Raw genomic sequence first — 144,179 nt, 5'->3', positions numbered from 1 at the left:
TGGGGAGTGCACAAGGCAGGAACCTCAAAGGTTACAGGCTCCTGCATTGTGATTCCCTGGCCATGTCTCCTTGTCATTGATGTTTGTGGTAGATCATGGTGGGAGAACGTCAATGCCAAGGTGTTTTCAGGCTAACATCTCCCTAGTGCTAAGTATGTGTGGTTGTGGGTGTTTTCATTCCCTCTCTCCCAATAACTTTTGAACTATTTAGCCTATGTCACCTAAATTCACTGGGATTAACTAGTTAAATTAATTCTGCTGTACACACAATAACTTGTGCAGAGAACATTGGAGAGGCGAGACTCTCCTTCCTTCCATTTCTGTCTTTCTCAGTAAGATCAGAAAAAATCTTTGATTTCCAGTCTCCTTTAACTAGTTGTGTCTCTCTGGTGCTGGTAGCTGTGCGATGGGTGGCTACCAAGAGCCTGCATCCCTCCCACAGAGAGCAGAGTGCACAGCACACTGGGAAATGCAATTCAGGGGAGCTAAAGCTCAGTCCTCCATTTCGCTCTGTTCCCTAAAAATCTGTGTCTGCTACATAAATAATGAACTCTTCAGAATAAGGAGATTTTTCTTTATGCATGTTTGGACAGTGCCTAATAGCACAATAAAGCCCTGGTCACCTCAGAAGCCACTACGTGCTTCTATAATATAAATAAATAATCATAAAAAATGAGTTGTCAGAGAAAAAGGTCATGGATCAGCAGAGTAAATCAAACTTTAACAGCCCATCAGGGCCAGACTGCCTAGCAACAAAACAATTCATCATTAAGAAGTTTTTGCACTTTATTATAAATTTAGATTTAAAAGAACTGTTGAAATCCCTGGGTCAAATTTGCTCTCAGTTACTTTATTGCGAACTGAGAGCAATTTATTGAAGTCAATGGAGCTACTATAAATTGAAGGAAGAAAAAAATATATGTCCATATATCATGAAAAATATTATTTCATGCTTTAAGGCTAGGGTGTATATACTACTGTTTTAAATATTTACTGCTATATAAATATGGTTATTTTCTCAAACAAATTATTGATTTGGATTTCTTTTTTATTTACGCTATTTGTGCCACCGTCATTTCAAACATATATAAAGCAAAAAGCTTGGATCTCAAGTGGTCTGAATAAGCAATTGTATCAGAAAGTTAAAACCAAACCAAGCAAATCCTGGTGTTTTAATTAAGATAAGGAACTAAAACTACTTACATTTAAAAAAGAAAAACAACGTCCAGGTTAAAACTCTTCAGACTTCAGATTTTACTTGGCTTAGTGTTAGTAAACTGATTCTGAAAACTCTATTTGATTAATAGAATATGTGACAATAAAATCAGGAAATGTCTTAACTATTCAAAATTCGTTTTCCCTCATATCTGTATATATTTATTTTTCTTCTCTCATACAGATCTCATACAGAGATCCACCTCATTTGTACTGCATATCACACTGATTCAATAGCTGGCCTCAGGTCTGGCTTGGTCCATGCAGGCATCTCTCGTCTTCTATGCAATTTTGGTGAAGTAGCAGAGCTGATAAGCAGATCGCCCCATAGGACTGTCCTTTGTCAGGGGGGGACACTAGTGAAACTAGTCTTCTATAGCCAGCATAGGAACGTGACAGCTCTGTATCCTTCAGTCTCTTTTCCTTTTTCCACTATCATGGGATGATTTATGAAGCATCCACCTCTTCCTTAACAGGGCTTTATGGCTGATTCTTGCATATCTCAAAACCAGGGGTGTTTAATAACTTTCACAACCCACTCCTGTCTCTTACAGCTTCAGATGCTGCTTGGTCTTGGCTGACAGAGTTTCAGGTGTGGTAGCCATGTACGTCTGTAGATTTTTCAGGAGGGTTTAATATCAGATTTTTACTATACCATCTGAATAATTTTCTGTAGGTTATTGCTTTGTCCTCTGGCAGCACTTACCTGCCCTCTTTCCCTCTCCTTCTGCAGAAGTAACAATAAAATAAAATGGACTTGTCAAATCCTAATGGTTTTCACAATACTAGCTCAGCTCAGGGGCTTGAGGTAGCCAGTTTCATCTTGTCTTTCATTATGTCATATTGGCCAGTTTCGTCAGAATATAAATTGTGTTTGTCTTTCTGATTCTAATTCCAAAGGCCTGGTAAATTTTTGGGTAATGTCAGAAAATAAACATCTGATTAGACTGACAGATTTTATAACATGAAGCTGTTCCTTATTGGTGATTTTAGTGCTTTGAATGTTAGACTTTTAATTGTAAACAGAAGGTCATCTGCACAGATTAATAATTTGTGGGTGTCTAGCTCATCCTTTTATTTGCTTTTTGCATCCAGTAGTGTTTGCTAATGTTTCTAGTTATAAGACAAGTAATTGCATCTCTCTGTATACTGTTAGTGGCAGGGGTTTTACTATCACAGATCATGACAGATGGGCATGTGTACAGAGCTTTGATTAACACCCCAGATTTATTTTAAAAACCCTATATTTACTGAGCCTGGAGCACAGATAGTCAAGAATGAGACAGACTTTTTTTTTTTTAATTTTCTAATATTGTGTCACTGAGACTCACCAGAAGCCAGTATTACAGATGGCCTGTAATGGTGCATATATTGAGACATTTAAAAACACCTGAATTACTTAGGGCCTTTAAGCTACTGAGCTTTAATGAAACTTTCTGAAACTGAGCATTTAAGCCTGATTGAAAATCTGTAAGAGTGGATAAAAGAATTAACTGAAGAATGACCAAAAATTTCTGTGAGTTTTCAAATATATTCAGAAAAAAAGAACTGAAAATCACTGAAATTAAGCAGCCAGAAACAAAAATAAACAAAACAGAAAACCATCAGCACTTGGAAGCCAACTTAGATGGTGTTTGAGTATCTATCTCTGGAAAGCTTGACGAAACTCTAAAGCACCAAGATGTTTCCTGAGACTTATTTTTCACTGAGACAGAAAATCAGTACCTTTTGCTACCTTGCACAGAATCCTGATAGCACAGAAAGTCTTAGTGTCTGTTCACACACCCCCATTAATCTGTAGCATCCCTTGCCAAAATCCCGTGGGGCCTCTTGCCTCACCCCTTGATCTCAGTACAAAATCCAGTAATTTCAGCCACTTCCACTGAAAAATTTAACCAGAATGAAGAAAGGAAGAGGGGAAATTGGAGATGGTCATCAATTTTTAGTATGATAGACTAAAGCGCTTATTTGGACAAATCCTTTCTTGAATCACATCTTCACCCTGAAGGCGTTCAAATCCATACCTCCTACATTGGTTGTGCCCAATGCCAAAGATTGGCAAGTGTGCCCAATCATTAGGTTTTCTAACAGCTGTGAAGGAAAGAGGGAAGAGACATCCTAAACCACATTCATGGGAAGGTGGGCAAAGAAAGGGGTAGAGAATGGGGACAAGAGTGCAAATCATGGAGCTGCAGAGAGCACACAGGGAGGAAGTTTCTCTTCCCAATCTTTGCTCTCCCTACTACTCTGATATTTTGCCTTGAAATGCCATTGAATAAAAGCAGAATGCCTCATTTTTTTCTTTAATTCTTCTCCACCTGACCACCCAGATCAGCTATGAAATGAACAAGGGGAAGGGAAAGTTGCCACAGGACTACCAGTACGGAAGTTCTTTTCACAGGTGGTAACATCCATGTCAATATAAACCAAAATGCACAGGAAAGGAAGAAGATAAGCAAAACAAATTGGAAATATTTCAAAGCAGAGCGTAAGGGGTGGGATTGCTGAATCTACACCACTGAGCTCGTTTTGGATAAATTAATAGAATTAGTGGCAATGATCCTTTTCCCTTAAGGGGTAGCACCTGTGGTTGATTTACCTCTAAAAATTTATGGCAGCCAGAACCATCCCAGATATCTCTTTGCCCTGCTAAAGCAGTTCATCACACGTGAAAGCTCTTAATCAGAATACTTTGAAATTTGGCTCTGTTGCAAAGAGGGAAGAAAAATATATCCTTATTTTTCAGCATATTAAAGGGGACTCTCCTTGAACTTCATGGTTTAGGACCAAATCAAACTCCTCTAGAGATTTATATGCACATAAATATAATCAAACAAAAAGAAGTTATCATCTTTTACATTAGGTTACATGCTGAACCTCTGTTAAAAGTTCTTCATTATTTCATTGAAAGAGTCAGATGTAATCATGACTCTGCTGGTCTGACCCTATATAATGCCTATCTTTCCTCAGCATGTGTAACTCTTAGACAATTGTTACACATACAGATCACCAGAAAGAAAGATATCTGGCCAGAAGGATGTCTGGCCAGAAAGATAGCCTTAATCTTCTGGCCAAATATCTTTAGGGCCTCACAAATGGCACCAGAAATCAATGTGTGGGGCAACAGATTCAAGTCCCAAATCATTCTAGTCAGGAGAACACAAAGACTTCTCTCTAAAGCAGATACCTGCTGACAGGCCAGCTCCATTAGTGGCATCAGTTAATGGGAGGATTGCTTGATTTGGTTGTCTAAATGTAGGCATCTAGTGCCATCAGGGTATGCTACCTGGCCTCCAGCTCTTTTCCCACAGGGTACAGCTCTTCCTTAAATCTTCTGTCATAGTTGCCGGTCCTCTACAGCACTGACAGATCCATGTTAGTAGGACACCCTATGACCTCTCAAATGACAGAGGTAACTGGGTTTAAGAAGTTGCATCCCACTCTGCCTCTCTACTGCCTGTAATGGAAGTTCAAGCACTGGCAGCACACATAAGCTCCTGCACACTGACATCTACACTTAGGTGTTCTTGACTCCATACCTATAAGTCTGCTTTACATCCCCAGAATAGGGATAACCTTAGACTCTATGTGGCACCAGTACTGTGTAGAGATTGTCTCACTAGGTACCAGAAGTCTCATGCCCTGGTTTGCATGGAATTTGACCTATATTTGACATATTTGACCTATATTATCCTATATTAGCCCAGCTTAGAAACAATAACTGTTATCCTGACTGGAATTTATGGCTAGTAATGTCTTTACTGCTTTTTGTGACTTGGGTATCTCTGTATGGACATTTATCTTGCCTTAAAAGGCTAAGTCCCCTGATTCCAGGTCTGCGCTTTGATTTCATGATGTGCTGCTCTGTGTTGTTCTATTAAATTTGATCAGAGACCCAAAGTGGTAGCTAAGAGGAAACTATCAAGGAAAATACCCTGATCTGCCCCATGAAGTCAGTGTTGGAGTTCACGGTTTACATCACCATGCACCACTCCCTAGTCCTTCTGTATTTTCTTTGCAGACTACTTTACCCCTCTGCAACCTGGTGTATATCACCTTTAAATCTGCCGGATTCCAGCTTCCTTAAGATCATTTCCTCTCATCCTCTGCTATTCCATTTTCACTGCTTGCATTTCTTTCCCATGGCACTGCTTTCCTTCAGCAAATCTGAGGGGAAGCAGAAGCTCTGAAGCACATTAGCTTTGGCTCATTTAAGTTTTTTTCACCTCTGCTCCTTACCCTCCTACTGATGCTGCTCTGTGCCAAGGGAATGGGAAGGAGGGGAGTAGGAGGAAAAACTATTAGCATACACTGAAGCACAGCTGTATTAACATGCTCCAAAGCACTGTGTTATTTTGGCTGAGCTGCTGGAGCCAAGATGAATGTATTGTTGCATACCATGGACATTCACTAACCTTGTCTAACTTCTGAAAAAGCCTGATTCTGTTTGATTTCCACAGCAGCTGTGTGGCCTGCAGAATTATTCCAGCTCAGACAGGGATACTGAATCAGAGTAACATTGTGAGCTATCCTATTTCTTTACAGAGTAAGGTGGGCCTACCGTGAGTTGAAATCCAGCTCCCATGGAAAACAATGTATTTTGAAATTTATTGGATAATCTCTTTCTCCTGTTAGCTTGGACACTCTGAAGCTGAAAGGTCATGAAAATCTATAAAGGGCTTCAACATTTCTGCACAACACAATGGAAAATAGAAGGTTGATCCAAAATTGGTCCACAGAGAAAGCCCAAAAATCCCTTTCTAGGCTTCATTGCATAATATTCTTCAGCTAGAAAAGAAACATAATAATTAAGGGACAATGCAAGTCATTAAGTGCATGGTTCCGATATCTGTACAGAGCTCTCCAGTGCCATTTTAGACACCACTGGCTTTGGGTACTGCTACAGAAAGATGCTGTTTCCAGTGCAGCTCATGGCTTATCTGTGTCTCCTGTGCAGATTTCTAGGATTTTTTAGGGAACAGTATTACACACCTTGGTTGCAATAGACTTCAGGAAGTAATCTACACCAATGCCATGTTCAAATACTGGATAACTTCAAAAGTTATGTTTCAGGAACAATAAAAAGCATGAAAGAATATAAGAGACTCTGAAAGCTAGAAAAATCTCTCACTTTTCTGCATTTGGGCAAAACTCATTATTATCTTTAAAAAGAAATTTAAAGATGGTTTGATCTAAACTTAGGTATCTCAGTCCAGTGAAGTATGGCGTTGCTTTCTTCAGGGATCAAGCCAGGTAGCAGAAGTCCAAGCTTTTATACTGTTGCCAGCAATGCACTTTATCCTAAACCCAGGGAGGATAGCTTGACCACCAGTGTGTTCAGTCTTCACAGAAAATGCCAGCAAAAACACAACATGGTGCCAGCAGTAAAGAATTATGTCCCATTAAAATGGGACAGAGACCTTTAGATGAGCACTTAACAGACCTCAGGTGGTCATAACTTCAGGTTGCTCTCTATGAGGACTATAATTCACTCTCCTTAGTAGGATTTCAATGACTTGTAATTGTCATAGCAGTAACGGACTATATCATGCTAAAACTTTATTTAAATATCATCCCATATCTGAAAGCTCACAGGTCCTACGCTTGCATAATTTAAGCTTATATTGATTTGATTCTTTAGAGCCCCCAAGCCTTCTTATGCCCTGAGTGTACCCATGTCAAATGCAGACCCAGAAGAGCTTTATTAATGTTAGACCACAATAATGAACATTTGCCAGATATTAGGGACAGAGCTATAGCACTCCTGTTTATACAGAATAGTATATTACTCCAAAACTGGACTTCAGTGGTCTGTTAAAGTAAGGATGACATTATGTCCATTTATTTGTTTATATGTGAATGCTTAAAAATCTTTTCTTGAGTTGGTGATTAATCCTTTGATAATCCAATATTAATTTTGACCTTCATCAGGTATTAAAAATTTTGGTGTATTAACTCTGCAAAAGATTAAAATACAATTATTTGTTTAGGGCACCAAATTAACATTTTGATAAAGAAGGATAATGCACAAGCAACTGCTTTTCAAATGTTTAATTTCAGTGATTTCCCTGTCAGCAAGTATTTAGTACAGATACACAATAGGTCAGTAGAAAATTAAGGAATTTTTTTCTCTTCTGTTAAGCTATTTCTGTTTCCTTCTTTGTGGTCAGAATGGAAAGCAGAGAGTAAAAGAGGTTTGCCTATTGCTATTATTCCTGGTCTGCCAGAGGGATATAGAAGTAGACATTACATGGGAGAATCACATCACATTCTTGTAATTATCCACAGATAGATAGCATGTTGGCAGCTAAAAGCAAAATGATGTCTGAAAATAACCTTAAATGTGTGCATATTTAGGTGGGTGTATTTTACTGCCTTAACCTTTTGGAGAGTTCATGTTTATGTAAATCTTCTATTTCTATATCACGAGGCTCAAGCAAATGCCGAATAACTTCAGAACACTAAATAAATTGTTATATTACATCTTCCTGAAGCCATCAATACCCTCCGGTCCAGGCAAACTAATACAGCTAAAAATACTCTAGTGTATTTTTGCTGGTAGTTCAGGCCATGAGCATACTAAAAGAGTTACAATCACATAAATTTTATTTAAAAATATCACTAAGATCACAGCTGTCTGTTGCAACCTTAAATATCCCAGCAGCTCCTGAGGTGCCTAGTCCTGAAGGAGCACTCTTTAACTAAGGGCCAACTCTTCTTCTAATTAATTCAGTAAAAATCCCCAGTGCTTCAAAAAGGCAAGATCTGTTTCTGTAATCTGGACCCTGTACCTGTTTAGCTCTCTGCTTCTGCTACCTATCTGCCTTACTACCTCCACTCAAGAGAAAGGACTGGACCTTGTTTTGTCTTGAGGAAACACCTGATAGTCCCTGCTAAGTCCTTTGGCAAGTTTTCTGAACCTGCCTACCACATTTTAAGTCCACCCTGATTTTTTAAGTCAGCCCTTCCTTGAGCAGTGGGTTGAAGTAGATCACCTCCTGAGGTCTTTTGCAACCAAAATTGTTTTATGATTCGATGATTTTTCCAGGGTGCTTGCATCAGTCTCACAGAGTATATCCTTTTGCCAGCTGATGGGAAACTTTGGAAATTTTACTGAAAACAAGCCAAAAGTTATAATTAGCATAGACACCTTACTTGTATATTTTCATATCATGATACTTTGGGCTTCCTATAAAATGTAAACAATTCCAGATTTCCTATAGTGCAATACATTTTGGAGGGATAATTATTAAAACCATGTAATGGTTTTTATACAGTTAAATTGCCCAAACATACTCCCAGTCTGAATAAGCACAGTAATTCTTCTGGAATAGAGATACATTTGAGGTAAGGCAGCAAAATCCTAAGAGCTTTTTCTCGAAGGTGACCATCAAAAACTGTCTGAAGCTTATGTCATACTTCAGTTGCCTAATACACAAGTGCCTGCAGGTATTCCTGATGCGTTATGGTACCTGATATACCAACCTATTTTTGAGAGAGATTAAACTGGACCTGTAGAGTAGGGCAGCTGGTGGCCAGGTAACCTACAGTCTCCAGAACAACACTCCACACTTCTGTCCATGCAACCAACTCTCCCCCTTTTTGTGGAGCTGAGTTCCAGATTAGGTGTCCAAGCTCCCTGTCTAATCAATGCAGAGCTAAGCTGAAAGTCAGCTTTCTGAATATAGGTATCTGGTGCCATTTCTAATGCTCAAGAGTATCCAGCACCTACAGGTGGGGTGGGCAGATATGACACAGGGACTGTGGGAGACCCATGGCATCTGACCAGGTGAAACACCTTACCCTATCTCAAATGATAGGTAATTTCTCTCTCTTTTTAGGAAAATGGATCAAACCATTAATTATTCCAGTCAGTGATGCCTCTGGAGTGATTTGGTTTACTCTAATGAAATGCATGTTGGTGGGTCAGCTGTGGGACTCCACCAACCAGACTCCCTGCATCTTCACTGGCCATAGCAAGAGTTCAGACAGCATGCACACATTGACTAAATTACACTTTTCAGATACTCAAATGTAGGTGTCTTTACACTGAATCCTATACTTAATGAATTTCTCTTTTTTTTTAAATGGGAAAATTAATTTAATTTTCCCATTACTTAATGTAATTTCTCTGAGTGAAACAGTATCTGTTTTCAGAGGCAGTGTAACAGCTGGCCTTCAAATGATAGGATCAATGAACATCCTGATGTTATTTATAGGAATCATAATGATATTTATAAGACAAGTTAAAGAATTTACTGTAATTTCAGCTTGCTCCAGAACGCTCTTAAGCCCATGAGAGTCTTATGAACGTCAGTTCAGGAATCAAGAGCTACAAAATAATTTTTTTAAAAAGGTCTGTAGATGGGTATGAGAAGACATAATTAAGTTGCAGTTAAGGCATAACAAGTGTGGGAGGGAGCAAGAATCATGACTAAACTCTTGTGTGAGCTCTTAGTCCTCTGTAAGCAGATCTGTAAAAGTATCACAGCTCTTCTGATCCAGGAGGATAGGAAAATGGAAGAAGAAGGTTCCTGCTCTCTGCCCTTCCCCAAAGGGCGAACCCCAGAATGACTACTGGGATATGGTATGCTGGATTAAGGCTGAGGTGAGGCACAGGATTAGAGGCATGTTTTACCTCTGGATAAGTAAGCTATTTGGGTGGACTACTGCTAGAGCTGAGACCAAAATATTGCTGGGAGCTGTAGGAACTGTAGAAGGTGACTTATTCCTGGATTCTTCAGGTATTTCAATGTTAGGGTGGACTCAGTGCCACCAGAATTTAACACTCTTACACATCTATATATGGCCACCAGGCTGAGGATAAAACCAGTTCTACAGGCACAGTTAGGGTTAGAAGTATGACTGAAACTATAGGTCACCAAGGATGGAATGGTTACAAGGGATGGTGCTGCATGGACTGTAGCATTCACTGTTAGTTCTAGGTAGAGTTTATGAAGCTATTGTTAAAACTATGGCTAGTATAATGGTAGGGTAAAGGAAAAATGGAATAAAACCATAAATTGTTCAATAATGCAAACCTGAAAATCTACAGTAGTACTCATTCTAGCTTGGGTGAAGGTCTTCTACCTAAAATGGACTTTGCTTATTTAATTATCTTCTATTAAAAATAATAGCATGACAGTTAAAGAGAGATCCTCTCAGCCTAAGAAGGTCAGGGAAGGACTGCTTATGGCAGGAGTAGATAACATTCATCACAAGATAGTAAAGAACACAGTTAGCAAATCCACAAAACCATACACACACATACACATAAAAACACAAACCTCTGGTCCCACATACCACCAAGTCTGATTTTACTTTTAAGGCCTTTGCAGAACAGTGCAATAATTCCAGAATTTCTTTCTCTTGTGTGCTTAACATTAATCCCAGCCTTTAGTTTAACTTTACTCTAGTCATGGTTGCCAAACACTTCTAGAAATAACAAAAATAACCATAAGTCACTGACGAGTACTAAATTTATTTTGACAATTTTTAAAAAATTATATAACAAAAATACCTCTTCCTGCCTTTTTTTTAAACCCTATGTTTAAGATGAGTTTCAGTAATACCATAATTGATAGCCACACATAAAATTAACGTAGAAATTTTTGGTACAAGCATCTTAAAATTAATTTTACATTTGTGTATGATAATTAATGCAATTCTTTTCTTCCCTCTCCCCTGTTCTGCTCTGCACTCTGTTCTGTTAGCCGCACAGAGACAGAGAGAAGTAACCATGGCCCCTTTTTTAAAATACTGCAACTTTTCCTTTTCTTATCTAAGGAATCCCTAAAGCTAGACCATCCCCAAAGCTAACTGAAAATCCAGCTATAACCAAGCTCTGCTTATAGAAGTCCCAGAAATGGTAACCAGACCTGAGACAGAAAAAAATTTACTTTTAATGGTTTAAATCAAATGCACTTTTTGCATTAGTGGTCTACACATAATGCAAGGATAATTACATCTCCTTTATCTTCTCAACCTTAAACCTATCCCTAACACTGGTAAATCTGCCTGTTAAAGGTGACGCTGTTAAAAGTTGACTGTCAGACCCTGAAATGAAAAGGTATAACAATAAGCTAAGCCTCATATAAAAGCAGAACGAGTTTTCTTTTCTTCTATGTACAGTCCACCATACAAATTTTAAATATTTTCATGCTTATTTGTTTTATGCTAAACATTGCCCTAATTCTAACCCTGTTCACCGCTTACTTTCCAGCCATACCATCAAAAGAAACAACAGTGAACCACTTGGCTCATATACATGGGGTTTTTCTGTAGTTTAGAAACAGTACCACAATAACAGTATCTCTTCCTCATTTTCTGATCCCTAATACTAACCTTAATCTTAGCTGTAGATTTCCGTATTCCTCAGTCATCGATAAGAATCAAAATGGTAACTATGATCCATTGACTAAGCAATTTAAAATTATTTTATTTTGAAGGTCTAAAGTCAGTATGATAGTGACCTACTCTCACTCTTAAAATTAACACTAACCTTGCTATAGCTGTTTCACAATCACCAGGCATAACTTGAAAGAAAAATATAATTATAAAGAAGTGGTTCTTATGAAAGCACCTTCTGCAACATACAACAATAACTATAGCACTTATCTCCCTCATTCCCATAACTCTAACCCTAATATTACTGTGCTTCTCAGTCACAGCTAAAAGTAACCAAAGATAAGCCATTATCTCAAAAAGACACAAGCATGAATATTTTCTTATGTAAGGTATAACCTTATTATATAATTTATCCTATTCCTTTTCTTATTAAAAAAAAACTGTTAAAAAGTGTTCATGAACCCATGGAAGTTATCACAAAAACCAAACATCCCCCACCTCATGTTCTCATTAACACCTATATTCAGCTTAACTCCTGGTAATACTCAATACTACCACAAAAGATGATCGGTATTTCCTGAATCCAACCCTAATCCTTCCTGCTGAAACATTAACCTTTATTTAACCTCTGAACTGTGGTATTTAAAAAGCCACACAGTCACCCTGGAGTCATCAGACAAAATAAAGGAATATCAATGTCAATGCTCTTTCCAGTACACTTATCCTTCTGGATTGTACCACACACAGAGCACCACCACAGATAAGTTCAACTCTTTCTTTTCCCAAAACTAATTCTAACCAAAACTTCATCCATCTCCAGACTGAGCTAAAAGACTCTTCCTGAAGGGAATATTAATGCTTGGCCATTAACCTATTCCATCATTCATTTTATTGTGAGGGTCTACTTCTAATACACCAAGAGACGCAAACCTTTCTTCCACTCTTTTCTTAAAGGTGCCACTATCCTCCCTGGTTGGAAAGTTTCCACAGAAACTTAGAAGATGCCATCACAACAACCAAACTCAGCAATAGTTTTCTTTTTCATGCTGAACAAAATGTAATCACAAATTTGTCCCTTCCATCTCCTAACCTTAAATCTACAAGTTCTGAAGCATGAAAGAGTGCCAAACTATCTGAAAGGAAAATAGGTGATTAGCGCCAGCTGCCCCCAGAACACACTTTGTCATGCTCTGTAGTTCTAAATACTGAGCACTTTGGAGCAGCCTACCCCAGATCCTTCTCCTCAATGCATTGCCATATATAACTCTAATACTTGCTGTTTACAAAATTCCTCAGCTCCTCGGGCCCCCTCCTTAGCTCTCTGCAAGAAGTGAGTAATAGCCTCCAAACAAAAAGTGCTTATTTTCCTTTCCTGGATACTCTACTATTTAAATCTTTTTCTTGTCTTTCAGAAGCTGTAAGCTAATATTAAACATAAACATCTCTTTTTGAAAAAAATCTGTGGACCCCAGGAAATAAAAACCTAAAAATAAATTATTCTTATGGATATCACCATTCACTATATCCTTAAAGGTTTGTCAATAGACTGTGTCTGAAAAGTTTTGGCAATTTTTTTTTCTAACCATGGACCTATTTACACCTCTTTAATAAACTCAGTGCACTCCAAGAATTTCCAGTGAAAATGGACTGATGGGAAGGTGGGGTACAGGTCAACAGCAATGAGAAGTGTCAGGAGATAGGTGAGAAATGTACAAACTGTTGCTTTGAACATAGACCAGCCAAGGAAGAATGGAGGAGAAGAGAGGCTGCATAGAGTGGGATGACTTGTAATGATTTTAGGACAGATTGGCTGTTGTGAAATGATATGCGATAGGGCATAGCTTAGGGTGAGAGACTAGGTTTTGGAAAGGAAGGAAGACTATATATTAGGAAAAAAGAGATTATGGGTCACTCCAAACTTTAGCTTGATACCTCCTCTCAATGTCAGACAGTAGTTACTGGCCAAGGCTCAGTATGTACTAGGAAAATGGTATAAGGGCAAAATTACAGCAGTTGGACTGAAACAGGGCTCAAAACAGCAGAAAAGATTAACTGGTTATCCATGTGTTCAAACACCCATAAATCCCATATTTAACACATCAAATGGGGGCAGGTGACTAGGTACACATGAAACTGGGAAAGAGTTAGAGATAGAAATAACAATAATATTACAACAACAGCAGCAATGAACAGTTGCATAGAAACAGCCAAATACACAGTATACAGAAAGACCCCATGCAACGCTACAGTCTTGGGGAAAAGTGGCTGGAGAGCTGCCTGGTGGAAAAGGTCCTGGGGGTGCTGGTTGACAATGGGCTAAACATGAGCCAGCAGTGCAAGAAGGCCAACAGCATCCGGGTTTGTATCAGGAATAGTGTGGCCAGCAGGAGCAGGGCAGTGATCGTGCCCCTGTACTCGGCACTGGTGAGGCCACACCTCAAATACTGTGTTCAGTACTACAAGGATATTGAGGTGCTGGAGCACGTGCAGAGGACAGCAAAGCTGGTGAAGGGTCTGGAGAACAAGTCCTGTGAGGAGCAGCTGAGGAAACTAGGAGAAAAGGAGGCTGAGGGGAAACCTTGTCACTCTCTACAATTATCTGAAATGAGGTTGTAGTGAGGTGGGTGTTGGTCTCTTCTCCCAAGTAACAAGAGACAGAAGAAGAGGAGATGGCCTCAAGTTACATCAGGGGAGATTTAAAGGGAAGTGGTTGACTCAGCCACGTTGGACACCTTCAAGAGTCGTCTGGACAGGGTGCTGGGCCATCTTGTTTAGACTCTTCTCTTCCTAGAAAGGTTGGACTAGATGACCCCTGAGGTCCCTTCCAACCTGTGATTCTGTGATTCTTCTGTGAAAAATTTCTTCACCAAAAGGGTTATCAAGCATTGGAACAGGCTGCCCAGGGAAGTGGTTGAGCCACCAATCTTGCTGGTATTTAAAAGATGTGTAGATTGGTGCTTAGGGATATGGTTGAGTTGTGGACTTGACAGTGTTAGGTTTACAATTGGACTCAGTGATCTTAAAGGTCCTTTCCAACCTAAATGATTCTATGATTCTATACAAAATACATTAAATATTATTGAAGGTACTATGGTGATGAAACCCAAGCTACCTTCCCATTCCCTCTTTTTTTGTCAGTCCCTTTCCTTTGACTGGAATGGACTGTGGATGGGGTTTTTGTGTTTTGTGAAAGTGTCTGGAATTGGTTGTGTGTCAAGACATACAAATATTAATGTCAGGTTTTACTCAGGGGTACAGGTAAAATGACAGATGCTGAGGATTTATTCTGCATTTATTAGGCAGAGACTGATTAGAAGTACATCTGTGAAGGATTTTTACAAAGGCTGCTAGTTTTGGAAAAGCTTCCAAACTAATCCAGCGTAGGTACTGATATGCTCCACAAATGCTGTGACTGAACAAGTGCTTGAACCACATTGTATTTGAAAAGAGATCTAGTTTGGAACCGCTGCAAACTGCTTAGAAATTCTGACATCATTTTTATCACAGGGAAATCAAGGAAGAAGTTTTCACAGTCTCATGAACTGAATATCTGTCATCCTCCTTTGCATCACAGACCACTAGTCATGCATGTACAATAAAGATTTCCGAGGTCTCAGCATTGAGATGTGTTACTAGATAGCGTATAACTGTAAAGATTGTAAATGTATTCTCGTAGGAAGAAACTATCTATTTCCCCAGACTTGCTGGCAGGATTAGACTGACTTTAGCACCATACATGTATTTTAAAAATCCACTGCAGAATATTCAAGAAGAGTGCTCCACAGAGAACATTGCATAGGAGATTTTTCTTAAACATATGGTGGAAAGCATATTAGCATGAGTAACTTTTATGACATTTCCCCCTCCTGTCATCCCCAGAATTGCTGTGAGGAAAATACAAAGGGTAAGTGAGGATCTGGAAGAAGAAATGAAACAAGTGGGAGTTGGAAATCAGGGCTGGAATTCAAAATAAGAGGGTTCCTGAGGCCCAGGTTTTCTTCTTAAACAGGCTATTACATTTTGGTAGCTCTTGAAATAAAGGTTTTCAAAATTCAGAAAGTCCTAAGTCAACTGATGAATCCATGAAGGGAATTTTGTGTGTATTTACACATCTTTGTAATTAACCTACTAAGGAAATTCTTGTGACTGGGACTTTTAACTTTTCCATCTCTACCACAGAGCTGCTTTGGTAAATTATATAATTGCAATGTGCCTCAGGTCCGCATATGCAAAATCAGAATAACAGTGCTTCCTTTCTGTAATCTGTTTAGGTTGTGAGAAATTTGGGAAGGAATCTGGGTCTACCAATGCCAGAGGCTACCCCAGATCATCTGTGTCCACTGCTAACAATGAAAAGCTCCAGACACTTGCAGTCTTGCAACATTAAAAATAAATCTGAACACAGGAAAGTATAAGAAACCATTTTCATCCTCTCCTAGTCCAGTCTTTGCAAGGCTCCTGGGAGGCCCAATAAGGCTATAAAAATAAATATCATAAGTGATTTCATAAAAAAAAAAAGAAAGCACACAGCAGATTTTCTATCCCTCCTCAGTCATCTAGTATCAGCAATGTGATAATCTTGAACTCCAAATACATCATTACACCCATGCACTTATCCGTATGTCATTTTATACAGTCATGAATATATACTGGAATAAACATGATAGGGAAATGTAGCAGGTTTTCTTGCACCAAAACTTTGACAGCTACATTCTAGAAAAAGAGCCATCAAAACCCCAAGAGACTTCATCAGCTTCGTTTCTTTGCCTGATTAAGACCTCAGCTGCAGCAGTCAGTAGTTTCACTGTTCTGCCTCGCTGTCTTTTCTCTTCTATGCCTTAGGAACTCTGTGTGATGCCCCAAACCCGTGCAGACTGCATGTGCCCCTGCAGTCTGGGAATTAGAGCACTCTAAATGGGAGTGACCATCTCAAATTCTGTGTCACATTGATGCTAAGATGTGGCTTCATAGAAAAAGTGGCAGGATGATTTTTTAGACAAAAGGCAAACAGCCAACCATATACCAGTGGCACAAAGTTTCAAGTCTTGACTAATAAATGTGCTGTGAATGAAAACTTTCTACTTTGTGAAACTGCAAGGAAAACAAACAGTAAAAATTGTTTATTATAATGTACCTTTTTCAGCATTATCACATTCATGGAAGCAAGTGAAACAACTTGTTTAACTGATAAGTTCTGCTTTTCAGTTGTGCTATTAGCAGGTTTCTCTACTAGACTTTTCAGACTCAGAGGGCACTGAGATTTCTAATTTGGGCTTTCATAACCAAAACAAAATTGATCTCATTGAAGCTGACAGTGGAGAGACTAAGTGGATCCTAAGAGTAATTATAAATGACAAAAAAAAGTCAGGCAGCATTCAGCTTCAAAAAGTTAATGGTCCTCTAGGTTGAGATCTTAATACAACAGGAAAAAAGTAAAATTATCATCTCACCAAGACACAGAGAAAGTGACACTTAGACTGAATGGTCCAATCCAGGTAACCCAGAGAAAATGCTGCAAGCATAGCAGGGTATTCTTGATCACTTATGAAAAGGTCCTAAGTGTCACAGTCAGAAGCTGGAACAGATTTCAGAACATGTTATCACTGCTCAGAGACAACCCAGGGACAGGCATTGTTGCACAAGTGATGAGTGGAGAAACACCACAAATTAATTTGCAAATAGTTGGATTTTCCTCTTTTAAATATTTTTTGTAGCACTTCAGTGCACCAGGTTCCTCCCCTGCATTGGTCGTTGTATACAGACTTACTGTTAAGTTTTGTCATTAAGAAATTTGTGGGGTTTCGCATTTCTTACCATATTGAAAGTTATTAAGTTATTTAGCATGAGTTCAACTTTGAGCTGGAATAGGAACCACAAGTCCTGTTACACTGACAACACCAACAGTGTATTTTTAATAAATATTTATAACAGCGATTTCAATTTTAAAGCTATTTGCATAGCTATCCTGATATTTAACAGAAGTTCCTTAACGGTCTGTAGAACAAAAGTCAGAATAAAACTATGTTTAAAATGCTAATCTCCTTTAAACATTTCTGCAGCCTAGCCCTTCTAAGAAGAATGTGTAATTATGTGGTTTAGCAGTGATTCCAGATAGATGACTATGTGTGCCTTTCATTTTAAAGAGAATTTCCTTACAAATTTTCAATGCAATTATTTTCCACTGTGAACAGGATTACAAAATTTTAAAATCAGAATAAGAAGATGGTTTAGGATGAGGAGCAAGGGTTGGAGTTTCAGTCTGAGAAGTTTTTTATAATCAAGATAAAAAGGCTATGCAGTTCTCCTGCTTTTTCTCTATCTCAAACTTTTTTATAAAGCATGAAGCTGATGGAGAATGACAGAGTGCTTTTCTCCCACAAGACCCCAGATTATTTAGTGTACATAATACCTTACAAAAGAAAATCCAGATATACCACATTTTTCAAGCTTTTCACATGAGTAGGTAGATTGTGCTTTTGTTGCAACCTTCCCTCAAAAAGATCAGACTTCACAGGTCTTGGACTAATTTGTACAGAGGGCAAATCAGAAGGACATTAACAACCAATATAAACACATTAATAAGCCTTAACTAGTTCATTGGCTGGCAGTCAGGAGAGCTGTGGCCTCAAGCAGCTACAGAGTAACTGGTCTGAATTTTTGTGTAGTAATCATAGCAAAGTGGCAGATGTTGTTTACATCCAGTGTTGGAGGATTCCCCTTGAACGCAAGCTCAGATTGGACTGTGACAGACTGATCTGCCACAACAGACCACTCTTTTTTAGGTAAGTTTAACAGAAGATAAATGGATTCCCCCAGTATTTGCAAACAACTCTAGGCCTGAAATAATTATGCCTCTGTTCAAAGTTTTAGAGCCTATGCCAGCGTGTATGAAGAGAATTACAAGAAAAATACCCTTCAAAAGTATAATTTTAGTAAATGCCCAGCATTAAGTACTCTTTCAATCTCACAATACATTCTCCACCATGATTTTCATGTTCTTTCTCAGAGCATAAAGGAAGCATGGACACACATAGTTATTTTTTAGAACGTGAGTGACATAAAGGGTACTGCCTTGAGCAGTATTTGTAGAAAGAATTGGGAACATAGCACCTGACCTGTACCCTCACGAACTCCAGTGCTTGAAGATTTCCAGGATTTCTGATGAGTCCTTCAAAGAGCTCTTAAGTTGCCTATACCAAACTGTGGCTCTGGTGATACCACACCTCCCAGGGAAGACCTTTCCTGGATGGCACTCAGCATTTTCATTTTTCCCTTATCTTATCTATAAGAAGAAAATTCTGACCTTACACAGATCTACAATCACCTTATTCTGGTCACATATCTCCATTAATTTTTTCCATCAGTCCGTGCAGACCAACTCCACTGGAGTGCATTTTATATGAGTTATAAGGGTGTCACAGTCATTCCTGATCTGTAAAAACCCTTAAAGGACAGCATATATAAGAGTTACTACAACCCATCCCCACAGCCCAGTACCCATTTTCCAATTTGCAGACCTCATTTTCATGCTTGTATATTTCTTTCAGCACAGCCGTAACTATCAGTTATGTATATAAATCATAGATGCAGAATCTCCTGCCATAATAATGACACCTGTGTGATGCATCATGAAAATTCACTATGGGAACGGTAACGGTCGAATAACACTCCTAGGAAGTTCTTCACAAGAGGAAATAAAGGCATCTTCTTTGTCTGGAAAATGCAGATGCAGGAAATTTCACCCATGTAGTTGCTATGGGTTCAGCTACTGAAAATTGTATTTTGGAAGCTAAATTCTCGTGAAATAAGACTATATTCACACTGAGAATGAGAAAATTTGTCATTACTGCCCTTCATATGACGGGAAGACTTCTCCTTAAATATTTTAAAGAGCTTCCCAACAGATGGACAATACTGTTGCATGATCCAAAATGCAGTGTTAAAAAGTGATAGTTTTATATTTAATTCTTAAATAAGATTGGTGCTTTTAATATTGTCAAATTAAATGTCATGTCTGGTGGATAAAAATGTTCCTCCTCCTTAGAAGCATCTCAAACAGAAAACCAGTTAGGATGTTCCTGACCTGTATATGAATGATATTTCTTGTTTTATTGGAAACCTGAGCTTTCAGAACAAGATCTAAACAAATAAAATAATTGTATGCTTGCACGCTAATACTAATATAATCAAAATTTCATTTTAAAAATAAAAATGTGGTGCTCCTTTCTAAAAAGTCAGTCTTGCAATTTCTGAAGGATTCCTTTGAATTATTTATGAAATCAAATCTTGTAAAACAACAAATTATCAGGGAACGTTCTGAATTCAGCAAAACTGCATTTTCTGTTGGAGAAACTTCTGCAGAAAACCTCTGAGAAGTTCCACAATCTACAGCCTATTAAAAGGAATTTAGCAAAAAAATTCTGTTCTGAAAGCCTTACAAGAGGTGTCTACACACTCTGCACGTAATATTCTTTTATCCAAAAGTTTATTTCTTTCTAATATAGATTTGGTTTTTTTCTGTTGGTAGGTCTCATAGCCATATGGAGAACATCTCTTGTGAACCAATTTCTTCCCAAACTTCAAAGTTCAGCCCCAAAGTGGAGTAATAACAGTGCTTGAAAAAGAAATAAAAAGCCTACCACAACCCCCATGAATACACTGTGCAATAGTAACAGTTCACCCTCAATCCCTTCTTACTTTTTTTTTTTTTGGTAAATGTCACCAGTCCACCACACATAAAACTGGTTCTGTCCTGGTATTTGTACTACTGCAAAATCTGAACACCTCTAACTGCTTGGAAGAGAAATAACTTTCTACCTTACCTTACCTTACCTGATTTCTTTGAAAACTGCAGGAGAAAGACCTCAAAGAAAATGGAGTTTTGTAGTGCTTCTAAAATAAGCAGAAGTGCGAAACTCACTGAATGAAGGAAAAATCAGGAGGTGGCTTTTATCTGTAGTTCTAGGAATCATCAAAATTGCAATTTTCAATGAAAAAACTATAATCTACCTTTGAAACTTGTTTATGACCATATCTAAAAATGGCCTGATGTTCTTATTCCTTTTCTTCACTGCCCCTGGATTGGAATGAGAATGCCAAGTACCTAATTGCTTTCTACAGATGCTGGTGCAAAATTTCATTGTCAGAGCAAGCCCAGGCAGAGTGCCTAACCATTTAATCCTGTGGGCTTCCAGGCATGCTACATCTGCTGCAAGGGGCAGTAGGCGGGCACTGTTGAGTAGATAAACAGTAGTTCTCAGAACGGTTTTAAAAATAACATGTGAAACACCAAAAATGTACTTAAGACAGAGAGGAAGATAATGGGGAAAAAAAAATGTTGGTAATTTATGCCATTAACTGCTTTACGCAGCTGATAGAGCAAGGCTGAGCAAGTGGAAGATCTTTCTCTGCTTTCACAGAAATTGAGAATAGCAGTAGTCTGCAGGGGGGATGAGAATACCAGCCAGTATGGGTGAGGTTTCCTCTGTAGCACATGTGTGCAGGTATGGGGACTGATTGCTTAATGTACACCAGGGATGACAAAACCTGGAAGATATACTGACGTGTTTACTCCTTCCCAGGTAGAAATGCCTAATGTTTATTTTATTCCTTCTCTTTGAAAGAAGATAGTGCATCAGTGTGGATCCCCAAGCAAAACACAGCAAAAGTCTAATATTTGGAATTACCAGCCAGTTTTTTCAGCATGACACTTAGCAAAATTGAGGAAAAACGCAGAAGACAAATTAATTTCTCTGAGAATGTTAGTTCCACATACATCACAAAATGAGGATGGGGGAAAAAAAGTTAGATACACCTAATGTAAAACACTGTGTTAGTGGAAAACTAAAGGATGGGTGTTAATCTAATTTCCTCAGAAATAAATCTTTGTGCGCTGTGGCAAGATGCAATGCCAGGTCACATAGCACCATCACAACAACTACAACAAACAGAACATCCCAGGAGCACTTACCATGTGCAGAGAAATAATAAATAATAACAGAGTATTTTACATTTATATAGGACCTTTCATCCCAAAGGATTCTGAAACACTTAAGTTTAAACATCCACCCAGATTTATATACAGAAAACAACTTCTTCCACTGCTGAAACAGATAACTTTCATAAGCAGCAGTATGTTAAGTCAGAAAACAAAGAAAAATAGTTAATATAAATGAATCCACAGAGGAAATCTTCCCTATTTCTTTCTTGTGATGTAGTGTAGAAGGTCTGACTGAAAAGGAAGGAGTTATATTCTGGTCTAACTTGCTGCTTCTAGTTTTAATTCATCATTTATTGTCGAGTCTCCATCTGAAGAAACCTGATATTCAAAATCCATCTCGACATAGCCCTGGGCAACCTGCTCTAGCTGGTGCTGCCTGGGCTGGCAGGTTGGACTAGATGATCTCACGATGTTCACAGAATCCCAGAATCACAGAATGGCAGGGGTTGGAAGGGACCTCTGGAGATCCTCTTGCCCAACCCCCCTGCTTGAGCAGGCACACCCAGAGCAGGGGGCACAGGAACGCGTCCAGGAGGGGTTTGAATGTCTCCAGGGAAGGAGACGCCACAGCCTCCCTGGGCAGCCTGTGCCACTGCTCTGGCACCCTCAATCAAGTTCCTTTCAATCTAAATGATTCTGTGATTCTCCTGTGGAGCTGAAGCAAAAATTTCCTTGGTTGTACATAGAAGCAATCATACAATTTCGTCATAAAATACATACCTATTTACTCTTGATCTGCAAGAGATTTCTGCAAGGCATCAGATTAAGGACCAAGGAGACCTTTTTCCAATAGTGATATCAAGTACTCAGCTTTAAGGAAAATAATTTTCTTTGGTACAAGACAATGGAGTTTTTTCCTCCATGAAAAACTATGAAAAAGGCCAGCTGGTGGTCTGAAATCTAACCAGCTAGTAATGGTAGCTGGAGGGGAATGCAGCGTCTGTGGTGCTCTGAAATCCATGTTCTGCTGATTGGGATTGCAAAGTATGCCCATCTGCAGCATTTGTTCTTCACCCATATCGCAGACCTGGAAATCCTGTTGTGCAAGAGACCTCAGCAGTCTCACTGAGAACATCGTGTCTCCATAGGCCATGATGGAAAGTCTCTGTTGTATAGAAAGACAGAAGCTTTCACAACCAGAAGTTTATGAAAGCTCTAAGGTGAATGGTCACCCATCCTAAGCTAAACTTATGAAGTTATAATATATTTGAGGCTGTTAGGGAAGCCAGCAAAAAGTTCAGATCAAGTACTCAAGCAGTAGGAGGTTTTTATGAACACTCAAAGCTCAGGGGTCACTCCCAAGCAGATATTTCAGAGGCTGAATTTTCCAATATAAAATGTCTAGTTGATTTTGCATTTGAATTAGGCAAACAGCAAAACCCAGAAAAACACTTTAGAGAACCCAAAACAGTTTAGTGCCCAGCTAGTTGTTCTGGAATAATCGCTGACAAATAACCATGGGTTGGACATATTATAAATAACCTCATCTGAAATCCACAGTGTGAAGAAAACATCAGAGAATTAAAATTTAAATCTTCATAAATATATATACAAAGACACATGCACACACACTGTCCTGACATTTAAAGGGCAATACTTAGCCAGCTGTGTTTCTCTTTTCCTTCATGATTCACAAAAGTATGATCATGGCTAATAATAACACATAGTGAAATACCTTCTCACCATATTGCCGTGCCTTATGAAAAGCTTTTTTAAGAAAACCATGCCAAAGCTCCAGGTGCTGGCCAGATTAAATTGGTGTTGGAACGGAGGGAAGCACTCTTCTCTATCATTGCTGAGAAACTATCATCCCGGCCTGGCTCAGTTTGGGGTTTACAGAATAAATGAGGCTATATTTTTATATAAATGAGGGACTTGAACTACAAGGCAGAACTACATAATTTTACATAGCAGAGCAGTAATTTGAGTATCTGGAAAAGTCTGCTGCCACAGCCAAGAAAAGGCCAGCTTTTTTAGCATTATTGAGGTTTGATACAGTGGACTAGCACCTGAAACGTTGGTGAATATGAAGAAATCTTCCTCCCAGACAGTAGAGCTCAGATCAGTGCCAGACACTCTAAAGCCTCCCATCACCCTCTGACATGATGTGGACAGACAGGGCTCTACTGGGAAAGTCATATTCTGGAAATGAGTAACCTAGCATCAAAGATCAAGTGTGGTACTAAAATTGAACTGACCTTCAACTTACACTACCCTACCTTGATATCAATGTCTGTCATGGTTTAGCCCCAGTCAGCCACCACGCAGCCGCTTGCACACTCCCCCTTGGTGGGACAGGGGAGAGAACAGGAAAAGTGAGGAAACTCATGGGTTGTAATAAAGACAGTTTAACAGGTAAAGCAAAAGCCGGACGCACAAGCAAAGCAAAACAAGGAATTCATTCACTACTTCCCATGGGCAGGCAGGTGGTCAGCCGTCTCCAGGAAAGCAGGGCTCCATCGTGCATAACAGTTACTCGGGAAGACAAACGCCATCACTCCAAATGTCCCCTCTTCCTTATTCTTCCTCCAACTTTATATACTGAGCATGACACCATATGGTATGGAATACCCCTTGGGTCAGTTGGGGTCAGCTGTCCCGGCCGTGCCCCTCCCAGCTTCTTGTGCACCCAGCAGAGCACGGGGAGCTGAAAAAATCCTTGACTGGTGTAAGCACTAAGCAACAACTAAAACATCTCCACATTATCAACACTGTTTTTAGCACAAATCCAGAACACAGCCCCATACTAGCTACTGCAAAGGAAAATAACTCTATCCCAGCTGAAACCAGGTCAATGTCTCAAATTGAATTCTATAGGGTAAAAAGGGCAGAGGAAGAGTTGTGGCATGATATGGGAGAAGGAAGACAAGAAGCCAGGAAAATTGAGTGATTTTCCCCATTTTTTTACTGTTAATGAGGATATAACTATACTAAAATAATTGTTTCATGCTATGCTGAGTATTTGATGGCTACCAACTCTGAAGGCTCAGAAAATAATGGAATATTCACAGAGCAGAGCAGAGGGCTCCTGCAGTGATCTTACGTGCACAGACCCCTTGAGCCAGCCACCTTTCACTGGTACAGGTTTGGGTAACGCAGAAATGTTTCCATGGGCACTACAACTGCTACTAGTGTCCACAGCAATGTGCATAGGAAGCTGACATTTCTATCAGGCATAGAAACAAAGCAGTCATCACACTGATTTATGTGGCACATTAACACACAGAAGTACACCAAGTCTGGCTTCAAAGAAGGGGAACATATGTGTGCAGCAGGAGCACCCAGCTAGGTTTGGTTTTGCATAGTGGTAATGCTATAAGACCTGCAGAGCATGTTCTGTTCCCTGGAGGCAATGGATGTGCTGTGAAGAAGGAACAATGTTTCCTGCAGGGAAAAACTTTTTTTTTCCTGTATCACAGCAAAAAAAACAATAAACCTTAGTCCAGTGTCAGGATCCTAAACCCCAGGATTAATGTGCTGAGTAGCATTAGAAAACACCACTTACCCTGAAGATATAGAAAAGGATTTATCCTTAGTTAAGAAGCAAGAGAAAGGAACCCAAGAAAAGGGGTGAGCAGGGCAGTGCCATGTGCAGACTACAACACATGTGCTGAGTAGTCATCACTATATTCTTGGATCCACATTTTCCTAACTCCCTGTCATGAATTCAGGAGAGGAATTTGATACATGAAGTAAAGGCAAAAGGATAATTACTCTGCAAAGTACTAGCAACATTGTTTTTTAAAAGGAACAGATACATTCACATTGTTATGTCCCATGAGTGAAAAGAAAGGGGGAAAATGCACAGGACACAAGTTATAGTGGTAAGAGTAAAAGACGTGACTAATAGCATAGACTTTCTGACACTTAAGAATTACAGGTGCAAAGTGGGTCTGTTGATTAGAGTAACCGTTCATTCCTTAAAACTGCATGACAAGTAAGTGAGGTTCACACCTCAACCAGAAGTCAAGTGCAGAGCAGGAAAGTGAGAATTCCTTAATAAATCTGCAAATGAGCCTGCTGCAGTTGTGTATGAGTCACACTAAAAAAGAAAGTGGAGACAAATCTTTGGATCACATTCACTTGTGATGCCAAAACTGAGAGAGTAGGAAGTACACCAGAGGGAAACAAAACACTCCGTGGCATGGGAACAGTGGTCTTCATCCCTCTGCCCACTGCAAAGGGGCCCTAGGAGTCATGATGAATGAGGGTGATCATTGTATGTTATGGAACTGAAAATCAGACCTAAGGACAGTCTTTCCCAAAGGTTCTTGTCAAAAAGAACTTCAAAGTTTAATCTGAAAACATGAAGCACTCTAAAGAAGTGAAGACAGTTAAGCTGCTGAAGACACTTCATGTGAAGTTGCCTGGGCAAACTCCAGTGAAGACAACAGCCTAGAGCAGGAGTTACTGTGTATATTTACAAAGTCTCAGTAAAGGCCTGCTTAGAGAGAGCAGCAGTTTTAAATCCAACTTTTCCAAAAGTTTGGCTGATAACTATAATACTGTCATTCTTCTATAGATTATTTCACACACATGACCTTGTGGTCTTCCTGGATCAACTCCTAATCACTGCACCATTCAGAATGATCCGTTTACTTTGCCAACATTTTCTTTATATCAACGGAGGGATTGATCTTTTAATTCAGTTGTGCTCCAAAACTTGGTGCAACACTTAAGGACTACACTTTCTGTGATAGCATGTGTGCATTCAAGGAGATGCACCACTGACTGAGGGAAGAGGTGTTTGAGTTCAGTTTTTCTAAACTTATAATATCAAAAATTATACAGCAAAGGGACAAAAAGAAGGTCTTGTAGATTCACAGCAGGGTTCCCAGAAACTGTTGGGTAAGATATCAGTGTGAAAGAAAGAGTTGAAGAAATAGGGACTTCATCAGAAAGGGAAAGTCTGTATTCTGGCTCAGTGAAACATATAATCTTCTTATGTTTGTTAAAGCAAAACAGAGCAAAAATACATTTCAGAAATCAGAAGATTTGCTGCAGCTCCTTTACAGAGGAAACATGGCAATAAGCCTGCTGTGAGATGCTGAGTTGCTCAGCCATGGTGAAGTGAGCACAGATTGGGACTGTAATATTTGATGATCAATTTGGTGCTCATTTCTTTTCTTTTTCTTCGCTTTATTGTACTTTGATGATATTCCTCAGACAGATCCATATTCTTTACACAGAACCATAATGCCTGAGGCTTGTAACTGTATGACCTCTCTCATTGCAGTCATAAATCTTGCCTTTAGTTGTCTTTTCTCAGCTTTAGGTTGTCTTTTGTGTCACGTTCACTTCACTTTCTCAAACACCTCCTGCAGGTTTGAAGGGGGTTGAGATTATTGCTGTGTTTTTTTCCCCCTCCCTAGCACTGCTGTGAGTTGTGGGTTTCTTGATCCTGCTGCCGTTACAAAGAAACCACATAGATAATTACCAAAAGCAAGTGGCTGTGTCTGGCAAAGCTGAGCTCTTCATGTTCCTGATGACTTTTTGCCCCTGCAAAGGGACTTTTCCTTCCTTTGCAGGAAAGTACTGTTTTGTGCCAGCACCGGGTATCCAAAACTACTCACTCGATGCCGTAAGGCTCAGAGAATAACTTTTCCTCAAAGCACCTAAGTCTAAATAGCTTTTGTTATTGCTCCCTGCAATACCACCCAGCACTCATAGAATCACAGAATCATAGAATCATAGAATCGTTAAGGTTGGAAAAGACCCTTAACATCATTGAGTCCAACCGCTGACCTATCACTGCCTGGCTGGGCTCCCTTGTCTTGTTCCTGCCTCCAAAGCAGCCCGTGCTTAATTTTTCTACTAGCAGGCTGGGCGTGGGCTGTCCTGAAATTCTTACTCTGCATGACACATCAGCATCTACCACCCCTTCAATTAAACTGCTTGTTTGGGTTTTTTTTGTTCATCTAAATTTCTCTGTTGGATATTAAACATCATTTGCAGTAACCACACAAACTGGGCGCACACGGGTTTTAGCAAGTGAAAATTACTATGAGTGAGGAGCGACAGATTATTATTTGTGTTCTATTATAATTAATTACTTTGCACAGCTGGAAACCATGTTACAAGTTTTAGGTGTTTGCAGGAATGAATGGCCTTGTAAAATGTAGCTGGCAGCTAAATCCATTCTTGTCAGCCATGCTCGGTTTCGGTGCTCTCAGCGCTGGATGGATGTGCCTGCCAAAGGCTCTCATAGGCCCATTAGTGTCTGGAGTGGATATGCTCTTAAATAGACATTTTTATTGTTCTCTGCCCTTTTGAGTCGTAGTAGTTACATGCACCTGGGAAATGCATGATACACATAAACAGCTAGAACAAGCCCGATAAACAGGCCTTGCACAAAAACTATGTTTTACATATATTGATAATTACACATCAGAAGCCATCTGTTGAAATACAATTATTTTTCAGATCCATTTCTTAGCCTGCTGGTTTAATTCAGGACCCCACATGGCTGTTCATGTAAAGAATCATTAAATCTCCATTTCAGTTTGTGAAGGAATGATGAAAAGGGATGCAAACTTTGATGACGTTTTCTCCCATTGTTTTCCCCCAGTTGAATGCTCTCGGTCCTGCAAAGCAGTGTGACTAGAAACAACCTCTGAAGCTTCTGCAGCTTTAGTTAGTTCATGTAGTGATCCCAGTATTAGGTGGGTGGCCATGCAGCATTTGAAAAGGCCACAGTTCCTGGTATATCTGTAGCTGTAAGGCTGGTGTGGCCAGTGAGTCACATAAGTCTGAGAAGCAGCTGGGGACTGAGCATCCTGGTACCTGCCACAAGAGAATGCAGCTCCCACAGCTGGTTCATGGAAGATGTTATCACTGCTGTAAACAAAGAGGGCAGAAAATAAGATTCTTCTTAGGACATTTTGGTCTTTTCTGCCATAAATCAGGATATCTGGGTTTGATTCTTAGGCCAAGGACTAAATAAATACAGTAGAGCTACCAAGCTTCTGGTAAGGAATTGCAGAAACATTTGCGGTCACAAAATCTTTTGATTTATTTATACTTGACAAACATTGCATTATGTAGTGATTCAAAGATGAGGATATATTTCCTTCCACGATGACTACTTTCTCTTTCTAGGGATCCCTTCTAAGCAAAGTTTTAAAGGATGCGTTTAAGAGAGAGTCAGGCTAAATCTACTTGAATCTCAGTATGTGAGTGTCTATGACAGAAACGGAAGTAGGTGTTGCATGAAATGGGGGAAACTTTAATCATACAAAGGAACTGTAAGTTATTCCAAAGTCCAAAATATTCCAAAGTCCCCATTCTAATATTTTAATGCAGTTAATTTATCTGGGAGTGAACTCTAATTTAGTCTGTTATTTCCTCCTCAGAGACAGGCTGCTGGCTTGAGACCAGTTGAAAGTTTATCAGGATATGGAAGCAAGGTTTAACCAACCAAGAAAACAACATTAAATATATGTTTGTATTTCAGTTGTCACAAAACTTCACACAGATCTTTAAAATTAAAGGCCATCAAAAGGTATGCTGAATGTTCAAGTAGAGATGCAAATGTTAGCTTTTGACAGGTCATATATGCAGCGTAGGAAAATATTTTATGTGTAGTCTAAAGTATAAGTCAGTGGAAAAATAAACACATAGTATAGTGAAAAAGGCGCCTTATCAAAGAAAATCTGCTGTGGAAAACAAAAGTAGTGGGAGCAGTCAGTGTCATGAAGGATGAGTATCTTTATACCTGAGAAGAATATGATCAACCATGGAATGCAAGAAGTTTGAACAGATTAAAGAAGTAACATGATCCTGCATGATACAAAGTGAAGGTGGACAAATGTCTCTGATGGCTAAAGAATGTGACTCAAACTTACTGTCAGTCAAATGCAAGAAAAGAACATTTCCTCCAGATTTTGAATCAAATTAAATAAAAGAAGTCCCTTGGTATGATCATTCTTAAGAATGTCTGGCTGAAGAATAAAGATTATTTTATTTAAAATTAATATTAGTATTTAAAGGAGACAAATCAAAGGTCAGATGTGATAAAATTTGCTATTCCAATTCTCTAAAATTTCTGATCATAAAGGCATGTATATTGTACATACTGAGTAGTACTGTTTTAGAGGAAGGTATCCACTGAGATATTATCGTCACTGATTTCATGGTATGAGATTTAAATACATATATGGGCACATTGACCTCAAGAAGTCTTGATAATACCGGTGTGAATTTCACCCAGTAATGGAAATTATTTATTTACTGAATGCAATTCCATCAAGAAAGGTCTTTCTTGTCCTCATCCCTCAGCATCCTTAAGGCTTCATTCCTCTGTAATTGCTCTGCAGTGTATGTTACAATATCCTCACTTGCTCATGGGTATCTGTTGATGGGGTAACAAGGCATAAGGATTCAATCTACATTTCAGCCTCATTCATTTGGGTGTCAAAACCAGAGATCGTGGGGGTCAAAAAACCATAATACCCTGAATCAGTAATGGAGACAAGAGACAGGAAAAGGTGCCTGATGTGTAGGTCCTGCCAGCTTCTCAGCAATAATCCTTCCTAGGAGAGCATTCTTAATTTAGGTATCTGCTCTGTAGCTGTTATCTGAGTTATCCAGGCTCCTATTACAGTGATCTTGGGGTGCAGTACAGACTCTTTGGGGAGACAGCGCCTGTCAGTTTCATCCACAAACAAACCTAAATATTATAGGGGAGCTCCTGAAGGGATGTATCATACTCAGACAAACCCAGAGTCTATTAAAGTTGTATATGTTGGCTGGAGGGATATGAGAAGGGGGATGGGCAGATAGTTCCAAACATTTGAACGAGAGCCAGGGTAATCTCTGGGAAGGGTGTCTTTGCCACATGGTCCAAGACAGATTAGATCAAAACATCTGCATATCCCCTACCCCTTAGTAGGTAGCATTTCATAGATACTTCTTGCACTAAGTGCCTACTTGAAGTCTCATGTGAGTACAAATTAGCATATTAAAAATGTTTATTATGGGTAAGTAAACATCTGAATAACATCAGTGAAGGAATCTAACAACTAGAGAATTGGGGGAAAAAAAGAAAAATGGGCAAAATCCTGATACGCTGGTGCTGCTGCTAAATGTAGTCTGTAGAGCTACAAAACAGCACTCTATACTCTAGAAGGAGCAAAGAGTCCTAAATGACAGTTTGTAGGACTTCCCACAGAAGAAATCCCACCCATGTGGCTCTACAGGTTGCCCTTCCAGCACCCGTCCTGCTCTGCCCTAACAAAGCCAGGCCTTTCAGAGCAATTTCTTCCTGTGTTCAGATACAGTAGTGATGGGTCTGCATGTAAGAGCTGCCTTTTTCTTTAGGAGGGGAAGATATCAGAAGATAAGAAATATTAGCAGCTGCTGTGCTGACAGCTTTAGAAACTCTGACTGAGAGACCAATTGGGTTGTACAGGATGGACATGCATGCGCTCTGCCTAAATTTCCTTCGGTAATGTAGCAGCCAGTTTGGCACTCAACATGTGACATCTGTGGAGCTCCCAAAACAGGGAAGATTAAAAGAGAATAGATGGAGGCAGAGAACATCCTGCTAGAGCAGCAAAGGCTTGTGCAGTCAAGACGAGGTTATGGCGAAGGGAATTACAGAAAGACAAACACGTCATTTAGCTTCTTCCTACCAGCTGCTGATCCCTGACACAGGGTCAGCTTTGCTTGGACCAGCCAGGCTCTGTGGTCCTGCCCCACTCCACTTGCGGCAAGAAAAGTTATGCTTCAGCTCAAACAAAGCAGGAAAGAGAACAGCAGGAAAGGAAAACAAAGCCTGTCCTCCTTTATGTTCAACGCAGGGAGGAGAAGATAAGGAAATATGAAAGAGCCTGGGGAATCAGCTGGGGTGTAGCTGTACGCGTCTACAGGAGAACTTATCTTGGGCCGCATATCTGCGGGACACAGGGCTCTACCCACCCTGGGGACAGTGATGCACAGACATCAATATGATGGATACAAAATGTCCGTTTATTTAGCTGCGTCACACGCTTATATAGCTCTTGAGCTTCCTGTTCCTGCCACTCCTATGGGGAGGAGCCTATCTTTCCGTCACATCCCGTGATCTTCCGGTCGCCGATCCCTGTCTATTCCCCTACACTGGGGGAAAGAATCTTCAAACCATCACTGGAAATCTGAATTCTGCCAGAAGAGATCTGCAGCAACAGCTGCTTTATTGCTTAGTTTGTTCCTGGAAGGACTGAAAGAGCCTGCCAAGGATGTGGCAGAAGAGTCACTGTAAGGACTTGAGCTGAGAGAAGTCTGGCATTTTCCTGTGAGTGACAGGTTAAAGGCATGACAGATGAGAGCTTTTATTTACTGTGTATGTTTCCCATTACAATCTGACTTTATTGCCCCGGGGCTAATATTTTGCACACAGTAAAACACTGATAAATCTGAGCTCCAACTGCAGTACTACTCAGGTATGCAGTACTGATGCAATTGCTTAGCTGACTGTTACCTGTAAAACCTAATTAAAATCAATAAAAATTTGTAGCTGGAGGTCCATGTTTTATCAGAGCATGAAAGTGAGACAAAACTCTCAATAACACTACTTTGTATTTTCATTTATCTTTGCAGATACCTTAGTATGTGAACAACCCTCCCTTTGGAGTATTTACAATAGACCTGACCAAAGTTTATCTGTCAACCCTGTAGGAATACTGACATAGTTAACATTTTCTTTATCTCTAAGCCTGTCATGGGATTAATCTTTTGCTCTCTAGTGACAAGAAGGAAAGGAATTTTAGGCTAACATCAGTGTTAAATTCTGTAATAAGCTTTCTAATGACGTAGCTCTGAGACTCATCAGCTTGACTTTCATCCAGGACTTTTCAGCTTAAAAAAGCAATTGTCTTTTCCCTGAGAAGCCCTAAACAATGCCTTTAAAGAGACATAAAGGAAGAAAGGTCAGAATCCGAACTGAGGTCTGGTGAGCTGCCTCTTCACAGCCAACATTTGTAACAGATATTTCTCAAGATGTGACAGATCCAGGCTCCAGAACTATGGTTTGAGATCGTGCTTCTGGCTGGTGTTTCTTTATTCCTCTTTCTTTAAAATATCAAACTTTGATCAAATACAGAATTCTTAGGTGATTTCACTGATAGCTATCATGATAGTGTTTGGTCACCACAGTCAAATCCCTGTTTTACCAGGAAAATGGCCCAAACCAAAATAAAACAAAAGTCACTCCAGGTCTTTTTACACAGTTCTCCATATACAAGGCTTCTGAGCAAAACAGAAGAGTTTTAAATGAGAAATAACAGCAGTGATGACTTCTTTGCTTGCCTGCAATGTCTCTGAAGAGCTTGCAGAGCAAGAGGCATAAAAAGAAAAGTTCATTTTCCAGGGAGCTTTGCACTGGTAAGTCCCACGACAGCAGCAGATGAGCGCTTTTTCTTTCTCAACCATAGGCACCCATCTCCATCACTGAGAAACAGTAATCAGTTTGCAGAGGTTCTGAGTCCATGTCCCTACAAAATCAGCTAGAGGTTTCCTTGCTGATGAAGGGGATTTAACCTAACCAAGCTCATGTAACTCCATTCCCATTTCTGGTAGTTAGTATTGGGTGCCATAAGCACAGGCATCTTGAGGATAAATCTGGAAGTCTCCCTCTGTCCATTTCGATACGGAATAAAATCCACTCATCTACTTTGTACGATCAGCAGACTGTTGGGTTCATGAACACGGCAACAAATTCAAGGCAAAGCAACCCAGTGCTCCCTGTCTGCAGCAGCTTTAAAATCCTTCAGTTCTCTTAACTCTTCTTGCAGCACTGCACTACCTACTGTGTACTTCTCAAGTGGTAAGATAAAATTAAAATGAAAGAATGATACACCCTAATGATGTCATCATTATTATAATTGATTAATATTAAACATAAAAGTAGTGACCAAGTATTTATGGTTCTTTCTGTTGAGTCATTTATGATGGTATATTTTTTATTTCTGCATTACATATGCAAAATACTTAAGATCTGTATTTTATACCATTGTGAGGTTGTGCCTCTGGTTGCAGCAGAAGTAAGGTCAAGGCTCTGAGTGACTTTTAAGATCAGAATTATTTTATATGGAAGCAAAGAGTCAAATAAGTTTCCCGTTTCCCAGTCCTGTGTCCAGAATATTCAGCTGTTGCTAAGTGCCCTGCATTTTGATAGCAAAAGCACCAGATCTGCAGCAGCTGAATACACCTGGCATTTAGCGGTGCTTTAAATTTTGAAAGAGGAATTAAAAAAAAAGCTGAAGCTTTTACTTTGAACACACTTTTGATGTATTTCTAAAACTGTGGCAATAGGATCACTTTGCTGTTAAGAGTGTGCAATCAAAATGACAGATAAAGATTGCTTTTGGCTTTAATTCATTATTCTGTTAAGGATCTAGCCATGTCAATCAATTAAAAATTATGTGCGTTGAAAATAATTGCATTTGTTTGTTTGTTTGTTTTTTGCCAATGACCATGGTGCCAAATCCTTGAAACAGTGATTTCTGGGCAATGCCAGTTGTTCATGAGTTTTTTCCTTTTCCAGCTATGTATTTTATCTTCCTCTGTTTTTTCTTTTTTTTTTTTTTTTCAGATATAATGCCATCCCTTTATTTATCAGAATTCTATGCCTGTTTTTTGATATGTAGAGATATCCACAGGCTCCCCTAACCTTGCCTCATGTTGCTGTTGTCTATGAATTATTCAGAAAATTCAGCTTTTGAAGTGGTCAGTAATTGCATAACTTAAGTCCCAGATAAAAGAGAGAGAGAAAACATGAAGAGACATCACATAACAGATTTTCTATCCTTCAAATAGGGCCTTAGTGGATAAATTTTAGAGACAATGTGTAATTAAATGAGTATATTTAATGTACTCATTGGCATTTTACATTTTTAGAGTTCAATGTTTCCCCCTGCATCCTAAAGAGCACTTATCATCTCTTTTCCTTTATTCACCTGCCTACTTTTTGAACTGTTCTTCTTGGGGTTAGTAAATCCTTAAAATACTGGATTATGAGAACTAAAAACGTAAGAAATGTCAGTCATACATGTATAGATCGATGCTAGATCTGTTTATGACACTGGGAGAAAAAAGGTGCTGTCTGAGGAGAACACAAAAGCCTGGCCTCTCTCCATGGTTTCCTTCAGCACTTAAAATGGTTCTGCCAGCATGTTAGGGGCTTATCTCCATCTCCTTCATTTAGTATTTGTTTTGGATCCATTGTCCATTAATTTGCATTTTTTAAAAATATTCTAGTATAGTTTGCCTCCAAAGCCTCCTGTGGCAGCAAGTCCCAGAAGCTGTACTTTTTATTTTTTTAACCTGTTTTGAGTCAATCTCCTGCTAGTTTCGGCAAGTGCTTTCTAGTTCTAGTGTTGCAGGATTTGGAGAGTACCAGTTCTGCATTTACATTTTCCTCTGCCTGCATTACTTTTTAGAGTTCAGCATTATGCAAGCTTGGTTTAGATTATTTTTCTCTGGATACATTACCTTATGTTTATCTACACCAAAGCTCATGTGTCACCTTTTTGACCACTCAGTTTTGTGAAACCCTGATGTAATTCCTCATTGCTGATGCAGCTTTTGACTACATAAAAGTTTTTAACATCATCCCCATATTTTGAGATTTCACCACATGCTCTCTTTTTTGGGCCATTGATGAGGTATTGAATAAAACTGGTCTCAACACTGATCTACAATAGGCCCCACTGCTGAGTCTTGTCTGCCTGAAAACCACTCTGCCCTACTCTGCACTTCTTATCCTTTAATGAACATTAAATCCATAGAGGGACCTTCCTTCCCAAATCCATAATGCCTTTGTAACTTTAATACATATTTGCTGCAGGATCTTGTCAAATGTCTTTTGAAAACCCATGTTTCTTGTGCACACTGTGTCTCCTTCACCCACACACTTGCTGAAACCATGGTAGAACAGCAGCAGGCTGGTGAGGCAGGACTTCTCATTACAGAAGCCCTGCTGACCCCTTCCCAACAGACTGTGTGCTCCATGACCATCTTCTTTCCTTCCTACATCTTATTGGTGATAGAAGTCCTTGTATATAAGAGTCACACTGGAATTTATGACATAACTTTTTGGCCTAATAATTCATGTACATTTACCTAAAATAAATATAGCTCCTGTAAATTATCTGCTGTGAAGAATATATTGTGTACAGGAACCTCCCCAGCATCTTTCACAGTTAAGACCAATACAAATAATTTATCAGGCTTCTCTACCGTAGCCTTATCACATCTTAGTGCCCCTTTGACACCGTGGTCATCAAGCAAGCCCACCAGTTTCCTATCTGGTTTCCCTTTTGCCTTGTATTTATATAAAATTTTACTCTCTGGTGAAGCATCATTTGCAAGGTGCTCTTCAAATTCTTTTTTTAGCTCTATTGATTTCCTGATTACTTTTGACCTGTCATGTCTTTTCTCTTTATTTGGTTAGATTTACCATTTTGAAGTACCAGCCTTTTCCATAGAAGAGCTCCTTGTATTTCCTATGAAGCTGTTCAACACTTTCATCAGACTGCTTTGTTTTCTTTTTGATTTGTGGCAGAGAGTTTATCTGGGCTTCTAAAAGTACTTTTGAACAGAATCAGACTGCTTGAAGGCTTATTGCTCGTAGACTTTCTATTCTTTTTTTTTGCTAATTGCCTCATTTTTATGTAGTTCTATATGTACTATATTTTATCTTCTCTCTCTCTCCACAGTGATATATCTAATCGTATTGTGATCACTCTTACAGGCTGCCTCTTCCTTTCTGTGCCTTAAATTTGTTTCTTCAAGACCAAATTCAGAATTACATCCTTTCTTGAGTGTTGCTAAGACTAGTTGTTCTAGAAACCAGTGATTTATTGTGTCCAGAAACTTTTATCATCTTGATAAGACATTGATCCAGTCTATATACAGATCATAGAGAACTCCAGCTTTTACCATTTATTGTAAATAAATTTTCCTTAAAAACTCTGGCATTAAGAAGAAAATAACCAACACAGGCCACGAATCTTAACTCTCTTAACTCTCTGTACATGAGACCTATCAACTGCACATCACTGTCCATTCATACTCAGGTTGCAGCTGTGGAAAGATCTTTCCAAAACAACCTGAAGAAAATCAGCTTATCATACCACCAAGTGAGGTTCACCATCATTTTTGTGACTCTTCCATAGCTCTGGTCTTCCTCTTTAGTGTTCCATTTTGGAGTAGCATTGTGGTGGGTTGACCCTGGCTGGATGCCAGGTGCCCACCAAGGGTGCTTTGTCACTCCCCCTCCTCAGCTGGACAGCGGAGAGAAAATATAATGAAAAGCTTGTGGGTCAAGTAAGGCCAGGGAGATCACTTGGCAATTGCCATCATGGGCAGAACACGCTCACCTTGGGGAAAATTAGTTCAGTTTATTATCAGTCAAATCAGAGTAGGGTAATAAGAAGTAAAACCGAAATCTTAAAATGCCTTCCCCCCACCCCTCCCTCCTTCCCAGGCTTAACTTTACTCCTGATTTTCTCTACCTCCTCCCCCCGAGCAGCACATGGGGACAGGGAATGGGGGTTGTGGTCAGTTCATCATACGTTGTCTGTGCCATTCTTTCTTCCTCAGGGGAAGGACCCCTCACACTCTTCCCCTGCACCAGTGTGGGGTCCCTCCCATGAGAGACAGCCCTCCACGAACTTCTCCAACATGGGTCCTTCCCACAGGCTACAGTTCTTCATTAACTGCTCCAGTGTGGGTCCCTTCCATGGGGTGCAGTCCTTCAGGAACAGATTGCTCCAGCATGGGTCCCCCACGGGGTCACAAGTCCTGCCAGCAAACCTGCTCCAGCATGAGCTCCTCTCTCCTTGGAGCCACAGGTCCTGCCAGGAGCCTGCTCCAGCGCAGGCTTCCCACAGAGTCACAGCCTCCTTTGGGCATCCACCTGCTCTGGCATGGGGTCCTCCACAGGCTGCAGGTGAATATCTGCTGCATAGTGTACCTCCATGGGCTGCAGGGCACAGCCTGCCTCACCATGGTCTTCACCACAGGCTGCAGGGGAATCTTTGCTCCGGTGCCTGGAGCACCTCCTCCCCCTCCTTCTTCACTGACCTTGGTGTCTGTAGGGCTGTTCCTCTCACATACTCTCACTCCTCTCTCTGGCTGCAATTGTTGCACAGCAACTTTTTGCCCCTTCTTGAATATGTTATCACAGTGGCACTACCGGTGTCACTGATGGGCTTGGCCTCGGCCAGCGGGTCCCCCTTGGATCCAGCTGGCACTGGCTCTGTCAGACATGGGGGACGCTTCTGTCATCTTCTCACAGAATTGTCCCCTGTAGCCCCCCTGCTACCAAAACCTTGCCACGCAAATCCAATACAGAAACAATTTCTGTCACTCACAATGCCAGAACTTCAAAAGCGCGTTTCAGAAAGACAGTAGTTCAGATCATATCACAAAATGGACATCCTGTACTTCCTTCTCTAGTGGAATGATCATGTTAAAATGTTTTGGTTTGCAGCATCCAAATACTACATTATGTTAAAGAAAACTGATGAATACATATTTAGGTTTTTAGTTAGATTCTCAAATGAGAATCAGCATGAGATAATCATAGTGAAATATGACCTATTTTGAGGCAAATGGTTTCTCCTCTGAAAATTGTAGCTGGATCAGCACCTTCCTCAGAATGTTTCTTATTTGACTGATGTGCCCTACCAGAAACCTCTTCAGGAATGCCTACTGCACTTTTTGTAAATCTTTTTTGCAGCTGTAACACTGCAAATATGTTAGTGTGATTGTCTTCACCTCACACTAATATAATTTGTATTCTGACCCATTGTATTTGACTTTACAAGCTGTTCCTTCATGCTGGGAGTATTCAGGAGGACTGGAGATGATTGTAGATTTGGTGGGGAAGTCTGTTGTGTCTGTCAAGGGTAAGGACTCATCATTTGCACTGAAAGCAGGTGAATAGTTCCATGTATTTTCCACACATTTACCAGTGTCCTTCAGTAAGTCCTTTCTGATTTTGAGATTGACAAACTGTTTTCAAGGAGTTGCAAAAACTCACAAAAATCAGATGAGTAACCTGATTTTCAACAGTGAGGAAAAAGAAAAACTAGCAAGTCCAGGACTCTGTTTTAAAAATTGTGGATGGTACACCACCAGTAAATGACTTTCAGGGTCTTCTTTATTTCCCTCAGGATATAGCTGCATGCTAGACATTATAGCTAAGATGCTTGGCAGAAGCACTTATTTGGGCAGCAAGTCTTTAGAAACATCACTTTTGGAACTGCTTCTGGTTTTATTGGACCAGCATCTCACTTGCAGCTGTTCACTCATTAGGGGATCTATGCAGATATCTAAATCAAACCCCAACATTCTCGTTTTCAGTTAAAAGGGGTTTTATGATATACTGACAACACCACTTAGCCACAGATCATATTGAAATGTAAGTTCTGGGTCAGTTTTAAACAGGAGATTTCTTTTGCCAGGTCAGCTGTATTTTAAACTATTCCAGTTGGAGAAAATAACTCTTCATCTCTGACTGTGCCTGAAACAGTTCAAAGGAGTCCCCATGGTACATTCATGCCCTTAGGGGAAAATGTCATTATGAATGTAAGAATATTGTAGAGGATCAATGACTTTCAGAAGGTCAGGCAAACCCTATTCTGTTCCTTTAGAAAAAAAAAATATTGCTGTGTATTAAATCTTGGTGTGGTATGGAAAAAGAATATTTATTTCTGCTGAAGCTGGTTCAGGCATGCACAGAACCTCACCCTAGAGGCCACCAATGTTTAGTTTTTGTCATTTGCAGCTGTAACACTAGCAAAACTCTTAAAATTTCTAAACACTTATTTGTTATTTACATCATTTTATAGAATATAGAACTTCCTTGAAAATTATAAGGCTGCTTTTCTGTCAAGGTGGCAGATCTCTTCATTGTGATGCGGGGTGGCTTCAGGACCATATTAACTGGAGGCTGTTGTCTTCTGGGAATTATGCTTCAGTGTCAACAACTTACCTCACCTTGCCTATGTTTACCAGGACCTGGTAATTAGAGTTCTTAAAAAATAGCCAGCTCAAAAAATTCAGTACTCCCTCCCCGCATCAGCCACTCTCAACATGTCTGCTAATGCTTCCAGCTCTTCTTCAGATCTCCAGTCAAAAGTCTTTTTTTGATATGTACACCAGGAAACATGATTGCATGAGAAAAGAGAGGTATGGTCACTATGATAAATACGAAAAAATACAAGGAGAGAGGTTATAATGCAACAAACATCCTAAACTTGTCTGGGTTAGTTTATGACATATGTGTCACCAACACACAGGAGGGGACAAATGTCCCTAAGACATACCGCCATGTGTTTTTTAAAGTTAGGTTATTTAAAAAACAAAACAAAACCAGGAATAATGGATTTGTTTGGAATTTGGATTGTGCCCACATTTTCTTCCAGTGGATAGAGTACCTTTCTCTACAAACCACGAAGTACACCTGAAGTAGCTTTTTGTGGGGAGACCTAATGGTGGGAGGCAGGAGGTGAATGATGTTCAAGATATTTGTGCCAAATTCCCATTCCTGGCTAGATTTATCTTACCATACTGTTACTGCTTAACTAAGATGCTAGGACGCAGTTCCTCACATCTGACTGTCTCCCATAGGGATGTCAGTGTCTCAGCTGTCTGGCTCCCATTACACTCAACAGAAATATCAGAACAGTTAATGGAGTAGGTGAGATTTATCTGACCAAAAATAGACATCTACTCTGGGATAAGATCACTCATAATCTAGAGTCTATTGGCAATATCAGCTAGCTGTCCATTCATTCATAAGGGGAGTCCAGCATGACTTGCTCAGATATGCTCCTGCATTGCTCACAGCCATAACTTCTTAGATGAATTCCCCCCCAAGCTACACGTGCCAATCATCCAAGTGAGCAACAGAGATTGAAAGCCACATCCAGAAAATTATTCACATGCAGGAAATCCATATTCAAATTTTCCTTCTGATAGGTTACAGAGTAACAATTAAACTCATGCCCCAAACCCCACCCTGAATCCAAACAGTACAAAAATGCCATCTGTGACCAGCCAGATTTGGGTTTATGATTCACAAGCAAGTTTCTTTAGGATCAAAGGTAGCTCTAAATCTGTTGCTTTGTAATAATTTCCCCTATAGATGTTCCTCCTCAGTAGTATCCTCCAGTAAACACAGGGAAATCTGATGAATTTTAGCCCTTAAAGAAAAAAAGGCTGAGCCACCTCAGACTTATTGAAGAGGACCATGTGATAAAGGCAAGAGCAGGACAACAACTGAGTGGCTGACATAAGGGGTAAGATTCATCTGATCAAATGTAAACATCTTTTACCGGTATTTACATTTAAGTTAGTGACCCAGAGTTCATTCACTCGCTTCTTCTCATCCTAAAGCAGCTCTCCAGAATATGTCAGATTAATTGCTCCCTAAATTTGCTTATTCTTTCTACTGGTTGGAAAAGAAGTAGTGACTAGGTCACTTAGAGACATAGACACTCACGGTCAGGTGGGATGTGCCCCTCTTATGGAAACTCTTTGTTCCACAGCAATTTACACATATGTAATGATATCCCAAAGTGATGTGTGCACGTGCCCATGACTTTTCATGAGCTGGGCCAGAGATTACATTTTTCCTCCTGTTGAAGAGTGTCTTGCCCAGAGAGAGGTGATGGGGCACAGCTGCAATAATGATTTTTTATGAGGTTTTTTTGTGAGGATCATCTTTTATTCCAAACCATTTAGGAGAATAAAATTTTTACATTAATTAGCACTTTTTTTTGTGTATTTATGGAAGCATTTCACAAATTTCATTTTTATTTATAAAAGCATTTCATGCTGCCTTCAACACTATCCCTAGAAACTTGGATTGTTTGCATTTAAAATAATAATAAACAAGCAGGAGTTCATTTGAAAATAACAAGGTCTCTGAGCAATTTCATTGTGTTTGGAAAGAGGGTCACTGCTGAAAGCACTTTCATTGAAGCTGATTAGATAGAGCATGGGGGGGTTTCTGCAAATATTTCTATTCCAGCAAGGATGATATTAACCGTTTAAAGTCTGACGTACAACAGAAGGCATGAAAGCAGAAGAACAACAATCATATTTTTCACTGGGGGCCTGTTTAAACCTGCCTGGCACTCTTCTATGAACTCTCCTGTCCTGCAAATAATCACACAGAGCACCAGAAACAGCTTTTACGTGGGAAAACTATACAAGTGCTGTAGGGCAATTTTTTAGAGTGTGAGACTGCCTCACAAATTCTCTATGCTATATGGCTCCAGTTTCAGAGCTGAAAGAGAGCCATGACAAATTAGGAGCTCTAACATTCAGGCCATATGTGTGTGACTAATCCTTTCTATCCTGCCATCAACCCCTCTTTGAGGCAGATCAAGTGAAGCCCAGCTCAACACCAGCTGCAGCCACCCACACACTGTGCAGTGAGTCTTTTGTACGGTAAAATTTATGGTTGTATTGAAACACACCAATTTTGCTCATGCAATCAGTCCACAGTCCATCACACTAATTCTCCCTGAAGAATGTGAAGTGAACTGGCTCTTGAAGACAGCACTGACAGACCCCATTGCTTTACTTTGGTAGTACAGATGGCTTTGGCTAACTTCAAAATCAAAGAGAGAGTTCAGGATGTGCAGACGTACCCAGGCTAGCTTTAATCTAGCTCAGTTTAGCTCAGGCTAACACCTCCAGTGTGTTCCCAGATTGCAGCATATACAGACTGTGCCGCCACAGCTACCCGGTTGCTGGTGACAGTGTAAGTGGGTCTACACATATTCCAGGCGTACTTCTGGTTACTTAAAATACAGGGCTGTCTGGGGCTTGGAAGAGGCTTCCCTGAGCAAGGCTGGAAGTAAGTCAGCACATAGTCATGACAGCAGAGCAGGACTTTGCACTTTGTAAAGCAGGTCACAGTTTCGTTCTGCAAATCTTCCTGTGTCACCATGTATTGTTGGCCCATGCCTTGGTTCCTTGTCTGCACTGTGCTGTGTGGTGAAGGTGAACTGACCCATCTGGCAGAGGCTGAGACCCTGCAGCAACAGGGACAGGATGGATGGCAGACAGATAGCAGAGCTGGATGACTGGGATGTAGGTTGCAACACAGTTGCAAGAGCCTTCTCAAATTTCTGACATTTTTAGGTTCCCCTCTTGCGGAGCAGAGACCTCTCGAAAATGTGCTTTGAGGTATTTCTTGTGGTTGGCAGATCACCAGTAGCTTCTGAAGCCTACCTCAGGAAACCACATGAAACAGGAAAATGTCTGGACTCCTGAATACAGTCATTTTCTTGGTGGATTGTTGGGAAGGGTTAACACAAGTGGAGAGGTAAGGAGGGGAATCCTATAGAGATGTGACAGATTTGTGTAAAGAACCACTTGTGGAAACATAAAAAAAAACATTGTCTGGAGCTGGAGAAAGTGGCAGAGAGTGGGGAAACACACCCTTTCTGTCCCCCATGCCCAACATCCCTCGGGCCAGGCAGGTTATACCTGTGGTCAGGTATCCACTGGGTGCAACAGGACCATTTCCTTAAGTAACTATTTATTATTTTCTGTTCAATACTGCCATAAGGAGCTGTTAGTAGCTCAGAAAACCTGGGGGAGAGAGAGACAGCATATCTACCAGCATCTGTGAGCAAGCAAGCTCCTCTGCTGCTGCTTTAAACAGTTATTTAATTTAAACTTGTCTTAATTTAATTCTTCTGCTCTAAAGCTGTCAGCTCCTGTCTCTGCAGTGCCAAAAAGGCCAGCCTTCACTGCCCATTAATTCAATTTATGCTCAAGCACCATTGCCTTCCTCCCAGGCTGCCCATCATCCAGGGAGGAACTCCCTGTAAAAATCTGCAAAGCTTTAACATTTCCATCTTGTGAATGGCTCTTCAGCCAGGGTGCTTGTAAAGCAGCCCAGCCATAGATAAGGTCACCAGCCTACTCTTTCTGCTGCCCTCATATTGAACGTGATGGCTTGATATGATTTTGTCTTTTCCACTGTTGATCTGTCTTTGTCTGCTATAGTCAAACTATTCATAGTACGCTGTGTGTACACCATAGTGAGCAGGTGTAACAGCAAATTCCTTGGCTGAAGGGACTATGTTGTCTGCTCTTTGACCAGCATCATAAGGTCTTGATACCTCACAAGGACCTCTGGGCCTTCATACACATTACTACCAATAATAATGTCACAAATAATTTTGCCTTTGGTTGTCACTTTCATAATAAGTAGGGGTATTGCTCTCAATGCCTGGGTTTTGCTGCAGTTTTTCACTTTGCTTTACAAGATCACATTCTAGTATATTTAGAATTATGGAAGATATTAAAGCAAATCATGGCTTTTTCTCTACTTTTTCCCTGGTCTTTAACCACTGAAGTACCAGATAGGTTAACACAGTTACTCCTGAATTACACTTAAATAGTCTTAAATCAAGGGGAGAGAAGAATTGGATGTTAAATGTCAATTCACCAGCCTACAACATGGCTAGAGCTCAGGTTAGCTATAAACACAATGGATTTCAGTAGAGTTACCTCAAGTATCACAGAATCACAGAATGACAGAATGGCAGGGGATGGAAGAGACCTCTGGAGATCATCTTGTCCAACCCCCCTGCTGGAGCAGGGACACCCAGAGCAGGGGGCACAGGACCGCATCCAGGTGGGGTTTGAATGTCTCCAGGGAAGGGACTCCACAGCCTCCCTTGGCAGCCTGTGCCACTGCTCTGGCACCCGCACAGGGAAGAAGCTTTTCCTCATAGTGAGGTGGAACTTCCTGTGTTCCAACTTGTGCCCATTCTGTGCCCAATGCCCCTTGTCCTGTCATTGGGCACCACTGAAAAGAGGCTGGCCCCATCCTCTTGACACCCACTTTTTAGATATTTATAGGCATTGATGAAATCCCCCCTCAGTCTTCTCTTGTCCAGGCTAAACAAACCCAGGTCTCTCAGCCTTTCCTCATACGGGAGATGCTCCAGTCCCCTGATCATCTTCATAGCTCTCCGCTGGACTTGCTCAAGCAGTTCCACATCCTTCTTAAACTGGGGGGCCCAAAAGTGGACACAGTACTCCAAATGTGGTCTCACTAGGACATAGTAGAGGGGGAGGATGACCTCTCTCGACCTGCTGGCCACACTCCTTTTAATGCAGCCCAGGATACCGCTGGCCTTCTTGGTCACAAGGGCACAGTGCTGGCTCATGGTCAGCCTGCTGCCCACCAGCGCTCCCAAGTCCTTCTCAACAGAGCTGCTTTCCAGTAGTTCACCCCCTAACCTGTACCTGTGCATGGGGTTGTTCCTCCCCAGGGGCAGGACCTTGCACTTGCTCTTGTAAATATATAGAATTATAGGCAAGAGCTTAATATGATCTTGAAGTAACCTTTCAGAAGACTCATCAGAGCAGTGGCGGGATTTTTAACAGCAGCACTTAACCATATTTCAGACATGCAGTGTCGTTAGTGTCGGTGGGAATACTCAGGTGTAATCTGTCTCACTGTTTCTGAGTAAGCAAAGTGGAGACAATAATTCTATTAATACAAGCTGGAACTGTGTTTACTACACTGGCAGAAATGGAGAGTCCTGTGTCTATGTGTTAGAATGGAAATTAATCAATGGAAAACATGGAGTAGAAAGTGTTATTCTAAAAATAACAACAAGAAAATGAGCCAATAATTATCTTTTTCACCAAGGCAGCTATTTTGTTAACTGCAGCGTATATGCAAGGCATGAATAAGCCTGCATTTCTCTTGACAGAGAGATAGCAATCAATTCATGCAACATGTTCTCCTGCTGTCATGTTCAATACATTACCTTGTGCTGAGCAGGCATCAGCAGAAAACCTGTAGGACTTGGAAATAAGCACTGTGCCATCAAGAGAAAACATTGCAAGCTAGCCATTTATACAGGAGATAACAGCATCTTTATGACTGGAGATGGGGAAGAGCTAGAGAGCTGAGAAGCTGCACCAGGACACAGATATTGTTATAGTTTAAGGAACTTTCTTAGTGGAATTTTAATTCCAAACTTGGGCATGACTGGGACAAAGGACTACAAATTTTATTCACATTTTATCTGTTCATTACTAAGTCAAATTGTTTACTGCCTGAAGCAGTACCAGTTTCAACAGCTCACTATTCTGTGCAACAATCTTCACCAATGGTTTCTCTTATCATTCAATTTAAAACATTAGGTCTAAGGGAAAGAAAGGAAAATTGTGCATGTATTTTTATAGCATAGGATATGAAGATACTGAGGAAACTAAAGCCATATTAGAGTTAATCATAATTTAATGATATCATTCAGTATAACCATCTGTTGTAACACAATGACCTCACAGCAAAGCAACCAGAGCTTGACAAGCCAGACTGCATGTAGACAATAAATCATTTGACAAATACAATCTGGTTTCGTTCTTTTTTGCTAACTAATCTATGTAACAGCTCTGCTGAGTTACTGGATCTTAGAAAGATACTACTGGCTCCTGACATGTACACATGGCTGCTAATGCAATGAGAGAAAGGTTACATTTTGCCTAAGGGCAGACTAAATCCAGCTTTATTGACATGCACTGGTAGATGCTCTGACAATCAGTGAGGACTTAAAGATACAGAACTATTAAAGGAACATCAACAAACTTTAAGGAATACCTGAAATAGATTCCTTTTCCATGTTGATTGCCGTTACTATTTTACAGTCATTAAGAGTAAAGCAGCTACTTCTAGCCAAAGTAATTAATATTTTTATATTAATAGACTAACAGACCAGGGCAGAATGAAAATAAATTTCCCCAGAGAGGAGTCCTAGGGAGACCCTCCTCTGAACTCTGAACTAGATACACCCCATGCTAGTACTGTGGTAGGAGTTTAAAGGTAAACATGACATGAAAAGCAGTGACAATGACCATGGCTGAGATTTTCCCTGCAGGCGCCAGACCTGTAAGCACACAGAGCTGCACCCAAGGGGAATTGCAATGGGGCTCAGGCTAGTGACAACTGCATCCACAGTCTGAGGGTGATCAAATGAGCTTGTGCTTGAATTTCGTTCAGTAAGCTAAACCATGACCCACTTGATATCAAACCCCAGCAGCTCATTTCCCTTCTCCTTCCTACAAGCTGAAGCTTTTTAAGCTTAAGAGTGGCTCTGACACCACCTTTCCCTCTCCCAGAGAGAAGCAGTACTAGCCATGCCCAGGAGCAGGGCTGCAGAGTGACAGCTCTCCTAATGTGAACCAGGCATGTGTTCACACACCATGCAATCTCTGGTGCAAAGGGCTGTGTTTGTCTGCCCATTGGGCTTGGATGGATCTCATTCAAGCACATTTCTTTTTAGCCTTGAGCTCATTGTCAATGGATGATTTATTTTTAATCATTTATTTTATTATTATCCACCGCCTGCTGGGTTGGGCTTGGAGTCAACACTGGAGATATCAGCTGCTTCACCAGCAACTCTTAGCTTTACCTGTCACTCTGCTTAGGCTACTTTGAGGGGTTTCATGCTCATCCGAGAGGGCTGTGAGCTGTCACTGACTGTAGCGCACTGTGATATGCTCACTTCTCCTTGCCAACCCCCCATGCAAATTACCACATTAGGTTGCTGTTTCTCCTGTACATTGGTCTTGCCTTTTTCTTTTCCTAAGATGAATATAGTGCAGTAATCCTACACTCCTAAACAAAAGAGAGCCAGGGAGTGATCCCTGGCATTGATGCCCAGAGATGCAGACCTGCTTATTGAATCATAGAATCATTAAGGTTGGGAAAGACCCTTAAGATCATTGAGTCCAACCGCTAACCTATCACTGCTGAGTCCACCACTAAACCATATCCTCAAGCACCACGTCTACCCTTCTTTTAAATACCTCCAGGGATGGAGACTCCACCACCTCCCCAGGCAGCCTGTTCCAGTGCCTGACAACCCTTTTGGTGAAGAAGATTTTCCCTAATATCCAACCTAAACTTTCCCTGGTGCAGCTTGAGGCCATTTCCTCTCGTCCTATCACTTGTTACTAGGGAGAAGAGACCCACAGCACCCGCTACAACCTCCTTTCAGGTAGCTGTAGAGAGCAATAAGGTCTCCCCTCAGCCTCCTCTTCTCCAGACTAAACAATCCCAGTTCCCTCAGCCTCTCCTCATAAGACTTGTTCTCTAGACCCTTCACCAACTTTGTTGCCCTTCTTTGGACACGCTCCAGCACCTTGATGTCCTTCTTGTAGTGAGGGGCCCAAAACTGAACACAGTATTCGAGGTGCAGCCTCACCAGCGCCGAGTACAGGGGTATCATCACCTCCCAAGTCCTGCTGGCCACACTATTCCTGATACATGCCAGGATGCCATTGGCCTTCTTGGCCACCTGGGCACACTGCTGGCTCATGTTCAGCTGGCTGTCAACCAACACCCCCAGATCCTTCTCCTCCAGGCAGCTCTCCAGCCACTCCTCCCCAAGCCTGCAGCGTTGCATGGGGTTGTTGTGACCCAAGTGCAGGACCCGGCACCCGGCCTTGTTGAATCTCATACCGTTGGCTCTGGCCCAACAATCCAGCCAGTCCAGGTCCCTCTGTAGGGCCTTCCTGCCCTCCAGCAGATCGACACTTCCACCCAGCTTGGTGTCACCTGCAAACTTACTGAGGGTGCACTCCATCCCCTCATCCAGATCATCAATTAAGATATTGAACAGGACCTGCCCCAACACTGAGCCCTGGGGAACAGCACTCGTGACCGGCCGCCAACTGGATTTGACTCCATTCACTATGACTCTCTGGGCTCAGCCATCCAGCCAGTTTTTAACCCAGCACAGAGTACACTTGTCCAAGCTGTGAGCAGCCAGCTTCTCCAGGAGAATGCTGTGGGAGACAGTGTCAAAGGCCTTACTAAAGTCCAAATAGACAATGTCCACAGCCTTCCCCTCATCCACTAAGCTGGTCACCTTATCATAGAAGGAGACCAGGTTAGTGAGGCAGGACCTCCCTTTCATAAACCTGTGCTGGCTGAGCCCGATCCCCTGGGTGTCCCGCACGTGCTGCATAATGGTATTTAAGATGATCTGTTCCATGACCTTTCCCAGCACCAAGGTCAGGCTGACAGGCCTGTAGTTCCCCGGATCCTCCTTCCGACCCTTCTTGTAAAGGGGCATCACATTCACTAGTTTCCAGTCATCTGGGACCTCCCCGGTTGACCAGGACTGCTGATAAATGATGGACAGTGTCTTGGTGAGCTCCTCTGCCAGGTCCCTCAGTATCCTCGGGTGGATGCCATCCGGCCCCATGGACTTGTGAACATCCAGGTGAAGGAGCAGGTCAGTGACTGCCACCTCTTCAACAACTGGGACTTCATTCTGCATACTATCTCCATCTCCCAGCACAGGGGCCTGACAACCCTGAGGATGACCAGTCTGACTATTAAAGACTGAGGCAAAAAAAGCATTAAGTACCCGCTTGTGTCTGCATTGTTTAGAACTAGGTCCTTGCAGAGGAAACCAGATAGGACCACATCACACAGCTCTTTGTCATAAGTTTCCTCTGCTCTGAACATGGGGTTTCTTTTGTTCAAAACATCTGAAGTACTATAAAGGCTGTGATGAGACCACGTGCATAGTAGTCATAGGATACAAAGCATGATATGTATTGCACTCTCACAGCGAGGGCATAGCAGGCTGACTGAGGGTGCCAAGCTTGCTGCCACAGCAGTGTAGTGTTTGTATGATGGAAGGGCCCAAGCCTGATCCATTCTCACCTACTACTGTCTTTCAGGAGTGGTCCCTGGACTAAACCATTCCCTGAAGGACATCCAGGCTTTGTCTTGGAAAGAGACACTTAAAGCAGCCTAGGACAGAGCCAGGGTGCAATGCAACACGCTATATGGACAAGCAGCAGACCAGGGCTAAACCCATAACCACACCTTTTTTTTTTCTTAACAGTATAGATAACCATAGAAAGAGAGCATCTTCTGTTCCAGACTGGGTGGGTGTTCCACATCACATAAAGGATACACACTCTAACCCATGCGCATTCAATGTCAAAAGATGGGTTCTCAGAGGAGGTGTGCACATGTTCCATTTTGTTCATAGAGTCTGTGCTGATCCATTTATGGCTTGCAGGGCTTCGTAGGTGTGCTTCAGAGCTGTGATGGCTCATGCAAGGCTGCAAAATAAAAATTGAATTGTGTTGCCTGTTTCCACTTCTGTATTGTCAGAGCTAAATCACTCCTTTCTCTTCTTCAGTTACTGGAAGGGGGAAACATACAGAAAGGTTTTTCTTCTGCAGGGATCTCACATAGGAAATGAACAAGATCTGGGATGCAAGTCTGGTGGGGTATCCTGGGCTGGGGGATTTAAGGGAAAGAAGTTCCAGTGTCTTGCATCCCAGATTAGCATCATGGGAGAGTTCAGAAAACTCACAGCATCATGTCCTCAACTTCCAGAAGTCATCAGGTCACAAGTCACCTGTTCAAACTTTTCCCCAGTGTGCTTCAACATCACAGGAAGCATAACAGAGCCATTAGGTAGGTTATCCCATAGGTGACAGCATTTTTCCCTCCATTATTCTTTCAAGTATCCTGTCTCCATGTCAGGCTGTTTCATATCTAAGGCAAGATGCCTCTTCACAAAATCACTTCGCCCCTCAAACAAACTTTAAAAAGTATAATATATATTACCCAAACTCATTAAACTCTCTATTATATCAGTTCATTGCCTCATTCTGTTTCTCAAGGGACCACTGGAAGTGCAAGTTATGTCCTACAATCATAGAAGATGATGGCCAAGGCCCACTTGGAACTCAGTCTGGCAAGGGATCTCAAGGATAACAAGAAGGGCTTCTTCAAATACACGAGTAGTGAAAGAAAGACTGGGGAAACTGTGGGTCCACTGCTGAATGAGGTGGGTGCCCTGGTGATGCAGATGCAGAGAAGGCAGAGTTACTGAATGCCTTCTTTGCTTCAGTCTTTACTGCTAATGCTGGCCCTCAGGCATCCCAGCCCCCAGAGGTGAGAGAGAAAATCTGAAGAAAAGAAGACTTCCCCTTGGTTGAGGAGGATTGGGTCAGAGATCACTAACGCAAACTGGATCCTTGCAAACCCATGGGCCCCGATGCAATGCACCCATGAGTGCTGAGGGAGCTGGCAGATGCTGTTGCTAAGCCACTGTCCGTCATCTCTGAAAGGTCATGGAGGACAGGAGAGGTGCCCGAGGAATGGAGGGTAGAAGATGTCACTCCAATCTTCAAAAAGGACAAGAAGGAGGATCTGGGGAACTATAGGCCAGTCAGCCTCACCTCCATCCCCAGAAAGGTGATGGAGCAGGTCATTCTGGAGGTCATCTCCAGGCATGTAGAGGACAAGAAGGTTATCAGAAGTAGTCAACATGGATTCACCAAGGGAAGATCATGCCTGACCAACCTGATAGCTTTCTATGAATTGTGACTGGCTGGGTCGATGAAGGGAGAGTAGTGGATATTTACCTCAACTTCAGCAAGGCTTTTGATGCTGTATCCCATAAAATCTTCACGGGCAAGCTAAGGAAGTGTGGGTTGGATGAGTGGACAGTGAACTGGACAGAGAAAAGGCTCAACAACAGAACTCAGAGGGTCGTGATAAATGGAGCAAAGTCTGGTTGGAGGCCTGTCACTAGTGGTGTTCCCCAGGGGCCTGTGCTGGGTCCAGTCCTGTTCATCACATTCATCAATGACCGGGATGATGGGATAGAGTGTTTGCTGATGATACCGAGCTGGGAGGAGTGGCTGATACACCAGAATTCTGTGCTGCCATCCAGCAAGACCTGGACAGGCTGGAGAGCTGGGCCGGGAACTACTGGAGAGAGTTCAGCAGAGAGCTATGAGGATGATCAGGGGACTGGAGCATCTCCCGTATGAGGAAAGGCTGAGACATTTGGGTTTGTTTAGCCTGAACAAGAGAAGACTGAGGGGGAATATTATCAATGTTTATAAATATCTAAAAGGTGGGTATCAAGAGGATGGGGCCAGCCTCTTTTCAGTGGTGCCCAATGACAGGACAAGGGGCATTGGGCACAGAATGGGCACAAGCTGGAACACAGGAAGTTCCACCTCACTATGAGGAAAAGCTTCTTTCCTGTGCGGGTGCCAGAGCAGTGGCAGAGGCTGCCCAGGGAGGCTGTGGAGTCCCTTCCCTGGGGACATTCAAACCCCACCTGGATGCGTTCCTGTGCCCCCTGCTCTGGGTGTCCCTGCTCAAGCAGGGGGGTTTGACAGGATGACCTCCAGAAGTCCCTTCCAATGGCCACTATTCTGTGATTCTGTGAAACCCCAGGGATCTTTCCTCTCAGTATGTAAGAGTTTGCCTCATTTCTTTTTTCCCATGAGATTTGTGAATGATCAGCCTGAGGTTTTCCATGGAAGAGTTTGCCAGAGTAAATAACCTGTAGAAGGAGAGTCCATAGGAGATTCTTTCAGTTGATGCTGAAGCTTCAGCAAGTCACCTCTATATAATCATCCACTGAATAAACTAGACCATGAGAAAATATAACATAAACATTTTTTAAATAATAAATTACTCAAGATACTGCAGTTCCAGGAGTCGACCTTCTGTCCATCCTTTGGAAAGCAGGCCCTTGAATTGAGCAAAATCAAAGCACCAAGTATTTCTAGCGCTTTTTTTCTTCTAATGGTAGCAAGAAAAAAGCAACAGCAAAAACTAACACTGCTGCTAACAATGAAACTCAGGTGTCTAGCTTTGCTCCACTTACATTTTGGTTCAAGTGGTCCAGCATGCACATATTCAGTACTGAGGGATTATTGAAGACATTACAAAGGTGCAGCGCATTTTTACACAAGAAGAATAAAGGCTGAATTCAATTTGTTTACCCACTAAACTGGGAATGAGAAAACCTCAGAGGCCAAGGATGGAATATGGATTGCAGTGAATGCCCAATGCCTACTATGAAAAACAGTGTGCTTTATAAGGTCCCTCAGTTGAGTAAGTTATTTTGTGGAATTCCTCAGATAATGAAAATAGAGAGACCTGACCTTTTCAGGGACAAAGATTTAAGAGGCTTGCTACATAATTAGGGTTTCCCCATAAAAGTACAGCACCATTACAACCTGAGTCAAGTCAAGTAAAAAAATTTACCACATGAAGTCTACTGAAAAAGCTAATCAAGCATCACCAAATGAGGCAATGAACCAGGGACAAGTTGTACTGTGAGGTTCACTGCTGCTATAGGGTGAACTGTGTCTGTGGCAAGTAACATCTTCAGCTGAAATACTTGACTATTTTCCACTAAATGAACAAGTGAGCACACCCACAGTGCAAGAAGAAAAAAGAATAAAGTCACGATGAAAAACAACAGAAGATGAAAGTAGCTGAAATGTAGGTCCAGACTTTGATCTCTCACAGCAGAAAATGTTGATGCTACAAGTGGTCTTATTGACTTGGAAAGAGTATTCATGGAGTAAGTTCCTCTTCCATATGGGAAATTGCAAGAGCTTCTATCAAGTTGATTACACTGACAAATACTGACTAATCTCAAGGAACACTTCTCACTCTATGTTAAAGAACCCCTGCCTGTGATGAAGGAAAGAAACACAAGAAGAGATCATCTCACATGGTATCTTTATGGGTGAATAAAGATAAGGGGATTGATTTTTCACACACATCCATTTTTTTCAACTCTATTTCTTTGGAACATTTCTTACTAATTCACACAGATGTGCAGGATATTAAGCTATAAACAGGGCCTACCTTTTGTGACATATTTCATGTACACTTCAAAGCCATGACCCTGACTGCATCAGTAAATATGCATGAAAACCCTGTCTGCAGGCAGTCTGGGGGCAGAAAATGGAAAGAATGCAAACAGGTCTCTGAACATACCAGAGACATGGTCAGTCTGAAACATTCAGAGCATTGTAGATTTAGCCAGTGAACAGTGTGGACAATGTCCTTCATTGCAGAGAGGTTACTGAGCTATAATTAATTATAACTGAGGTGCTTTGCTCTGGATGTAGAGGAAAACAGGGTGAGATGCATCCATAATGTGGATGGAAAGGAGAACCTACACAGTCAAGCAGCTGCTTACCCTTGTGTGGTATAATGAACACTCTGCTGAGAGTGATGCTAATGCTTCCTTTGACCTGTTCTCCCCCACTGGCTGTTTCCCTCCTTTCCTTCCTTAGGAAAGTTCCTATGTGGATAAAAGTTCATGATTCCCTCTAGCTGTCTAGCATATTTGTAAACCCTCATTGTGTAACTTAAAGTCATGATATGCAATACTATTCCTATATTCTGAGAAAGACTAAGCAGTCACAATGAGAGCACGAATTACATATTTTACTAAAAATTCCTTATAACATTTTCATGGAGACAAATCAAGGTGAGTTCAAAATATGCTTTAAAATTTAACTTGAACATTAACAAAAGGCAATTCAACATCAGTATTCTCTACCTCTAAAAGCAAATAAAAAGCAAAGTTATATTCCTTTCAGTTTTAGTGACGGTGCTGAAAGGAGGCTGTAGTGAGGTGGGTGTTGGTCTCTTCTCCCAAGTAACAAGAAATAGGATGAGAGAAAATGGCCTCAAGCTGTGCCAGGGGAGATTTAGGTTGGATATTAGGGAAAAACTTCTTCACCAAAAGGGTTGTCAAGCATTGGAACAGGCTGCCCAGGGAAGCGGTTGAGTCACCATCCCTGGAGGTATTTAAAAGACATGTAGATGTGGTGCTTAAGGACATGGTTTTGCCAAAAGCTATGAGGCATGAACCATGTATCTCAGAAAGGCAAAAGAAGCAGACGATACTGAAGTCGCTCTCAGGAACTTTGCCAGTGGCTCCCCTGCTCCATTTAAGTGTGAGGCTAGATTCATCAAGGTCTTTTGCAATGCTTCAGGTTGGTTCATTTCTTCCTTCAGCCAAAGGCTAAATGTCTCGGCAGGCACATTTCGGTAGGTGTTGGTCTCTTCTCCCAGGTCACTAGTGATAGGACAAGAGGAAATGGCCTCAAGCTGTGCCAGGGGAGGTTTAGATTGGAATTTGGAAAAAAATCTATACTGAAAGCGTGGTCAGGCATTGGAAGAGGCTGCCCAGAGAGGTGGTGGAGTCACCATCCCTGGAGGTGTTCATCAAACATGCAGATGTGGCACTCCAGGGCATGGTTCAGGAGACATGGTAGTGTTGGGTTGGTGGTTGGACTTGATGATCTTAGAGGTCTTTTCCAGCCATAATGGTTCTATGATTCTATGACAGATCAGTTCATGTTACACCCTTTGTTGTGACACAAAAAAAGGTGTTGTGGTCCTGGATTGGATGTACCCATAAAACACCTCAGGACTGGGTTCTCCTGTTTTAGTGGACTGATCACCCCCATCACTGTCACATGAGTGATATTTACAAGCGTACTTCAGTAGAGGAACAGTTATCTGGGCAATAGTGTTAACCCAAAGAGAAGTTTTTGGAATACTTCTTAGTTCTGTAATCCAGTCCAGTAGATGTTTTAGAAAGTTTAAGGCAATGACTTTCAAGGAAGCTTCATGCCACTGTTTGAACTTCAGCTGTGGAAGGGCATGTCTGTGAAAATCTCTTGAGTTACTTTGAAATTACATAGTCCAAGACCTGTGGTCCTTACGACACAGACAATAATGCAAGGAAATGCCCTGGGCCTTTAGTGTGCTGAATTTTCCCTGCAACATGAAATTTACACCTATGGTTCCCAAAGGAACCATCAAAGGTACAGGATCTTCCATACAGGAATTTTTACTCAAAAACCCCAGCGTGCTACGCTGTGGGGAACAGGTAACTGAAATATTTTGGTGATTTGAGCCTGGGCACTGATGACAATTTCCATGCTACCTAACTGCTCTCTATCAGCGTGTCTCTTAGGTTTTCTCCTGCCATTTGACTGCAGTGGACTGAGGTAGACAGGGAGAGTTTGCTGGGATTGGACAGGGCAGCCTGGGGAAACGCCACAAACCTTAATGCTCAGCATGGGTTCCCCTGGCCTAGGGGGAATTTTGTAACACAGGGGAAGCAAAGCAGAAGGCGTGCCTTACAGACTGTCTCATAGTATACTTTTCTTCATACCAACCCATTAATAAAGACAAGTTTTTCAACCTTTTAAGGCTAACCATGCTGAGAGATCAGTAGGAGCTGTGGTCAACCGAGGGAAAATTGTCCCTTTATTGATTGTACCACTGGCTTTGGTACATCTTGATTAATAAAATTGTCTCTCAGTCACTTAGAATAGATCTCACCTGTTTCAGCTCAGAGGTGTAAAAGGCACTGGTTGTGAGGCTGATAAACCTCCCAGCTAAAAAACGCAGAGACACAGAAGACTGTGGATTGAATGAATCATAGTTTGCCCACTGCTGAAACCCAATTTAGCATGCTGTAATATAGAAGAACTATGGTGAAAATGGGAACGGGTGAAAGGTGGGGAACTGTCATATGTAATCGTTTAGTCTTATGGATCAAGAAATTGTGTCTTTTCATTTATATTCATCAAGCTAAACCCAGTGTTTTATTCATTATGCAGCTTTACAACAAAATGTTACCTTATAAAAATTACAGATCCTTGAGGCAGCCTGTCCTTCTCTTAATTGTCTAGCAGAAGAAAAAAAGTCTTTGTGTTCCTGGAAAATCCACTTTTAGAGTATATGCTACAGTGATAGAATTCTTCTCTGAAGTGTGGCATGCAAGAACTCCTTTTGCATTTTCCCTCAGTCACTGAACTGCTACACAGTATTCACTGCACCTGGAATTTTTTCATATCCCATGTTAAATGAAACTAATTCTTCTCTGATTATTCCTTAAACTGGGCTTTGAGCAATCACTTAGTCCTTTTTAAACCATTGCAGTACTAGGTACTGATGGTAGCAAAAATAGAGCAGTGATTAACAAATGGACATCACTTTGACTACAATAATCCATAATATTTAATTCTCTTGACCAATGCGCTTTAATGCCCAGAGGTGGCAAATCTCCTTCTGCCCCTCTGACCCTCTAATTCTCATCCCAGCTAAACCAGAGCTGGTGCCTCATGATAAGCCACAACCACCTCTGTTTCACCAGGATTTAAGGCAGCCATTAGAGAAAAAATGTTCATTTGCAGTTTCCCTTTCAATCACTTTCTAATTTCTGCTGACTCTACTGAGTAGGTCTCCATTGGGTATGCTGGGACGTTAGACACCTACAGGTGAACATCTCAATACATGTGTCTTATCTAGATCTGACTTCCACCCTCATAGCTTTCCTGCTTCCAGGCAGACAGAGCAGAGATATGAGCATAAGTCATTCTCAGCTGTGTTAGAGTGCAGTTTAAATTAAGCGTGCTTTGATTTTTCCCATAGGCAGGAAAAGTCCTGGGCCCTCATGCCAGAAGACAGGTTTGCCAGGTCAGAAAGACACATCTCACTCCTCAGCTCAGCCACCTCCCTGGTTTCCTCTTTCCCCTCTGGATCGCATAAGTGGCTTCTATTCCACGGGTTGTGAAGGACCCCTCCCCAGGGAACAAAGGCTGGGGGACTGCACAATCTCACATCTGTTCTCAAGCCATTTGTGTTCTTCAGCCCATTTTTGTGTATTTGGGACAGCTCATGGAAAGCAAATACAGGCATTTTTTCTTGTGGGACATGTCACAGTATCTAGGTATTAAAAAATTATTAACAAAAAAATGTCACCCACCCTAAACCCTTTGCTTCAATTTCCTCATTTGCCAATAGGACTGTTCAATAGACAGATGTTTCTTCAATATATGATTTAGCTTATCTCTTCCATCCTCCACAACCACTCTCATAACAGAGATTCACAAATTCTGAGCGACTGCTGGGAAGTTCATCTCCAGCTACTTCCTTTTGCATATATTCATAACTTCCATCTACGTGACATTGACTCCCTGTTCAGGCAACATTAAAAGTACCTTTAGAGGATTTTTCCATTAAGATACAATTTTGCTACAAGGGCAGCAGCAATCAGTTGCACACAAAACTAAAGTTTAGAAAAATAACCTAATATTCATACAGGAATGGTGCAGAGCAAAATGCAAACAGAGTCTTATTCATTTTGTCTCATCCTCTGGTTCACTAGTAGGTAAAGCCAAAGAGCTTCTGCTCTCTAAAAACTCTGATTAACACTTTGCAATAAATGTAAAATAAGCATGTACTTAAGAGAAGTTTTTACCCAACAGAAACACCAGAAGATATATCCAGCAGCCCACATCACCCTAGTGACTGATAGCCAGCTGACATCTGACATTTAAGATTAAAGGGCCCATAAACATCACAAAATGGCATTGGTAGTGGAACAGTTTTCCACAATTTATTCTATTTTGCCATGCACAGCCTTAAGCAAATTGGGGGAAATAGATCCTCACAATTAACACTTCAGCTTCTCTACGTCCCTTGGGCAACCCTGAGTGAACATGGTTAGGATCCCATGTGACAAGCTGAGGAAGGCAGAAATTTTGTAAACAGGAGGCAGAGGGAGTCCTACCTGACCACTCCCAGCAAGTCTAGGAGGATCTGGTCTCTCTTGGTGTCATTTAAAAGAGAAACACAGCTACCTCTGATGCTACTGCAATAGCATCATTCAGAGTGTCCTAAACTTTTAGATATATCACATAAATCTGAATTTAGCAAAGCTTTTGCTATTACCATCCTTTATGTTTTCAGGGCAGAATAGCTGTTTTTCTGCTGCTTTTTAGAAGAACTTCTCCAACAAATGTTAGAGAATACCTGAGGCTCTGCTAATCTTGCCCCATACCACCACGCCAATGAATAATTCAAGAAACCCAGGTTTTGAAGTGAGGACTAATTAAACAGCTTAACTTCCATCTAAAAGGAGTGCAGCAGAAAAATAGGACTCTTTTGCACTGCTTGAGTTGAAACATAAGTGAGATGATATGGAATCAGGTGAAAGTAGAACCAAAGGTGGAGGGCAACCACTAGCGGCTTGATACAATTTGAGACTGGGTTTGATTCTTTTCTCTCAGTGCCTTTTTGTGTACTTCATGAATGACCCGAAGGCATAGCTTTGACACAGAGCTGAAATTGAGAAGGGGCAAGTTTCCTTCTAGTGTTTTTGGAAGAGTGCACATTATAAGAAAAAGCATGGGAGAAACGGGTTCACATGTTCATTTGACTCCCAAGATTATCTTGCAGCCACTTGTCAGCCCAGGATTCCTACTCTAACACTTTCTACTAGTCTACTGCCAGGATACTATTTTACTCTCTGGAAGAAAACATGCTTAATTATGAGAATTATGTACTTTATGAAGCACTGTTCTTAATGTCTCCAAATTCAAGGATCTGCCCAGAACTGGAGGTAAACCCAAAGTTTTTAAACTCATTTTTTTCTTCTATGCTGTGACAGGCCAAAATCTCACATCCAAAAAAACCTGAAAAGTCTTTTAAACCTTGGGGATGGAGTATGAATTTTTTGGCTTGGATTCTTCACTAAATATTATAGTTTAAAAAGCATTTAGTTCTATGCTAGCATTCAGCAACTGTTTACTCTCCAGAATTAATAGCTATTTCAGGGTTCTGCTGCTGGACTGTACCTCGTATTTATAGATCATACCAGCATGTAGATTTTTATTCATTAGAAGTTCTACTGGAGCACCCACTGCACTGCATTAAAAACAAGGCCATCTATATTCGAGCTGTAGCTATAGGTAGGTGAAATTATTATACAGCATTTCAGTAAAACCAGGGTAGATTAGATTAGCCCTAACTGTCTCCTACTGCATTACCACTATTAAGATGTAGATGACACTGCATCATAAAGCCTAAACCACTCATTCATCTTTGCAGCAAAACAGACTGAAATTTGCCACTTGCTTCATTTTCATATTCAGGGCGCTTTTGTTTCCCTGCTGAATTCGTGGATTCTGAATGCTGGAGCTCAGCTGAAGCTTACTGATGTCCCGCTTCAGGAGGAAGAGCAGGTGCCTTGTTCCCAAGGGTCATTTCAAGCAGGAACATGGAAAACCCACATCCATTACCACAGTCCTTCAGGCCTTTGCATGAAACACCTATGTTTCTGGCATATAACCAGTTTTTGGCAGCCATGAATTAAGGACACAGGTTCCGCCTACAGAGTGGAAACTCAGGGACCTAATATGGGAACTGGCAGGGATGGAGGTAGGGAGAGACCTCAGGCAGCTAATGGAAATGATGACGAGAGGGGCATCTCTCTAATATACATATTTCCCCTCTCCGGTATGCTTCTTAGTGGATCTCCAATGGCTGCTGGTTGACAAATGCCTGAATATGAGCCAGCAGTGAGCCCAGGTGGCCAAGAAGGCCAACAGCATCCTGACTTGTATCAGGAATAGTGTGGCCAGCAGGACTTGGGAGGTGATAGTGCCCCTGCACTCGGCACTGGTGAGGCCACACCTCAAATACTGTGTTCAGTTTTGGGCCCCTCACTACTAGAGGGTCATTGAGTTGCTGGAGGGTGTCCAAAGAAGGGCAATGAAGCTGGTGAAGGATCTGGAGAGCAGGTCTTATGAGGAGAGGCTGAGGGAACTGGGATTGTTTAGTCTGGAGAAGAGGAGGCTGAGGGGAGACCTTATTGCTCTCTACAACTACCTGAAAGGAGGTTGTTTCAAGGTGGGTGTTTGTCTCTTCCCCCAAGTCACTAATGATAGAACATGAGAAAATGACCTCAGGTCACACCAGGAGAGGTTTAGGTTGGATATTAGGGAAAAACACTTCACCAAAAGGGTTGTCAGGCACTGGAACAGGCTGCCCAGGGAAGCGGTTGAGTCACCATCCCTGGAGGTATTTAAAAGACATGAAGAAGTGGTGCTTAGGGACATGGTATAGTGGTGAACTTGGCAGTGCTGGGTTTACCATTGCACTTGAAGATCTTATAGGTCTTTTCCAACTGAAATGATTCTATGATCTTGTAAAGACCACATATTCCCTCTCTCCCCCATTACATGCTGAGGAGGATTTATTGTTACCCTCTCTTCAAGTCTCAGCATCACGGCTTGCAATAAAATGTGGCTCTGCAAATTCGAGATATTTTGCAATAGTGGGGTTGGTGTTAGCTGCAATTATTGAGCAGCAAAGATATCTTTTATGGTCCCTGAGGGAAACAAACCAACACTTATTCCTTTAACAGAACCACATTTTTTCATGGCTAGGTTAAAGATCTAATTACTTGCAAATTACTACTACTATATAATTAATTCATCATCACTGTTTAATCATTAGGGTTTCTCAGTGATGCAAGAATTATTAGGGTTTTGTTTCAGATATTAAAAAAACAGACAGGTGATATCTTTAAGTAGCTTCTTATGCACAGAGCTGAGTAAAATTCATAATAAAGTAAAGCAATTTGAGAAATACTTAGTAGCAGAGACAACCAAAATGCTATTCAAATTTCATAGGAAACTTCAAATAAAACATTTGTGTTTCAAAATGTACCATGACCATAATTTACTAGAAATAAATTAAATTCTATTTCATAAAACTGACTCCCTTCCAAGAGGATAGAATTGTAATTAAACAGAATGTTTTTACATTTGGTTTTTGTCAAAAATAATACAGAAAAAAATTGAGATTTCTTATGCAAGTAGCTCCATTTTGCTTAAAGTTATTTTTCCTTTAAAAAAAAAAATTTCTAAAAGTTTCAGGTAGTTCCATCTATAACAAAAGTAGCAGATGACAGTTAATTTGCACCAGATTTCATACCACTTCAGTACCAGCAGATACAAACAGGACTGGAAGACCAGACTCACTGGTTTGGAGAGATGTCCATCAGGTGGACACACAGGCTGTATGCTGTATCTGTATCAGTAAAGAACATAGGGTGAAGGATCATTTTGTGTTATCTGTTCAGATATTGTATCTTAAAATTATATCATAACATTTGTGCTCTTTTTTTTTTTTCAGAGCGTCTGAAATATTGGAAGGGCTGTGCTGCTGCCCAGCAAGGCCACATTTTTGTGTCATGAAACTGCGGACATGCCAGTGTGGTGTTAGGGCATATGGAAGTGTATTGAGGATGCAAAGCCCTAGTAGGATAAGGCTGGAAGCCTACACAGCACAGAGAGAGCCAAACCTGTTGCAGCCTTGTCCCAACTGTCTTTCGGGAATCCACCTGGCATGGGCTATTTCCCAAACTGTGCACAGGTACTGTCAGGGAACCACTACCTGGTACAACTCAAAATCATGCCGGGGAGAGTGTTAGTAATTAAGCAAACTGAGCATTTGCCGGGTCTGTGCTCAAAGTGGCACTCCAGCCCCATTTTCTTAGTTAATATAAGTATAGAGGCTGCCAGGGTTGAAGCTGGTAATGCAGGTACAGGGATCAGAGCAAGGTTTTTGCCATGACAGGACCAGGAGAGCATTGTAGTGCTTTTCATCAAAAGGGAAGCCAAACAGTGTATAAAGCCTGGGACAGGGAAATTGCCTTTATTCAGGAAGGAAGCTTAATCACATCGCTAACATTAGGCATGTGCTCAAAGCCCCATGTAAATCCCTGACACTGAAGCACGCACTGTAAGCCCTTTTCCTAGGTCAAGACTTCAGCGGCTGCCGGCTGATTCCTCCAGCTGAACTGTGGCACCACCTGTTCACACAGCCTGAAATGCAGCCAGAGGAATTGCAAGCAGTGTCTGTGTCAAAATAGTTGCATGCATCAGTCACAGTCTTTGGGGGAGATGTTGTCAATTGCTTTCCTCCATTTCTGGATCTTAATGTGGGACTTGGTACATGTGTAACGCAGTGGGAAAACAATGGGCGTTTCGTTATTTTATGCCAAGGCGCTATTTCCTTACAAAGGTCATTAAGAAATTATCTGCTAGCATCTAAAAGCCTCCTCCTACTCTTTTATTACATGTTTTCCTTTCTAGGGAGTACTACACATCATAATGTCAGTGTTTTAAATAATTTTTTTAAATTTTCCTCTATCATGCAAGGAGCAGCATGAAAAAATTCTCTCTGAATTGATATATCAACACAGTGGTCTACCAGTTTGCACTTTGTTGTTCAAACAAGAACAAGTCCTCATCATCTTACACTGTATAAACACATTAAAAAACAATCCACTACCTAAAGAGCTTTTAGTTTAAATAGAGCAAGCAGCCAGACAAAGAATGCATTTCTATCTCATATCTCTTCTACCAATGAGGAACTGAGGCACAGACAAGTGGTAAGACCAAGCAAAGTCACATAGGAATTTAGCCCAGAACTGAACCCAGGTTCCCAGATTATCAGCTCCATGTCTTAATTACAAGTCAGGCCTTTGTATGACTGGTGTATTTAAAATTCTTCAAGCCAAGAGAGGTGCCAAAAACAAACACAACGGTCCAACAGTGTAAACTAATTACATTTTAATAATTACTTCAGTTCAGTCATTTGAACCATTATTAGCAGCTCAAGCAGAGAACACGTAGGCTGTGCTTTCAAATTAGGTTATTTAATCTTACATACTTTCTTTTTACATTAGACAAAATTGATTCCTATTTTGCTGTATTAGTTCCCTGTGTGTGATTAATGCCCAGGTGCTAGCCTGTGAAACACCGCAGCACTGGAAATACAGCTATATTTCCAAGGCACAGAGTGGTGGCTGACAGAGATACCTGATAAAATCGTATTGAGCTAATAATTATGACAGAAGTACTTCAGCCTTGTTAACTGTATCCAGAGAGAAATTTCTCAGAAAGGGATTGTGCTCTTTGAGATGAGGCAGTGCCTGATGCTTCTCCATCTCTGGGGAGTTGGCAGTTTGGTCACTCCATGAGAGTGCTGGGGCCCCCTTGGGCTACCTATACTATTCAACCTGTTTGCAGTTGTTTTTTTCCAGGCCAAACTTCCTGACTCTGCCTTGTTACTTCTATCCACAGCTTTTTAGATTCAAAACTGGCTCATTAAGTCACTTCTGGCTTTCCCTGCTTGTGACGCGGTGGTGTTTTCACATTAACCAAAGCAAACAGTTCATATTAAATGCAAGGGGTTGAGTAAATCCTTGCACAACAGCAAACAACAAGATAGAAACACTGTTAAAAAGAAATTATCACAGAAGGAATTAAGTCAGAGCAACAGAAAAACTTTCTAGTCCATAGAGAGAAGATACAAAATATGCCAGGAGCCAGGGAAATACTAGAATACACACAGCTTGTTGGTCAGTGCATCCTTTAATTTGTGCTTGGCAGACAGTTGTAGAGAGGGAGGGAGTCCAAGAGGTTGTGCTGCAGCCATGCTCATGCCAGGCAACCAGGCCTCCTGGAAGGATTCTGCCCATGTGAAGCCTAAATCATCTTTCAGATGTTTTTCTTCTGAAGCAGCAAGATGATTTTATTTCCTTCAGTAAAATAATTGAAAAAGAACAGAAAAAACAAATAATAAAAAACCCAAACAAAAAAAAAGCCCAGTCAGGTCTGACAGCTCAGCAGATGGTTACCTAGGACCAGCATGAACACCACCAGCCGAGGCATGACTTTGCCAACTCCCTCCCAGTCTCTGGCTGATTTTGCTTTCCTGTGCAGGCAGCAGCTTTTTCATGTGTGTTTTAGCAGTGGTATCTTCAAATCTTTGACCCTCCTTCACTGTTATTTCTCCCCTTCCCTGTCAGAGCCACCACCCTGGTTTCTCTCTTCCTAGCACATGCTTGCATTTCATGCAGGGATACTTGCTTAAAAAGACCAATATATGTCACACCACACTGTTTAACACATACCACAATGTGATACACAACTGGGTAGGATGGAGAAAGATAGGGCTGACGTGACCCTTCCTGTGTGCCTTAGAAGAAATATCCCACCCAGCTCCACTTCCACACCATGGAGGACAGCAGAGGAGTGTTTTGAGGAAGGACAGGCAATCCCCTTGGTGTGGAACTTGCTCAGCTGGATCCTCTGACATGCTTTCTCACAGTCACTCCTTCTGCATCTGATGGAGAACCCTGACCATCCCTACTGGGCTTGTAGGGTGACTGGGAGGGAACGAGATGGCAGGGCATGGCCTCAGCTGAGGAAGGGCTTCATATCCCTATCCTCCAAGAAGTCCTGCAAAGCCCCTCTCCAGGTCCCACCCAGTACCTTATCTCCTTTCTTAGCACAGTTCTCCCACTTCAGGATCCAGTCTGGCACAGTTTTGGGTTCAAGGTCAATTAGACTTGAGACTGTTGGAAGGGTTCCTATCTGCAGGCAACCTGCAGGCACCACAGATAGTGTCAGAGCTCTCCCACTCTGCCTCTGCATCCAGAGAGGAGGATTTCACCTCTACAGTCATTCCTTAGAATTGTATTCATCCTGTTTGTTCAGCTTGGAAAACTTTCTCATCCTCAGAAGCTTCCACAGACCAGTTTTGAAGGCTTGCACTGTGCTTTTGCCAAGGATGAGCCACCACACATACTCCTTCATCCTGCAAAGGCTGAAGTGCAGGAACAGAGGAACCTCCATCACTCTCAGCTTGTGTTTCACTATGTGGGTGGGAATAAACATGTCCTAAAAGACCCCTGTAAATGAGCTGTGTTGGACACTACTACGCTTATACAGAGCACCAGTGTATCCATCTTGACTGCTTTGGTTTCCAAAGATCAATAGGTTATCAAGGTGCAGCAGATGGTGCAGGCAAGGGACGGAAGTAGGAGAAATCTTCACACAACCTGGCAGAGGTGGCTTACTGAAGCGTTGCGATTCCTCTCCTTCATGACTCTAGGGACCATAACATGGCAGCTCTAAGGAGCAAGAGTGTAAACTTCATTGCTCTTTTGAACTTAGAGGGGATTGTACACATAATTCAACACTCTATAACCACAACTTCACCCTTCACACAGCCTCACATCTCCACAACACATCAAAGACATACATGCATGCAATATAGTGTGGCAGACTGGAAAGTTTTCTATCAAGTGCATGCATGGAGGAAGATTTCCCATCCAGATCCATCCTTTGGTAGGACATGTTGGTTGTCAGCTACATATGTTAAATTCACTTTTTATTTCTCTCTTTTTATTGTGAAATGGCTAGCAGAAGGGCTTCCAGGGCAGAAAAGCAGAGTCCCTCTTTGACCAAGAGAGTCCAGACAAACATGACCTATGTGGTATTTTGGCAAACTTCAACAAATTAATAGATACCGATAATTTCAAATATTTTATACTGATTATAGGTTATGCTCATGCTTGTGGTAATTGCTGAATTTGGCCCTTTTTTGTGTTTTCTTTTTCTTGTGTCCAAAATAAGAGCAATAATATCTGTGCATCTCTTTTTTTTTTTTTCCCCGACAACCACTGTTGAAAGGTGCCACATTAACATGGCATTGCAATAAGAAAGCACAGCTCAGCCTAGCAAGAAAGAGATCCCCACCTCAGTGGTGGCAGCAGCCAGTAGCAGCAGTAACTACCACAGAGATAGAGCACACACTTTTGAAGTGTGTGCTCTATCCTTGCCCTCCCTGCTTCTATTCCCTTTACGTCATTTTCCAAGCACAACCTGGTGTCCTGAACTAGGCCTTGGGCAATCAATAAATTTGTTGTGTGACTGAAGGCACTCAAACCTCACACTGGATCTACAAAATGCCAGTACTGTACAACTCTGGAGCATCTTCCTGCTCAATAACATGATTTGGAGGACCTGCTGTGTTCCACTGAGAAGCTGTAGGATGGCCAGGGATTACCAGTGTGGAGCCTGAACACTTCCTGAAGCATAGGTCTGATCACTCTGGAGTGACAACCATGGTCTCTCCTGGCACAGAGTGCTGGACTGTGTTTGAAGTTCACCATTCTGGTTCTCTAGCCCTGTATCTCCAACAACAGCTGCTCAAGATTAATAAAATAACATTAAAGGCCTGGATGGTGCTTCTAACTCAGTCCTCTTATGTAAAGGTATAATTGTACATATGGCCCATATCGCAGCGCTCCATGAGGCTGGGAATTATGCACTACCATAGTTCAATTCCAGGAAATGGTAGAGTAAGGAGCAGCATGTCAAAAAAGAGAAATCAAGGTAGGTCTTAACATCAGATAGTGCAGTCAACATCGACCAGTGAGAAATTTTAAGAGAGCACTGTGAGGGATCTAAGTGTGCCATCTTGGGTCAACATAATACTTTCTGAAACTCCATTTACTTAACTACAATGACTAATCATTTTTTCTAGTGTTCCAGAGATCAAACCTGTGTCCAGGATTTATTTTCACAGAAATATTGTTTCAATTAATGAGTGATTCATCATCAGATGACCAACATTAGTAAAACATTGCACTACAAAAACACTGAAAAAGCATGTATTTGGATTTTTGAAATAACTATTGCATAAAACTTTGTTCCACCTTATACCAAATGATTAATGTGAAATCGAACTTATGGTCAAGCCAAAAAGGTTATCAGAGTGCAGCAATCTGTTGCCATTCTCTGTGTGTTCCCACTGAAGTGTATCCCTGTGACAATGAAGGGCTCTTGCCCTTCTGCAGGTAAACAGGGGCTGGGGTGGTATGTAGATTGCTAAGCTACATCTGAATAATGAAATTTGTGATACCTTAAAAGTTTTCTGGGATCCTTCTGAAATCCATACATAATAGCAATATGGTTCTAGAGGTCCTGCCAACATCCCAGACCAATACTGGGTATACCAGTCAGCAGTTCCTGTTCCCAGATCCCTTACACCAACAACACCAGCTGTGCTGTGTGGATCTTGTTAAAAGACTTTTCTCTTGCACTGGAATTTCTCCTGAATTATCCACATTAATGTTCACAGCTGGGCTAATAAGATCTTAATTTATCTCAAGGGGAGCCATACTGAAATTATTTAAGCCAAAATGGGATTGGCTCAACTCAGATTGCCACTTGATTCCAAGTGGTTCGGTTATTCTATCAAAACACATCCTGCATGCCTTCCTACTGTTTCACATTTCAGGGAGCACATGGTGGGGCTGTGCCCTGCTGACTTTTATACCTCCTGAATTTCCCCTTTTTAGATCACTTCCAGTTTGCTCACTGCTAGCCCTCAGCACAGCCCAGCACTGTCCTGCAGAAACATGTCCTCACTTCCAGGAGGATACCAGGCTTGAGGACACAGAGTCAGATGCATTGTCTGAATCTCCTGGAGCCAGCAGATCTCATGTCCAAGGAGGTCCTGGAAAGCCGTCCCCATGCACATGAGTGCCTGTACTTTCTTTTGGGGGTCCCAGCTTGATGACTGAGTCCATGGTGTTGAACTTCATCTTTTTGCACTCCAGGAATGGTGTGTACTTTCACCCTGTGAAAGCACTCTGAAGATGCAGGGCTGAATTATTTTATGGTGTTGGGAACACATCCCAGGCTCATCACTGGTGGTAATAGCAGTCCCTCTGGTCTCGTGTACTGCAGTTCAATAATCCATTATTAACAGTTGGAGGCAGTGATCTAGCCCTTCTGATTTTTCACTTCTGAATGCAGCTAATTAGTTATGATAATTAGCAGAATTACAGCTCTCCATTCCCCACTTGGGAGTACAATAGTCACAATCTCATAACCACCAACTTTACCCTCCATTCCAGCTTCCTGAGAGAGTCAAACACCTTGATTAGAATTTGAGTCCCATGGTGCATAAAAGGCAGAACAAAAGAGTAATTTAGCAAGGCAGATGGTTAACATCATTTCAGTTCTTTCTCCATTACAGCTCTGTTACAGTGCTATGTACCAAGCATAGGACCCACACAGCGCCCAATCCTGCAGGGTCTGTGGCAGCATTGGCAGGGTCTGGCTCTAAGACAATACCCATTTTCAGTGAAAATCAAGATCCGAATCCTCACCGACCCTAGGTATGGCAGAAACAGCTCCTCTCAGAGGCAGGAAAAGACAGCAAAGCTTCTTAAGACTTGATTTTGAGGGGGTTTGCCTGCTGAGGTGTGTCCTCAAAGATGAAGGCTTTAATTTCACTCCCTATAGTTATTTAACACAATGTTTGACAGTGACAGCCCCCTCACAGTCTTCACCACACACCAACTTTCATATCACGTGAAGTGCTGGATCTATAGTTCATTTTCCAGCAATCCCCACTTCCACTACTGTTTTCTGCTTCCCTTCCCACCAAAGCAGCCACAATACCTTACCTCACCTCAAAAATCATTTCATGTTATTATCTGAAGGAGAATCTACCTGGAACAACAAACCCCTTGTGTCATCTGGGGACTACTTATACCAGCACCAAGGATATTCCTCAGCTAGCAAAACCCACTCTTCCAAATCCATCATGTGTGTAGGCAGTGAGTGAACTTTGCAGCTCCTTAACTTTACATCCCACCGGTGTCCCACATAAAACTTTGAGAAATTATGTTTAACAGCAATGTGTTCTTTGTGTCCAGAATTTCCTGTATTCTTTCTCTCTGTAAGGACATGTGAATGACAAGCAATATTTTTTGAGGCTCTGTAGTTTATTTTTTCTGTCTCTTTTGCTCTTGCTTGATGGCAGGCTGTCCACTTCTGCTGGGACATATTTCCCTCTACAATCAGCTTTAATGTCATGGAGTATTATTACGAATTGAGATAGAAAGGAGAAAATAAACATGCACAACAGGAAAAGGCAAAGTCCTGTAACTCTTATGTCCCAGCAAACTCCTGTCAACTTACACAGAGAAGGAAGGCCTGAAGAAGAACTCAAGTCCTGGTTAGGCTGTCAAAGCCTTGTAAAGAAGGCATACATTTGCTTCCTCCAAAAGGACAGACAGCGTTCTCTGCTGTATGACCTCTTTGGTAGAGGAGTTAAGATCATCCCCAAACTGCAATGTGTAACACCCAAGTTTGGAAGGTCCTGGAAAGCTGAGGGCTGCACCAAACCCACAGAGATTGTCTGGAAAGTTAATACAGCTTTTGCTGGGAATTCCTGACTGCAGTCTTACTGCGGCAGGCTCCTAATGGGTGTCTTTCTAGACAGAAATTATATAGGTCATTATAGATGCTTATGTGAATTTGAGGAAAAAATTTAGTTGAGCTTTGAGTACCCACTCCCAGCATCAGGGCAAGTGAAGACCCTCATGCTGACATATGGTGTCAGAGAGCCTGGTAAGTGGGAAATAAGACTTCAATTAAGGACAACAGGATTTGGTCAGTGTCTCAAAGTGGTTCAGATTTGCTTAGACTGAGAAGCTAGAGCTATAATGTAAATTTAACAACACAGTGCACATTCCCAGAAATGCCTGTCAAGTCACAGATACTCAGCAGTACTGGTAGGCTTCAAATAAAAATAGCTATTCCCCAGTGACACACAACATCTATTCCCCAGTTCTTTGAAATCCAGCCACCATAAATGGTAAACAAATGACACTTCAGATGAAGCTGCAAAATGTGTTATGTTATTTAGCATTGACCGTTCCATATGATTAAGGGAGCACAATTACTTAAACATGCCTGTGATGTAAACAACCATGCAAATTGCATTTCTAACTACTTTGACTGTACCCACAGCATAATTAGAAGTAGCACTTTATTACTCAATGTAATAATTAGAAGTAATTAGAAATGGTAATTCATTTCTCAATGCAGAATGTGTGTGTGCGTGCATGTATGTGCACGCGCAAATACTTAGCAATGGATAATTACTTCAAAAATGCATTTATTCAGGGCTTCTGGTTCTACCTTGTATTGAAATTATGTAATGTATGGGGAGGACTGATCATAACTCTGTCCTAAGTATCTCCAGATAGTATTCGTTCAAGAAGCAAGTATCCTTCAGCCAATATATTCCAGAAAGGAATATCCTTCCTTTCTGGAGAAAGGAAGACTTCCCCTTGGTTGAGGAGGATTGGGTCAGAGATCACCTATGCAAACTAGATCCTCGCAAATCCAATCCATGAGCCCCAATGGGATGCACCCATGAGTGCTGAGGGAGCTGGCAGATGCTGTTGCTAAGCCACTGTCCGTCATCTCTGAAAGGTCATGGAGGACAGGAGAGGTGCCCGAGGAATGGAGGGTAGAAGATGTCACTCCAATCTTCAAAAAGGACAAGAAGGAGGATCTGGGGAACTATAGGCCAGTCAGCCTCACCTCCATCCCCAGAAAGGTGATGGAGCAGGTCATTCTGGAGGTCATCTCCAGGCATGTAGAAGACAAGAAGGTTATCAGAAGTAGTCAACATGGATTCATCAAGGGAAGATCACGCCTGACCAACCTGATAGCCTTCTATGATAGAGTGACTGGCTGGGTCGGTGAAGGGAGAGAAGTCGAAGTTGTCTATCTTGACTTCAGTAAGGCATTCAACACTGTCTCCCATGGCATCCTTATAGGTAAGGTAAGGAAGTGTGGGTTGGATGAATGGACAGTGAGGTGGACTGTGGGGGATGAATTTGCAAGTAACTTAACACTGTTTGACACATCCTTGAACTGAAGCAACACGGCAGTAAAAAACAGAGACAGGAGTGTGGGAATGCTAAGAAAGATTTAAGTAAGCAAAAACAAATGAGATAGTGCAAATATAACAGCCTATTAGAATGTAGCATAAGGCGCATGCTTAGAGCTAGCTGACGAATAACAGAAATTGTTTGTGCACGTGATCGCGTAAGGAATGTGTCAAAAAGATACATAAGCAGTGAAAAGCTGACAATAAAGGTCTTCTGCAGAACATCTGTCAGGACTCCGTGACATTCATCCCTCAGTGGATAGAGAACAGGCTCAACAACTGAGCTCAGAGGGTCATGATCAATGGAGCAGAGTCTGGATGGAGGCCTGTCACTAGTGGTGTTCCCAAGGGGTCTGTGCTGGGTCCAGTCCTGTTCATCATATTCATCAATGACGGGGATGATGGGATAGAGTGTAACCTCAGCAAGTTTGCTGATGATACCGAGCTGGGAGGAGCAGCTGATACACCAGAAGTCTGTGCTGCCATCCAATGAGACCTGGACAGGCTGGAGAGCTGGGCCAAGGGGAACCTCATGAAATTCAACAAGTGTAAGGTCCTGCCCCTGGGGAGGAACAACCCCATGCACAGGTACAGGTTAGGGGGTGAACTACTGGAAAGCAGCTCTGCCGAGAACGACCTGGGAGTGCTGGTGAACAAGTGGACCATAAGCCAGCACTGTGGCCTTGTGGCCAAGAAGGCCAACGGTATCCTGGGCTGCATTAAAAGGAGTGTGGCCAGCAGATCGAGAGAGGTTATCCTCCCCCTCTGCTCTGCCCTATTGAGACCACATTTGGAGTACTGTGTCCACTTCTGGGCCCCCAGTTTAAGAAGGATGTGGAACTGCTTGAGCAAGTCCAGTGGAGAGCTATGAAGATGATCAGGGGACTGGAGCATCTCCCTTATGAGGAAAGGCTGAGATACCTGGGGTTGTTTAGCTTGGAGAAAAGATTGAGGGGGGATTTCATCAATGCCTATAAATATCTAAAGGGTGGTTATCAAGAGGATGGGGCCAGCCTCTTTTCAGTGGTGCCCAACGACAGGCCAAGGGGCAATGGGCACAAGCTGGAACACAGGAAGTTCCACCTCAATATGAGGAAAAACTTCTTCCATGTGAGGGTGACAGAGCAGTGGCACAGGCTGCCCAGGGAGGCTGTGGAGTCTCCTTCCCTGGAGACATTCAAACCCGCCTGGACGAGTTCCTGTGCCCCCTGCTCTAGGTGATCAAGCAGGGGGGTTGGACAAGATGATCTCCAGAGGTCCCTTCCAACCCCCACCATTCTGTGATTCTGTGAATATACTCAGTTTTTTCTTTCTAAGGTCAGGTAATGGATGGACAGCCTCCATGAAAAAATCAATAACAATAACAGGATCCAAGATGATTTGCATTTTTTCATTTGCTTACAACTTTTCATGGACTAGCAGGTACAGGAGAAGCACAATAGAATAGAACCTACAGTTTGTTAACAGTGACACATAAAAATAATAGAAAAAAATATAATGGATCTGTACCCTGGCATAACTATTGTGTGCTTACTTCTTAGTATTTTAGAATATTCCATGGCCTAACTTAATGACTAAGAGGAAAATAAAAAAGGTACACAAGAGATCTAGAGAAAATGTGTTTTGATTTTTGTAGACATCCAAAATGGAATGGACAAACACTTTGTACCAAGCACTCCACTTCCTACCTCCAAGTTGTTGCAAACCTTAGGAGCAAAGAGCAAGGCGCATCAATCAGCATCCCAGGAGGCGAAAGGGGGACTCACAGTTTGCTAGGGAGCCCAGATGAAAGAGAATCCCTGTGTCAAGAGCAAGAAACATTGAGCCAATCCCAATCCAAGGAACAGCAAGACTAGAGAATGAGCAGTTATATTTGTCATATCTATTACTGATTTAGTATACTGCTTCCCTGAAAATCTTTATGTCTCATTAAGTGATACTTCAAAACATGTTTGTCTTTTTTCCAGGGTGGCCTGGGCTAAAAGCAGGTATTCAAAATCCCTCCTCTCTCTCCTACTTCCTTTGGCATAGGGATGCTACCAGCTGTGGACCTGACCTGGAAAAGCTGCAGGAATCTGCAGCCATGGGCAGGCAGTGGATAATTCCTAAACTCTCTACAGTCTGTTTTCAAACTACACTACTGCCACCTAATCTGAAACCCTCCCATTCTCCTTCACCAAGGTGCTGGTGAATGCTCAAACCTTGGCAAGATTCATCAGTTAGCTTCTTTCTCGAGCAAATTTTACCCACAATCCAAATGTTACCAAAAGTGTCTGAAGTCTTACCTGTTCACTTGGCTGTTGCTCCAGGTTCAACATTCACCCAACAAATCTTCTCTTCTCACCTTTTAAACACCTTTTCTGAAGCAGATTCTCCCCTTCATTTCTCACTGGCCAAAGCTGGCTAACATCATTGAAGATACTGCTGGAAAAAGAACAAAGCCATTCTCACTGGCCCTAGTTTTCTACAGAAAATGCACCCAAGGCAGGTGATTATGATTTCTCCCCCAGAGCTTCATAGCTTTGAAACCGTGCAATGTCTGTAAATTATGTTCAAAGGTATACAACTGGAAGGTGTCATAAAATGGTGAGGAAGTGTTTAACTGAGGAATGCAGCTGTTTGGAGTACCATAACTTTAAGCCAAAGGGATCCCAGAGAGGAAAACTCAGTCATTCTCTCTGTTAAAATCACTTTCTTCCTCATCTCTTTGTGATGCAGCATTTTTCCCAACAATTAATTCCTAGAGCTTCACCCCTAATGCAATCTTTTTAACATGACTTGGCATTCACTCAACCACATCAATTAATCCAGCTCGGTGACTTGTGAAGTTAGGGAACAAGCCATCAGGTAAATTGTAACTGTGAGAGGTGAAAGGGAAATCCACCAAATTAAAAAGAAAAGAAAAACCAAATCACCTTTCCATTTAATATATAAATTAAAATTATTATAACAGAACTGGAAGTCCATTTCCTGATTGCAAAGTCTTTGGCTTCAGTCCAATGTTTGGGCACTTGTTTTATGAACAATCATCTTTCCTGGAACTCCTGAGAGAACAAAGAGAAGCAGTTAGAATAGACTTCTTTACCATACTCCTTTTTTTGTTGAAATACAACCATGGTCATTATTGCTGAGGTATGGTGCAGCACAAGAAAAGATAAAGTGTTGTCCATTGATTTTTTAATTATCATTATTCTTTATTTCATTTCAGTTATTGTATCTTCACTGTAGTTACTGGTAAATGGAGAAAATTAACAGTTCTGCTGTTGTCCTGGATCAGGGATCTTCCTCAGTTAGCGAAGGAACACAATATTCATAGAATCAAAGAATGCTTTGGGTTGGAAGGGATCTTTAGAGGTCATCTAGTCCAACTCCACTGCGGTGAGCAGGAACATCTCCAACTAGATCAGGTTGCTCAGAGCCCTGTCCAGCCTGACCTTGAATGTTGAATGTCCACTGAAAGGCCATCCTGAACTGAAGCATGGGTACGGCTGTTACTGAAATGAAGAGCTGGACTCTGTTGCCAGAAAATAGGTGTGTAAGTGTATGGGAGAGTCATTGCTCACACCCTAGTAGCACTGACAGTTTCCAACAAGGATCATGGCACCATTATCCTAAATGCAGGATGAACAGATAATTCTTAATTCCCTACATACAAAAACCCAGGGTTAAGCTTGCCCTTGCTCTCTAACTTAGTCTCCTGTACTTGTGTCCTAAAGGACTCTTTTGCAGTCCCACATCTTTCTGCAAAACCCCTTGCCTCCACATGCTCCTGGATGTGCTGTGGATCTGCAGTCAAGCTTGTGTGTCCTTTAATGTGGAGAAGATTCATGCCAGAAGAAAAAAAATAAAACACAAAAACATGTCACCCTCTGGCACTTCCCTTTAGCTCTTGCTGAAGACCTCTCAGAGGCAAAGCATGAATTTTATAGACCCGTAGAAGAGGAGACTATAGATAACATCAGGCCACCCCTGCAAGCTGCAGACCAGGGGTTACTCCAGATACTTGAAAGCCTTCTAACATAATGTCAGCATCCCTCCAGGCTTGTCTCTGTTGTAGCAACCTGCCAGAGTTGCCTTCTAGAGAATTCTTCCCTCTCCTAAGATTCATCTATTCCCAACCCAGGGTTGTAAGGGCAGTATAAAAGCAATCTCAGCTAGATTTCAACTTTTATGCCTTTTATCTGGTCTATCAAGAGCAAGAGAGAAATTTCACCCCCAGTTTGGAAATTTCTAGGTCTCAGGCTACAGCTGATACAGTAAGAGGAATGGATGGTAGAACAGCAGTCAGTCCTTGTCCCCACCTGCACACCTAAATAGGAATCTGAAATTTCAACTGTGGGTTCAGTTTATTTCAGTGAGGTTGTCTGTACCACAGACAGATTTTTCTTTCTTTTCTGGAGTAGTGATGTCAGGGCAAGACAGACTTTGGCCAAAGGCTTTAGTCAGCATGAGTTGTGAAATTGTCTCTTTATGCAGTAAGCATGACACATGTAATGGTTTTAGCTGGGCTAGAGTTAATTTTCTTCACTCTAGCTGGTATAGTGCTGTGCTTTGAAATTAGCATGGGAAAAAAAAAACCTGTTGAGACAACACACAGATGTTTGGGCTGTTGCTGAGTAGCGCTTATACTAGTCAAGGACATGTCTAGCCTCCCATGCTCTGCTGGGTGCACAAGAAGCTGGGAGGGGAGGAGGCACAGCCAAGAGAGCAGATTCAAACTGACCAAAGGGTTATTCCATATCATGTAACGTCATGCCCAGTATGTTACCTGGGAGGGGCTGGCCAGGGGAGGGGGGCAATCGTGGCTCGGGGACGGGCAGCGTCAGTCGGCGGGTGGTGAGCGGTTGTATCATTTGTGTTTCCGTGGGTTTTTTTTCCCGTTTTCCCTTTCCCTTCCTTTTCCCTTTTATTATATTAACATTATTGTCATTATTATCATAATCATTTATCATTATCATTTTATTGTAATCATTAAACTGTGCTTATCTCAACTCACAGGTTCTTTTGCTCGTCCGATTCTCTTCCCCATCCCACAGGGGTGGGGGTGTAAGCGAGCGGCTGCGTGGTGTTCAGTTGCCAGCTGAGGCTGAACCATGACAACACAACAGAACCACAACCACTCTAAAAACCAGACGGTTCAACCCACTTATTATCTTAGCGGTAAAGTGTAAGAAAGTGCAAAGGACTACTAAAGTCTACATACTCTTTGAGTCTTACTGGTGCTGTTCAGGCAAAGAGCAAGCATCATTTCTGTGTGAAGGGGTTTCCATGCACTCAAAACACAGCAAGTCAGAAAGACCTGGGCAAACCTCACTTGTGCAGTTGAATACTCTCTTACGGTGCACAGGTCCTGAACTAACTGTCTGAACCCAGGTGCATTGCATGCTAACGCAACAGGGAAAGTAATTTTATGATCCCTACTGGGTAAATAAGGAAACAACTGTTTGTAAAAACAGATGGGTTTCTCTCTCTACCCTCCACCTGTGCTTGAGTTTTCATCTCATCAGTTAGGTAGAGTTAAAAAACTATATTTCTAACGTATTTTGCCCATATTTTGTTTCACTTATATTTTCTTTTGGAGTCTGCATAAAACTGAGAAAACTAATTTTTAAAATAATGTATACTCTGCCCACACATGCATAAAAAATATACCAGGTAAAGTGAGCGAATGCAACTTATTTTATTTCAAAAACATGTCCAAGATGTATTAAAGCCTAAACATTTTTATTTGTTTATTAGCAAAAATCTGATACAGTCTTTGATTTATTGAAATTAGGTTTTGTGTTTTGGAATAGGGCACAAAGAAAGGCTCCTCCTCACAGTTCAGAAAAGCATAATAGTTCTCAGGTATAGTGGTGACATGCCAGAGGGCATATTCCCCATCAGGTGTGGGAGCAGCTGTCCCTCCCATGGTGGAGGTGTCAACCCAGAGAGAGCTTCAGGTGGTGGACACAGCCCTGGAAGTCCTCGGCTGCAGGGAGTGCCTGTCAACTCTCCCTGAGCTTGGGGGAGATGGTCTTCTTTCCTGGTGTGCTGTAGTTGCAGAGCTGTGCCACCAAGTGGAGGAGTTATGGGAAGGAGTCAGCATCAAAGATGATGAGAGAGGTAGACAGGATCTTCTCAGAGACCTTGGGGCTTCAAGAGCCCCAGACCACAACTACAGTGGAGACACAGGTAGAGGCTGTCCCTAGCAGGACAGTGTACTGGTTTTGGCTGGGATAGAGTTAATTTTCTTGATAGTAGCTAGTACGGGGTTGTGTTTTAGATTTGTGCTGGAAACAGTGTTGGTAACACAGGTATGTTTTAGTTACTGCTGAGCAGGGCTTACACAGAGTCAAGGCCTTTTCTGCCTCTCACCCCACCCCACCAGCGAGTGGGCTGGGGGTGCACGAGGAGTTGGGAGGGGACACGGCTGGGACAGCTGACCCCAACTGGCCCAAGGGATATTCCACACCATATGACGTCATGCTCAGCATATAAACCTGGAGGAATGGGGGACATTTGGAGTGATGGCGTTTGTGTTCCTGTGCTGGTTTTTGGCTGAGAAGGGGTTAATTCTCCTCACTGTGGGGGTCAGCTACCTTTCCAGCTTCCCGCGCTCTGCCGCGTGGCGTGGCAGGGGGGGCTGGGAGGGGCAGGGCCATGGTGGGGGCGGCTGACCCCGACTGGCCAATGGCAGGTTCATTCCATACCATGTGACACCATGACCAGTATATTGAGGGGGGGCAGTGGCAGCGCGGGGGCGGCGCGGCGTCGGGTCGGCGGGCGGCTGCGGCGCGTGCGGTTTGTTCCGGCGGTTCGTTCCCCCTCTCCCCTCCCCTCCCTTCCCCCCTCCCCCGGGGCTTTGCGCCTCTCGTTGTTCTCCTTCACATTGCATTTCTACTGTTGTTTCTTTTAATTTTCATTATTAAACTGTTCTTATCCCAACCCACGAGCGTTACCCTTCTGATTCTCTCCCCCATCTACCGGTGGGGGAGTGAGCGAGCGACTGTGTGGGGCTGAGCTGCCGCTAAACCACGACAGTCTTTTTGGCGCCCAACGTGGGGCACGAGGGTTGGAGATAACAACAGCTGCTGGTCACAGCACCATGTTGTCCTTTTTGCAGTGGGTGTTAAAAATCGGTGTTGGTTGTTTGAGTCTGCTGTGTTCTGCTGTGATTAGTAATGTTTTGCCTACGAGATTTGTTATACAAACACTCGTTTTCAGCTTTACCTGGTATTTGGGGTTTTTGCTGAAACCGTTACTGTACTTCGGATACCACCTTGTTGAGGCAATTAGCAATTATACCTCCTCCTCTGAGAGATTTTATATGGAGGAAATACAGAATAATACCTTTGCAACTTTGTTCTATGATGTCTGTGCCTTTGTTACAACAACGTTTTTGTATCTTGAACATCCTTGGGTGGTTAAGGTGCAGTCATTGTTAGTTTTTGGGCATGTTGTTTTGGTTTTGACTAAGCAACTTAAGAATATCACCCAGAAATCTGCCCCGAGGCTTGATAGTTACGAGTGGCAGGGCATGTGGGATAGCATGGGCAAATACCTAGGGCAGTGGGCACCCCCAGTGTTTTGGAGTTTCACCCCCGAGCAAGTGCAGAATCCTAAAAAACTAGTAGAATATTTGGAGAAAGTATGTTGTTACGCTGGGAACTCCAGAGAGACACAGATAACTGCAACGTGCTGGGGTCTGGCCCATGCATACCGAGCCCTGCTCAACAGTATTCAGTGCCCCCAGGGGGAAGAGAATGTCTCTGGATTGAAATGCAAAGTGACTGGCACTGTAGACAATCCAGCCCTGACAACAGGCACTGCAGCCACTCAAACCCCCACAACAAGTACCGGAGCTAGCTCAGAAAATAAACCCGTACCAGTATCAGTTGCCCCCATACATAAGACGAAATATTGGAAGCGGACATCAACCCGTTTAGAACGGGATGATGAAGAACCAGGGCCATCGCGGGGAGAGGAGGGAGAAGTAATAAATGAAATAGAGACCACCCGATCCCTGTCCTTAAGCGAGTTGCGAGATATGCGAAAAGATTATAGCCGTCGTTCAGGTGAGCACATTGTCACCTGGCTGCTCCGATGCTGGGATAATGGGGCCAGTAGCCTGGAACTAGAGGGAAAAGAAGCCAAACAATTGGGATCCCTTTCTGGGGAAGGGGGCGTTGACAAAGCAATTGGAAAAAAACCACAAGCCCTCAGCCTCTGGAGGCGACTCCTGTCTGGAGTGAAGGAAAGGTATCCCTTTAAAGAAGATGTTACATATCGCCCAGGAAAATGGACAACTATGGAGAAAGGCATCCAGTATCTCAGGGAATTAGCTGTGTTTGAGGTGATTTATGGTGACCTGGATGATCAACGGTCATCCAAAGATCCAGATGAAGCCGAGTGCACACGACCCATGTGGCGGAAGTTTGTACGGAGCGCACCATCTTCGCATGCAAACTCATTGGCAGTGATGTCCTGGAAAGATGACGAGACACCAACGGTGGCAGAGGTGATAGATAGGCTCCGGGATTATGACACAAATATCTCTTCCTCGCTTGTCTCTGCTGTGGAGAAACTATCCCAAGAGGTCCAGCAACTCAAAGAAGATCTGTCCTACTCCCCACCTCGACAGAGCAGTGTCTCAGCTGTTAGGAATAAGCGTCCTTTGGCTCAAAGAAGGGGATACACACCACGGGCCACCCTATGGTTCTACCTGCGTGACCACGGAGAGGACATGATGAGGTGGGATGGCAAGCCTACTTCGACCCTACAGGCACGAGTACATGAACTGCAAGGAAGAACAGTCACTCAGGGAGGCTCTTCCAGGAAAGCTGCTGCTCCAGTTTCCAGCGAGCAAGTCCCCAGACAGAGGAGTAGAAGCGCAGATTTTATTTCTAAGTGTAATAGAGGGACTCCTGATTCACATTTACAGGAAGTGAGTTGTGACTGCCATGATCAGGACTAGAGGGGCCCTGCCTCCAGCCGGGTGGAGGAAAGGGATAACCGGGCTTACTGGACTGTGTGGATCCGATGGCCTGGCACGTCCGACCCACAGGAGTATAAAGCTTTAGTGGACACCGGCGCACAGTGCACCTTAATGCCATCAAACTATATAGGGGCAGAACCCATCAGCATTGCTGGAGTGACAGGGGGATCCCAAGAGCTAACTGTATTGGAGGCCGAAGTGAGCCTAACTGGCAATGAGTGGCAGAAGCACCCCATTGTGACTGGCCCAGAGGCTCCGTGCATCCTTGGTATAGACTACCTCAGGAGAGGGTATTTCAAGGACCCAAAAGGTTACAAGTGGGCTTTTGGTGTAGCTGCCTTGGAGACGGAGGAAACTGAACAGCTGTCTACCTTGCCCGGTCTCTCAAAGGACCCTTCTGTGGTGGGGTTGCTGAAGGTCAAAGAACAACAGGTGCCAATCGCCACCACAACAGTGCACCGGCGGCAATATCGCACCAACAGAGACTCTCTGATCCCCATCCATAAACTCATTCACCAACTGAGGAGCCAAGGAGTCATCAGTAAGACCCACTCACCCTTTAACAGTCCCATATGGCCAGTCCGGAAGTCTAATGGAGAGTGGAGACTAACAGTAGACTATCGTGGCCTGAATGAAGTCACTCCACCGTTGAGTGCTGCTGTGCCAGACATGCTAGAACTTCAATACGAACTGGAGTCAAAGGCGGCCAAGTGGTATGCCACAATTGATATTGCTAATGCATTCTTCTCAATCCCTCTGGCAGCAGAGTGCAGGCCACAGTTTGCTTTCACATGGAGGGGCGTCCAGTACACCTGGAATCGACTGCCCCAGGGGTGGAAACACAGTCCTACCATTTGCCATGGACTGATTCAGACTGTACTGGAACAGGGAGAAGCTCCAGAACACCTTCAATACATTGATGACATCATTGTGTGGGGCAGCACAGCAGAAGAAGTTTTTGAGAAAGGTGAGAAAATAGTCCAAATCCTTCTGAAAGCTGGTTTTGCCATAAAACAAAGTAAGGTGAAGGGACCTGCACGAGAAATCCAGTTCTTAGGAATTAAATGGCAAGACGGTCGTCGTCAGATTCCAATGGATGTGATCAACAAAATAGCAGCCATGTCTCCACCAACTAGCAAAAAGGAAACACAAGCTTTCTTGGGCGTTGTGGGTTTTTGGAGAATGCATATTCCAAATTACAGTCTGATCGTGAGCCCTCTCTATCAAGTGACCCGGAAAAAGAATGATTTCAAATGGGGCCCTGAGCAACGACAAGCCTTTGAACAGATTAAACGAGAAATAGTCCATGCAGTAGCTCTTGGGCCAGTCCGGGCAGGACAAGATGTAAAAAATGTGCTCTACACTGCAGCCGGGGAGAATGGCCCTACCTGGAGTCTCTGGCAGAAAGCACCTGGGGAGACCCGGGGTCGACCCCTAGGGTTTTGGAGTCGGGGATACAGAGGGTCTGAAGCCCGCTATACTCCAACTGAAAAAGAGATATTGGCAGCATATGAAGGGGTTCGAGCTGCTTCAGAAGTGGTTGGTACTGAAGCACAGTTGCTCCTGGCACCCCGACTGCCAGTGCTGGGCTGGATGTTCAAAGGAAACATCCCCTCTACACACCATGCAACTGATGCTACGTGGAGTAAATGGGTTGCACTGATCACCCAGCGGGCTCGAGTAGGAAACCCCAGTCGCCCAGGAATCTTGGAAGTGATTATGGACTGGCCAGAAGGCAAAGATTTTGGATTATCACCAGAGGAGGAGGTGACACGTGCTGAAGAAGCCCCACTGTATAACAAACTGCCAGAAGATGAGAAGCAATATGCCCTGTTCACTGATGGGTCCTGTCGCCTTGTGGGAAAGCACCGGAGATGGAAGGCTGCTGTATGGAGTCCTACACGACAAGTAGCAGAAACTGCTGAAGGAGAAGGTGAATCGAGCCAGTTTGCAGAGGTAAAGGCCATCCAGCTGGCCTTAGACATCGCTGAACGGGAAAAGTGGCCAGTGCTCTATCTCTATACTGACTCCTGGATGGTGGCAAATGCCCTGTGGGGCTGGCTGCAGCAATGGAAGCAAAGCAACTGGCAGCGCAGAGGCAAACCCATCTGGGCTGCCACATTGTGGCAAGATATTGCTGCCCGGGTAGAGAAACTGGTTGTAAAGGTACGGCATGTGGATGCTCACGTCCCCAAGAGTCGGGCCACTGAAGAACATCGAAACAACCAGCAGGTAGATCGGGCTGCCAAGATTGAAGTGGCTGAGGTGGATCTGGACTGGCAGCATAAGGGTGAACTATTTCTAGCTCGGTGGGCCCATGACACCTCAGGCCATCAAGGGAGAGATGCAACATACAGGTGGGCTCGTGATCGAGGGGTGGACTTGACCATGGATATTATTGCACAGGTTATCCACGAATGTGACACATGCGCTGCAATCAAGCAAGCGAAGCGGGTAAAGCCTCTGTGGTATGGGGGACGATGGCTGAAATATAAATATGGGGAGGCCTGGCAAATTGACTATATCACACTCCCACAGACCCGCCAAGGCAAGCGCCATGTGCTTACAATGGTAGAAACAACGACTGGCTGGCTGGAAACATATCCTGTCCCCCACGCCACTGCCCGGAACACTATCCTGGGTCTTGAGAAACAAGTCCTGTGGCGACATGGCACCCCAGAGAGGATTGAGTCAGACAATGGGACTCATTTCCAAAATAGCCTCATAGACACCTGGGCCAAAGAGCATGGCATTGAGTGGGTGTATCACATCCCCTATCACGCACCAGCCTCTGGGAAAATTGAAAGGTACAATGGACTGTTAAAAACCACACTGAGAGCAATGGGGGGTGGGACATTCAAGCACTGGGATACACATTTAGCAAAAGCCACGTGGTTAGTCAACACGAGGGGATCTGCCAACCGAGCTGGCCCTGCCCAGTCAGAAATCCTACATACTGTGGAAGGGGATAGAGTCCCTGTAGTGCACACAAAAAGTATGCTGGGCAAAACAGTCTGGGTTCTTCCTGCCTCTGGCAAAGGCAAACCCATTCGTGGGATTGTTTTTGCTCGAGGACCTGGGTGCACTTGGTGGGTGATGCGGGAGGATGGAGAAATCCGATGTGTGCCTCAAGGGGATTTGATTTTGGGTGAAAACAGTCAATGAACTGAATGGCACAATGTGAACTGCTATATAATACTGTGTGTCACCTCTGTGTTGTATCAATGATATCAGAGTACGAGCCTCCCAACCCATGGAAGATCAACTATGAAACAAGCCGTGCAGCAGTGATGGAACGATGACTGACTCGGTATGCAGCAACCCAACGCCACACACCATCTCTCCCACCCGGAAAGACTGATACAACAGATGGAGCCCAGAGTCATGGACTGCGTGAACTCAATGGACATTTTAATGGACATTTTACAGGGAAGATCCATGAACTAAGGGAATGATGTCTGTGTATTATGTTAAAGGATGGGAAGGGGAGGGGTGGTGGTTGGTACGGTTGTATTGCATCATATGGGACCTGGGCATGGTGTAAATGGTATGGAATAAGGGGTGGAGAATGTGCTGGTTTTTGGCTGAGAAGGGGTTAATTCTCCTCACTGTGGGGGTCAGCTACCTTTCCAGCTTCCCGCGCTCTGCCGCGTGGCGTGGCAGGGGGGGCTGGGAGGGGCAGGGCCATGGTGGGGGCGGCTGACCCCGACTGGCCAATGGCAGGTTCATTCCATACCATGTGACACCATGACCAGTATATTGAGGGGGGGCAGTGGCAGCGCGGGGGCGGCGCGGCGTCGGGTCGGCGGGCGGCGAGCGGCTGCGGCGCGTGCGGTTTGTTCCGGCGGTTCGTTCCCCCTCTCCCCTCCCCTCCCTTCCCCCCTCCCCCGGGGCTTTGCGCCTCTCGTTGTTCTCCTTCACATTGCATTTCTACTGTTGTTTCTTTTAATTTTCATTATTAAACTGTTCTTATCCCAACCCACGAGCGTTACCCTTCTGATTCTCTCCCCCATCTACCGGTGGGGGAGTGAGCGAGCGACTGTGTGGGGCTGAGCTGCCGCTAAACCACGACAGTTCCCAAGTCATCATTACACAGGATGGAGCCCTGCTTTCCTGGAGATGGCTGAACACCTGCCTGCCGACGGGAAGTAGTGAATGAATTCCTTGTTTTGCTTTGCTTGTGCATGCGCTTTTGCTTTACCTACTAAACTGTCTTTATCTCAGCCCACAAGTTTTCTCACTTTTGCCCTTCCTGTTGTCTCCTCCATCCCGAGGAGGAGTGAGCAAGCAGCTGTGTGCTGCTTGGTTGCTGACTGGGGTTAAACCACCACAGTCCGTTTTGGTGCCCAGTGCAGGGCTTGAAGGGTTTGAGATAACGACAGATCTGATTGGAATGCACTAGGTTGAATTTATAGCTTTTATTGCTGTTTAGCTATTAACCAGCTGGCTTCTGTGCTTGCCATGGGTCTTGCTTGCCTTACCATATATTAAAGTCTAGTGCTTGTTAGTGGCTGCTTTTTGCTTATGCTATTTGCTGTACTGCTGTACTGCTTATCATCTTACTCTGCTGTGCCTGGGAACGTTCTGATAACAGCAATGGCCAGGTGCCTGGGCTGGCAGATGGCCAGGGCATTGCTGCTGTTTCTGTGCTGCAGTACTGGACAAGCTGGGACTCCAGCGTGAATTCGAGTCAAAGAGAATGTGACCTGTGGATGAGTCCATGTGGGAGCAGGACACCCCAAAGTATCCGTGGCCATGGCTAAGGTCATGCCAGAGTAGGTATATCTCAAAGCAGCTGTAGCTGTGGTTATGTCTATGCCATAGCAGGTATAACTCTGAGGGAATTGTGGCCTAAGGATAAGGCCACGCTGGAACAGGTGCACCTCAAAGTGACTGTAGCTGTGGAGCAGTCTATCCTGCAGCAGGTATATCCCTGAAAAGACTGTGGCTCATAGATAAGGCTGAGCTTGGAGCAGGTATGACCCTAAGGGACTGCAGTCTGGAGATAAGTCCAAGCTGGAGCAGGGGCAAGGGGAGGAGTTTACTGCAGTGTTAACGCCTATGGTCTGATCCAAAGGGGCTGGGGGTGGAGATTGTAACGGAAATACCTATAAACTGTTGTAACCCTGGATTTGAGTTGCACGTTACAGGAACTACTTTAGCAGGAACCACCTGAACCAATGGAGGAGAAGCCTTACAAGAAGCACTGCAAGAGCAGCAGCAACCTGACCTGAGCTGGCTTTGGTGCCCAGTAACTCCACACAACACACCACCTTTCCTGTCCTGAGTAACCACCATAAGAGATGGAGCCCAAAGTTGTGGACTAAATGAACTCACTGGACATTTTGTAGACATTTGTGGACATTTTATGGACATTTTACAAGGGTGGTCCACAGACTAAGGGAGTATGTGTCTTACAACAAAGAATGGAAAGGGGGGGGAGGGTTCACAAGGTCATACTGGATAGTGTGGTACCTGAGCATGATGTAAACAGTATGGAATAAGGGGTGGAGAACGTGCTGGTTTTGGCTGGGATAGAGTTAATTTTCTTGATAGTTGTTAGCATGGGGCTGTGTTTTAGATTTGTGCTGGAAACAGTGTTGGTAACACAGGGATGTTGTCATTTCTGCTGAGCAGTGCTTACACAGAGTCAAGGCCTTTTCTGCCTCTCACCCCACCCCACCAGCGAGTGGGCTGGGGGTGCACGAGGAGTTGGGAGGGGACACGGCTGGGACAGCTGACCCCAACTGGCCCAAGGGATATTCCACACCATATGACGTCATGCTCAGCATATAAACCTGGAGGAATGGGGGACATTTGGAGTGATGGCGTTTGTGTTCCCAAGTCATCATTACACATGATGGAGCCCTGCTTTCCTGGAGATGGCTGAACACCTGCCTGCCGACGGGAAGTAGTGAATGAATTCCTTGTTTTGCTTTGCTTGTGCATGCGCTTTTGCTTTACCTATTAAACTGTCTTTATTTCAACCCACAAGTTTTCTTACTTTTACCCTTCCAATTCTCTCCCCCATCCCACTGAGGCAGGGGAGTGAGCAAGTGGCTATATGGTACTTAGTTGCTGGCTGGGGTTAAACCACAACAGACAGGAAGTGCAACCTCTGGAGTGGATGAAGGCTGAAATCTGGTGACTTCTGGCACTGAGAGGGAGGATTCTGCTCCACCATCTGAAGGCTTGCAACTATGGAATCCGTTCATGTCCCTCAAAGCTGAGGAAGAGCCAGGAGGAAGTAGTGAGCCATACTGTGGGTGAATCTCTGCTGTGGGGAGTAGAGGACCCACCTGCTGACCTGACCTGTCATTCTGAGAAATTTACTGCTTACCAAGGCCTGGATCTGAGATGTTGTGGAGAGACTGCCAGAAGTTTGTTCAACCCTCTGACTATTACCCCCTGTTGTTCTTCCACAAAGGGACCAATGATAGCCTAACATGACTACAGAGCTGTGGGCACAATAGTCAAGGGTATGGGGTCCTGGTGGTGTTCTTCTCAACCTGCCAGTGAAGGGAAAGAGTGTGAGGAGGAGGAACTGATGCTGTGTGTCAACAACTGCAGAACTGATGTTGGCAAAGGGATTTGGATTCCTACTGCCATGGGACCCTTTTTGAGGACCATCATCTGCCTGGAAGAGATGGGATGCACTTCACTAACAGGGGCATAGGTCTCTTTTTCTACCCTTTTCAAAAGGGTAGAAAGGAGGACCCAGGGAAAGACCTACCTGTCAGCCTCACCTCTCTGCCTGGGAAGATCATGGAACAGATCCTCCTAGAAGCTATGCTAAGGCACATGGAGGTCAGGGAGGTGGTTCAAGACAGCCAGCGTGGCTTCACCAAAGGCAAGTCCTGCCTGATCAACCTAATGGCCTTCTATGATGGAGTGACAACATCAGTGGACAAGGGAAGAGCTACGGATATCATCTATCTGAACTTCCGTAAGGCCTTTGACACTGTCCCCCGCAATATCCTTCTCTCTAAATTGGAGAGACAGGGATTTAATAGGAGGATGGTTCAGTGGATGAGGAATTGGTTGGATGGTCACATCCGGAGGGTAGTGGTCAGCTGCTCAACATCCAGATGGAGATCAGTGAGAAGTGGTGTCCCTTGGGGGTCCATGCTGGGACCAGTACTGTTTAGCATCTTCATCAATAACATAGACAGTGGGATCTGGTTGACACACCTGAGGGATGGGATGACATCCAGAGGCACCTGGACAAGCTCAAGAAGTGGGCCCATGTAACCTCATGAGGTTCAACAAGGCCAAGTGCAAGGTCCTGCACATGGGCCAGGACAGCCCCAATTATTAATATAGGCTGGGGGATGAAGGGATTGAGAACAGCCCTGCAGAGAAGGACTTGGGGGTACTGGTGGACAAAAAGCTGGACATGAACCAGCAAATGTGTGCTCACAGCCCAGAACGTCAACTGTATCCTGGGCTACATCAAAAGAAGCTTGGCCAGCAGGTTGAGGGAGGTGATTCTGCCCCTTTGCTCTGGTGAGATTCCACTGCCAGGGACTAGAAACTTGTCTCAACATTGTTGGCAGGCAAGTTTGACTCCCAAAGTCTGATCAGTACGGCAGCTGAGCGGGACAGTTTAATCACCAAGGTCTACCCAACAGGAAAGTGTGTCCCGTTATCTCGGAGTACATGTCCTCAGTGCATGTACCCAGGCCCAGGGTTAACTGACAACATATGGGGGGGGCTCGGACCCTCTAGAACTTTCAAGCACCCTCTAGTGACAGTACTGGGCATGCACCCCACCACCAAGTGGGAAGCGTGGGTATGCAGAATAGTTATTGACTCTACAAGAGAGCAACCTTATAAAAAGGGGAAACCAGCCGAGGCAATGGAGGAGCATTCTGGAACATCCCCCCCTCCACCAGTTCCAAAGATACATTGGATGCCTGGACTTCTCTGCCCAGACAACCTGGTCTCCCCCCGCCCAGACCAGATGGACTGCGGCAGATCCATGGTGATAGCTATCGCAACAGTCCCGCTCTCTCCCCACCCCTTCCCATCTTGTTCCCTTTTTCACCTTTTTTTTCCTCTCTTTCTTTGCTTTTCTCTTGCGTATCTATTTTTGGCCAAATAAAGTGACTTGGCACTTTACTCCATTTTGAGTCTTAATTCTGTTTCCAAGAGTGAAAAATGAAACTAGTCACGATAACACATTGGAGTCAATCAGAAGTTAAGCCCAGCTGTCCCCAACCTCCCAGAATTATTTGAGGTCGGTTGGAAAGCAAGGGGGTTTAACGTCTGCCAAATTGTTCAACCCAACAGTGGATCGTGATTCCCACCTGCAGTGCTGCATCCAGCTCTGGAGCCCTCAGCACAGAAAGGACATGGACCTGTTGGAGCGGGTCCAGAGGAGGGCCACAAAAATGATCCGAGGCCTGGAGCACCTCTCTTACAAGGACAGGCTGAGAGAGTTGGGGTTGTTTAGCCTGGAGAAGAGAAGGCTGCTGGGAGACCTTATTGCGGCCTTTCAGAACTTAAAGGGGACTTATAAGAAAGATGGGGAAAAACTTTTTAGTAGGGCCTGTTGCAATAGGACAAGAGGTAGTTGTTTTAAACTAAAAGAGGGTAGACTCAGATTAGATATAAAGAAGAATTATTTTTTTATTATGGGGGTGGTGGAACACTGGACCAGGTTGCCCAGAGAGGCTATAGATGCCTGTCCCTGGAAATATTCAAGGTCAGGTAGGACGGGGCTCTGAGCAAACTGATCTAGTTGAAGATGTCCCTGCTTATTGCAAGGCGGCTTGGACTAGATGACCTCTAAAGGTCACTTCCAACCAAAACTATTCTATGATTCCATGGTTCTATGATCCTCTTTGCCAGCAGGATGGCTGACCTGGTAAGAACAGCCTTAAACTAGGAATAACTGGGGAAGCAGAGAGTTTCCATGAGGCCTGTGAGGGAGTGATGGACAGGGTTGACAAATAAAAGGCCTGGGGTGATGTGAACAAAAGAGAAGACAAAAATCAGGGAAACAGGGCTTAAGTGGGGTCACCTCAAATATTTGTGTGTAAGCAGGGAAGTGCTTACAAGTCATGATTATGGCAAAACCCCCAGAGCCTTTCGGGGGAAAAAGGGAGTTTCCCTCTGCCCACCAAGCAAACACTTTTATACTGTGAGGGTGACCAAGCACTGGAACAGTTTGCCCAGAAAGGTAATGGAGTCTCCCTCCTTTGAGATATTCAAAAGCCATCTGGACATAGTCATGGGCAACCAGCTCTGTGTGGTCCTGCTTAAGCAGGAGAGGTTAGACCAGATGACCTCCAGACGTCCCTTCCTACCTCAACCATTCTGTGATTATGTAAGTCATAATATAATCAGAGTTTTGAAAGCTCTGTGTACTACTTTCAGTGTTTAAGTGCAAAATATTATTTGAAGAAAGCTATTTCTTTTTAATGAATAACAAAGAGTATTTAATCAGATGGTTTCACTGTAAACTAAGGAAGAAATCCTTCAGACCTATTCAACTTCCATTTAGCAAACACTTTTCTGTTCTGCTCCTGCTGATGTTATAATCAGTGGCAAGACTACCATCTGCTTCAGAAATGACTTCATATAAGTCAAGTGGATCAACAGGCTCAATGCCAAAGTCATACCACTACAAGTTAAAAGTAGATGAATGAAGGTGAACACCATGGTTTAATCATAAAATAAAGCCAGGAAGAGAAGCAGGCACACTGTGTTTAGTTAACTTTCCTATAGCATGCAGGACTTAGAAACTTGCTGATCAAATTCAACCATGCTTGGGTAAGTAATGGACTCCTCACTCGTAAGTGTATTACTACAAAGATTAAAAACCAAGGCAGCTCAAGAGAAACAGGTGGAATATTCACAGATTCACCCCACCAACTCTTAAGCCCCTCAGCTAATTTCTATGATCAAATGCAATCAGTTGTGCATCCACAACAAAACAGTCCTAGAAATGACGGTCATAACGGGTGAGATTAAAAAAATGCAAAGACAGATGCAAAGATTACAAACAAATGTTAGTGTGAGTCAGTTACCAAGTCGCTCATCTGACTGATGCAAATTTGTTCCAAAATCAGGCTTCATTAGTCTACTGCTCACAAATTACTTGTTTACAGATTTTTATTTTTGTCTTATTGTAAACAAGATCATGAGCTTAATTAGATAGGATATTTACATTCATGCATGTTTTATCTGAGTGATTGCAGCAGGCCCTTTGCTTCTACTAATCATAAAGCATTTTATTACTGTAACTTTTAGCAATGCAACATGGAGCCATCATATTTACTGGGTGAGAAACAATTAAATGACCATTACTAGAAACCTGGCATTATAAACGACTCCTCTTGCTTTTGCGGACACTCAGTCCTGCAAGGACCTAGGCAGGAATTTCCATGGGGCTTGCATGAACTTGAATAACCATATCAAAGTGTGAGTCTGTGTGAATATTTTAATTTGAATCAGAAGCTAGTTCATGCATTGAATCTCCAGATCAGTCCCATTTCTTTGCTTTCATTCCAACTGAGCGTTTTTACAGAGCATATGAACTGGGTTCCTGATGAAACTAAAGTGGGAGTTGTGCTTTAAGAGTGCACCTAATGCACTCCAACCTCCTATGGACATTAAGTCCATGGAAACAGGTTGGAGCTGGTCCAAAATAGCTTCTGCACTCTGAAGAACATACAGGGTGAACAGCAGGTCTTTGGCATCCAGTGTTTCATTCTACATATCTGCTCATATTGTATCACATCGCTTAATAATGTAAGTATAACTTCTGTGATTGCAATACTGGGACCTAAAATGAAACTTGCCTCTGCAAATATGGTCTGAAAAAGAATATTTACCATGTATTTGCTATCAGACTGTATATAAATGGAATGTGAGTTGTGCATACAGCAAGTGTTCTGGCTTTCCCTCTAGAAACGAGTTTTACACTTGCTGCTTTCACATAAGAACACTCAACTCCTGGAGATTCTTCATCATCCGAAAGTTTTGATTTTGGAAAGTGCTCTCTCTTTGTCACACACACTCACAAACACAAGCATGTTCACATAAACACATTAAAATATTTATATATAGTGACATTTAAAGAGTCATTATTGTTGTTGGCTAGATCTCCTGCTTCAGTGTTTAAATAGCTCCCTACACCATATACACCATGTTTATGTAATTTCTTTTCTAATAATACAATTAGTTTCTTTTCTTCTTCAAAAATCAGCAAATAGAATTATTTTTTATATATTTTTCTTTTATTAATGCCAGGCTAAGATTAAAACAGTAATGACAGCATCACCATTCTGTAACACAATTTAGCTACATGCAACAGAAACTCCTTCCTAATGAGGATTTTTTCTGCCCCTTCAAGCACAGAATCATTTTGTTACCAATCCACCAAGACCACTATTTTGATATTAACAAGCCTAAAACCCATTATCTGTCTAGAAAACAAAGAGGACACCAAGCCCTGTACAGATTCTATAATCTCAGGATTTTTTCCATTGCACAATTTGATTATCTCATCTCAGAATCTGGAAGGCAAGGTATCTGAAGTGTTTTCATGAAAATCTTGGTAAAAAATGCCCTCATTGTCACCTGTTCAAACTAATTGGCATAGTAGGCTGTGTGAGTGTTTTACTTCTGCTGGTGCCTACTGCTGGGAGTTCATTAAACTCTAGTTAAAGGTGGCTCCTGGGGTAAAAAAACAGCAACATTTTAAAGCATCATGGTTTTCAGTTCTTTTCCTGTTAGAAACACTAGGTACAGCACACACAAGTGCTCTGTCACAGTTGTCATGTCATTCTACCTACTCTGAAGTCACCAGTGTAAAGTTCTGAATCAACTGCATTTTCATTGGTAGGATCTTGGGGACTGCAGGAGGTTGCAGCCCCGCCACTGCTCTCCCCACTACCCAGTACAGCACAGTACGTGACCCAAACATGTACCAGAAGACAGGCTGAGCATCACCTCTGCCACATTCATGTCATAGTAGGAGCTACCAGATATCCCGGGCATAGTGGCATTGGTCTCTTAGTCATATGGACACAGCCACATCACACAACCTGTACATGGAGAGAGCCAAAGGAACGAGCCTTCACCCTCTTCTTCCTTCCCCCATGCCCTCCATAAACTCATAACTGATAGTTATTTTAGAGAATTAAGGGGGTACACAGTTGCTATTGCACTTTTTGTTGAAATTTTGCTGATTTTTAAATGAAAATTTAATTATTTTAGGAAAATATTTTCATTTATATTGTTCAGATTTGTATCAGAAACTACTTTTTTTGTTGAAAGCCAAAATGCCCAAAGTTCTCCGTTCTACAACAACAACAAAAGCAGGAAAAAGTCTACTTTTTATCTCAGTGGAATTGGATTTTGCTGGAAAAAACCTGTGGCAATTTTGAAAGCAGTGTTAAGCATATTCCTATAGTCTCAAACCGACACAGTTTCTGGCTAACCCCAGTTGGATTTTTCCGTTAAAGGGACAGTCCATCTTACCTGCAGGCATTTGCAGCAGATGAGGGTAACATTCAGTCAAAAGCAAATCAAATGTCAAGGGAGTCACTAGAGCTAAAGATATCCCTAACGCTTCACTAACGCTTCTCAGAAATTACTGATCTCGCACCTAACAGGATCTTAACCACAGGAGCCAGATAAGCTCGATAATATCGTGTCAATTTGTACATTAGCTAAGGATTAAGTGAGGTCTCAAGTTCTATGGAAGCTTTTCCCATTCAGCCCCTGAACCACTAAAGCAAACTATAGGATTACTTGGCAGAGACCAGTGTGAAGCTACAGCAGGAGCAAGTACCACACCATTGGGAGAAATTACTTATTTTGTTGGAAACCGCATTTCTTTTGTTATCCTTTAGAAAAATTGGTAGAGCACAAAGCTCCAGTACCTCCAGCCCTGGATCATTATTTTGTTGCAACCCATGATGTTTTAATGGTACCTAGTTCTGTCCCTTCACAGGAAGTGCTAAGCAGGGATTACTTGCAATCTAAAAAATATTAGGAATACATAAATTACACATCTGGTGCCCTATGAAAAGGAGTCTTGGGAGGAAAACTTAGCAACCAAGATTTCTTCTGCACATGCATCACCTGCCTGTGAGCAATTCTTGTTATTAAGCAGGAGTGCCATTTAACCAGCTTGACTGCAGAAAGAGCTAGAAGTTATCCATCAGTCAATGTCAAATCAATGTCCATCAGTCAATGCATTGGCTGGCACCTTCATGTTGACTGTGAAATGAGTGGATGCAAAATTGAGACGCCTTGACTGGTTGTTGATGACGAGGGGAAGACAGGGGGTGTTACCAGTGCATCTTGGACATAGTCCAAGTTAGGTAAGCGCACAGTACCTGGTGAATTATCTCTCATGGTTTTAATTGGTCACAGGACTTTTTGCTCTTGCCTTTCTACTCTCCGTTGTTCTGCTGTGTAAAATTCAGCAATAGTTGGGCTTGACTCCAGCAGCATCAGGGTTTCAGAGATGAAAGTGCTAGCCAAACCTAAGATTTCCAGTAACTGATTTCTTAGAGAAAATGCAGTAGCACTCACCCATCCTGACTTCTGTAAAGCACTGCATATTAACTTTGTGAAGACAGAGATTAGCACAAGAACCCACCCTTACATGTAAGGACCTAGAAAAGTAGAAACAGTTGTAGTGAAAAGGAGAAGTATGAGGCTGGAGGCAGGCATCCCACAAAAGCGGAGTTCTTCAGGAATGGATCCATGCCACCGGTTATAAAGGATGAAAAGAGGAGATACTGACAACACAGAGATGGAGAACACTGTCAGCAAGACAACTGGACGACCTTGATAACTAATTAAAAGGGTAAATTATCATACAAGGTAGAAAAAAATAATGCACAGGAAGATGAACTGGCAATGAATTATAAGCAGGTAAGGGTTGTAAAAGCCGGTGCTGTCAAAGAAGTGGCCAAGAAAAAGCAGTCATAGGATGCATTAGCTGCAGTATTTCTAATAGAGGTGGGCAAATATTAACAACACTGTATGAGGCATTAGAAATATCTTTGGAGTAATATGTACTGCACTGGTAATCCAGCCTCAGGTCAATTAATTCAGACTGAAGCAGTGCAGGATGATGAGGGGAATGTGAAGCCTGTCTTATGAGAGAAGCCTGAGTAAGTTTGGTCTGTTTAACTTCCCAAATGAAAGCCGAGATGGATAGAATTGCTTTCTACACACATATTCAGGAAATAAGTGCCAGAAGAGCTATTTAGACCATAGGGAAAAGATAGCAGCAGAACAAAAGGGTATAAACAGGTCATGAATAAATTTAAGCTATAAATTAGAAGTTCTCTAACAAATGGGAAGTAGAGATTCTGGAACAGTCTTGCCATGGGAGTAACAGCAGTAAAAAATTAATTGATTTTAAAATACAAGGATTTTTTTCTAACAAGGCAAGATATGTCACAGCTGCATGCAATAACAGAGGTCAATGATCAGATATTCCTGCACTCCCTTCTTGTCCTGTGTTCTCATCAATCCTCAGTAGTAATATCTATGTAATTTGTACTGTGGCTGGGGACCCATCAAAAGCCTATGTTCTCCAGGCTGTGTAAACTGCTGATGAAAAATAGGAAGCCATAGTGACTCTTCTGTGACTTCCCATTTCCCTGATGCTGATGCTAAGACCCAAAAATGGTTCTGCCTCAAAAATTGTACTTCATGCAAAAAACATGCCAGGGAACAATGTATAGAATCATATGATCACAAAATAATTCAGGCTGAAAGGGTCCTTAGGGCGTGCCTAGTCCAACTTTTAGCTCAAATCATGGTTACCTTTGAGATCAGACCAGGTTATCCAGCCAGGTCCTGAAAACCTCCAAGCACAGAGGCTGCACGACATCTCTGGACAACCTGCTCCACTGCTTTCCCTCATGAGGGAAAAAGTTTCTCCCTTAAAACCAGTGTCAACTTCTCCTGTTTCAGCTTACGTCTATTGTCTCTCATCTTCCCACCATGCATCGCTGTGAAAAGTCTGGCTCCATCTTCTCAATAACCACCCAATAGGTACCAAGGGACTTCTGCTAGCTCCCTCCAAAGCCTTAATTTCTTCAGGGTAAACAAGACCAGCTCCCTCAACTTGTCTTCATATGGTATGTGCTCCAACTCCCAAACATCTTGATGCCCCTTCTTCTGCCATTTTGTTGTTATAAGGTCTCAAGAATAACATGGACATGTCCTAGCCACTTCCTAGAAGTACTCCTTATGCAGAAGGACATGAAGAGAAACTCTAAACTGCACTTGTATGCAGAATCACAGAACCACAGAACGGCGGGGGTTGGAAGGGACCTCTGGAGATCATCTCATCCAACCCCCCTGCTGAAGCAGGGACACCCAGAGCAGGGGGCACAGGAATGCATCCAGGTGGGGTTTGAATGTCTCCAGGGAAGGGACTCCACAGCCTCCCTGGGCAGCCTCTGCCACTGCTCTGGCACCCGCACAGGAAAGAAGCTTTTCCTCATAGTGAGGTGGAACTTCCTGTGTCCCAGCTTGTGCCCATTCTGTGCCCAATGCCCCTTGGCCTGTCGTTGGGCACCACTGAAAAGAGCCCAGCCCCATCCTCTTGATACCCACCCTTTAGATATTTATAAGCATTGATGAAATCCCCCCTCAGTCTTCTCTTCTCCAGACTAAACAAACCCAGGTATCTCAGCCTTTCCTCATAAGGAAGATGCTCCAGTCCCCGATCATCTTCATAGCTCTCCGCTGAACCCTCTCCAGTAGTTCCCTGTCTATCCATCCAAGTATTTCTAATGCACAAAAGAAGGAAGAACCTGCTGCATGTCCTGTCCTTTCAAGGATTGCCCTGTAACTCATAACCCCAGTATCCAAGCAGCCTTCTCAAAATCCAGCATTTCTACACTACCCTGCATTACAAGAAAGGCTAACTCATTGTGGTTGCACAGCTCTGATCACTTTTGCTGCAAAAAAAGCAACAAGCACAGAATTGCAACTGAAGGCTTAGAGCAGAGAATGAAGCTCAGGAGACAAACATGGGACTTGGAGGACATGCACATTTTAAGCATTTCTCAGTTAAGGCCCTAATCACCCAATTCTGTTTCCCTTGAAAATAAAAAAATCCAGCACTGAATTCAGGAGAAATTAATATCACATTTCTAGATCAAATCAAGTAATCAATAATGCCTTAATGTTCGGAGTCAGCTGATCCCAGAAATTACATGGCTATGTATGCCACTGCCTTTTGGCAGAAGACACAAAATACCAGGGCTTTAAAAGTATATAATAGGGAACCTGCAAACTAAGAACATACAGGTTTTCCTTACCTCTGAAATAAAATCTGATGAATCTCCACATTCATGTAAATACATAAGATAGGAGAAGAAACATAGGATTCAAAGCATTCCATGTTCCAGCAGGTGCTGATTACTCCATACTTCCTCAGCTCTGTTCGTTTGGGTTCAGCAGCTTCTTCTGGTTTAAATACTTTAGCTCTTACTTTGCTGTTGCCTGTTACAGCTACAAAAACACTGCAAGCCTGGAAGCACAGTGTGAAATGTTAGAGCTAGTTTACAGGGATGGTGATGAGTAACTTGGAATCCAGAAGTGAGACCAGCTCAAGCTGTTCCTGCTTGCCCCTCTCCAAAGGCTACAGCTGCTTCTGCCTGGGATAGCAGGGCTTCGGTGAATGTTACAGCTGCAGCACAGATATTGCCATCTGCACAACCACAGGTGGCTGCACAATTAGCCAAGCACATTTCCAGCATTTTACAGAGCCATCTACCCACTAACTCCTTCTCTAATGTACATCTGTTCACTGCTACAATTAACTAGAAACAAATCCTTTTCTTAGCTAAATATGCCAGTTTACTTGCACCCATTCCATCATGCAAATACTTGTAAGATATTACTGATAGTGATGCTTCACAAATCCTGAATTACAGACCAGTATTACTTTAGCACCATCCTTGGTTCTAAAGGTTGAAGTCTAAAGGTTGGTTTGCAATGGAAAGATTTAAAAAATTACATAAGAAAGCCAAAATATTTAGCCAACATGCAAAATGATCCACAGCAGAGCTTTTTCTATCCTGAAGTTCAATGCAATCATTTTCACTAGTTGTTTCTTGAGTTGATGAAATTAACTTATGGGATGCTAGAGTCACTAGAAATCACAAATTGTCTTGGCATGGCGTTGTATTTGAAGGAATAGAATTTATTACCAGGATTAAAGCACCGCTGCTCTCAAGGAAGTCATGTTCTTCATGCAGAGATTTAGTATGAACTATGCTTTCAGACAGGATAAAAGAAAAAATACGTAGTGCAATATAGTCATGTAACAGAGGATGCTACAGAGAGGCTGGAGGCTCCAGAGCTACAGGAGCATAGTCTGTGCTGGAAAAGACATGGTACTGTATTCATTTAGCTGTGGGAAATATCAAGATAACTGAAATGTTACTCGCTTTAGTGCAGTTCTGGCAAAAATCCTCAAAGAACCCACAGATCAGTGGTGAGTATGTTAGTCTGGGTGTTCAGAGAACTAGGTGTGATTCCATCCATCATTCTCACCCCCCAACCCCTAAGTGACCTTGGTCTCCATTCTACTCTCTACAGCTGCAGTAACTGCACTTCTTAAATCAATCACATCACATGGACACAGACAGAGGAGTGAATGGAGCCCCAGGCTCAGCCATGACCTTCTACTTTGACTTTTCACTGGGGCATCTCAATTTCTCCTGTCCCTGGGGACCTACATCTGAGGGTTATGCAATTGTACTTACCTTACATGGAGGGGAAGCTTGTAAGAATATACACATGAATGAATTGAAGTATTCTGCTCCTCTAGGAACAAGCATGCAAGCACCTGAGAAAGAGAGATGGGTAGAGGATAAGAACCCAGCAAGCTCCATTTCCTTGATCTCCAATGTCAAGAAGCAGATCTCCTCACAGAGGTGGGAAAAAAGTTAAGAAGTTCTCAGCTCCAGTCTTTACTTTTACAATATGTCCATAAATCCCTCAAACTGTGCAAAGCCATCCAAGGAGTTCTGAGAAGGTGGCTGAAATCTCTACTGCTGCAGAAATGGAAAGACACTACATATGAGCTCTCCCTGCATGTGGGTCGCACAAACATGATCAAACACCTTCTTTGATACAGGAGAACCAAATGCTTCAGCAGAAATAAAAATTGACTTGTAACACTGTTGTTCTTGCTGTGTTCTAGGGATACTTGGTCTGAAGACATTTGTTGTTTTCTCTTAACGCAAACTGTTGCTCAAAAATCTTGTTTACTGTATCATTAAGTTGTAATCAAATGAACACTGCAAGCAAGAGAAAGGTAACTTTGAAGATCATATGTTCAAATATTTACCATTAGATAAAGCTCTCACTAATAATCCAATACTCTTCTGCTTCATTTACAGTCCTCAGTAGACTACAGTATAACGATGGCACCCGACTGTGTCGAGAATCTCTTATGAGACCTCAGAGGTGAAAACTCAGATAATAAAGCAAAGATCCCACCTTGCAAGCTCAGCTGCTAAAACAAAGTCTAAAACCGAATCTGTTATTGGCAGTGAAAAAAATTCTTCCAGGCTCTGGGACAAACTGCAAGATGGTAGCGCCTTTCGTGGTATGTTATTTAACTGTGGAGGCTCTGCAGATCTCTCATTCCTCTGCCAACCTGGGGAGGGTTAGGTTGGATCTTAGGAAAAGGTTCTTCCCTAGAGGGTGGTGGAGCACTGGAACAGGCTCCCCAGGGAGGCAGCCATGGCACCAAGCCTCACACTATTCAAGAAGCACTTGGACAGTGCCCTCAGAGACATGGTGTGAATTTGCGGTTGTCCTGTGCAGGGACAGGAGTTGGACTTGATGACCCTGGTGGGTCCCTTCCAACTCAGGACATTCTATGATTCTAACTGAGGAATAACTCCATTTTTCCCTAGAAAAAGAACAGAGGCAAGGGATGCAGAGGTTAGTAAGCTCCTAAAATCTCCTGGGAAAAAATGAACAGCCTGGCCCAGGTGTGGAGGCAGAGATCCTCTGCAAGCCATGTCCTCCACCTAGAAAAAGAGACTAACAGCAGGAGCAAGGAGTGTTGAACACCTTGCAAGTTGAGAGAGGCACCTCACTCTATCGCTGTTCAGATGCCTGATAACTCAAAAGCACGTAGTAATTTTCTTTTTCCCCTGACATATTCCCGAGATTTGTTTGGTTTACAGATGCAGCAGCCCCAGCTGAGCTCAATTCTGCGCTGAAGCTGGAACTGCAGTTTGAATGAAGGCAGGGCCGGAGAACAGGCAGGAGCTTTCACGACAGCTCATCACGAGCACCAGACTGGATTTCCTTGGACCAAGCTCCACCACATTTTAAATGCTCCTCGTCATAGTTTCTCCAGCATGCTCTGTCACTTGAGTGACAAACACAACATACTGTGTATTACCCCATACCATTCTGCTGGTGGCAAACTTACCCTGGAATTTCATCCCGAATACTAAACAGCCACTTTTCTCAAGAGTCTGAGTGATTCCCTGTTTCACACCCTGTGCCTCCTCCTTCTGCTGATGTTTGCCTGAACTGTGAAAACGCATACAGCAATACCATGTGTACAAAGTAATTCCTCTGGCAATTTACTAGCAGCCAATCTATGACTATTCAGCTAGGCATTGCCTTTGCTTAAATTATACAACTTTCAGTCGTAGAGCCTGGTTAGCTCCACCTTCCTGGGCAAAATTAGGCTCTGGCAGTAAATAAACCTCACGGGGCTCTGGGCCTCTGTCATGGTTTTGGCTGGGATAGAGTTAATTTTCTTCATAGTAGCTAGCATGGGGTGTTTTGGATTTGTGCTAAAAACAATGTTGATAATGTGAAGATGTTTTAGTTGTTGCTAAGTAGTGCTTACACTAGTCAAGGACTTTTCCAACTTCCCATGCTCTGCTGGGTGCTCAGGAGGGGAGGGGGCACAGCCAGGACAGCTGATCCAAACTGGCAAAAGGGATATTCCATACCATATGATGTCATGCCCAGTATATTAACTGGGGGAAGCTGGCCAGGGGAAGCAGCGATCACGGCTTGGGGACCAGCAGCATCGATCAGCAGGTGGTGAGCAGTTGCATCGTTTGGTTTTTTTCCCTGGGTTTCACCTCTCTCTCTCTCATTATTTTCCTTTTCATTTATTGTTGTTGTTGTTGTTATTATTATCATTATCATCATCATCATTACTCTTACTACTTTATTTTAATTATTAAACTATTCTTATCTCAACCCATGAGTTTTCTTACTTTTGCCCTTCCAATTCTCTCCTCCATCCCACTGGGGTGGGGGCAATGAGCGAGCAGTTCTGTGGGGCTTAGCTATTGACTGGGGCTAAACCACGACAGCCTCCAAGGGAGGGGAGGTGACCCCACTGGATGTCTTTGATCATTTGGAGCTGGCTGTGATTGCTCAGGGAGCACCAGCCCACATTGGTGAGCAAGTGGTGCAAACAACAGAGGGTGAAACAAGTCTGTCCTCATGCTGACTGTGCCCATTTGAAACCCTTCCCATGAGCCACCTGGGGATTCTTTCAAAACTGCGCATGAGATGCTGTCTAATCAGAAGCCCCAGTGTCAGATGAGAAGCTGTAAAATAAATTGCTGAGACAAAGAGAAAGTGATTCTTTCTTACCATTTCCTAGGGCAGTTCCTCTTCCCCACCCCCAAAAAAACCCCTTGTCTCTCATGCATCAGCAAGTTTTACCAACACCACAACTGCTGCAGCTGCTGTTTGCTTTAAACTGGGCTTCAGAAGCAGACTGGGCTGACTGGGTCATCTCAGTGAATCCTGCTTTCCAGGCCATTTTGCCAAGGGTGGGCCATGCCAGCACCCCACCCTATGGCACTCGTCTAAGTGAGTAAACCCAGCTAGAACCAGCTCTTGCCTCATGCTTGCTCCTGAATGGCTGCAAAACGTCTCTTCACCTGCAAACTGACAAAGCATGAGTTTGAGCAGATGCTCAGTCGGAGCCCTGAAATTTCTAAGTAAATATTTTTCTTCTTGTCTGCAATATTCCTTCAGAAGCAGCACCAGTAAATGTTCAAGGATGAGAGTTAAACTCTATCCTCTCCCCAGGTTCCGCTTAACACTTTTTCTGAATTGGATTTTATGTGTTATACCAAATGGGGCCGGGGAGGGGGGGGAGGGAAAGGAAGTAATCAAGTAGAAAAATCTTTTGGGGACTTAATTCTGCTTTGGTTTTTTATTTGTCTGTGGGTGAAACCATTCACTTCTGTGAAACACTGACAACAGTTGCTTTGCACCAGCTTATGAGCAGATTTAAATCCTCATGAACTGAAGAAGAGTATGAAAAACAACGCTACGCTCCCAGCATGTTAATGAAGGGTGTCTAACATTAACCTAGAGCTCTGTTTCATGATTAAATCATAACCAAGTATGAACTGAAAGTGACTGCAATGGAGCCTCCAGCCATGAGGTTTAGGTAATCTGTCCTGTGTTCTTCAGCAGAAGACTGAGCAAGTGGAGGCTTAGTGGCTACCACAGAAGATGGGCTGGAAACAGGTATGAATGGTTGACAATTCATGGCCTGTGAAATGCAAGGGGTCATGCTAGATAATCAGAAAGGACTCTCTAGCATGGCAATGTATTAATTCATTATAACATTGCTCTTACATTAGCTACAAGCCCCAGCAGGTCATAGGATATGCTGGATAAACTTGACAAGTAATCAGAATATATGATTATTGGATAAGATTCACAGTTGTTAGAAATGAACCAAAGATGTTCATACACGATAATTGAAGACTTGGCTTTATGACACAAGATAATTAAAGCATTATCCATTTATCCTTTATGGCCACTATATTACAGTTTATTTTTCAAATGCCTCAAGCTATTAAATATGATGAGGAATTAATAATAAAAAATGAAGTAAAGTAGTAAGATAATTCTACTGAGCCAAGTCTCATATATGTAATTGATGTTCATTTCATTGCCAGGGGCCAAACGTTGCTTGTTTCACTGACATGAACAGCCCCATTGATTATAGCGCAAGTACATCAACAAAGTAGTGTCCAGCCTCCAATGAGCAGATTATATGGTATCTCAAGCTTGAACAATATTGTACTAATTTTAATGGAAGATAAATTCTCATGGACTGGAAAATGTTAATGTGACCCTGTTACTTTATAGAACTAAAAAATTAAACATGGTCCATTATTTTGAGTGCAGGGACTCTAAAGCAACAGCCATTACTAGAAATCTTTACAAACATTTCTTAAGGAATTGCTATAAACACTTGGAACATAAAGTATTCATAGAAAACTAGTTTTTCTTTGGCTGAAGAGAAGCCTTGTAAAGTAAGGCCACCCCTAGCAGCTTTTAAGGGATACTAAAGATGGTAACCAGAGTCCTTTTTAGAGAAAAGAGTACAGGTCTGGAGCTGTTATGGTTGCTTATGTTGTTAAACCCTGATCCAGCTTCCTTGAAGGTAAAATAAGACAAACTACATAAAAGCAGGGGGGGAAAAAAGAAATTATCAATGCTGTGTCTATCTCAGATAACAGCTCTTTCTTGTAGCTCACTTTTTTTAATAAGTTTGAGCACAGCACTCGGTTTTACAGGGCAATCTGAGATGTGGCAGAATGGTTGCAGTATCAGACTCGATAAAGTGTTGCTTGTCCACACTCAAAGTGATAGTCCTGGCTGGCAGATTGAGGCTTAAAAACAAAAATAGAGGGAATAAGCAGAGGAGAAGAAACAACACATGAGCAAGAAGGTGACAAGGGGAAATTCAAAACCTGTGTTCTGGATGATATATGTTAACAGCAGTTTAAAGTCTGTGAACACAGCATATAAGGCTCAAACAGAGCATCCTGGTGAATACCAAGGCTATGTGATCCCCACTGCCAAACAGAAATTTCCCAAGGGAACATATTAACTCTGTACTGAAAAGGAAAACTGAAATCCAATCAACTGTCCAGGGTCACGCTGCAGAGACATCCTTCTTCTCTAAATTAAGCGAAGAGTATGAGATTATGAGTTACTCCATCCATCTGTAACTTGCATTACCCTGTATTTCAAATTGTATGTCCCAGATCAGCGGAAGCTAGCCTGAAGGACGCACCATGTATCTTATGAAACCATTCTGAAAAAATTTAATAATTACCTTTTCCTAAGGGTGTTTTCTGAAGCTGCAAATAGCAGTGAATGAAAGAAGCTGTAGTGTTCAGACTTGCAGGCACCTTCCAGAAATGTCACAGGCTGTGGTTTAAGTCTGATTAAGAAAAAATCTTTTTGTGCTCATTTCCTGATTTTTGTAATGGAATCCAAATGCACTATTCAAATAAGCAGCCTAATACTTGAAAAGAGATGCAGAAAATCAGGGGTCTTAGACAGGTTCTGCAGGTAGATGAACTGAGGAAAACTTAATTTTAAGTCTGGTTTTTTATTCCTTGACACCTAAACTATCTGACTAAAATCAACCTGATTCCAGAAATTCTGAGTTCTCACTATTATCCCTACATTTCTGTGGTAGCTTTCCAAGATGAAGACCTGATTTAAAAAAGAAAATTCAAAACCTAATTCTGTAGTATCTGTACATTATGTAGCTGCTCTCAATGTCAGGAACAGAGCTCAGCCAGCTCTTTAATAGCCAGAGCTTTGCACTGTTAGTCAAAGATTCATATTTACGCTGAACTCTATAGCCATATCCCCAGAATGGTTGGTGGTATGCTGAGTTAGAATGGAAATAGATGCTTTTCCTGCTGAGTACAGAAGTAAATCAAAAAGAAGCATTAAAATGAAAGCTTTATTGCTGCCTAGCAAAGCTATTTCTTATTAAGAATTTAGTATATAAAACTGTAGTCAGTTTGGTATACTTTGATAAGAAGCCAGTGGTAGCGGCTTTCTTAAAAAATTTAATTTATTTTATACTGATTGCAAGACCTAACGAAAACACAGATTCTTGGCTTTGCACGCATAAAAGAAAACGTAATAAAAAGCTGCAAAAGGCCCTGTGAGTTTGCCAGTATCTGAGCATGCACAAAGAACCCAGCCACACCAAAGGGTCTGAGCAGAGTGAGGGAAAGGATGAGTAGCTATAAGCAAGCAGAGTATGGATACCAACAACATTGAAACTTGGCTAAACTTTATGTGTGCACAGGAGCAACTGCCATCTGCAGTGCTCCTTCAAGACATTTAAGGAAGAGTTTTGCCTTGCAAAAGAGTTATACTTTCTATCATGATAAACAACAAGCTAGTGAACTTATAGCAATGAGTCTATCTGATCTCCTCACCTCTTTCAGAAGACCATAAACTGCAAGTGTCAGGCTCAGACCCCAAAAGATGCCATGTCAGTAGTTACTTTTATTACACTGTCACCAGACAACAACTAAGAGCTGAAGCAGGAAGAAATTCTTGCCTCAGGGGTCTCATATCCCAGGGATTCTTTTCTGCAAAATTTAATGTAAAAATAATTCTTTGGGTTTTTTTTTTTTAATAGCACCATTGACTTGCATGAACAGAACCTGATATCAGGTATTTGAGGAGGGTTTTTCTACCTCAAATCTCACTCTGCCTCCAGCAGATAACAACTTTGACACTGCCACACACAGAGAGTTTGTTCAATCCAACTGCAGATCCAAGGGCGCAGGTGACCTGTCACTTAAGCCCCAGCTCTGGGATTCCTACCTTTCTATGCACGTTTAATAAAAAAACCTCACTGCTGAGATTTTCTGTAGGGAAAGTCAAGAGACCTGCAGCAGGTCTGGTTCACTTGTTATTTATACGGTCATAAATCAGGAGTAACAGCACGGAAGCACTGATGAACACAGGAGGGAGTGGGATCACACCCTAATTTAGCATAGTCTGTGGTGGTCAGGATTCCTTCAGGACTTTCCATTTTATTTGTTATCTTGATCTCTGTCATTTTGACATCAGAAAACACAAGAGCTTTTTAGAAGAGCAGAGAATAATCTGAAGTAGCAGGGGACTTGTGTCTTCATGATTTGACGGATATAGCATTTAGAAAAGCATCCTTATTCCTTAGACTCATAAACACAACACACAGAGAAGTTTAGGAACCTGAAACATGTTGTTGTAGATTTGTCCTTCACTCTGACAGAGCACACCCACTCAGGTCTTCAGATCTGCTTAGCAGTAAATCACAGAATCACAGAATGGCAGGGGTTGGAAGGGACCTCTGGAGATCATCTTGTCCAACCCCCCTGCTTGAGCAGGCACACCCAGAGCAGGGGGCACAGGAACGCCTCAGGGTCCTCATGAACCCGTGGACTAACCCACCTAAGTTCTGATGTCATGATGTTTTCAGAGACTTAACTGAAGCCTATACTCTAGACAATAGCCTTGCCTCACTTTCCTACAGGCCCAGTCTCCTAGTTACCTTCAAAGTAGACCTACCTTTTGGAAACGTGTACCACAGGAATCCTAATCCATTTTCCCTAATAGCTTAGAGCCCTGAACTATACCAATGAGAGTCTTGTAAACAAGTCTTTGCTATGCCCAAGTTGGAACAAAACATTGGACCCGAAGGGGTCTCTTATCACTAGTCTATTAAGCGTTCCCAGGCAAGGATTTCTAAAGCTCTGCTGAAGCTATTACACTTCACCAGAAAATTATTCTCTGGCCAGAAAGGAAAGAAAAGTAAATGCTGGGAAAGGATGATTCAAGACTGTGCGCCAAGGGATACAAATTCTTTACAAGAAGTAAAATAGCTTCAGCAAACAAGATTCATTATGAGAGCTTCAGTAGCATACCTCCACCAACATCAGGGTTCAGTTTCTGAGCACAGTTTCAAACCTGAGTCTCTTATAACCCATCAGGCCTGTCCAGCCAAACAACCCTCCAAAGATCGTGGGTTGTTTGTTCCCAGTAGCTTTAGATGTAAAGATTAATCCAATAACAACTACTAAATAAGGCTACAGAAGACCACGAAGAAGAGAAACAAAGGGGACAGCTAATCAGAACGCCTGAAGGGTCCATAGGTGTGTGGTTCTGGATACTAGCAATGGGACTGTGGATGTCTTGGGATGTTAAGACTAGTTTGTAGCTGGAGGAGCTTTGGGGCTTTCAGCAATATCAAAGCACTCAATTTGTCTTTTAAGCTTCTAACCCCATTTATGATTCTAACCTGAAGACATTTCTCCTGAGATCCTGTAGCTCCTGCACCTCCCAGGCCTTTTTCCTTTATTTCCCAACCAGAAGTGACCTGTTAGAATGAACGGACCGAAGATCTGACACTACAGGCCCATTCCAAATGAAAACCACTTTATGAATTCAGAACATGCTTATTCAGATGGCTTACTGGACTATACCTAGACCTCATTTGATTGTTAAATGCTAATGAAAATCATTGTAGCACTCATTCAGAAACAGAATTTTTACAGCAGTTAAAGAATGTTTTTAATCACTGGACTAAATGGATTGAATTTTTTCACCCACAGTTCAGCGACCAATTCCACAGAGGCAAGAAACAGTGTAAAGTGAGTCAATGGTTATCCCTCAGCACAACAGATGGGGACGTGGCTTTGTGTCTCAGAAAACCCAAGCTCTGCTTCTCTCTCTTCAAGCAGAAACTTATCCAGGAATTGTTAAATCTGTGTGCAAAGCTGCCAAAGAGCTTCCACTCTCCCTCCCTCTCTTTTTCTCTCCCATGAGTGTGGGATTATCAGCATAGCTGCACAGTGACTTCTGCCTCCACCCTCCACAGAGAAAAATCTTTTAAAATGCTGTATCTCTGCTCCTCTCCTTTTGGGGAAGAAGTCACATCAGCTGCATACCCTGATGTCTCCTTGCCTATACCCCAGCCTTTAAAAGAAAGGGCAACAGGTGCAGGTCTAATTAATTGGTTGCCAATGTTCTTATTTCTCTCTAAAGAAAATGTGAACAGCAAAACTTCTTTAAATAGAACTTCAGAGCATAAATCCTTCAGGTTCACTGTAGAGACATTTAAACCACAATTCAGCAAGACCTGGGAGGAAGACCAAATCCTAGACGTAGGCATGGGCTCTTTGGGGTCAACAGGCCTCTAAGGACTCTTGTCTGTAATCACCCACTGCACTGGGATCTATAATGGCTGAGTACAGTTCATGCCTACAAGTTGTCCATTTTCCCTTAATGGAGGGTCTGAGATCTAAGCATCAGGTTAGGATGCAGTAAGCAACAAAGAGATTAAGGTCTTGCTCCAAAGAAGAGACCTGAGGAAGTGGTAGAATTTTTACTTTAAAATAAGCAGCTCAGGTCTTACTGCCCTGCTAGCAAATACCTGCATTTCAGCAACTGCCCCAAACGCCACCCTGAGGTGCTCAGACTTCTCGCATAGGCTACTGAGGGAGTTAGGCACTAGCACAAGTAAGCACAATCCTTATACGCTGAGCAGAGCCCACTCAGTGCACCCAAGAGACAACACTAGGAACAGGACGCATCAGGTCTCATTCTCAAGCATTCCTATGCTTCAGACCCCACCAAAGCTGGCAGTAGGTGCCTAGCACTTGCTCATGGAAGTAGTTATTTTTCCTAAGACCCTACCATGAATGGTGGTGCAGGTGGTCACTCTTTTGCTACAAGCCGTCATGTAGGATCGCTTGCCTAGCTGGCAGCAGAGCAGGGTTTATTTTCTGGTTCCTCTGCCTCCTCTGAAGAAGCTCCTCTTCTTTGCATGGCAGATAGACAAATATTCATTAGGCCACTCAGAGAGAGCAAGAGACAACATGTGTTTAGCGCAGCCAGAGCCGTTACTTTTTGGGGGGAACCTGGCTTCAGGTCCTTGCTCTAAGGACAGTGCATTAAATGATTATTGGATAAAATATGAGAACAGCCTCTGTAGCAGGGACTGGAATCAAGAAATCCCTGTTCTTGCTAAGCACCTCCAACCATTAAAATTCATGTTGTCCTAATTCTTGTACCTTGGCCTTGGCCAAATTCATCATCTGGGCATCTCAGTCTGTTTCCTGTAACTGTGGTTTTTAGGCACTGTCCTCAGTGGGAATGTAGATTTGAATTCCCTCAGGGAGTTACCGTGCCAGATAAAAGACTGCTCTGACTTCTCTGCTAGAAAACAAAAGTATGAGTGGTGTTAATCCCACTATATGACCCTCTATGTTCTGTGAGGGGCAATTTCTGATAATTTACTTTCTGGGTGAAGTCCTCCAGCTAACACTGAGAAATAAGAAAACAGTTTATGGCTTCCCATGACAGTAAAATGGGACTAGGCAATGAACTATTCAGCTCTGAGAAGACCAAGACATTCCTGGCAAGATCCATCTAACATTTAGATGGATGGATGGATAGATAGATAGATAGACAGACAGACAGACAGACAGATAGATAGATAGACAGACAGACAGACTGACTGACTGACTGACTGATTAATCAATCCTAAGAATGGAGCCTATCAAGTTAGGAAGCAGCTGAAATGTTGCGGATTACCTTCTCAGATTAAGGCCTTCCAGCCCCATCCAACTGCATGGCATTGGGGTAGCTCAGTTGTCTGGTATGACACCAGGAGTTCGGGAGAAAGAAAGCTAAACAATATCATACTCCAGACAAGTCGCCTGATGACTGGACCAACCTTCCTCGTCTGGGGCAGATCCAAACCCATAATCTTCTGAGGCACAGCATGAATTGGTTCTCTGGTTTCCGTGCACAAATAGAAGATGTTGGAGGGAGGAATAAACCTTCAGTGGGTGGATTTTTTTTTGTATTTACTATAGTCCTGGCAATAAATAACTCACCGGCCACTCTGTTGACAAACTGCAGCTCCCCAGGCATTCTTGGAACTGTTACAGTGAAAAATCTGGTAGAGTCTTCAATCCACTTCAGAAAAAGGAAAAAAAAAAAAAAAAAGCATTTATTTTGCACCAGTTCATTCTGTCATTAGAACACAATAACAGATGCTGCAGTCCACAGTCCACCTTCAGGCTAAACAGCAAAAAAAGCAGCTGTCCTGGTTTTTGAGACAATAATTTGTTGTTCTAATTCTTTATTGTATCTCCTCCTCTTTACTAATCTATTGCAAATTAGGGGGAATCTCCTCTGCCTTCTGTATCTATGCAGAAAAAGAGAGTGAGTTGAGGAGGCAATGCATCTCATCTCCTTCCTTAAAACCAATAGAGCTTCCATTTCTTCCCAAAACAAAGTCAAGGCTACATCTTCCCATTAGGGCACTATCACTGCTGTTAGCAGTGGTGTTTTTCTTCAAAGCCACCTTGCCCACCTCTTTAAAGAAAAATTCCAGACCCCTCTCTGCTCTCCTTGTTTCTAACCTCAAGCTACAAGGAACTAGCTGAGTTTAAGAACAATGGCTGGTTAATTTTTTTCCCTGTGGCCCTTAGCAGTTCATGTGAATTTGAGTTCCCACTGTTAAAAGAGCCTTAATTGCCAGCCTACATTGGCAATCTCATTGTAGACCCACCACAGCAGGTACTGGGCTAATTACTACAGACCTTCACACAGGATTGGAGTCCGTTTATTTTTTTTAAAGCATCTTTGTATTGCTGCAAATCTTCATATGACAAATAAGAAAAACACAATCCCACCCTCCACATTCAGTCTGAAATTTCTGACTTATCTACAGATTATTTCACCAAAGGCCAAATTCCGTGCTGGGGGAGCCTGTTTCTCTTTCCGCTTTGCTTGCATAAATCCCAGGTTGTATGAATTTATTTCAAGTTGTCTTTATGCTAGAGACTGGCATCAGTCCCACTTTCTCCAAGTTTGTGCAAATATGAAAGGCTGGTTCGGCCTATGGGAGCTCCCATGCCGCACTGCTTGAGCATATGCTTTGGGGGATGGTCTGAAAATATATTTTCAGTGACAATCCTGCCAGAACTTTTGGAATATAATTCCAGAAAGGTTCAGTTCCTTTTCAACCCAATCCCAATGCATCTTAAAGAATACCACATCACCCCATTTCTTGCCATTCTTAGAGATGCATATTTAAAATGACAAGGCATGCAAGAGTGCTTTAGGCCCTCTGCTGTCATTTCCCATTTTTCAAATTTCTCATGATCACTTCCCACAGAGTTTATCTGTAAAAGGTGCAAGGTGCTGAGTTTCTTGTTTGTAGTCATTAAGAAATCAAAAGCCACTACCAAAAGGCTTTAGATGGGTTACCAGCAAAAAACACAGGGTATTGGTCCTGGTATTAGACATTCTCTGGTATGAACATCACTTCTTTTTTGCTCACATGGATGCTAGAGAGTCCAGTGAAGGTAAGACCGACTTTTTCTTTTATTTAAAAGGGCCAATTTCAATTAAAACAATAACTTTGCATAGGTAGAACTCAGAGCAGAAATTAAAAAAATCATTATTGTCTTTTATTAAGTGTTGATTGTTAACAGCTAAGACTAAGGCCCTCACAGTTCCTGCCTCTTGTTACCTGTGGATGCTGCATCACTCTAGATACATGTTTGTTTCAACAGTGCCATTCAGGCTGGAGGGTGTACTTCTGCTCATGCTGACTATTGCAGAAAGCCAAAGCCATACTTGTGTCTGGGATTATCTGTGAAATAAGTCTTCAGCTCCCTCATCAAAGACTTCAACATTTCAGTTGTATTTTTCATGTCTGCTGGTTCTGAGGGATTTCCACTACAAGAAAAATAATCATCCATATTTCAATGTATTTATTTTTAAGGAACCTCCATATACGAACAGCTTAAAGGATCTTTAATTCTTTCCACTGCTATGAGTAAAAGAAGATTGGTCCAAGGGAAGAAGGAGTTGGAGCAGGAAGGTATAAGCCATTCTCAAAGCATCTGCTCAGAGACAGAAAAGAAAAGGAAGACTTTTGTGGTGTTTGAGAGAGTGTGGGGCCAGCCAGCCTCCTGAGGTCATTATCCTACCACTTTATCACCGTTGCATTTCATGGGTTAAGTCTGAATCCTTGGAGGAATTTGAACTGTGTATCTTAGGATTCCATGGTGAAGAATCAGAAAAAGTTTTTTTTTTTAAAAAAAATATTCAAATAGAAAACTAGCACCCGGTTGCAAAAAAATGCCATTTAGTTCAATGCTTTAAAAGAATTGATGAAAAATACCTAGACAGATGCTGAAATGCCAGACTCATCTCATCTGCTGCTGTCATTGGGCTAATTATAGTGGGGTTTGAACCTTTGTAGTTAAGCAAGTGACAGGGTTTCCATTATAAACGTAATTTTTAGAACTCATCAGTGAAAAAAGTCCTGCTTTCAGCTAAAGCTTACAAGTTTTTTTAAAAAGTACATGATTTTGCAGACATAGAAAGCTGGTTTTGTGGTAGGGGAAGAAAAAGTAATGTAGCTAATCATTTCTATTTCACTATTTTAAAAATAATAATTAGCTACAAAATGTCTCCTGTACTGCATTTGCATCTAATATTTTTGTTATGTATTTTGCTATATAACATAAACATGCAGATTTCAGTAAAAGGGACTGAATACATTTTTAAAAGTTTGAATATAATAGCTGAGGGGAAGAAAAACAACACACAATTCATTCTAGAAGAAATAAAGAGATCATATTTCAAAAAAATGTTTAAGTTTTCACAATGGACCTCTAAGGCATCCACTATTATATTTCAGATTTTTGCATTTGGACCATTTGAAAATATCTCCCTAAGTGTTATTTCCAGCATATTTACAAGTATTTTTCACAAGGCAATGCCATACAAATATGATAAATAACCCTATCTGGCCGTGCCTTCCAATATTGGTATAATTTTGCTGAAGTCAAAAAACGCCAGTCGAAAACACCATTATCGAAATATATGCTGATGGCAGAGCTTTCTGAACAGCAGGGCCCAGGCTCAGAGAAATACAGTGAAGCACAAATCCACTGCTTTTAAGAAGAGGCTTTTCTGCCCAGTGCTCCCTGCTGGATTTAGCCCCCTTTTCCTGTGTCATGAGCAAGCAATAGGCAACATATTTAGGCTCATCTCTTACTGATCCCTTGTATGTTCCATCTTGAGCTGGAATTCAGTTATTGTGGTGATGGGCACTAAAACAATGCTTGTAATCATTTCTGCAAGTATCAAGCACTAACGTATTTCTGACTAGCAATTCAAGAAAACAACACAGGACTACTTTTTAGTAGGATTGTATCTTTGAAGGAACTGGATTGTAAAGTGAAATGTCACTGGTCCACAACTTATGGCTGCCCTAAGAATACAAGTGGTAAATATAGATATTTTACTTACTGTTTTTCTGTTGTACTTTACACTAAATTGTTCATTTGCTGTGAAAAACTCCAAGTGACTCCTCCAAAGAATACTCATTTGTGCTATCAGTCAGCCTGCTCCTGAAATTCTGACACCTGTTCATCCCAGCAATGGCATGACCCCAAAGCATTGCTCTAGCAGCCGCCACCGAATGAGCTAGTGCTCCTTGCAAAGAGAGCAGCATTCTTAAAAAACATTACTAAAAGTCTCCAGAAGCTAAAATAACATTTTCAGTATTAGGGATTCACCTGAATACAAATACAGATTTGATTTTAAAGTATTATCTGTACGTTTATGAGAAGTGTTTTGTGAAGGAAGATACACTGAGCCCGGTGAGACTTCAATGAGTTTATTCTATACATCTCAACAAATTTATTGTGATCAGTTCTTAAGGTACAATGAGGTGTTTATTTTGTTTAAATAACTGCATAAAGATAAAACAGGACAAAAATAACAGATCATTCATCACAAAATTAAATATTCTGAAAATCAGGGTTTATGTTTAATTGCAACACCAGGCCAGTATATGATTGAGTGTTATTTGTGCATTAAATTATTTACTAATTATGCAAAAATCCCTAAAATTATGCAAGTTCAAAGCTATTTTTCTTTAACCTTTGTCCATTTTGCAAAGAAAAATTCCAGTCTTTATGCATTTTGTCATATTCCCTGAAGACTGTAGGTTTTCTTATTCCTGCTAACATGAAAGTACAAAGTATTAGCAAATGTTACACATAAATAGTCTACATTCGTGTAATAAGTCAGGTACTTGCCTCTTCTTGGTGTCCAGTCGCCACAGCTTATTCCTTTCTTTTTTTTAATGTGAGTTGTCTAAGGATCTGCTCCCCTTATAAGCTGAAGAACTAAATCCTGAGAGACAAGCGTCTGTCCCACGCTGGAGCAGACTGTAATGTGACAGAAACCTTTCTGCTTTTTTAAGTTGTACTGAAAAATTCTGTTTTGTTTGAAATATCCCACACTCAACAAGCTCTCTGTGCATCTTCCCAGATTCTTTGTGACTTACCAGGGGTAGGTTTGCTCTGGCCAAAAGTGGATCCATCTACTAGGTCTGCAGAGCAAACCTTAGAGGTCCTCTATCCGGCCAGAGGTCCAAGCAGTCTCCTCAAGCTCACTGCACAAGCGCAGCTCAGGAAAACTTCTGTTCAGACAGATACAAAGTTTTGGTGTTTGGTGTAATTCATCCCTAAACCAAGTTAAAATAAAAAACATAAGGATGAAGGTGGTGATTATATTCTTGGCTGGTAGCTAATAGCAGTGGATGGAACAAACTATACCTCTCTGAGACAGTTCATCGCTGTCATCCTTGCTTTTGGTAGTGATAATACGTTACTGTCCTATCCTACAAACAGAGCAGTAAGGGTGTTGTATAAGATGTGCTGGAGAGAAGAGTCAGAGTTACAGCCTAACACACGAAGTTAAAGATTTCCCCACAGGACACTCTTGGACTGGAATATACCCTTTTCTATACTCCTGAGCTTTCTATGAGGAAATTCTGATTTAACAAAAAAAAAAAAAAATCATCATTTTGACAAGGTAAAATAATCCAGCTAAACCTCAAACTGAAATAGTTCTATTTAACTCAGTTTTCTTCTTGAGAACTTTGTATTATAAAATAAATCCATTAGCAACATTGAAGTAAAAATCAAAAGGTATTTATTTCATTAAAACAGAATCTCTCAAGTAATGCAGTGTGAAAGATACACAAAATTTCCACTCCAATAGAAATTTCAGAGTATGCTAGTTTTATACCAGTTTATAACAAGTTTTGAAACTGCACCCTTTCCCACAGTATAGAAATTTCGATTTTTGCTCAGATCTACAATCTCTTCCTTGAAATAAATAATACACACAGACATACCTTTCATGCAACTAATGAACATGTCTGGAAGATCAAGATGAATAAATTTGTTTTATAGGGGCCATCATTGTGTTCAAAACTCCAGGCTCCAACAAATCTCCACTGTGCTAGGTGTTACAAACACAGGGGAAGAAACTATCCCTGTCCCTGCAGAGCCATCTGCCAGTTTAAGAAAAGACACATCAGCAGAGTAAAACTAACAGGAAGGGACTATGCGTTGATAGTGGATCAGACAATAAAAGTACAACTGAGCAGCTTCGTTGCTCCAAATACAGAAAGCGAGAGCAGGGTTAAAAGGAAAATCAGACTATGAATTAAAAAAATTGGCAAGCTATGAAAAGGAAGACTCTTAGATATAAAAAATTACTCTTCCCATTTGTGCCAGGAGAGTTTAAATATTTTGGAAACATTAAGCGCAGAGGCAAAGAAGCTGGGATGGGGCACTGGAAAGTGGAAAACAGGGAAAAATACCTTGAAGGGAGACAGAGCAAAGGAGGAGGGAAGTGACCAGGAAATAGCAGGGTACTCACACAGCCTGCAAACATCAGCCTGATCTCTCAGCCCTCCTTTAATGGCAGAACAGAATCGGGTGTGTAGGGGGAAATTCAAAGCAGGCGAGCTATCCAACAGTGAGCATTTAACTAGCACCTGTGTGCGTGCCTGCCCGGGAAGACTTCCCTTCCCATCTACACAAGCTACACAAAGTCAGAGTGTGTATGTGAGTATACCCCGTATATTCTTCCAAACCTGCTGTTCCCTGAACTGTGCCTGAAATCTGTCTGGGGAAGCGGTGGTTGATGCCACCCAAGACATCCAGGGAGCACACAAACAGTTGAACAGCATGGGTGGCTGTGGGCCAGTACCCAACCCTGTGTCATGGTCCTGTTATATTTGCTAGGATGGTCACAGGCAATGAGACACTATTTAGTCCTGAAATGAAGCAGGTCCCAACAGATTAACAAGAGCCAAGTAGCAACACCTGGAAACGGGATCCCACAACAAGACACAGCCCTGCCCTAAATGAGCCATAGGCCCAAAGGGTCTTATCTCCAGGATCCTTTCTGTTGCTTGTCATTTCAAAACATTTGTCAGTGATATAACCATCATAGCTATTGATAGATGAAGACATAGCCAAATATACTGGAGCTAAATCTGAACTAGAGGATCTTTCTCATGTGGGCCATTTTAGAGACATAAAGTTGCTCCTTTCTCCTCTTCAGTGGTGGTTACGTTCTCACTTACCAAATACATTAATTAGAAACCACAAATCTTGACTCATTTTAATTCACTTGACTTTGACTAACAGATTGGACACAAGATGGGTAATGCCAATACCAGCATATGAATATTTGCCACCTGGATCCACTCCATTTCTGATTTAAGTAGAGTTTGCAGTGACAAGAAATGGAGCTGCAACTTCTGTATCTTTGACTTTGTAACCACGGAAACCAGCACTAATTATATGTATCACTAATTTTAAAATGTATTCAAATTTAACACATTACTCTGAAAATATTGAGGTTGTTTTTCTTTTTCTCTCTCACCTTAATATGTTGCGGTTTGTCTGCTGGCTTATTTGGCTTATAAGCAGTTCCACCCACAAAAAGATAAAAGTACATACGTGAAAATTACATTCATTTTCTCTTATGTAACCAAGAAGTATAGCCATGCAAATGTTTGATCACACACCTCCTACCACTGCTGTAATCAAATGTGAGAGGTTACATTTCATGTTAAGGAGGTGCCATTCCCAAAAGTGAGAGAGAAAGCAGAGAAGTTCTGTCACTGATATTATGAAAGATCAACATTTCTGTGGAGCACCACAGTGATGGCTCATAGAAACAGGAATATGCAGAAAGGAAACTCCATACTTTTATCAGTCTTCCTATTGTTGTACCATAACGCCTACAGCTACATGCCAGAGGAAAAGCTGAGCTAAACCTCCAAGTAAAACTGTGTTCCCAAGACTTGCAACTGACCTTTTGGTTTACTGAACTGCCAAATCCCTAACTATGTTTGTACTGCTTTATCAAATTCCATGACTAACACCGGAAGGATCCTGATCCTGCACATTCATCATTTAGTCCACTAAAATCAGACATATTCGACTACTTCATACTTTCTTTCCCCAGCTGAAAAGGCATCTGCCATAGACAAAACAGGATGTGGAAGCACCAGAACAGTGAAATGCTATGGCTGTTCAACCAAAAGCCTTTCAGTTTTAATCCCTTTGTTTCGCATACCAACAGTATGGAAAGGTAACGCTAGTGGATGGCAACAAGCAAAGCTTGGACCAGAGCTTCTGGGTATGACTACACAGGTAAGCTTAAGTCCCAGAGCAATGTCTGAGACTAATCCCAGGAACCAGGACCCAATCGTAGCAGTGTTAAATTGTGAGGCATGTCCTCAGGATGGTTCTGGCCAGAGCCAGCTAATGCTCTTCCAAACATTTCCCAGGCACAGCTCAGGAGCTGACACAGATCAAGGACCTTTCCCAATGCACAGTTTGTCTCCGTTTTGGAGACGAAAAGCATTTAATAGCATGGACACAGGCCATTAGTACCAAAAAAACCAAATGAAAGCATGATTTATTAGTATGAAAGTGGCCTCGAAGGCAGAAGGTTTAATCTGAAGACCACATGTGTTCTATCATGCAGAGCAACAGGTTCAGTTCTCCATGACCAGGCTGCTGGTCTCCATCTATGTTTCACAAAACTTTCTCACATTGATATTGATCAAACCTGAACTGAAGGAACTCCACAGGAGCCTGAGAAGGCTACTTCATTCTCTGGGGATGTATGTTCTCTGACTCTGACCAATTTAGTTTTCATTTCCTTGCTCAAGGAAAAATCTACTCATCCCTGGAGTCAACCAGGGACAGGGGCACTCACACTTGTTCAGTTATTTAAAGAGAGGTAATTAGTCTTCCTAGGCTCCTTATCTAGTCAATGCAGAGACAAAGATCCCTCCAGAAGGTTATTCAAATGGAAATTCAGCTGCAGTAGAGGACAATTTGGGGGCCTCTATACAAAAAGAGCCAGGGCAAAGTTAACCTCCTAACATGGGCTAACTTCAAGTGCCTCCTACCACACTTTAATTCCTTAGAACATTTTAAGATAGAATTAATCTTTGATCATTTATTAACCTAAATCAAATGTTTTACATTTCATAATCAAACTTCAAGAAGAAACTGCTCCTTTAGAATGTCACCTCTAGTAGATAAGAGAGAGGAAAAAAGAGTGTCTTTAACAAGTAAAAGCCAAGCAAAACTCTTCTGTTAAATGGCCACAGGCAAATCAGCTTTTACAAAATCTGATCTCCATAGACGGTTTGCTTTGCTGTGTTTGATAACACCCATGAAATCCAAGAAGAAAGAAATAGCTAAGACTGTCAGCTGAAAAGGAAAACAATACAAGGTAATACTGAAAGAGTTGCCTCATTTTATCTTGCCCTTTTTCAGTGAAGTGACTTCAGATATGGCTGCGGTTTTCTGCCTGGTCTTGTTGTGCCAACATTGTAAATCAAAGGTCATTTTTATGCAACAAAGTACCAAACTGATCACTTCTCATTTCAGGAAAATAACAAATTTGAGAAGCAGACGTAGATCCCCCTGAACTGAACACACTGGCTAAAATATAGGCCTTTTCCTTCTTACGCTATTGATTTGCTGACTGGCATTGAGATGCAACATTTATCCTTGGTTTGCTTACATTTAACAGTAGCTTCCAAGACACTAAGAAGTAGGCACTATAATGCATCCCCTGAATGCTATGGGAGCAATTTAGTAACCTCTGGGAAAGATATATTAGGACTGCATAGCCCTTCTTATTTATATTGTAATAGTCCCTGTTACTAGCGGAAATTTCGGAGACAAGCTGGTTCAGTCCATGTTCCAGGCTGGGCCAGGGATGATTTGTCCTTGGTGAGAGTCAGGGCACTGCACTTGCATGTGAACAGGCTAATGAATTCCTGAAAATACAAGCTGCCCTAATTAAAAAGCTGTAAAGACACAACACATTTTGAAATAACCTGAGTTCCACATGGGGTAGCAATAGTTGACATCACCGAATTTCCTCCCTTTTTTGAAGGACAAATTAAGTGAATGGCCTGATGGTTTTAACTCAGCAACCATAGAATATTATTTACTCTCAGTATGTAGCTCCATGCAAAAATCAATTAGACTAAAAGTCCTCAGCTTAAGAAAGAAACAACTGGGAAGAAAGTAGGATACACGTCTATACCATCACAGCTGGTGCGAGGAGGAGAAACAAGGAATAACTACCCACTGTTTCTTACTATACAAAATTTAGAATCAACTAATGATGTTACCAGGTGATAAGCTGAGAATAAATGAATAGAAATTGTCCACCCCCGAGAAACACACACAAAGCAATAATTAAATTGTATAACTCATTGCCACAGGATACGGTGGTTTATAATCAAGTTCAAATAGCGATGAGTCAAATTCAGAGAGAATCAACCAAACACAAGTGGCCCAGAGGCAGAATCTCCTTGAATATAGTTGCTTCACTTATATACTTGCTATAATCATTTATTACCAGCCAATAAGCAAGATAGGAGGCAGCACTTGTACCTGTGTAGTTGTGCTTATGGTTCTCTTAGTTTGTTTTGGTCACATCTTCAGGGATTAAGAATGAGAACTGTCATCAAGGGGACTGCAAGGCAGTTTTGAAGACACCTTCCCCTCAGCTGGTGGATCAAGGACCTGATTATGCAAACTTTTTCCTTAAATACTCCCAGATGGCCACCCATCCTCTTGCAAGTCCACTGCAAATGCTGTCACGTCATATTACCGTGCCAAAGCTTGCTTACTGCACTTAAAACCAAAATATCCTCCACTGGTGGATATTTTTGCTAAGTTTATTAAAGATTTTCTTTCATATTCCTAGATCACTGATGCCCTAAACTTACCTCCTTACTATTCTTCAGGGCAGTAGAGTGTGCCTTCTCTTTACTTAGTCAACAAGGCCATCTCTTTAAAAATCAAGAGTAACAAGGTGGTCTGTACACGAAGTCACTGCTGTGCTGTTGCTGGAAGATAACACTGGCCTTTGATGAACCCTTCCTAGGTCCAGGATTTTCCAAATCCTTTCAGATTTTTAGACTTTTAACAGTTTAAATGCTTTATGTTCAATTATGCTTTTACAGCAAAATTACTCAAATGATAAACTGAGTCAGACTAAATTATAACAGTATCTGAGGCTGAGCTTGCCGAGAAGGCTTTAATTCAGAAGGTTTTACCTTCTGAATTCCAGTTCCGCTTTTCCTATTCACTACAGGATGAACTGGCTGCCTAGACTCACTGATATTAACCTAACTTCTGAACTCACCCCTAATTATCTCAAGAATATCTGACAGCCAACTGAGTGCAAAACTCATTGGCATTTCATCCTATTACAGGAGAAAGAAATGGGCCCATTGAACTGGCTTCTTTGCCTAAGCACAGCAGTATTACCTCTGCGTAAATTCTATTTCCATCACCACAAAGCAAACATTGCTTTTGCAGCAATAGGGTAGCAGACGTATTCTGCAGCACAGTTCAGTACTTCATGCCATTGTCTGCAATACATCCTCCTATAAAAGCAAGCTCGAGCCCACCCGTGCCTGAAACTCAATTTAGATAATGGAATCTTAACAATCCATCCCAAAAACTACCAGAATCCATTGTAATACAAGACTGTTTCAAGGAGGATTTATAGGTAGCAGGTCTTTGGTAGATGGTGGTGTTACCCATCTGTGAATTCCCATTGCTGTGCATAATTAGGAAGTATTTACATATGCTACTGCATTTCACTGTTCTGAGGCACACGGAGGATGCCAAGCTACTGTATGATAAATCGTATTTTTGAAGCAGATGGAGCTCCTTGCTCAGTTAAAATTTACAGTTAGGCATAATTAGAGAGGCCTGTGCAGAATATTCTTTATTTCTTTAACAACTTATCAAGTTCTTTATACTGCAAAGCAATTCAGATGAGAGGTCTTTTGAAATGTGTTGCTAATAAGCATTTTTACACTGCATCTTGCAGACGGCTCAGTCATTACACATTGAATGATTATTTCCCACCCTTGTCCAGGCACAGTTACACTGCAATTTCCCGCCCTCTTTCCCTCTTCTAGAAAAATTACACAACTGGCCATTTCTCTAGCATTTTCCATTTAAGGATCTCACAGAATTGCCACTATGAAGTATCGCAACACTCCTTCAGGATACTAACCTCATTAGCTTCTGCAGAAATTGAGTGCAAAGAGATTAATGTGAAGATATGTTACAAGTTGCTGAAGGTTTGGTTGCTTTTCTTTTTTCGCTCAAAATGGCCTCATTTTCAGAAGTGCAGGTCAGCCACAAACCTGAGCAGTGGAAACTGGATGCTTTCTATCTTAGTCACTTTTACAGGGCTCAAGTTGGGTCTGGGTTGGTACCTTGACTAAGCTGGTGTTGTTATTCAAACCTGCAGGACATAATTTTGTGCTTCGTGGTCGTGGAGTAGGCTGGAGTATCCTAGATAGTGGGAAATCAGTTGGGTATTTTAAAATGTTAGGAAATCTAGTAAGGTCCCCTCAAAGAATCAGTTATTCCAGGCTTTGTCACTTCACTTGGCCCTGCTGGTTGCAGCTGAGTGGTTACAGCTTCTCTACAGCACACCCTCAGAACTCAGCTGTGTGGGATCTGGTGCAGGCCAACCCATAAGCTCACTCCTTGCCTGACACAGCAACGCATAGCAACCAAGAGGCTTTCCAAGCCTTGCACTGGGGAGCACATGCAGAGGCACAGCTTCTGTGGGAAATCGCCTCAGATCCTGCACAGCTAGTGATGATAAAACCCAACTAAAATATCATTAAATGCGGAGTGGCCCTGGCTGCATTCCTGTTCTAGAAATATGACACAGAGACACCTGAACTGGCTCCAGAAAGATTTGTTTATTAGTCTTGCTGATGTGCTGAAAGCTGAGTTAGACAAACAAACAGCATTTCTGGACTGGTGAAGTGCTGCACCTCAGTTGAGTAGCCCTGCCAGATCCAAGCAAACTCTTCCACTGTGGCACAGAGCGTCCACTGCTTGGGTACAGAGCATGGGCGACTGAGAGCTGATGCAGAGATTTAGTGCTGCAGATATGGCCTTCTCCCTCCTCCCACCCATTCACCACATCTGGATGAGAAACCTTCCCTCCAAACTGGCATCTCCAACTGCCTCTCCCCTTCAGGCTCCTCTGCAATTTAACACACTTCCACCTTCACACCAGTCTGGGGATGCAGTCTCTCCAGAAGCAAAAACTCATAGGAGTAACAGTAGCAATGTCCTCCTTCACCCACCCAGAAACACCAAACAAAATATTTTAAGATAAAATTGTATGTTATGAGCAAGATTATAGGATACAGGCTGCTTCTCATCCCATGTAAGCACACCAGGAGATTTTGTGCCGGGATTCTGAGCACACTGTTGCACTTCCCCTGGCAGAACAAGTATTTTGAGGTTTCTGCTCTCTTAAGCCCTTGAGAATCGGGATCCATTTGCATTCAAGACAAAATTTCTTTCCTCCCTTTTAGGCTTCTGGATATCCATACACGGAGTTGAAGGAGATTCCTCCCTCTCCTCTTGGAATATCCAACAGAGCAACTAGAAAAGCTTCTGCCCAAGGCAGAGTCACAGCCCTCTTTCTCAGGTGACCAGCTTCAATGGGCAAGAAGTGTCCTCTAATAAGGGCCTTAGTTGCCAGGTCATTTCTCACAAGAAAACCACTTTTTTCTCTCCTGAGTAGAAGCAAGCCAGTAGTTTGGAGTGTTTGCAATTTGATGGGAGCACTCCCAGTCAATGATCATCACTGAATACCCTCCTGAGTCAGCTCAGTATGTCTGTGCAGTGAGAAAGGATTACTGCAGCAAGGCCAGCATCCCCTAGGGGTATTAGACCAAGCTGAAAGTAAAAGGACAGTAAAAAGGTAAAGGCCAGTCAAGCAATCAAAATGGACTTTGCACTGTGGTAATTCCCAGTTTGTACTCTACCTGAACAAAATAGAAAGCTGTGTAAAATATTTTAAAAACTGCTGGGAAAAACAAGCAGGTGAAATGTGCAAGTGCATACAAGGTATCACCACAACCCGTCATAATCATGCTCTTCCCATGCTCCTGCTGCAACCACCTGTGACTTGTTAGCTAGTCTCTGGGCATGGGAGAAATGCCAGTTTCTAGCCTCCCACCTTTGTTTCTTCTGATGTAACTTAGCCAGGAAGTTTTGTCACATAATACCATAGCCTTTAAGTGCACATATTGTATCTGACTTACCACTGCTGATGCTTCCCTGAAAGGGTTATGGCTTTCAATTTTGGAATCTGCTTAGTGGCAAAATCAGCTGCTGATGCAAAATGATGCAGACAACAGTACTGAAGCCTAGGGGGACAAAACAAAGCTAAGTGACCAGGCAAAACCAACAGAGGTAATAAAAGAACAGGATGATTTACATTGGAAGAAACAATAGTAACCTGTCAAACATATATGTGAACCCATTAACCTCTCCTTAATCACAATAAGGAGATTGTGAGGTCATATCAGTATTGCTAATGTGGTGGGCTGACCTTGACTGCATGCCAGGTGCCTACCAAAGCTGCTCTATCACTCCCCCTCCTCAGCTGGACAGCGGAGAGAAAATATGACAAAAGGCTCATGGGTTAAGATAAGGCCAGGGAGATCACTCAGCAATTTACATCATGGGCAGAACATGCTTAACTTGGGGAAATTACCTTAATTTATTAACAGTCAAATCAGGGTAAGGTAATGAGAAATAAAACCAAATCTTAAAACCCCTTTCCCCCACTCCTCCCTTCTTTGCGGACTTAATTTTACTTCTGATTTTCTCTACCTCCTCCCCCCGAGCAGCACATGGGGACAGGGAATGGGGGTTGTGGTCAGTTCATACACGTTGTCTGTGCCATTCTTTCTTCCTCAGGGGAAGGACCCCTCACACTCTTCCCCTGCTCCAGTGTGGGGTCCCTCCCATGAGAGACAGCCCTCCACGAACTTCTCCAACATGGGTCCTTCCCACAGGCTACAGTTCTTCATTAACTGCTCCAGTGTGGGTCCCTTCCATGGGGTGCAGTCCTTCAGGAACAGATTGCTCCAGCATGGGTCCCCCACGGGGTCACAAGTCCTGCCAGCAAACCTGCTCCAGCATGAGCTCCTCTCTCCTTGGAGCCACAGGTCCTGCCAGGAGCCTGCTCCAGCGCAGGCTTCCCACAGAGTCACAGCCTCCTTTGGGCATCCACCTGCTCTGGCATGCAGCCTCCACAGGCTGCAGGTGAATATCTGCTGCATCGTGTACCTCCATGGGCTGCAGGGCACAGCCTGCCTCACCATGGTCTTCACCACAGGCTGCAGGGGAATCTCTGCTCCGGTGCCTGGAGCACCTCCTCCCCCTCCTTCTTCACTGACCTTGGTGTCTGTAGGGCTGTTCCTCTCACATATTCTCACTCCTCTCTCCAGCTGTTGCACAGATTGGTTTTATTTTTTTGTTCCCTTTTCTTAAATACATTTTCACAGAGACACTGCCACAACCACTGATGGGCTCGGTCTTGGCCATCAGGTCTGTCTTGGAGCCAGCTGGCATTGGCTCTGTCAGACATGGGGGAAGCTTCTGTCATCTTCTCACAGAATTGTCCCCTGTAGCCCCCCTCTACCAAAACCTTGCCACACAAATACAGTACAGCTCTTTCAAATGTGACCCATTTATAATTCACTCAAGCCACAGATTACATGTGTTCCAAAATGTCCAGAGGCTCACACCATGGGCGTAGCACCATGAGCTATGAACCTCAAATTATTGCCTTTCCAGTTCACATCCTCCTGAGCAATGGTTCATCCATGTTCAAAGACTATAGCAGCTTCTGTCTTCCAACAAGACGTCAACCTGTTATCTTCCAAAGATTCCCATTGCTCCTCTTCAGGCAGAAATGTCTGTAAAGATATCTTTGCTGTGAGTTCTCAGCACCCTGGTCTCTCTAATATTGATGGTGACTGTTGTCTTTTCATCTTTATAGCCTTTTCTTGCTATGGCGCATTCAGAGGCCTTGTCACAGATGGATTTCTCTGCATGGTCATATAGCTTCTTCATATTCCAGTTCTCACAAGCTAACTACAAAGTTTTCTCACATGTCACCCTTCTTTTTTTCATTAAATATCTTTCCCCAACATTGTGCAGGAGATGTGTACTTTGGTCTCTCTGCCTGCTCAGAACTTCTTTCTTCCCTTCGCACTGTGCAATTATCTTTCACAAGCTGCTTTAAGCTCTGCAGCAACCCCAAGAGCTGAAAATCTCACAAAACATCACTGAAGAAATGCTTCCTCCAGTGTGAAAAGCTCATAAGTGCCAGATATGCTACTATGTGCAGTCTTATCTGCATATGTCCCTCCAGTCTCCACCTCCTAAATAATTCCCCCACCTCTGGGACAGGAGAAGATGCTTAACTTCTAAGGCCAAAAGCTGCTTGCCACGAGTGTCAAATTAGCAGTAGAGACTGCATCCTGCTGAGGTTTTACAACTTTCAAAAGCTGTGTCCCACTGCACCTGCTGTCTTTTGAAACGAATTCTCACCATTCACCCCATCAGCATATCTCATCAATTCATTTTAACAAGTTAAAGCTGGTTTTGTTCCTCCTTTATTCCCTCAAGGCAAAGCTCCTTGCCCCAAAAACTACAGGCATATTTGATCCTTATGCATTACAATTTCAAAGTCTTTACAAGGGCAATTTTAAATTTTCCTTGCTCTATACAGCACCAAGCACAGCAGGTCCTAACTTTGCACATCACTAAGCACTGCACAGTGTAAGTCAAGTCAAGTAATGAATAGAGCTGTCAATATTTAATTTACTGAGCATTTCCCTGGGGCCCACAACACACCTCTCAAAAACTCTTGCTTAGAGGTTCCTTCACCATGAAGAAAGCTCATCCATTTGATCAACTCATTTTTTAGACTTTTCTGTGGTGTGACCTGCAAAACACCAAAATGATACTTCCATATCAGGTTCATCATCTTCGAGCACAAGTCTCTCTGCCTTTTCACTCCCTTTCAGATCATGGCAGCTCATTGAAGTGTGAGACACCCTAATCTAATATCTTCAGCCTTTTCTCACCAGCCATTTCAAGTTCAATTACTGAGAGAGGAGAGGGGACAGTACTGACATGCAGGACAGACTTGAACAGGCTTTCCTCCCTCTTTTCCACAACAGAGAGTCTGTGCTCAAGAAAAAGTAGGCAAGAGACCTTAAAGGAGAGGCCTTGCAGGAGGACATAGCAGTAAAATATATGCATAACGTATATGCGGCACAACATGTGTTTATCACAGACTAAGTGAAAACAGGAAAAGGACTAAGAGGTCACTTAGTCCATCAAGGCAGGGTCATGTATATTTAAGCCATCCCTTTCTTTACATTTTCCAGCACAAAATAGCAACATGCCGTTTTCTGTTTCTTTTCCAAGACCAGATTTCTCTTCTTCATACTTATGATTATATCCATGTAATCCTCAAGGAGCTGTGAACACTCAGAGGACACCAAGACTAATGCAATGGGCAGGAGACATTACCTGCCAACAGATGGATTCAGAAAGATGGATTCTTTCCCAGAAAAATGGAAATCCTTTCAAGCCAGAACAGCAGTCGGATTTTAAAAAGCAGACCTCATGAGCAGAACAAGACACAAGCAAATAAAAAACAAAGGGAGAGAGAAACTTTCTTAACAGTGTGTTCAGCAACTGCACTTCAAGGTCTTACTGAGCAGTGTATAAAATGTAACACAACAGGACTTTACAGCTTAAGGCAATAATGAAGGCAGGGAGGGCCAATTCTGCTGGTCCTATTGCTCACTGATGCTGTGCCAGCTTTTTAACAGGGAAAAGCCATGAAAATAATCTCCCCTCAGCTTGCAGCTTATGCGTCCATATATGAGGCAACATCTAAATACATTAAAGCTCACCCCAATTATTTCCAACATAGAGAAAATGAGGAATGCCGGGCTTGGTGTTACAGAATCACTTTCTTCAAATTGGGACAATGCTTGAAGTTTGAAACACTCTGAGGTAGATTCGCAGTAGGTGCAGACATAACCAAAACTTTTGAAAGGATTTACACTGACTCATCTAGCTCTGCTTTTACCTGCTCTCTTGATTGCAAAATATTTGTTTCAAAGAGATTTTTTTATTTACCCAAAAATGCATTCATCTTTATAGGTTCATTGTTGTAGCTTCAAAGCGGGATTACACAGTCGCTGATAAATACAGGAACTTATTTTGTCATGTCTGATCCTGCATAAATAGATTTTTGTTTAACAAAAATTCCTTTGTTTCCTGTCACTTTGTTGCCCAGGGGTTAATTTTGGCATGCCACATGCTAAGGGGATATATTGCTTTGAGTTAGAAAACAGTGGGGATGCTGTTTGTCTGGAATGAAACGAGAATGGAGCTAATTACTAAATAAAATAAACTTTTGGCCCTATGCTTTACCTCCTTTGACATGGGGTTCGTTCTGAAGGTAGCACTTGGTCTACCTGATTAAAAACAAACACTGACATTGTTAATACTGTGACTCAGCCCACATGTGTTCACTGCGGAATGGTACACCACTCTAAAACACTAAAACATGATATCCAGAAGGACGGTCTGTGCCGTTGCATGGATCAATGTGTGAAGATTTGCAGGCACAGCTCTATCCTGAAGGAAGTCTGACTCACCAGGATACCGTGGGAAACGTACTGGATTAGAAAAGACTTCCACTAGTAAGGCTCAATGGATGTCCCACTGGCCCAGGCAAAGGGTGAAACCATCAAGAACTGTGGCACGAACAGGACAAGCAAAAAGGCAAATGTTAGCGGCAGAGGAAATTGTAAGACTAGCCCCATGACTCAAGAGCTGCTAACGGATTTGGTCTGCCAGCCTTCCAGCTCCTTGCACATCAGCCTGGTTCAGGTTGTCAGACCCAGAAAGATCTGAATTAGTCATGTCCATTTGTCTAATCTCCATGTACAGTGAGGCAGCTTTTGAGAGATGCCAGCACCTGTGACAGTTTAACGGGAGAGTGGTACAGAGCAGGGGTCTAACAATAAGAAAGGGAAAGAGCATCCTGTGACCTCATATTTATACAGACAAAGAGGTTTTAAATCTTCATAAGATGGCTTCCTTCTGTGGTGAAAGCCAGTTCTTTGGAGAAAAAGCAGGAGTCCATCATTTTGGTAGTAGGTGGCAGCATATGCTGCTTAGTACAAGGGCAAAGTGACATCGGGATACACAGAGATGCCACATAAAACTAGGAGGATTAAGATCTCCAGGGTGTGGCCCTTTGATCTCTGTTTTCTGATGACAAAGTTGGAGCTTTGGTGGCACTGGCTTTGTAAAAAGGCATGAGATGGAAGCAGGTGACCCCACCACTTACGGAAGAATGGTTTTGTCCTTCAAGTAACAGCTTCTTTAGCTAACAGTCAATTTGGTTGCAGTGGGGAATGACAAGTGGCCCATTGAAGAACACCTCACAAGAGGAACACAACCAGAGAAGATCAGTCTAAGGCAACATCACTCCACCTCTCATGCCAGACTGGGAACCCTGCAGGTAACTGGCAAGCCTGCTGCCATCAGCTGCCCCCACAGAAAAGCAGCCCTTCTTCGGGACAAAGGGGCAGGAATGTTCCAGCATCACCCACATCCCAGCATGTGGCAGAGGAATTCGGGGAGGGCTTACCCATCATTTCCCTTCTCTACCTCAGCTACCACATAGAGATGAACCCTGTCTCACACAACTCTGACCAGACCCCTGGATCCCTGTTCATAAGAGAAGGAGGGACGGTGGTGGAGGCAGTCTTTAAAAGCTCCATATCTCATTTTATCCCAAGGAGAGGGTAGGAAATGGGTACAAATTCCTCCAGGGTCCTTCTTTGTCATTCCTTCTCTTCCCATCTCCACCCATGTAGCTTCCAACTAAAGAAAGAAAGACTGACCAGAGCTCCCTCATCGTAATTGTCTCCACTGTCCTGATTTCTTGCTCCACCCAAATTTTCATCCTTCCTCTGTCAGAAGCCCTTAGTCTCTTCCTTTTTGAAAACAGCTTTCAAGCTTTCTGGACTTCCTACAGAATGCAGTCCAAGCAAACAAACATGAAAAACAGTTTTGGTGACGGAGAAGCACAGCAAAATTCCTATTTCCCCTCCTAGATTCCTGCCCAGGCAGGCTTTGAGTTGACACCAGCAATGCTAGCATAGACAGAGTCTGCAGGAGTCCTCTCAGCTCATGCAAGAGCAGCCAGGCTAGAAATCCTTTAGCATTGTCCTCCAGGACACACCAAGTCATAGCTTAGACATTTAAGCCAAAGGTCTGGTTCTCAAGCACATAAAGAGGAAAGAATCAAAGAAGTGGATCTGGTTCCCTTTGTTGGTCTTTTGGGGAAGGGAACAAGGATATGGAGAAAGAAAGGACAAGGATGGGGAGCAGAGGTCTGTATCTCAGGATCTCCTTGCGTAAGTGACTCTAAAATGGGAGAATATCCCTATGCTGGCCTTCTGCAAGTCCTATCAAATTTCATAGCAATCTAAGAAAGTAGGTAGATTTTGGCCCATGCAGGCAGTCAGGAGCCAGGGAAGAGTCTGTAGCCTTCACTGCAACAGAGCCTGGAGCCAGGCTAGGTTGTACACAATATGTCTGTTAACAAGTTAGACTCACAATAGCCTCCAGGCTCTTCCCACTTTCCAGCGCATGTGCCTTCTCTCAAATGCTTGTAGGGCCTTGACGGAGTCTTGCTCTTGTTCCTTGGCACAAATTACAGCATGTAGCCCATCAACTCCTCATGTTCTCTACTGACTAACAATGTCTGGAGTGTGAGATCGAGAAAGGGGAGTGAGGCCCCCATGCTTAACTGCAAGTGAGGTTCCTGCTATCCACCACTGCCCAGATCCAGCTATAGCTCCATTGCCCTTCTCCAGCATGACTATAGTGACAAATGTCTCATGCTTTGGGTCATGGCCTGAATCACAGTCTCACACCCTGGGAAATGCACATACATGAAGAACCCGTAGCTTCAGGGCCATGCACCTTGGAACTGTGCCCCACAATTGCCTGTTTTCTAGCTAGCTGGTTTGTTATGCTTCGAGATGAGAAACATCCACCAAAGCAGTGCTCTGAAAGTTAGCATACACATCCAAGAGCAGTTCCACTTCCTCCTCCCCCTCTCCTGTCTATCCCCATAGTTCTCCAGCTCCCACAGCAGCTCTCATATTCCCCACAATCCCATTCAAAGCAGCCACATCCTCGAGACATGCCAGGAAGGCTGACACTACAAAACCACACTACTTGACTTTCAAAGCCACCCTGCCTGTGGGGAGCTATCAAACACTGCTGTTCTGGGCATGCCAGCAAAAGCAGAATGAAGCAACAGCATTACATGAACTTTAAACCCACCTGATATTATTTTCAAACAGCCATTTTCCTGGTTGATCTTTTAAATATTTCTGAAGATTTCTACACTCCCTGAATAGAAAGAGCAGCAGCTCCCAGTCCTGAGCTGCAATTCAATCACCTGCACTGCTCTGAAACCTAAGCTTTTGCACTGATGTTGTCTAAACTTGAAGGACTGGACCAGTATCTATGACCCAAACTCTGCTCACAGCTTCATTTCCTATGAAAGGTCATAGCCCTTCATATTTCTCGAAGCTGCTTGGTTCCCTCTCCTGCCTGCCATATGCATGCAGTATGAATAGCACTGTGGGGTATGTTTACCCTTTAGGGTAAACCCAGAAGGTCAATTCAGTCTTTAGGAAGTAAAATAATTTTACTATGGGGCAAACTTACCTGAGTGTCAGTGGCTGATTTCCAAATAGTACAAAGGGTTTAGTCCAGTTCTGTCATTAATTTCAGGGACAGATTCTTGGCTAAGTTCCACACGGTCATTTGAACCATATCTTAAGGCCTCCATCCCCAAGGGATAAAAAAAAGAAAAACCTCTTCAGGCAAAAATTAATGCAATGAATAAAACATTTAAGAAAGCTCCTTGAGACTTTCTTTCCCCTGTGCATTTTGCCCAGCAGAGCCCTGGCATAAACATGCAGATCATAGACAAAGCTGCAGAACAAATAATTGATTATTACTTCTGCCAACCTCAGGACTAATCACTACATGTATATCTGTACCACTCTGTCTGCCTTCTGCTTTCCACCTCTGCTTTAATACACTCTTTAAGGAAAGGATTTTGAAAAAGAGCTTATGTAGCTTGTCACTCCACTCTGCCAGGGCTTTAGGGATAGCTTGGCACTGAAGTTCTTTAGGTACCTTCAAAAATGCCAGCCCGGGATATTAACCCATTTCTGTTTTCTACCCTCACACTTCAGATTTATTTAGCACCAGAAAAGAACATCAACAGAGCTTTAATTTATATTTTTTTTTAATGGAAGGACATCTTCTTCCTTCCTGCTCCTATGAAAAGCAGAGGACCCAAGAAACAAAGATTAAGTGTTTAATTTCACCAGGGTCTCAGACGTCCAGCAAGTTATCAATATCTCTTCCTTCATGCTCTTTATTTTCCACCTCTTTACTTTTTCCCCCCTCACTTTGCCCTTTCTTCCCCTGCCATTAGAGACCCTCCTCTATAGCACCATCCGCTGGCTTAGCGAAGGAAAACTTTTGCTGACTATTGGAGAAGAAATTCTAATGCTGCTTCCTTTAGAGCAAGACTGGAATAGTCTCCTGAGGGAAGTGCCAGAAGTCCAACTGATTGAAACTTTCAAAACAAGATGTCATGTTGTGCAGGAACAAGTAGGAAATAGGCTGTAGAAAATAGTCCTTAACAGACAAGAAATAACCGTTACACCTAGTTACAAAATGCTTGATGATGGGGAGACTAGATGGCTTTCACAGGGATTTTCTGCTGAGAATAGGGAGAATAGATGAGATGTAAAGGTTTGTATCCCCCCATCAGCACTGCCAAGCACAGTGCACATGGTTGAGGAGACATAACACAAAGCAGATACACTACAACATGTCCCATCCCTTCCCTCCCCTATGCAATGTCCATGCCCTCCAGATCCCTTTGTTTCCCCCCTGCTCTTCTTCATTTGCCTCTAGAACATGTATACTCTCAGCAATCCTGCCTGTTGTGCTCCCAACACCATCACATTTTGTAATTATATAGGAAAAAAAAAAAGAAAATTGACCTTGTCTAGCACAGCATGTTTCTTACAAACCCGTTCCACTTCCTGCATTTCTGGTGCACTTCAAACTCTTTCTGGAAAGAATTACTCTGGACTGGGCCAAATAACAAGTTATGTCGTGGGAAGCCCCTACAAAGAGAAAGATAACTGAAAAGGAGTAAAAACTTGCAGGTCAGTCTGATGCAATGTCTTCATTAGGATCTAGCAGGGGCTTATCCAAACCAACACTAGCAGGGGAGTGGGGGGTTTTGCAAAGGAGTTACAGGGCAGATGAGAAGACTCAAAGCACAAAATTGTGCCTGTAGGTCTTTAGAGTTCTGCCTAAATCTCACGCACCAGGCATCAAGATTCACAGTGATCACTCCTGCCAGATGCTTGGTCTGTACCTCATGTATGAACAGGACAGTGCCATGGCTTCTCTTGGGCTTCATGGCCCCTTCACATGAAACTTAGCTTGTGACCCAGATCCACCAAGCGTCTGCACTGGGTGCACAGGGTCACAGTGCAGGAGAGAGGCGGCACCTGGGATATGCCATTTAGTTGAGTATTACTACACATGTGACACCTCTACAACATGATACTTCCATCTCCAGCCCAGCATCCCCATTTCATGACCAGATACAGGAGTCTTACCCACTGGAAGAACAAAAAAAAGCACACCAAAATGCAAGCAAGCAACTGTGCCAGAGATAAAACTGGATCCTAGGTTAATTATAAGCAGTGAGTGATCTCTCTAACACTGATAAAGCACGGGAGTGACTCCACAAAAGACATGAAGATCAGTCAGGCCCAGCATCGCATCAAAAACAAAACTGTAATTAGAGTGCATGCCTGAAGAACATAAGTTCTGTACCACAGCACTGACCTTACAAAAAATCTTCCTATAAGTAAATCAAACTCTCCAGCAAAATGTTTATGCCAGACTGTAATTGCACCAGCTGCAAGATCTGCAATGACGGAAACCCTTTGAAAAGGTTAGAATTATAATTCTATAATATGATCCTATTAATGGACTTTTTATCATTTAAACAGCAAGTCAGGAAAAATACTTTTTCCTTTCACTCTCTCCTCCTTTCCTAGTCTTGTGCTGTGGATGCAGTCACTGCGAGAAACCACTGCTCATACTTCTGGGGTGTTTTTTTGCAAATACTTCTCTTCCTATTTAGGATGGCAATCAGGAGATCGTTTGAAAAGAAAGCTTAAAGGCTTAAAAAAGTAGTAGTATCTTGCACTAAAAAGAAAGCTTTGGAATAATCTCAAAAGCAGTAGGGTTTTATACTGAATAAAAGCTAGGAATAATACTTTTCCTTTTCTAAATGCTACTTTGCAACTTCAGAATTTAGAATTCAAAAATCTAGTTTATTCTCAGCTAAATAAAGCATACAGGCATACAGACCTAGCTGGGGCTAAAGGTGTTTCTACAGGGAACTCACACTAGCCTGCCATCTACTCAAACCACAGCAACAGTCATTTTTTTGTCATTATTAACGTGCAAAGCTGCATTTCCCAATGTTCTTGTAGGAATATGAATCACACTGACATTCAGCAGGATTTGTGCTCCTAGATAATATTTGAAAATTCTACCCATAAATATTTATATTGAAAATATTGCCTGGAATACATCTCAATAAAATCACTGTCCCAGTTGCACAGAGTAATGACAGAGTAACTTAAATAGTAACAGCAAAAAGCAGGCATTGCGCAAGCGAGCCACTAAGCTAGGTCTCACTGAGAGGGAAGGCTGAGCATGGTCGGGCACAAGATGACACAGTGAATCACCTCATTACCATCCTGACAGGCAAAAGCAGAGCAGAAATGCCCAGCAACAACCAGTATTTCAGTGGCATTTCAGCACAGCACTTAGCATACTAACTACCAGCAAATAACACAGCTCTTCCTCCTAAAGCTAAATTGAGGCTGTTGAGCTCCAAATAGGCCAAGCCCAAGTGCACACTTGATTTGGCATTAGTCTTGTACCTGGGCGTCAACAGTGTTTGTGCCCTTGCAGGGATGGCTGCAGGCAGGGCTGCAGGCAGGGCTGGGAGCAAGGCTGGAGGCAGGGCGGGCTGCAGGCAGGGCGGGCTGCAGGCAGGGCTGGGAGCAAGGCTGGAGGCAGGGAGGGCTGCAGGCTGGGCTGCAGGCAGGGCTGGCTCTGTGGGGGAGCTGTGACACCTCCCAACTGTGCCCAGCTCCAGGAGGGCTCAGGTGACTCACGTTTGCACTGATGCACAGGACTCGGAGAAATGGTAAGGCAGAAAAACCCAACTTCCATTTCCAAAGGCAGAGAAGGAGGAACAAAAAATAAAAATAAAAGAAATTTTGCAAGGTTTCAGGGATGCACATGAAGGGGTGTCTGCTGGGATGGAGGTACGAAAATGGGACAGCTAGGAGATGGGGCAGCAGAGGATGGGGCAAAAGCCAGTTTCACATCCCTTCAGATGGCCCTTGAATGTCAAAGCAGAGTTTCAGCAGTGGAGTAGAAACTACTGGAGGAAAGCTTTCATATCAGAAAAGCAGTCTGGAGGAGACGTAAGCAAGTCCGTGTCAAATGAGCACAAAAGCTGTGGAATTAGAGAGGTAGCAGCAGGTACTGGAAAGAGCAAATCTTTGGGTGAATTAGAACTGAGGTATCGGATAGTCATCTGGCAATACTTGCTTAAGATTTATACATCCCACAAAGTGATGTGAGAAAGAAAAGAAGTAAATAACGCACAAGTATTTTTCACAGGTGGTCAGGGTGGAAACCCTTAGGAAAACCCCCTGGAGAGACCAAAAGAGAGTAGCCCAGAGGCTAGAACTGTGGAAAGCTTTAAAACCCCAGCCAAAGACTGTTTATGAATACATAAGGTATCTCCAAAGCAGTGAAACCCGCTCACTGGCTTGACTTTGAGTTAGCAGCAGTAGTATAGAGCCAAGCAAAGATTTTGACAAGCCACTTTCCCATGTCAGAAAACAGCCACAGACTTCACACACTGCCCACATGTACACACAGAAACTGCTTTCAGAGCCCCCTCATCTCTTCTGCTAGGACACTGCTGCCTGCTGGGGGGAGTGTAACTCCATGGACCACTCCAGCAGGGAGCAGAGACCAGTAATAAACACTCAAAAAAGAAAGGTCCTAGGTATAGAAGCACAAATTTCCTCTGTAAGACAGATATTCACAAATTCAGCTTTGCCCTCAAAACAAAGATACAAAGCTCATTTACCAAAATAAGCGTCCCAGCACTCAATGCACGTGCAGAGCAGCAGCACTGGTCAGTTACAAGAAGATCCCCAGGTTTGGCTCAGGTGCCACAGTGAAGGCAAAGGGCATCATTCCCGTGGGCACTTACTTGTGTTCTCGGTGCCCTAGAGCAGTCTGGAGCAGCTTAGCTGCAGTAACACAGAGGCAAAGTAGCTTTTGCAGCCCACGCTAAGAGGCATGGCAAATTCAGCTGAGCTGTGATCTGCTGTGGCCAGTTTGCAACTGATACCAAAGTCAGCAAGTGAAAAGCCATTGGGTATCTCTGTACAACACTGCTCCGATGCCTTGGCACAATTTCCACAGAACAACTGCAAATGCCAAGCAACATAGTTTCCTTCCACTAAAAAGCAAGAATTTATCAGTTTCCAAGTGTGGCATCATTATTCTATTTACCATCAAGCAAGAGAGAAAGGATTCAAATTTACATGTGATTGACTAGATTACCTGACTGATGCACTTATTTCCCTTGGCAAATGAAATTAAGAGAAATGCTAATGCTCCATAAGAACTGTGCCCAGTATAACATACACTTCTCTGGCCATTGCCTATATCACATGCAGCAGCAAATGGGTTTGTTTTCATTAAAGTCCCAGCTGCAATATCTGTTGCTCTAGCAAAAGATACTCTTTGAAGGTTGGCTTGAAAAAATTAAATACATTTTTTTTCTATTCTAGTTGGCAGCTTTTCCTAGCCTAAGTAATACCCACATTTTACATAACCTTTTCTCTGCATAACACAGTGCTAGAGCATTTCCCAGCATTAAAACACCTTTATTTCATGCCTACCAGTTATCAGGGGGCAAGGTTTGTATGCGAGTTCACCAGGCCAAGATGCCAGCACACCAGCCAAGATCACTAGCCATGCTTGAAGCAGTGCTTCTAAAATAGCTACTGAGAGCAAGACTGGACCGATGCCCACATCGCAGTGCTACTGCTAGGGTGACGTGAACCAGCTAGGTTACGCGTGATTCGGATACATGCTGCAACCACATTGCCCTGTTGCAGTAGGAATAAGCTTTCACAACAGCTATTGGATAGGGGGAAGAGGATGGTGAAAGGGCTGGGTGGGTCAGAGTTAAGATTACAGTAAAAGGTCTGTAACGTCACATGCGGCAATAGCAGCCATGAGATCAGTTACATACCGTTAAGAGTGGTAACTTCTCATTTCCTTGTTTTTTTCTGGGTTTGCATCTAGCATGTGGCTGCCTGAACAAATCAACTTAATGTTGTTTCTCCATCTGTTGGGATATAGTGTGATAAGCTTGTATAATTTGTAAGTTAATTGTTTACATATGTTCCTAAAATTGGAGGAGAAGAGAAAACGGTATGCAGGGAACGAGCAGGGATGGAGGAGTTAACGGATGCAATGACTGCGTTCACCTCTGATCTCATCGCAGCTCAGGGAGAGCTTGGTGGTTCCTACAGATTTCCAGGAAAACAATATGAGGGTGAAAAAAGGAATCCGAAATGCAGTCGAGTTTCCAGCAGTTAACACAAAATGATCCTAAGGTCGGCTGCTGAGTCCATAGTTACCCTGCTAAAGCACGAGGCTTTCTAGCTGGCCAGGAGGGAGGGGGAAGCCACTGGCATCCCGCATTTCTGTTCCCCTGCTGCAGCTCAGCAGCCCCGAGGATCCTGCTCAGATAGACCCCATGGGCCAAAAGCTCCAGCTGATAAAGGCACTTCTGGGAAGGAGGCGTTTCTCACTGGTGGTGTGTGTGCTGAAATATCCATCCGTTTCATTTTATATCATTTCCAAAAGCAGCACATTCACAAGCCTGGTGGAGCCAACAGAAGGATCTGGGCCACAGCTGCTGTGGCAGCTTTCAGCGCAAAGACTGAAAGTTTAAGTGCCTCATGCATCCAAACTGCTTTAAGTCATAGATTTTGTTTAAGTTTAGCAACAGCTGATGTCCCAAGTTCAGGGAGAGGCAGGAGACTTGTATTTTCCAGTTTTCTCCTTGACATCATTTGCCAGTAGACTCAAGGGGGATGGCAAAGCTGACTTGCTCGCTTCCTCGCTCCACAGATTGCATCCAACATGAAAGGGAACCTAAACAAATTGCCAAAGCTGTTACAATTTCAGTTTTTACTTAAATAAAGTTTTTGTGAAAGAAACATATTTCCATTAAAAAAACTATTCTCCCTAAAATGCCTATAATGTGTTATTAGCTAATTTCACATCTTAGGCGATAAGTAGGAGCTTTCAAGACCACATTGTGGTCAAGACAAGATGCATCTGGACCAGACTACCCTGAGATGGTGCTGTCCCTTGACACAAGAAGGCATGCAGTGTGTTATAGGCAACACATTCTCATAAGGATCCTGGCCTGCAGGAGAGAAAGAGAAAATTATGTTGAATTAAAATTCCCACTACAATGGCATGTCCCCATTTGAATTTTATTCCTAATGCAAATTTCCCACTGAAACCCCTAAAACTCATCTTTAACCAATCAGAACAGACACATGTCAATATTTGCTGTAATTCACTTTTCATTTCTGGGAAGGAGGGTGCTGGCTGATTTTAACAAACAGATGATACTGAGGAGACAATGTCATGATACTAGAGAGATTTTCTGCTGTTCTTACTCAGACAAGAAATTCTAAACAAGACAAGTAGCACCATCCTCTGGACATCAGTGGGAATCGAGCACAAAACAAACAGGCTTGGTTCCTCTGGTAGTGCCGGATTCAGATTTCCCCATCTGTGGAATTCCAGGTCTCTGCGCCACTTGCTGGAGTCCAGCGTGAGGTCTCCACCCACACTGTGCTCAACAGTCTCAGATTTAATTCAGTATAAAAGAAAAGCCACTGGAGCACAGATTAAAGTTAGAAGGAATAAGAAATGAACTGAAGAGATAAAGCCAAGAAAAAGCAATATATATCAGGGTGTAAGCAGAACTATTCTCCATACTGTTTTACAAACTGTAGATCACTGTCATACTCTCCAGATTAACACTGAGTCACTGAGCCAAAGCATAGCACAGAATTAATTTTTTCTGAGATTTATGTTAAGGAAAGTTTTGACTATACATTAATGTAAAAGCAAATCTTGTTTTTTCTTCATTCACAAATTTTTTGCAGAGAAAAGAATCCAAACACTGGGAAGACTTGTAATTCAAAACAGTTCCTCTGTCAATAAACTTTAAAAGATCCCAATTTCTTTCTCAGTTATTTGGATATTTCTGTTTATTTCAATTCTGTTTTCAAGTCTGCATGCAACTGTGTAAGAACAAAGTAAAAAACTAACAGTTGCTTTTAAAAAAAAACAGTGCTAAAAAAGGAAAATTCATTCTTGAGCAGAAATGGCTGGATTTTTAACTATGATGGAGCAAAAGAAAAGATTCAAATCATCACCCTAATTGGAAAAATCAGTGGGAAGATCCTGGGAGTAGTTTATCAGAGGGAGTCGATAACTCCTTGTCACAACTATGTCTCTAATGGCATCTTTCTGAATGACTTAACCTACTTAAATTACAGACTTTGAGGCCTGATACCACTCATGTAATATACAGAAGGAGAATTCATGGAAGAAGTGAAATTCACAGCTCTGCAAAATACCCAAATGCTATAATAATATATAGGCATTACATTAGGGGATTCCCACAAACCTCAGTTTGTGAAATCCTGGTGCTTATTTCATAGCTGCTGCTACAGAAAAGCACCTTTTGAATATGCAGAGACAGTGATAAACTGAGGTCAGATGGGACTGTAAGATCATTCGGGTAGGTTTTCAGACAGTGTCCTGGAAGGAAGATAATTTGGAGTTTTAGGCAAAAAAAAAACCACAAAGATCTTGTTCCTTGCAATATAGAGCAGAAAAGAGATTTAACATTTAGTTTCCCTAACTACACTGCCAGTGCTAATATCTGAACGGAGATTAGATGATCAGCCTGACAGTTTGGTGTCTTCCTTTGTTTCACAAGATCAGATCCAAGCAATAGCATCATCCCTATTATGAAATATAGAAGTATTTTACAGCAACAACTGCAATCTATTCTGGGAGACTTCCTTGTAGATCCTGAGGGTGTCCAGCTTTGGTGACATCAATGGGAACAACAGGTGCTCAGCTGGGCCCATTCAAGGAGGCAGCACTTGGCTTTTGCTCACAAGCAGCTCTCCATATTGCTGATGACTTCTGCTCACCTCATCTCCTACAGAGATGTCCAGCACAGATAAGGCTAGGGTTGGGGGATGGTTCCTTATACACTTACCGGCGTCTTTGTGTAATGGCAGTAATTTATTAAAGTAAGAGATAGGACTGTTAGCACCAGACTTGCCATATTTTTATGTAGAAACATACATTGGCTGTAGAAAAAGCAAAAAACCCATATTCACAGATGCAAAGGCATTTTGCCCAACTTTGAACTCACTCAAGACATTGCAACCGGGAGCAGAGCTGAAAGCACCGCAGCCCTGGTCTCTTGCCAGCTCCCTGCCTAGCACTGATAGTGCACGCTGCTGCTGCTGCTGCTGACAGAAACTCTGAACTGGTTCAAGCCTGTGTTTCTTGGCTCAGGGAAGAACTTTTTACAGCACAGATTAGGAAAGCTAAAGGCAAGGATCCACAAATGACTGCACACTACCTGGGCCTTGCATGGAAAGAAAGGCAGTTGCGCAGTTCTGCTATTCTTGTTGGGTGATTGTGCTCTATCAGAAGTGAGCACATGTACTTGTGTATAAGTACCGAGATATACTGTACCTTCCTCTCACCAGAGAAGACAGATGGCCCTACCAGCCTTCAGACACTCTTCCATCCAAGTGATGCTGCCCCTCTCTTGATAGTGGATGAAGATCCACTGGTCCATTCCCTTCATTTGCTGTGCTCCAATCCCATTCCCAACTGACCTGCTTTACAGGTGCATACCTTATATCTACTATTGCATCAAAATAGAAATGCAGATCTTCCCCTATCTGCCATGCAATCTTCCTGTGACACCCATCCATTCCTTGCAGATAAGTTCCTTAAATGGAAACCAACTCAGTGCATGATCATTTCTTCATGCATTCAGCCTAAAAATAAAAATCTAAAGATGAGGGATTTCAAATTATATGTGGTGCAATAATTGTAATCATCAGATCAAAAGACAATGAAAACCCAAGGATCTGAACTGAGCAGTAGCTTCAGGAAGGATGAACGTACTGATCACAAAGCTGAAAAGCAAACACATACTTCTGTCTTACCTTCTTTACTCAAGGTGCAGAAAGTGTGACAAGTGCCTCATTAATCATATAATACTTGTGTGTTCTTCTGCTACTGATGTTGAGCTCCTATGTACTGCTACACTGCTTGAGCTGAATTTGTTTTGCTAAAGTTAAAAAAGCAGCCTGCCTACCTCTCATTTCTTCAGTGTTACTGTTGTTCAGCCTTCCTTTACAATGGTTTCCTAAAAGCTCTCTAAATGCTTGGTGGTTGTTTAAAAAATACAGAATTTATTTTAATTGCCTTTTTCCTAGAATGTTTCAGCCACTGGAGCTGGAATCACAGCCTAAAGGGCACATGGCTTTGGGGAGATAACCATCCTTAACTAGTGCTGAAAACCTTTGGCCTCAGGCTTCATGGCCCATTAATACTGAGATGTGAGAAAATACGATATGGCTTTCTAATTTTGTTCTCTGAATGATGCACCTTCCACTTGGGAAGAGGTGCATAGAGTTCTTCGGTGCACAGTTCACACACAGCTCAAGGACCCAGCAGCTTTTAGCTGGGATGCTGTAGGATGAAGACACACAAAACCATCTCTCCCACAGCCCAGTCAAACCAGAATTCTCCAGGTGACATCTCACCCTGCTCTGGCCTCCTGTTGTAACAGGAGAATTGCACTAAAACAGAAAACCAGCTGGAAATCCCGTGGTCTCAGATATCCCAAAAATGTTCCCAGTAATTTCTGTTCTTGTCTCTGGCTGAAATGAGCTGCAAATATTTCTGAGTACTTTTATAAAATCCTGTAATTTCAGTGTGTAATAGTAAACATTACAAACTAGAGGGATGGTGCTTGAAATACTTGCACTAACAAGAGAACAGGGAATGAAAGAGATGCTCATCTTCGTCCTGGAAAGGACCACTGAGATAGACCTGCTTCTGCAGAGTCCCAAGGTTCAGAACATGCCATAGCCAAAAGCCCCGACTCCCTCTTCTTCAAAAAAGCAGCCTGTAGCTGCTCTGCCTTCACAGCTCCACTCTTGGTCCAGTGCTCACCTGGATGGAGCTGGGGGAGGGAGCAAGCAGGAGCCACCACAGGGGATGTGATGCTGATGACGAGCCATCAGGCCTTTAATCTAACAGGCATTGCTGCTTCCCCAAAGGAGAGCATCTTATCGTTTCTGTTCTCCCACCACAAACCTCACCTTAACATCTACCTGAGGAATTGCAGCACCTGAATTCCCCAAAGGGACCCTAGTACTCATTTCCTCTGCAAGATTTCTAAGCCATTTAGAATTTATTTCCCTTTCCCTCTCCAAAACAGCAGTTTGAATTTCTCTAGTTTTATGATGCTGTATTTTATTGTCCATTGGGCAAAATGTTCCAAATATTGTGATTCTTTCCTTGCATTTACTGCACAGGTACACTGAAAGGAAGTTTGTAATTGCTGAGTCTTGTTTTCCTTTTCATTGCAGCCTGCCCATTTAGTTATTAATGACTTTTTTTTATTACTGTTGCAGCCACAAATGTCTAGGTGGTGCTAATAGAGTTGCTGTGATGTAAGTAGAGGCTGAGTTTTCCTCATCCTAGAAAGATCCTGCAGCTTCGTATGATGGCGTTTTCAAATCCTCTGTGCTGGTCTATTGAAATAGATGTATTTCCAAATGCATGGCATTTGAAAACGAAGAACTCTGCATATGCTATAATTACGCTTATTTTGTCAAGGTCTGTGCTACACACTGAAATTCTTGCAGTAGGCCACAAGCCAGCATATTCCATAAGGCAGCATCAATTTCTAAGGAAACAGATTAATGTACTAAGTGTATTTGCTTACTATTCTGCACAGGCACGTTAGTGAAACATTCAGCAATGTACCATCCCAGTATTTTCTGTGAGCCATTCAGAGCAGACCATTATTATGGCTCCCACTGGAGCTGTTTCAGTGCATGATGTACATCAGTCTGATGCACCCAGTAAAGACAAAGGGAGTCCCATAGTGGGCACTGGCCAAGAAACTGGATCCTTGTAATTTTGCCAGGCTACTCCAACAAGCCTTCTTCTCCCTCTCATAAACAATAAGATGAAAAGCATTTATCTGCTTACCAACTATGGGTCAGAATTCCTTTGAAATGTCTGGGTCTACTCTAGGGAAGAAGAAAAAGTTAATACTTTCCTTAACTTCTTTGCATAAGCTTTTGTGTTAATCTTCTGATATTTTTTATTTGTCGGGCCTCTAAAGGCTGCTCCTATATGCATCCAAGCACATCATGGCTTAAACATAAAGGTTTCGCATTTACCAGTAATATTGGTAATTCTCTTCTTATAAGTCCTAGAAACATTGTGTCCTTTGACATTTCAGTGATGCATTAAACTGTTGTCTGGAATATAAATGTGAGCTGAGAACCGATTTTGCAAAAGAGAGTAGATGAACACTTTCTTGAAAAGTGGTTCAACCTTTTAAAGTTCTGTTTCCAGTTTTTCCACTGGATGGGCAGAGTTTGGCATGATTACGCATCTTTGAACAAGAAGAGCACTTCAACATGAATGTTACCTTACAGAAATTATTATTACAATGGCGAGGAAAGTCCTGTTTAAATGAAATGGCTTCTATTAGGTACCTGGCCCTAAGGTAACTGTTGCTTCTGCCAACCAGAACATGTCAAGCTACACTGCACCAATCTCATTAAGCAGACCCATTAAAACCAAAGACTGCTAGCATATTGCTCCACTTTGCATGAACACTATACGTTAAAAAGCAGGGTGTAAAGGTGTAGGTTCAAAATTCTTTTCAACAGCCTATTTACAAAAAAGGTGAACAGAGGATTCTCAGACTGATGTCAGACTGCCATAGCAGGAGGCTGCTCTCTCCCCGTGCATCCCATGGATGAGCCCTTGCGCTCCCAGAGAGCAGACCTAACTCACATTCCCTGAACTTCCCTCTGGAGGAATTTATTGCTCTCCAATGATCGCCTGGGTCCCCTGTCTTAGAGACCCTTGAATTAGACATGGAAATTTGGGCAGTGTCTCCTCCATTGTCTCCCCAAAATTATGCTCCACTTTTTTTCTTTTTCTTTTTAAAAGAACAAAAACCACAGATGTGGTAACTGCAGTCTGAGTTAACTTTTCTCATTAAAATCTTTAACTTAAGCAAAAATAAACCAGGTCTTCCAACACATCATGAGAAACTATGTTCTTCTGGATGAGTTGAACTCTCCTCTATTTGAATACTTCAACCCCAAAATAGGTCACTCTATTAAAAAAGTGGTGAGTCAGGTTGGCATTGTGACTTTAGCTATATGCTTTCTCCTAAATTAATGGCGAACCATTTTCTGCAGCACATATTTTCAAAGCACTATTTCAATGATAGTGATATGACTTGAGGTGGGTAGTTAATACACCTGATGCGTTTGAAGAAGTTAATGAAAAGGAGTACATTACTTCTTTTACAGCAGCAGGCTCAGTAGCATCGGTTGCTCTATAATCCTATATTGTCTGGCACACGAGGCACGTAACTGCAAAGCAATACTAAGGGAGGATCTGTTTTGCCCAAATCTCAATTCACCACTACCTATAAGAACATGTTTCAAAAGCTTTCTGAAGCTGGGTCTCAATTATAAATTAAATAGTGTTATGGGAGGATGAAGGGGAGTTTGAAGCTTTGCATTTAAATATCCTTTGCAGGTGAGATAATTCAGACTCACTTTTCCCCAGTGCAGCTGTATGCAATTTCCAGTCAATAAGCTGAGCAAATGGCAGCTGCTTGCAATAAAGCAACCAGCAACAGCCACAGCAACTGATAAAGAAGCAGAAACATGTCCTAGCACGGACTGCCCTTTTTCACAAAAGCCTTCAGGGCCAGGCTTATGTAGGGAAGACCACACACACACACAAGGGAGGCAACAAGTTCCCTGTGGCTCCGGGGCTCCTGCTCCTCCCAGCAACTCTGGCTTGGCAGCCGGCACCCTGGGGAAACCAGCACGAGGTGGCAACAACCTCTGCTTTCTCTCAGAGGAGTCAGACACGGGTGACGACACCAGGCTGCTCTCTGGGGCGTTGGTGGGGGTTGTTACTTCCCTGGGGCTGATACTCCTGTGAGGCCCTTTCCCACCATGTGCAAGATGCCTTTCTTCAACTCAGCCTCCTTTCCTGACCCCTTGTCAATGACCACTCCTCCTTTCCTAAGTCTTTTATTCAATTTCTCTTATTTAATATACTAATACTCTCAGCAGCCCTAAAGCTCCCTCGCTATTAAATGAAAAACAAAAAGACAACCTAACATGGCTTTTTTTCCTCATTTGGTTCCCACTCCCCCTCATCCTCCTCAGCTGTCTCAGTATGACACCTCTAAGACAGTGAGACTTTGCTGTCTCACTGCTTTGGTGCAGAAAGGACCCAGGTATTTGTCAGCAGCGTTATGCAAAGGAGCAAGATGCCACCCAAGAATAGGACTGCCCAGGTTCTGGTGCCCTGCACCGCTGGGCAACAAATCACACAAACCTACAGTGAGACTGGTGTCGTCTCCTTGTGCTAACACAACGTGAGGTGCTGACTGTTCCATCACACTTTCTCATCCACTTGTGCTTGTGGTTATGAGTCTTAATCAGCAACAAGGATCCATTCCAGCACTTGGTTCCCAAGCAAAAGTCACAGCAAAGCTGGAAGAGGCAGGATCAGGCCCCTGGGAGTTTCAAAAACAGCGCCCTTCATTAACTTCTCAGTGGCTGTGGTTTTTAAAGG

The 144,179-nt window shown here is 42.5% G+C and overlaps 1 long non-coding RNA gene across 1 annotated transcript; it reads right to left on the bottom strand.

Moving 5' to 3' along the window:
* Positions 1-73,747: 73,747 nt before the first annotated feature.
* Positions 73,748-135,207, bottom strand: LOC142053982 (uncharacterized). The gene is made up of 5 exons (XR_012659407.1): positions 135,086-135,207; positions 134,047-134,174; positions 110,174-110,382; positions 108,528-108,609; positions 73,748-73,870 (listed from the first exon to the last, which is right to left on the bottom strand). It is a non-coding gene; the product is annotated as an uncharacterized LOC142053982 (long non-coding RNA).
* Between the last annotated feature and the right edge of the window lie 8,972 nt (positions 135,208-144,179).

Source organism: Phalacrocorax aristotelis, chromosome 2 (genome assembly GCF_949628215.1).
Source record: "Phalacrocorax aristotelis chromosome 2, bGulAri2.1, whole genome shotgun sequence".
NCBI lineage: Eukaryota > Metazoa > Chordata > Aves > Suliformes > Phalacrocoracidae > Phalacrocorax > Phalacrocorax aristotelis.
The sequence above is the reverse complement of the archived record's forward strand: the minus strand, read 5'-3'. Positions and strand labels throughout refer to the sequence as shown.